Source organism: Henckelia pumila, chromosome 4, assembly GCF_033568475.1.
Source record: "Henckelia pumila isolate YLH828 chromosome 4, ASM3356847v2, whole genome shotgun sequence".
In the NCBI taxonomy this organism is placed as follows: Eukaryota; Viridiplantae; Streptophyta; class Magnoliopsida; order Lamiales; family Gesneriaceae; genus Henckelia; species Henckelia pumila.
This window is the reverse complement of record NC_133123.1, coordinates 118,506,923-118,630,068: the sequence shown is the minus strand read 5'-3', so window position 1 is coordinate 118,630,068 and position 123,146 is coordinate 118,506,923. Positions and strand designations below refer to the sequence as shown.

At 36.9% G+C, this 123,146-nt stretch overlaps 2 protein-coding genes across 2 annotated transcripts; one reads left to right on the top strand and one right to left on the bottom strand.

Annotated features, from left to right (window-relative positions):
• The first annotated feature begins 18,090 nt into the window (after positions 1-18,090).
• LOC140864433 (light-harvesting complex-like protein 3 isotype 1, chloroplastic) lies at positions 18,091-21,246 on the top strand. Its single transcript, XM_073268611.1, has 3 exons — positions 18,091-18,575; positions 20,113-20,250; positions 20,705-21,246. The coding sequence occupies exons 1-3, from the start codon at positions 18,209-18,211 to the stop codon at positions 20,953-20,955; spliced, it is 756 nt and encodes a 251-aa protein (XP_073124712.1). The 5' UTR covers positions 18,091-18,208; the 3' UTR covers positions 20,956-21,246.
• Positions 21,247-25,307: 4,061 nt separating this feature from the next.
• On the bottom strand, positions 25,308-67,047 carry LOC140863136 (uncharacterized). The gene is made up of 35 exons (XM_073266320.1): positions 66,823-67,047; positions 66,108-66,204; positions 65,350-65,438; positions 64,706-65,265; positions 64,384-64,591; positions 63,986-64,297; positions 63,594-63,747; positions 63,327-63,464; positions 63,130-63,211; positions 58,843-59,126; positions 58,645-58,758; positions 58,307-58,533; positions 55,603-55,851; positions 55,366-55,521; positions 54,922-55,059; positions 54,557-54,799; positions 53,532-53,659; positions 52,715-52,838; positions 50,384-50,545; positions 50,153-50,300; positions 49,897-49,997; positions 49,321-49,482; positions 48,654-48,701; positions 47,591-47,698; positions 45,826-45,900; positions 44,645-44,695; positions 35,872-36,009; positions 35,648-35,778; positions 33,735-33,822; positions 33,279-33,338; positions 32,971-33,214; positions 32,344-32,495; positions 26,908-26,978; positions 26,365-26,521; positions 25,308-25,678 (listed from the first exon to the last, which is right to left on the bottom strand). Exons 1-35 carry the CDS (start codon positions 66,973-66,975, stop codon positions 25,511-25,513), a joined length of 5,520 nt encoding a protein of 1,839 aa, XP_073122421.1. The 5' UTR covers positions 66,976-67,047; the 3' UTR covers positions 25,308-25,510.
• Positions 67,048-123,146: the final 56,099 nt, after the last annotated feature.

Genomic DNA, 123,146 nt, shown 5'->3' with positions numbered 1-123,146 from the left:
TCGAAACTCTAAATATTCCCAAATTAAATATACTTGGATTAAAATTAAATAAATTCGGATTAATTAAATAATCCTGGCTTTTTGCACTTTAGCCCTTCAAACTTTGATATTTGCAAATCAGTCCCTAATCGGGTTGTATCTTCAAAATTAATCTTCTTTAATTCTCGAAACATGAAATTTAATCTTAAATTCCATAAATATTCAAATCGAATATTTATTCTTTTAATTTAAGAATTCTCGGAATTTAATTCTCAAAATCTGTAAATTCTCAAATTAAATATTTTCGACTCGGAAATTAAATCTATCATTTCCATAACCTCTCAAATCAATATTAGCCCATAATATGGAATTTAATTCTCAAATCCCATATTTAATAATTTAATATTTCTGGGCCTTATAATTCCTCCCCTCTAAGGAATGATTTCGTCCTCGAAATCACATTCAATCGGACTATTCAATATGATAGACTGAATGATTATCTGAAGGTATTCCCACTTCAATCATCCAACTCTAAACTTCGTATCTCATCTCTTTATCTCTTATCAGATTCTTTCTTCAAATTTGCTTCTATTTTCTTGTACTTTAATTAACCGATAAGAATTTCTTTCTGAGTGGTTTCTTTTCTCAATCAAGGATCTGTCGAATAATCGACTTAACTCAGAATCTTTTCAATATCTATCTCATCGGATTAAAGAATGTAGGAAGAATCGATTGATACTTCCTTCACATAGATACGTGGAACAAATCAGATCCATCATATCAAGCAGAAAAGAATAAATCGTTCAATCAAATCATCAATGCCATCTGATATCTCAGTCAGTGAAATTCAGCTTCAGTGACGACTTGTTTCTTTCTCCATATTATTCCATGCTCTGCATAGAACATATATCAAATCTAAACTGTTATTCTGTTCATCGCTTCAAAATCAGTATTCTCATTCATATTCTGAATCTGTAAAACAACTCTGCTTTTTCTCAATTCTGAATTGAATGATGCTTCAAGAATAACTCTTTCGCTTAACGAATCAGTTTCAGCTTCAAAAGTTATATCTATCATTCAATTACTCATTCTGTTTCTTTTTCTTTGTTTTCATTTCGTACAGATTCATCTTCAAAATTTTTTTGTGTCTCAAATCAAATCTGATCTGATATCGACAAATCATGTCTGATCTGATGTCATATACTTCGGTAGTATCATTTCAACACGAAGAAATCTGATTTCTTTCCATCATAACATCATAGCATTATCTCAAAATCGACTCAATAGCTGTTACAGGAATTATAATCATCAAGTGGCAACACATCAAATCAAGTAATACCGAATCAGGTATTAAAGTTTTGAGAATATTCTCAACATCTGGAAAATCAACTCAGATAATCCATCAATCGAAGAATGGTATAATGCAATCATATATAACCAACTCTCAGAACATCAGTCAATCAATTGATGCCACATTCTGTCGAATATATCTAAAGTCTTAATCCTGACAATAGATTTTAATCATTCCTGTAATTTCATCATATCTCTATCTTCTTCACAGCTATCTAGTCATATCTGTATCACAACTTATACAGCGTATTCTAAAATTCTGATTAGTCTATTCGGACTATCTATTAATCAGAGTATAATATGATGTATTCACAAATTTCAAAGTATTCAGAGCGGTTGATAATCGGTATCATGTCAGGTAAAGTTCATTCTCGAAACTGCTGGTTCATCCAGGGCAGTAAGTTTTGAAACCTTGCTCGCTCGATCGGTTGATTTCTACCGATCGAGCGATGCACTGTTCATTTTAAAAAAATTCTTTTACTGCTTTTATTCTTGGATATTGTATGCTTAATTATTGTTTAATCCGAGATTAGATGTTTTAGAATCGAGGTCTCACATTAAATGGTATCAGAGCGATAAGTTTTTGGTTGAACTAGAAGTGAGCAGGGTAGATCGAGTCCGCATGCATTGGCTCCTCACATATGATTGAGTTATTTATATTGATTATTTAATTCCATGCGAGCATGCTTTATTATTTGAAAATTATTTTAATTACATGATTATGTGATTTAAATTTATAAAGCATGATCTATTTGAGATATAACTGTTTTTTTTTATCGACTTGTATCCAAAATTCTGAGAGGTTGAAAGGGAACCGAATTGTAGCGATTGAGATATCTTTTGTCCTTACCTTTGATTATCAGATGGGTCATCATCGAGTTATTAACAGAAACCCAGCGCCAGTTACTCCTCCAAACGAGCAGGCTAGTACTGAAACTGATCAGATGGATGTCACAGCAACGCCTATGAAAACCTTGCTGAAGAGGTTTCAGTCGTTTAACCTGACAATCTTGCAGGGTACAGAGAATCATGTTGGCTGTGAGAGCTAGTTGGACGACATTGATCAGTTGTTCGATTCCCTTAATTATTCAGATGACCATCGAACCAGGTTAGTCATTCATCAGCTTCGAGGTGTTGCTAAGAACTAGTTCATCACGATGAAGAGAGCCATGGAGAATCGAGGTACAGTCATTACTTGGACTCTTTTCAAATCTGAGTTTTATAAGAGGTTTTTCCCAATTTCGTACCGAAAGGATAAGGGAGCCGAGTTTGCCACTTTGAGGCAAGGAAATTTGAATATCGAGGAGTATGTAGCCAATTTTGATAGTTTGCTGAGATTTGCACCGCACATCGCCAACAACAAAGAAGCAAAAGCCGACCAGTTCATTAATGGTTTGAACTCTGACATCTTCACGTTGGTAAACACTGCTAGACCTGATAATTTTGTGTATGCCATGAATCATGAAAAAAGAACTGAAGTAGGTTTGTTGAGACAGAGAGGAGCTTCGTTTATACCTCAGCAGCCGAGACAGTCTCAGAATCAACCATCTCAATATCAGAATCAGCCAAAGGATAGCCCCAATTTCTAGAGTCCCGTATCATTTGGCACCGTCAGAGATGCGCAAGTTGAAACAACAACTGCAGGATCTTTTGGAGAAATGGTATATATGTCCTAGTGTGTCTCTGTGGGGAGCACTAGTTCTATTTGTCAAGAAGAAGAATGGATCTATGTGTCTGTGCATTGATTACCGCCAGCTGAACCAGATAACCATAAAGAATAGGTACCTTTTACCTCGTATTGATGATTTGTTTGACCAGTTGCAGGGTACATCTATTTATTCAAATATTGAATTAAGTTCAGGTTACCACCAGATGAGGATTTGTGAACCAGACATTCTTATGACGACTTTTTGCACCAGGTATGGACATTATGAGTTCCTAGTAATGCCATTTGGGTTGACCAACGCGCCAGCGATATTCATAGATTTGATGAACCGCGTATTTTGGGATTTCTTGGATAAATTCGTTATGGTCTTTAAAGATTATATCCTCATATATTCTAACAGTGTGAATGATCCCGCGATACACTTGAGTATTGTCCTACAGACTCTGAGGGAGAATCAGCTCTATGCTAAGCTGAACAAATGTGAATTTTGGATTGATCAAGTAATATTCCTTGGTCATGTGATATCCAGGGAAGGAATTTCTGTTGATCCGAGCAAGATAGAGGCTGTATTGAATTGTATACATCCAACGTCTGTGGCTGAAATCCGCAGTTTTCTTGGTCTAGCAGGTCATTATGGGCTATTTATCGCAATTTTCTCTCAGTTGACTAGACCTTTAACACAACTTACTCGAAAGGATGTACCATTCGAATTCTCATCAGACTGTGAAGAGAGTTTCTTGGAGCTTTGTAGGTGTCTGACTTCTGAGCCAATATTAGCTCTACCATTAGAGTCCAGAGGATACATTGTTTACACCGATACATCCAAGCTGGGATTGGGCAGTGTTTTGATGCAAAATGGCCATGTCATTGCTTATGCATCCAGACAATTGAAGAAACATGAGGAGAATTATCCATTCCATGATCTTGAACTAGTAGTAATCGTGTTTGCTTTAAAGATTGGGCGGCATTATTTCTACAGAGAAAGATTTGAAATCTTTACAGATCACAAGAGCTTGAAGTATATCTTTACACAGGAAGAATTGAATATGCACCAAAGCAGATGGATGGATTTGCTGAAAGATTATGATTGCAAAATCAAGTACCATCCGGGATCAGCTAATCTTACAACGGATTCTCTTAGTTTCAAGGTAAGGTTATCTGCTCTACAGACCAGTGTGGTTGCGAGTACCATTCAGGATGTTGCTCGCTAGGATTTCATTTTCGTCACAAGAAAGGTATGGAAAGTATTCGGGTATCTAGCATCTTTTCCTAACCTGCATTGTATACCAAAATTAGAGAAGCTCAGTTTTCTGACCTAAAGGTGCAGAAGTTAGCTAGACTAGCCAACGGAGACAACACGTAAGGTTTTGCATTTCAGGAGGATGGCACCCTATTCTTGTCAGGAAGAGTTGTGGTACCAGAAGATGCTGATCTAAGGAAAGAGATATTGACCCAGGCTCACCGCAGCAAACTTAATATCCACCCGGGAAGCATGAAAATGTACAAAGATTTGAAAACTTGTTTTTGGTGGAAAGGCAGGAAGTGTGATGTGTATCAGTTTGTGTAGTAACCCGTACCTTGTTTTTAAATTTAATTAAGCCAAATAATTGAATCGTGTGTTAAAAATATGTATTAATAAATATCGGGTGATAGACGATATTAAAATACATATTTGAGTTTTGTAGCACACTGAAATTAAAATAATTCAAACCGGGTCAAATTTTAACCCCGAATTAATAAATTAGGACACATATTTCTATAAAACATATTCTAATTATATAGATATACATATATATGTATATCACGTTCTCTCTCCTCCTATTCATTGTCATCTTTCCCCAGCTTCCTGATCCTTCTTCTTCTTGCTTCTTCAAACTTTTCTTGTCACTTGAAATTGCCATAACTTTGCCGTCATTGATCGATTTTCGAAAATAATCATAGTTGCGGGATCCTCTCGACGAGAGCTATCCACCATTGGTACCCATTTTGTGAGGTTTTCTCGCGACACTCGAAAACCCGCCTCCCCTCTTTCCACGTTTTCCGGCCGATTATCGCCGCCATCACTGCCAGTTTTTGTGGTGCTCGAATTAGGGACGATTTGAGTTTAATTCTTAGTCCTTAATCACAATTTCAAAGGCGGTTTTGGGGTGAGCAGAATTTTAGTTCAAATTATGCAATTTTCGATTCGATTTTGATTCAAAGAATTGATCATTGTTGTGTTTTGGGTGTAGGAACAACATTTTCGTGGATTCAAGGTATCGAACGAAATTTCCAGCGTTAATTGTGGAATTTTGGAAAAATTCAGATTGATATAAGTTGAGATTTTTGAAACTTATATTTGTTTAACTCTATATTTTGATGTTTAGATGTGTTAGAATTGGTATATATATTAATTTCAAGATTTATGAGTAATTTTCTGGAATTTTGAATTTTGAAAATTTTGGTATTTTGACTTTTATAATCGTATATACGGTATTTGGACATTTAAATAGGAATTAATGTGAAATAAATGATTTTCCAAATGATTGGATTCTTTGAGTAATATTTGACATATTTCTATGGTAAATTAAGTATGATTGAGGTACGTAAGTAATGACTGAGATTTCCAGCTGAGTATGCATGCTTATATGTTGCATTTTATGTGCCATGATATATGTTTTATTGTTTTAAATATATTCCATGTGTGCACATACACGTTGAGCCGTATCTCATTCGAGATAGTATTTCTCGTAGGGTCGCTCAGCCATACACTTGTTTATATTTATAACACCGGGAGTTACCGCATGAGCGGAGACTGATATTACGGTGATCCAGATGAGTGTGTGAGCCACCCAGCGGTCAAACTCCCAGATGGTGCTACAAACTCATTGGCGCCTAGTCTGAGCAGCTTGATACTTGAGCAGTCACCCCAGTCATATCACGCTGCATGCATCATATTAAGTTTTGTATACTCATTGGGTGTTAGTCTCTCACGTCCTTGGTATTATCTTGGACAACTCATTCCACGGGGCATGTCTGAAACTGGATGGAGCGGTGGATCAAGGTAGGGTTAGTTGCAGGTTTGGGAGACTCCAGGAGTTTTATTCTTCACTTGGTTTCATGTGTATATATTTTGGGTGAAAACACTTGGGTTTTGTTATGCCGATTGTATTTTTTTGGTTTATATTGTAAATTAGTTTGTATTTAAGTTTCCACAATAAACTCTATTAATCTAATTGCATGCTTAAGACTGCCTATTAGTAAGTGATCTGAGCGGGTCACTACAGTTTGTGTCCAGGTGTTTAGTATGGCAGCAGGTCACTACAGTTTGGTCTTTGCTCTTAATGAAGGACAGGCTCAGGCTGCACCTGATGATGATACAACAGGTAACCGTTCGATTTTGGTTTTTCTGCTCTTATGCTGATGGATAGCAGTGCACCCTTTAATTTTTATTTTCTTATTGATGAATTTGTTTTTAATGCTTACCTTGCCCATTTAATCCTTTGACTACTGCTGTTGCTATTTTTTGCCTTTTGCGGAGGGATTGTATTCTGTGAGGTTAGTTTGGAATTCTGAACTTCAATTTGATAGGAATAAGAATGAACTGAGTAGTATGGTTCTTAGGTTATTAGATTTTGATTATATTGTATGTATAGCTGCTTTAACTAAGTACGGGGAAACCGAGGATTGATTTCAGATAGTTGTCAGATTTCGATTCGAAATGATAGACGAGTGGAAATCTTTTGGTAAGAATTTTCGATCCGGAATTTCTTTTATATTTGTTTGGTTGATGAGCCGTTTATTACAGAACGTGCTGGGGAATTCTCTATAGTGTCATTGATGTCCTGGAATTCAGGCTGTATTGGTTGATGTACCTGAGGTTAGAGTTGCTGACATTGTTCTGGATGACATTCCAGGTTTGCCTCCGATTCATGAGGTTAAATTCAGCATCTAATTAAGATCAGACATCATCAGCTGAGAGTTCGAGAGGAGGATGTTTTTGAGATCGTATTCGGAACGAGGTATGGCTGCTTTGAATTTATAGTCTTACCGTTTGAATTGAAAACTTTTTAGCAGTGTTTTTGTGGATATGATGAACCGAATCTTTCAAAAGTAATTGGTTGAATTCATGATTATTCTTATCGATGATTTCCTTATCTATTCAAAGAGTCGTACTGATCCTTCAGAGTGTTTGAGAGTTGTCTGCAGATCTTGCATGCCGGGCAGTGGTATGCTATTCTATCGAAGTACGAACTCTAATGGGATTGAGTTATCTTTCTCAATCATATTATCTCTGGAGATGGAATTTCTTTCGATCACCAAAAATTGAAGTTGTTATGAATTGATCTAGATCGATATCTGTACCTGAGATTGAAGATGCATGAGTACCACGAGTTTCTATCGCAGATTATTGAGGGATTCTCTTCTTTTTCGAAGCCGATTACTTAGCTAATTTTGAAGAATGCGCTTTTGTCTAGATCGAATCTTAGGAGACCAGTTCTTATGGACTTGAAGAAGAGATTGATCAGCGCTCCAGTTTTCTCTATTCCTTTTGTACTGATGATCTTACAGTTTATTGAAATTCTTCTTATCAAAGTTTGGGAGTGTTCTTATTCACAGGAAGCACATAATAGCTTAGGCACCGAGGTAGCTGAAGTCGTACGAGACTTGATATCCGATTCATGATCTTGAATTGGCAGTAATCTTATTGCTTGGAAGATCTGGCATCATTTTCTTTACGAGGATATTTCGAAAATCTTTTCTGATCTTAGAAGTTGAAGTATTGGTTTTCGCAGTCCGAACTAAATATGAGACGGAGGAGAGAGTTAGATTTGTTGAAGGATTTTGACTGTGAAAGCTGGTTCTATCCGGGAAATCGAATGCAGCAGTTGATGCTATGAGCCAAAAGATCTGTTCTCTATTTTATCTACCATCAATATTTCTATTTTGATCGATGATTATTGCACTTTTTGATTTAGAATTGGGAGCAGATAGGAGATCTATCAGAATTTTACCGTCAAGACGAATCGGAGTTGAGTTTGAAGATCAAAAGAGCATGGAAATCTGATTCGATTATTCAGAGTTCGATGGAGAAAATTCAGATCTTGACATCAGTCTGATTTTCAGGTTAGTGATGATGCTTTATTTGTGAATAAACATATTGTTTTGCCATATGTTTCCGATTTGAGACAGCGTACCTTGTGAGCGGCACATTGCATTCGATTCAGAATTCATTCCGATGGCCGAAAGATATTCGACGATCTGAAGAATCGATTCTTATAGAAGCAAATAATGGATGACGTCAAGAAGTTTGTATTCCGATATTTTGGACTGTCAGCAGTTGAAAGAATAGAGAGAGCGACTTGATTGTATGTTGTACAGTTTATCTGATCGGAGTGGAAATGGGATTACATTTCGATCAATTTTTTCACGAACTATCAATCAGTCTGAGTTTGAGATGCTATTTGAGTATGATTGACCGATTGATGAAATCTGCTACTGTATTCCGTATAGAATGACTTTCAGACTTGATCAGATGGTCGATATTTTGTCAGATTGTTGGTCTGCCGAAGTTTATTGTTCAGACCGAGATCTTCGATTAAATTCTCATTCTTTTGACTCAGTTTTAAGAAGTTTTGTTATTCGATTACATTTGTGTTCAGCTTTAATCCTCAGAACTACGGACAGCCAAAGCGGGCGATTCAAACTTTAGAGGATATGCCATGAGTTGTAGTGCTCGAATTTAGCACTAGTTGGCAGAATTCTTGATTCATATGGAAATTTCGTACAACGACAACTATCAGAATAATATCTTGATGGAATATTTCGAAGCTTTGTACGAGAAGAAGCGCCGACCTCATTGTATTGGGATGATTTTCTGAGTCACCTGAGTTGGGACCAGATTGGTTTCGAGTTATGACCGAGCAGATGAATATTATTCTGACAAGAATGAAGACGACTCTTGATAGATAGATGTAGTATACAAATTTCAGACGCAGACCTCCGTATTTTTGTTCAGGGAGACCGAGTAGTTTGGAAGATTCTACTTTCAAAGGCTTTGATAGAAATGAGAAAAGAGAGAAGTCGTCTCCGAGATTGATCGATTCTTACTAGATTTTGGAGAAGATAGACAATCTTGCCTACATACTTGCTTTTGTTCAGTCTCTTTCCGATATTCACAATGTGTTTCACGTCTCCTTGTTGCTGAATTACCCAACCAGATAATTCGTATGTTCTTTAGCCGATGGAACCAAATTTGATGAGACGACGAGTTGCCTTGAACGATCTATTCCGATTCTTGACCGAAAAGAGAAGTAGTTCCGAAACAGACCGATTCAGTTTGAGAAAGTGCAGTGGATTCAAAATGAATTTGAAGAAGCGACTTGGGAGACAGATTTCGATATGAAGCAGCTATTCCATAATTATTTCTGGGAGGTGAATTCTTATTGCAGTCTTTGATTCTATCTCTTTCTGTTGGGATTGAACCGTATTCGATTTCGAGGACGAAATCATTTCTTAGAGGGGGAGAATTGTAACACCCCAAAATTAGCCTAATTGAGATTATAAGAGATTAGTATGGTCAATCAGAGTTTATGAAAGTCGAGTCTTGAATTAATATTTGATCAGGGACTGAATTGTAATTTTTGAAGAATTCAGGGACCAAAGTGTGAATTACCTATTTTTACCAAGTATTTTATACTTAAAGGAATGTATGTGGCCTTCTTATTCATTCTTTCGCCTCCCCCTTCACGGCAATCACCATTAACGTCCCTTTGAGCTTTCTAATTCCGGTTTCTGCACGATCCGTCCAATAGAATTTCGATCTGAAGGCATATTCGCGATCACGGCTGTGAGATCTTCGTCCTATCGTAAGTTTATCTTCGATCAGTTATACTTCAAGTTTTGTATGCCGTTAGAATTGAATGATTTTGGTTATGTCAGTCTTGAGCTAGCATAGATTGTATATTCAAAGTCGGATCGGAAATAGAACGTTGTTCGAATTTGTTATGAATTTCTAGGCTAAATTCGAGAATATGGGTTTTGGGATTTGTTGGAATTGAGTTGAATTGGATGAATTGTTGTTGTTTTGAGTTGTTAGGAGCGATATATTGCAGTCTGTGGTTTTTCGGTTAGCCGTTTTATAGCCGTTAATCCGTCGGTTTGAGATTTCAGAATTTAGGAGTTTGATTGAGTTTTTGGGCTTGAATTGTATTGGATTTTTTGATATTGAGATCTTTTGTATCTCCGTACAGATTGGTTGAAGATTGTTGAGTTCAGAGTTCGTGGAATCCGAATCGTCGAAGAGTTGATCAAGAATTGCTTGTCCAGATTGAAGCTGCATCGAATCGAAGAAAAGGTAATAGACAACATCGAAACGAAAAGGGACGAATACTCGAGTTCAGATTGATTCTCGAGTCCCTAAATCACATACATGAATGATTACTTGTTTTGATTTATTACATGCATTAGTTGAATTAATTGAATGCGTTTCGATTTTCATATGCATTCATATTGAGACAAATTACTTGAATACTCAGCGAATTAGACGTTCTTTGGATTATAGTCGAGTGACATTGGTCGTTGATTAGTACTCCAATAGCTCGATCAACTCTCTATAGATGCTCCAGAGTCTAGAGGAAGCAAGATATACCGCATTCACCTCGATCGGGATATTCGGTGAGTTGTGGTGATATATCTTGGCCTCGGGATCCCAATCAAAGAAAGAAATTCCCATTGATTATCCGATTTTAGATAATATCGAATCCCAAAGACATGCATTGCATTTTATTGTATTTCGAATTGAGTTGTTGATATTTCAGGTGGTTGGTATACTACTTGAATTGATTGTCTAGTTGTTACGTATATCATGATTTGATATATTACGTGGATTTACTTGTTATGTTTCTTTTACTGAGAATGTTATTCTCACCGGAGTTATCCGACTGTTGTATTTTTTTGTATGTGCACTTGGCAACAGGAGGAGCAGGTTCGAGTCAGAGGCAGCATTACTAGATCAAGTTGGGAATAATAGAAGTGAGGACTTGGTTTAGAAGTCGAACTTTGTATTTCGAACTCGTTGTATCATGTACTGTATTTTGAGTTGTGGAACCTAGAGTTGTTGCATGTTCTACTTTCCGAATAGTTGATCAACCTTAGAACTATCATGTACTATTTTTATGCGAGTTGTACTGAATTTATGCATGTTGAAATGAGGATTTTTGGAGTTCATATTATGTTTGCATGATCTGCTGCTTTTTTTTCAGAAAACTTTCAGGGCACGGACCCCGTGCCTACGTCCATGTAGGGGTACGTGTACCTTCGTATTTTAACTAGGTTGGAAATTGTTCATGCACGGACCCTGGACATGCCTCCGTGCATGGGTCCGTGTGAACATTGGTCGAGGCACAGAGTTGAGTTTTGTGCATTTTGTGCACGGACCTAGGCACGAAGGTGTGAACGGGGTTCATGTATTTGTATTCTTCGAGCTTTGGCTACAACTTAATGCACGGACTAGGGCGGGCACGGAGGGTGCACGGGATCCGTGCATGCTTTTAAAAAAAATTCTTGTTTAATCCCTTGACTCTCTGTCGTTGATTGTATGATTTATTCTTGATTAGATGTCTAGAACCGAGGTCCTCACATGCTCGGAGGGGGTTGAAGGGGGAGATCGGACGATCCGATCTCAGGGATCGGACCATCCGATCTGTGCATATATATAGGGGCCGATAGCTGCCCATTTCACTCGTACCATTTCCTCTCCTCTCTCATTCTAGCTCTGTTTTAGAGCTTTCTAGGCGTCCTATTGGAGGACCGGGAGTGGCGGAGCGCTGCGGGGATAGTAGCGGAGCAATGCCTAATTTTTGAGGAAGTCGTCATAAGCGGGCTGATGACTGATGCAGGTATATCATTGGATCCCTATAGAGGTTAGGGAGTATGTAATAGCTTGGTTAAGGTTTTTAGAGTATTATAAGTGATGTGGTGATTATTGCTTATAGGCTTGGACTTTGAGTACCTGGACTGCTAGGTTGCTAGGGTGCTTGAGTTGTCTAGATAGAGGTATGGACGTACTATCCGAGATACCCTGATTGAGTATCCTTGTACCATGTTTGCATGTTTTATGTGGTATTTTGTATATGTGCATGGTTATGTCACAGATATTATGCTGCATTCATTACACGTTGAGTCTTTATCATTGATTGATATAACCAGTAGATGGGTCGCTCAGCCCCAGTATATTTTATGTGGATGGATGCCATGCTTTTGGATCCGGTTATATCAACATGATTTTATGGTATGGGAGTGCCTCCTGATGCGACGGTCCAGCGTACTACATATCATGGCGCCTTTGACTGAGCAGTGATTTCTGAATAGGTCTTCGGTACACTTCATTTGCATTAGCATTCATAGCACTTGTATACTTATACTTTCGTACTAAGCTTGTTATGCTCACGTCCTCGGTTTTGTTCTGGACACTCCAATCCACGGGGTAGGACTCAGGTTGGACGGACCAGGTGGTAGCGGTCGTTGAGCTACAGCAGGGAGTACTTGTACTGTACCAGGTTTTTGTTTTTGGGATATTAGTACTGTTATTTTGATGGGGTTGTATAACAGAGTTATTGGTATTTTGATTTGGGAAACGGTTGTATTCTGCCGGTGGTTGTAGTTGTTTTAATTAAGTTTCCGTTGGATTTTTTATTATCGTTTTAAAGTTAATTTTCATCCTTAAGCTTTGGTTAATTAGTGATTTCGGGTTGAGTCACTACATTTATTGGTATCAGAGCAAGCATTAATTTGGGACGTAGATAAACAGTCTTTAGGTTGATTCTGTTGCTCTTATCAAGATGGCTGGACGTGAGGACGAGAGTCACGAAAGTGTCGGTGGTCGTTGGGGGTGGCGACGAGGACAAAGAGCAATGTCGGAGGCATCATCGTCCCAGGAAAGATAGACACAAATTCGACATCCGCAAATTTGTGCAAATGGCTCCTAAACCATTAGAGGATGGTGAAAATCCGGAAGTCGCAAAAAATTGGATGGAGAACTATTGTAAGATCCGGAACACAATCAATCAATTTTTGTCCCGATAGTGGAATTTCTAAAACCGCAAACTTAATTGGTATCTGGCTCGGAAGCTGAATATTTCCATGCTCATCTACTAGACCTATTCCTTTTACCTACATGTAACAAAAATCATAGGATTAAACCACAAACTTAATGTTTTCGGGCAAAATAATTGTACACATCAATCTATACAAATGAGATTTGATTAAACTTCACTCAGTAGTATGTCGAATAGCCGCCTTTGGTATATAAATATGTTTTTATCGTTTCACCCGATTTTTTATTTTATTTTTTGAAGAGAAACTAATTTCATTAACTATGGATCAAAACATCTGATACAATAGAATACATAAACCAGGGAATTGCATCCATGAAAATAAAATCTCTCTTAACATTGAAACTACGTTTAGTTATTTCATGGGTGGCTGCAGAATTTGCCAACCGAGAGCAATAGCGCACTGATGCCCCGGGAACATTGGAGACAGTTCTACTGATTTCCTCCGCAATCTGTGCTTCCATTGCAAAAGGGGTAGGCTGATGAATCGCATTAACCACTGTGATAGCGTCAATTTCAATAATCCAATTTTTTTTTATTTTGAAGAGGAAGTCAACAAATAGAATTTATAAATTAAAATTCCAATTCCAAACTTGTACAAAGATAAATTACAAAGAAGAAGAAAGAACAAAAGAAAAAAAATAAATGATCAAAGTTTTGGGGGAAACGAGTACATTATGCTATAGGCACGGCACGTGTGATTCGACAAATTCTAGTGACTTCGTCATGAACTTCAATCAAATTATTCCAATCTCGTTCAAATAAATTAAGATCAATGCAGTTTATTTTCTGCAAATTATTATTTGAATATACATCAAAATTATCTTTCTTGAAACCCAAAGTATAAATTAAATTCCCTGACACAACGAAATGGCCCGTCCTAGATAATCCTTGTTCCTATATATCGATGAGTTTGTTAAATAATCAAAGATACTGAGCCTCTTTGACAGTCATCGGAGCAAAGTTGTGGATCCGTTTTCATTAGAAATTTGGGATTCCGATTCTCATGGCTAACATATTAAGTAAACACATCGGAGATCACAAAAAAAATAAAATAAAAAATGGAACATATATAAGACCTGGCAACGAAATTGGGAGTTAAGTAAGATGAGACAAAAGGCCAAGAATAATAAGAAACATGAAAATGGCAATAAAGGACGGCATTGAATTGAAGAAATTAAATGACAAGTACGAAATAAACCGAGACAACCACAAATAAAAAAATCAAGAGGATATAAATGAAAATTCACCAATAAATACTTTGCTATTTTATAAAACTTGAGCCACTTTTAATACCCACTTTGGTATGTTTTGATGACACTAAAATGCATTTAGTATTTAACCCTTGGTAGTTATTTAAAATTTAATATATTTAAATTAAAAAAAAGGTAAAAATAGATGAAAAACAAAAACAAAAATAAACTATCTTGCATTTTGAGAACTGTCTTCTACCACATTATTAATAACTGCACCAACTTCCTTTATGTTGAAAAAAAAATGCAATCAATTTGGTTTATATTATATTATATTAACCACACACGCATAGCGTGTGCAATTTTTGCTAGTTATTACATAAAAAAATGGGCCTGCTATACTAACTAACTTTGAGGACACCAAAATTCTTTATTTCGTAATTACCCACTAAACCTTCTACTCACTTCATTTTTTTACTTTCAAAACAAAATTTATATATAAAAAATCCCCTCTATTTTACACATGTAAAGCTAGACCTGGCCACGGTCCGGGTCCGGTTTGGCTTTTAGCCAACCCTTAACCGACCCGCCAATGGCCGGTTCCGGTTCGGGTTGGTGAACCGGCGGTTTCGGTCCGGGTCTGGGTCCGATTAATCGCCGGTTCAGGGTCCGGGCTAACCCGGGCTATTTTAAAAAAAAAAAAATAATTGTAGCGCCCCAGCGCTGCACCTTCGAAATTTAATTTTTTTAAAATTTTTAAACAGATTTTTAATAAGGCATATTCATTAAATAATCTCAATCAAATATTTCATATCTCCATAATAAAAATCTATTACATTTATTAAATAAACAATATATTAGAATTTCAACATCTTAATATCTTATGACTTAATATTACAAATCTATTACATTTTATTCTACTTCTCTCGCATTTCCTCCCGTCGTAGTTCCGGATGTTCCTTCGGTATCATCTTGGTCTTCTTCATCACTTTGAATATGTTGTATTCGAGTAGCGGCTTTTGACCAATCATTGAGCAAACATTGGGCTTCCAAATTTTCTGGCCTTAAGCTAGAACGTCTCTCGTCCAATGTATTTCCTCCAATACTAAATGCTTGCTCCACTGCAACTGTTAAAACCGGACAAGCTAGAATTTCTTTTGCCATTATAGCCAAAATTGGATATATTTGTGTTTTTTGCGACCACCATCTCAAAATGTCGAAGTTTTCCTCATCTGTATCACTAGAATAAAAAATAGTGGTAAGATAATTCTCAAGTTTCTGACTGGAACTTGAGGATCCTCGTGGACGTTTCGTTCGTTCCCTTAATAAAAGTTGTGCTTTAGTAAGTTTAGAAGTAACATTACTAGTTACAGTGGATTGTGTTTCATGTGAAACAATTTGTCCACCATATTTGATGTTATATTCATTATAAATATCAAGTAAATGAGTTTTAATATTAAACAAAATCAATGAGATAGAAGGAATCGTTTTCGCAATAGGCTCCAAAGATTCATAATATAATGTTAACATGTCGCTTAAACCATCTAATTTAAGTCTAAGATCTAAAACAAAAGCACATAAAAAAATTTAAGGAATGAGCAAAAAATATTTTTCTCATTTTGCTTTCATGACGAGAATACATTGAGATAAAGCACTATCATTAGAATTAACATGTTCATGAAAAATACAAGCAATGTTGCAACAATGTGTTAAAACTAAATGCGAAGTAGGGTAATAAACATCGGATAATTGGTCACTAGCATCATTAAAAACTTTTAAAATTTCACAAATACTAGTGCATATCTTCCATTGATTTGAAAACAAATAAATATCACGAGCTTGAACAAATTGATGAAAAAATGTACATAATAAATCTTTATATTCAAAAGAGGATAATAACAATTTATATGTTGAATTCCAACGAGTTGGAACGTCTCGTGCAAACCGCTTAGGCTTCATACCATTTACTCTACAAAATTTTTTCCATTGCTTCATAACTTGGGGGTGCGTCCATAAATAATGAATAGCGTTTCTAATTGGTTGAATATGTGTGCCTAAATTTTTTAGCCCATCTTGAACACACAAATTTAAAATATGACATGTGCATCTAATATGAAAAAATTTGCCACCTAGTGATGATTTACATATTTCAATAAGCTCAATAATACTAGAAGTATTTGCACTAGCATTATCAAAAGACATTGAAAAAACTTTGGTAGTTAGACCATATTCTTCTAAAATAATAAATATAAGTTGCGAAATATTTTGTGCCGTGTGTGATTCGTTGAAACATCTATATGCAAGTAACATTTTTTGAATGTTCCAATTATTATCAATCCAATGATATGTAATACCCATATATGAACAACTTTGTCAATGATCACTCCAAATATCGGAACACAAAGAAACTTTATTATTCAAACTATAAAATTCCTTAATTAATTCTTTCTTTTGATCAACGACTAACTTTTTCATTGTGCGTTTGAGATTATTTCTTGGAATACGTCTAATAGAAGGATTTGCACTTGTAGAAAGCCAATTTTTAAAAGATAATTTATCGCTAAAACTAAAAAAAAGTTGTTCAACCGCACAAAATTTAGCCGTTTCTTCTCTAAATCTAGCTTCGTTATATTTAAATAGTTGAGATTCATTACCCGATTGAGAAGAGAATGCCGGAATTTGAGTTTGACCACGATCAATACCAATTTCCACCGGATGATTTTTCTCGATATGCCGCGTCAAAGTTCCATAACCATCTCCTTGTTTAAATTTGTAACATTTTGAACAATATTTGCATTTGGCTTGCAAATCACCGGAGGAAAGCGTCACCTTGTCGAAGTGTTTGGTGAAGATATCGGATGTCGGGCGAGGCACCGCTCGAGTTTGTCTTTGAGAGGCCGCCAGATCATTCATACTTTTTTGACTTGCATGATGACATGGTGGTGGTGGTTGTTGTTCAACTTGTTGTCTTTATTGCGCCTCTTGTCGAATTTCTTGAATTTCATCATCGGAATATTCAAGATTAAATCCATCGACATTGAATTGAGGATACTCGACCTCGGGTGGTATGATGTTCTTTTCCTTTCCTTTCCTTTTCCTTTGTCACCCCTACGACTTGATCCCGCTCCGAACATTTGTAATTGTATAAATATGAAAATAAATCAACAATTGACAATAAACCAATAATCGAAACTTGATATTTTTGATAATTCAAGAAATTAAAAGAAATTGAGAATAGAGAGAATTGTGTAAACAAAATGAAAGGAGGTTGGGGATATTTATAGATAACAAATAGGTTTTTTTTAAAAAAAAAAAAAAATTCGGTTGACCAGGCTGGTTTCAACGGCCACAAAATCGTGGGCGTTGATATCAACGACCACGAAATCATGGTCGTTGAGAGATCCGGCGAGTTGGACGTTGAATCATCTGGCGCCCCGATGGGCGCCACGTGTCCAATCCGCCGGGTTGGACGGTTCCAACCTGGCGAGTCGGACCCGTGCAACCCGGCGGGTCCAACCCGCCGGGTTGTCGGTTTTCCTAAGGGAAAACCGGGACCGGACCGCCTAGTGGCCGGTCCGGTCCCGAGTCGGGCTCGTTTACCCAGTAACCGGCCCGTTGACCACGGGCCGGTTCCAGGCCCAACTCGGCCCTTGACCAGGTCTATGTAAAGCAATCATTAACTAAGTAGTTATTGATGGATAGTAATTAAAATTTAATTTCTTGGTAGAATTTGGAACAGCGTTGGAGCCGGCAACCGTAATAGGACCCATACGATGATAATTGATAGTACACGTAGTGTAATCACACACAGAAAAGCTTCTTTCTACCTACAAAAACGTTCGTTTCCCAGCGGATATCTGCGGCTCATATTACTCCAAAAACATCTTTCCCCTTTCTCCTCAAATTTCACTACTCCCAGCAGAGTCATGTCAATGCCCATTTTCTCGGCAACATCTCCAAAGCTTCCTTCTCTTTCACCTCCTGCCAATTCTCATGGAAGAACCCTTTTCACTCTCAGGACCAATCTTTCTCTTAGATTCAAGAAAAATGCCAACTTTCATTTGTTAGTGGGTGCTGATGGTGGGGCAGCTACTGTGCAGGAGGAGACTTCCGCCAGTGATAAGGCGAATGTAGGCTCAAATGGGTCCCCGCCGCCGCCGGCGACGGAGGTGGTGGCGGATGTGGCGGAGGGCGTGAAGGGATTTGAGGACCCAAGGTGGGTTGGAGGGACTTGGGATCTGCCGCAGTTTGCCAAGGATGGAAAGACTGATTGGGATGCTGTGATTGATGCTGGTGACTGAATTATACTTATGCCTACACACACATACACTCTTATATGCAATATGCTTGAAAATTCTTTGAAATGAATTTGGATTCAGTGGAGGGGACGCTACGAAAAATTCTTCAAATTTCAAGAAAATTTATCTAAAATTTTGAAGTTCAGCTCACTCACAATAATTGGCTCCCTTTGATTTTTGGGGTTGTCCATTGATTTAGTTGAGGGAGGCGAGGTGCTAAAGTGCTGTGTTTAATTTGGTTCAAATCTTGCATTTTTAAACAAAAGTTTGCACCTTTTGGTTATTCTCAATGATGTTAATTTCTTATACATTAGTCTTACTGAAGTATTTTTGTAAGGATGATTGATTTTTTAATCTTTTAACTCTCTCTGGAAACTTGTATAATTTTGTTCATTGTTTGAGAGTTAGAATTAAGGAAAGTAACATTAAAGGCCTGTTTATTTATGTTTATAAATTTCTGGTCAGGTAATAATTTAATGCTTCTCGGGTGGTTGGACCTTTAACTAAATGTGTTATACCTCTTTCCAGTTATTTATTATTTTGATAAAATCCTATGTCCAGTTATGATAATGAGACAAAAGAACTTTCTTGCTTAAATAGGTTGCTTGCTTGCACTTGGATGACATTAAGTTTTTAGTTTCTGCTATGATGATTCAACTCGATAATTATGCAGTCTGAACTCTAAGCTGTATATGCTAGTAAATGTTTCGACAAATATGATACAAGAATCTTGTAATGATTTTCACTTTGTTAGCATACAACCTGACATGTGTACTTACCCGGCACAGACTTGAATTGTGGAATTTTCTACTTTGTTCTTTCGTCAAAGAAAGTTTGAGTTATATGGAATCTGAGCAAAAAGGCGACAAGTATTTAAATGACCAATATTGATAAATAGATTTTCTATTTTCCTGTAGTGGTCGAAATAGCAAAATTTCAGTCCGTATTTAGTGAATCTGATTGAGCACACATGGGCATGAGACATCAAATTCCGCCAAGAGCAAGGAATGCGCCATTATGGCATAAGGATTACATCACCCACTAGCTAGAAGCGCACGTGCCAGAGGAGATTATTCACCTGAAATTCAACACCAAAATTATATTATTTGTTAAGTTTGTTACCAAAGAATGCAAACGTGTCTGAGAGGGGAGAGTACTGAGGATTGTATTTAATGATGAATGAATGGAAACTTCATGCATTTACCTGAAATATTCTTTTCTTCTTCCCCCAAAACTTCATGGAGTTGAGGGCATCCTCGAATTGCCCAGATTATTACCAGAATCTTGAGGTAATTTTGGTGTCTAAAAATCTTTGTACTGATAGGCTTGTGACAACATGTAATGAACATAAGATTAGTCAGAGCATTTTCTTATTATGGTTTGGGTTATAGCTCACACCGAAGAAGTAATATTCAGAAAACGACAAGTGAATGCATGTAAATAACATGTTTGCAGAATCCGATGCATTTATGTTTTGAATTTTTTCATAGATCTTTAGCTCTACAAACTCTAAATATTTTAAATGTTTGCAGAAGTGAAGAGGAGAAAGTGGATGACAGATAATCCAACATCATCCAACAACGAAAACCCTATTATTTTTGACACCTCGATTATTCCTTGGTGGGCATGGACCAAGAGGTTTCATCTCCCAGAAGCTGAACTCCTCAATGGTTTGCAAGATTACTCTCCCCCTATTTTGTGTTATCAATACCACCATAATGAACGGTTCAAAATCTCGAGTCCCTCCAACTGTTGAATTTTAAAATAGTGTAGATATTCTGAAGATGGACAAATAACACAATATATGGTTTGCATGGTATGCTCATAAAGGTCTATCTCCACAACACATTAGTTACGCTTTAGAATTCTAGTAATCTCTCTAAGTTACAAGTTCATTCATCTCCTCTTTATATATGTGAATAAATTGCATTAAATATGGATGGGAATCCTTTCTCGTGATAAAATCTGTAACGATCCTGTTATCTTATGTGTTTGCCAATGTAATAGAGCGGTTGAAATATAGTGTTTAGGTCATTGAATGCTTTAAAAGATTTGATTTTCTCCATTATTATTAGATAATAGAATTTGATGCATATCTAATAACTTTAAATAAATGGTATGTAGGCCGTGCTGCTATGATAGGATTCTTTATGACATATGTGGTTGATAGTTTAACGGGTATCGGACTTGTCGATCAAATGAACAACTTCTTCTGCAAACTGCTGTTATTCGTGGCTGTTGTTGGTGTTCTTCTGATCAGAAAGAATGAAGACATAGAAACACTGAAGAAATTGTTGGAAGAGTCGACGTTCTATGATAAACAGTGGCAAGCAACTTGGCAAGAAGAGGCTACGGGCAGTTCGGAAAAGAAGTAGTGAAGTGGGAGGATCTTGGTATTGTTCGAGTCCTTTTTGGAGCAAATACGTTGTAATATTGAGAAAGTTTTAAATTTTCACCATGTATTTTCATTTTCAAGAAGGGTTCTAGGATAATTTATTTGCTGTTGTCTTGTAAGAATGCTGAGTGATTTTCTTAAAAAGGCCTATTGGAAAGTAGTACATTCAATTTTGGCCTTCAAAATTAGTTAATTTGGCCCATTAGCCTATCATTTATGTTAAATTTCAAATATATTTTTTAAACTGTTGGAGGTATTTTAGTATTGCTTACTCACTTTTGCACGAGTTGTGTGTTTGTACAGTTTTTTTTAGTAATTTATTTGATTATATTTTAATAAGAGTAATAACATAATGATGAAAGGTGCAATTTTAAATGGCAAGACTGGTCATTTCATTGCCAACTGTAGAAAGCCGAAGAAGGATGACAAACGAGCAGTCAAGAAGGATAAGAGAACAGTTGAGAGGAGAAAGAGATTCAAAGATGACAGAAGAAATCATAAGAAGAAACATGAAGCTCTTGTAATTGATGATAGCAAAGCAAAATGGGCAGAAATTGATAGCAACTACTCAGAGTCAGAATACTCTACCAGTTCCAGTGATGATGAGTAGGTCAAGCACCTTATGGATGATGACAGTCAATGTAGTAGCTCAACTCTTAATTAAGGTAATTACTGTCTAAACATGATTAAGGAGTTTGAAATCGGATTCAGGAAGATCAGAAATGGTTCCGAGGGTTTTAAGTGTTGGGACTGTTCAGAAGCTCCGAAAAGCAGTTCGGAAGAACCGAACTAGTTTGGAAGCCAGGGTTGGTGATCAGAAGTACCGAGCAGTTCGGAAGCACCGAACTACATATCAAAAGCTCCGATCTTGGGTCAATCAGTCAGGGTATTGATTTTGATTGGGTGATTGAACTTGAAAGAGTTCGGAAGCTTCGAACTAGAGTTCGGAAGGTCTGAATTGTGTCAGCAGCAGTGTGTTGTCCAATCAGAGACACGCATTCGGTAGAGGGAGTTCGGAAGGACGATCGAAAGTTTTGAAGTGCGTTCTGAAGCTCTGAACTAAGGATCAGATGTTCCGATCGTGGTCTATAAATAGGAGCCAAAAGCTCATTCTTCCTTGTTCACTTCCCTCTCTTCTCTCTCGTTTCTTGCTCGTTTCTAGTAGATTCTAGGTGTCGTTTCGGAGGCCAGTCGATAGAAAGGCGCTACCGAGATCGTAGCGGAGTTGTGCCTAGATATTGAGGTCATCGCCATCAAATGACGGACTACGGACGCAGGTATATCGATAGACTCTGATCGCCCATCTTTCCTCCAATCCGATCCCACCTTCCAATTATTAAAATTATGAGGATGTTGAATAACAAACTCTCGAGCATAATGTCTTCACACCGTAGTAGCTGGAACACTCGAGAAAAATATGTGATCAAATGTCTCATGTCCCCGACAACACTGACACATAGACGCCAAAGAGAGCCCTTGAATCTATAGGATTTCATCTATGGGATACCGCCTAAAATACCATCTCCAACAAAATATATAAATGGATGGACGAAGAAGTTTGGACCAGCAACCTTTAAACCAATCAATAACTGGTTTATTATAACGCACCACCCAAGCAGATTTTTCAGAAAACTTTCCAGTAGTGGACTTCTTTCCAGAAGCTCTATCCAAATCCATCAGGTGAATAGGCACCTCCATAATTTGCCAATCTACCTCTTTTGGAACAACAAGAAGTAGTTTTTTTTTTCTAAATTCCAACTCCTCCCATCACAAAACCAGTTAACTTTCATGTCAGACTGCCCCTGAACAGGAACCATCGAAGCCAACGGCCCATCTGGCAACCAAGAGTCAAACCAAAAACTAATATTCTCATCTCCTGGGACCCACCCGAGATCCCTCTCAGCTCAATTTCTGATCTTCATCATCTTTTTCCAAGTGGGAGAGATGTTTTGCAGAAGATTGACTGTAGCAGGTGGCGACCTCTTGCAGTATCTGCTGTGTAAAAATCTACTCCAGATAGAGTCAACTATTCTGAATCTGATCCAAAGCTTAATAGAAAAGGCCGCCACTGAATCCTTGAGTCTCCGAGAATACCCAGACCACCTTCTGAAATAGGAAGACATATCCTCTCCCAGGCAATCCAATGAATTTTCTGATCCCCTGCTTTCGACACACTTTCCTAAGAGATGGGAATTGAAATAAATCGACATTGAACACAACACACTTATAATCAAAACCATCCTACTCCCAAATGACAGAAGTTTCGATTCCCATCCCTGAAGATTCATGTTGGCGCTGGCAATCAGATTATCAAAGTATGAGCTCTTCCTTGGGCCCGCAAACAAAGGCGCCCAAGATACCGCAATGGCAGATTGTCTTCACCAAATCCTGGAATAGAATAATAACCACCCTTCCTTCCAATGCTACCCCATTCTCCCACTCTTGTAAATTTTATTTTTAGCTCTGTGTCTGTTAATCGTATTATGGAAAAGAGTAGTATTTCTTTCCCCTTCCACAATCCACCTAGCTGACGTTTTTCTTTTCAGAAAGCTTCCTCCAGAGATAATCCATGTGCGACAAACTAGCTTATGAAAATATTTTCTGAGAGTTTTATTGAAATTAAATATTTGCTGAAGTTTTATTGCATGGATACTTTCATATTTACAACTATTTGAAGTCCATATAAAATAGACAATGTGTTCAGAAGTTAGAAAACAATGTGGTCAGCTTATGTTTCAGCCAAAATTCGGCCTCTTTATTGTACATTTAATCCGGTGAAACATAAGCTGACCACATTGTTTTCTAACTTCTGAACACATTGTCTATTTTTTTCAATGCTTTACACTTCATTACGTTTAATCTCGTCTTCTAGAATACTGTTCACCAACGACACACACTGCATTCGTAATCCTAACTTGGCAAGGCATATGGTCAACACTAGTATTTCATACTGTTAATACAATGGAATTCGGATATCTCACATTAGTATGATATTATCCACTTTGAGCACAAGCCCTCATGGTTTTACTTTTGAAACCACCCAAAAGGCCTCATATCAATGGAGATATCATTCCATTTATTAACTCATGATTTCTTTGATCTTCCAATGTGAGACTTTAGTTGCATACTCAACAATCCTCCCCGCAAACGAAGTCTCACCATTCATTATTTACATGTTCCGAGCCTCCCCTCAGTCCGTTCTCCAATCAAGGTCATTCCACTTCAATGCGTCGAGACACACGCCTTACATGAATTACCTGAGAGCATCACCCATCGAGAGCTTATCACGGATTTTTTACCGGAGCCCTCACCTCCTTCGTTTAAGTATTCCGAGGATTTCTCTCACTTGACTCAATCTAGACCACGACTTGTTCCCACAAACAGCACCATTTGTTAATACAATGAAATCCGGATATCTCACATTGATATGATCTTGTCCACTTTGGACACAAGCCCTCATAATTTTGCTTTTGGAACCACCCAAAAGACCTCATATCAATGAAAATATCATTTCATTTATTAACTCACAATCTTTCCTTTGATCTTCCAATGTGAGACTTTGATTTCATACTCGACAAATACAAATTATGATAGTGTTTAAGATTGCTTCTAGAAAATTTTGTTAAAAAAAAAACTCAAAAACGCTTCCTTAAACCAATCCTGAACGCTACATATGTCTAATATCATCGTGCATTTGGTGCATTGCATTTCATATTATATAACAACTTTCATAGAAACTAGTGATTCCAATTTTGATTATTTTCAAAAGACGGAGTCAGAAAATTCCATTAAAAGATATAGTACTTTTATTTTCCATTATACTATTAAAATAAATATTCTATAATATAAAAAGAATTTTTATAAAAACAATTATGTCTTCAATCGAGTGGGCTCGTAGTCTTTGTCAGCATTGCGCGTTCATCTAGGGATTGAGTTATCTAGGTCCAAGGTTGTATTATTTGGCTATGCATGTTTTCAAGTTTTCGACTTTATTTTATGTTGCAATTAACCTACATACGCTAGATAATATGAAAATATGGTATGAAGCCAAGGGTAACAAGTAAGATTGTAGAACATTTTATATCACTAGTTTTCAAATAATACAGAAATAGTTTAGAAAGTCCAGAATCTTTATGAGATTTAAAATATAAGTAAATGCCTCTGAAAACGAAAGCTTTGAAACAAAACCTTTTCCACCACATTCTAGATCATTATGTACAGGCTTAAAATATTCAAATTACTACACGGATCTAGAACATTCTTCCTACATTAAAATAATTGGAAAACCTGAATCACTTACCGTTTGGTGACAAAATTACCACCACCAATAAAATCTAATGAAAGTTGATATATATTAACCTCTTTAAATTTCAAAACCGTTCATAGGCGCAGAATACCATGGTTTCCACACTTCATTCTATATAATTATGAAAAATCTCAAGATTTACGACAAATCTAATCATTTAAACTAAATAAAGCACACAAATTTGGTCAGACAATGCAGTAAACAAAATCCCGAGAGGGCAAATCAAATTTTACTGTAGCCTTCTGTGTTGTCGAGTATACTCCCAAAGCGCGATGGCGCCACTGACATGAACATTAAGGGACCTCACCACTCCAAGCTGTGGAATTTCAACGCAAGCATCCAATATATGGATTATCTCCACCGGTATTCCTTCCTTCTCGTGCCCAAGAACCAAGACCTATGAACCAAAGAACAACGAATGCCACATTCTATGAGCTTATGAACTTAGCATGTTTATTATAGATTCGCAGGACATCCACCATAGCAAATCTTACAAAGATGAATGATCAGGCAACTAAGGGTCATGTAGTCGTCGTTCACTAATTCATATGTTAGCCTACCCCACCCAGAATCTAAATGCGGTGCCAGATTGAGAAAATTGAACGAGGGTACATCAAAAGCACTTTGAACTAGAGGAAAATAATACAACCAAATTATCTGAATTATATTGTTTGATCATAACGCCTACATGTCAGTGAACAAATGCTCAAGGGACTACAACTTAGTTATCCTTGATTAAATCACAATTGTCAGCACCCCTAGATAAGTAAAATCATTTTGGAGATACTAAATTAAGACGAGGAAGATACTCCATGAACACAAATTATTAAATTGATATAATTTGAACCCAAGTTCTGACTAAGTAAACATATAAAATTACTGAGTTATTTCATTTACCAACCAATAAAGAACAGCCATTGATTTCCAATTTTAGTTACTTGCAATGGCACGCCAGGCATTTTATCCAGCACAAAAACCCCCAAAATATTTGACCAAGCAATAGTTTAATTTATGATTCAAATCATATTCATCATTTAAAAATTGTCAAAAATCAGTCTCGACAAGCTGGCGTGGCTAACTTACCATTTTGGTAGGAAAATTGTATTTATCCAGTGGTATACTGTTTGCTGTTTGCTCCAGACCAAGGATAGAAAATCCCTCTTTCTTCTTTTTTTCCAAGAATAATTTCATATTTCTCGGCGGTACTTCCGCGATAGGAACCCATTTGTCTGCCGTCACACTGAAAATTAAATGGCAAAGCTTCTAAGGTTGACGAACCACACACACAAACACACATAAATGATAGAGATCCTGGATGATACTTGAATGTCTGTTATGCACAAATCAATAGAACTTTGAAAGAAAAAGACTGACGAACAGATGCAGTCAAACACAAGGGCCTGCAACAAAGCATAAATCATAATTGCCAGTTTAAAATGTGAAACTCAAGCAAGACGAACCATGTAATCAGAAACTGAAGAGAAATTATGGACCCATGATGCCCCGGAAACACAAATACAAACATCCTCTAAAATATTTGAAAACGGCTAGACAAGAGGCTCATTACGAAAAATTTGTGGGAATTGGAAACAACAAGATAAAGCAATAAAAAATAATTATCAGAACCTGATAAGTTGAAACTGCTTGTCAGTCAATATGTTTTTGTCTGCAATAGTTAGTCCAGCAGCTCTAAATACCTGGAGCAAGTTAAGGGAAAAATATAAGACAAGAGCGACTTTGTAAAATAAGGCAATGAGAAAGAACGACTTCTCTATTTTAGTCCATGAATATTGTACACATTATGTAGGTCACTGTTATGAGCACTTGAAACGGATCTAGTTATGGGACCATTCACGGAAAAAATTCCACTAGCTATGGTGTTAGCGTGTTTATGGGATTTTCGCCCTCGTCTCGCTATTTTGAAAACTGTAGGTTGAGGCTCGTTGAAGAGAGAACCTCACGATCTCCACACTTTTGATATGAATAAAAATCTCTGATCTACTCTTATTTTGGAATGAACGAGAATATAACAAATTATAAAAATCATATCACTACCAAAGTTGCTAATCTGCCCTTGAACTTTTCATGTGTCTTTGATCGATAAACAATATCCTTAGTTGTTGATGGGCCTGGACTAGCTTCTAGAGATTTGTGGGCTGGAGGGGTCGTGACATTACACCCCTCTAGAGATCCGTGATCGTCCTCGATCACGAAAGAAGGAAATTCAGCAGCTAAGGTGGCTGCGTCTGTCCAGGAAGCCTCGCTAGGTGAGCGGCTGGCCCAATGGATTAAAAGTTCGCGACGTCCGTGCCGAATTCGAGAGTCCAAAATGGCCAATGGCTGGGGTGGTGACTCTTCTGGTGCGAGCCGAGGCAGTTCTGAGCTGTGGGGAATTGAGCCCTTGAACGGTTTCAGAGATGAAACATGGAAGACAGGGTGGATCAAAGAAGAGTCTGGAAGTTTGAGCTTGTATGCAACCTGACCAATACGGGAGATAACTTCGAAAGGGCCATAGTAGCATGGAGAAAGCTTCTTATTCATGCGAACAGCTATGCTAGATTGGCGATATGGTTGTAAGCGCAACAAAACCATATCTCCCACCGAGAATTGGACGTCTCTGTGAGAGGCATCATAGTGAGCTTTCATGATGTTTTGGGCATGCAAGAGTTGCTGCCGGAGGCGCTGCAGAATCTCATCCCGTGACTGTAACTCCTTGTCAACCGCCTCCAATTTAGCCACCCCCGGGCAGAATGCTAAAAGACGTGGAGGTGGTCGGCCATACACAACTTCAAATGGGGATGAGCGTAAGGAAGAATGGAAGCTGGTGTTATAACAGAATTCTGCCCAAGCAAGCCAGGTGACCCATTTCTTGGGGAAATCCCCCGAGAAACAACGAAGATACATTTCCACTATGCGGTTGACTGCCTCGGTTTGGCCATCCGACTGAGGATGGTAAGCTGAAGTAAAACAAAGTTGGGTACCACTGAGGCGGAACAATTCTTTCCAAAAGCCACTAGTGAATGTGGCGTCCCTATCACAAACGATAGACTCGGGCAACCCATGAAGCTTGAAGATATTTTCAAAGAAGAGCCGGGCAACTTGCACGGCTGAGTAAGGGTGTGAAAGCGCCACAAAATGCGCATATTTTGAAAATCTGTCAACCACGACCAACAGAACATTTTTGCCTTGTGATTGGGGAAGCCCATCGATAAAATCCATAGAGATATCCGTCCATACATGGTGAGGTACTGGAAGTGGCTGTAATAAACCTGCTGGTTTCAAGTTTTCAGTCTTATTGCCTTGGCACACCGTGCATTCAGCAACAAATTTTTTTATTTGGGCACGCATGCGTGGCCAATAAAAATCACGGGTGATGCGATGCAATGTCTTCTGATAACCCTCGTGGCATGAGTCATGAAAGAATGCGGTGATGGTACTAGTGAGTGCAGAGTCCGAGGGCACGAAAATCTTTTGTTTATACCAAAGGAGGCCCTCCGAATGGTCCCAAGGCCCAAGTGCTTCGCCCGTTGCACCTTCTCGATAAGGGGCTGTAATTCGGGGCGAGCCTGTAGTTCCGACCGAAGTTTTTCCAACCATTGAAGTCGTGGGATTGATATGGCGCAGAGGGAGCTAACTTCAGGCTCGTCTCGGCGAGAGAGTGCGTCAGCGACCACATTAGATTTTCCCGAGCGATATTCCACTCGAAAGTCAAACCCCAACAGTTTGCTAATCCATCGTTGGTGAGGAGAAGTTGTGATGCGCTGCTCTAATAGAAATTTGAGGCTGTAGTGGTCCGTGCGTACCAGAAATGAGACTCCCCACAAGTAAGTACGCCAGTGACGGATTGCTTTTGCCAACCCAATTAACTCCTTTTCATATGCTGGTAATTTACGATGTTGTAGCGCCAAAGTCTGGCTATAGAAAGCGATCGGTCTGCCATGCTGAAGAAGGACAGCCCCTAATCCCATTTCCGAAGCATCACATTCCACGACAAATGGTTCTGAAAAATCAGGTAAGGCTAGTACGGGAGTGGTTGTCATAGCTGTCTTTAAGGCCTCAAATGCCCGTGTAGCCTCCTGCGACCACACAAAAGAGTTTTTGCGAAGGAGGCGCATCAAGGGTGCCGCAATAATTCCATAATCTTGGACAAACTTGCGGTAATAGCCCGCAAGGCCAAGGAAACCTCGAAGAGCACGGACTGAGGTTGGTGTTGGCAATGTAGATATAGCAGCAATTTTACCGTCATCGACCTTGACCCCTGATTGTGTCACGAGATGGCCGAGATAGGCGACCTCGGTTTGAGCCAGCAAGCATTTGGAGCGTTTCAGAAAAAACTGTTGGGTCTTAATCGTGGAGAAGACTTTACGTAAGTGTTCCATGTGATCATCCCATGATTTACTGTAAACGAGAATGTCGTCAAAGAAGACGAGAACAAAACGCCGTAAATACTCCCCGAAGATAGAGTTCATGATGGCTTGGAAGGTAGATGGTGCATTGGTAAGCCCGAAGGGCATGACCAGAAACTCGAAATGACCGTGATGGGTTCTGAAAGCCGTCATGTGGATACATGCTGGGTCCATCAAGATTTGGTGGTACCCTGCTCGAAGATCGAGTTTGGTGAAGTATTGTGCCCCATGAAGTTCTTCCAGCAGCTTGTCAGTCACCGAAATGGGAAACTTATCTTTCACTGTTCTAGCATTCAGGGCCCGATAGTCCACGCAAAATCGCCAAGAGGGATCTGCCTTGCTGACTAATAATACAGGGGAGGAAAAGGGCGAGGTGCTGGGTCGAATAATCCCCTGTTTGGCCATTTCCGCACACTGTCTCTCGATCTCATCTTTCTGAGCATGTGGGTAGCGGTAAGGCCGAACCACGACAGGATCTGTCCCTTGTGTTAATAAGATTCTGTGAGTGTGTTGCCGCCTTGGAGGGAGACCCGTAGGTTGCTCAAAATACTGTCGAATTCTTCCAGCAACTCTTTGAGACTCGGTTGCTGCTGCTCAATGAAATCAGAGATTGTAAAAGCGAAAGGACCAGAACTGGAATCAAGGTCTTTCCCTTGGAGGCTGATATGACTCCCTTTATAGTGAAAGTGCATCATCATATTGGCGAAGTCCCAGTTAATGGAACCAAGGGTGCACAACCAGTTCACGCCGAGGACCACCCCGAACTCACCCAATGGTATTAAGAAAAGGTCCACAGAGAAATGGGCTGTACTTAGCACAAGCTGCACATTCCGGCAGACACCTGAAAACGGAAGTTGCGCACCATTAGCCACTGAAACCTTTAAAGAAGGTCTGGTCTCAATTGCTAACTGTAGTTTGCTGGCCGTTAGTGCATCGATGAAGCAATGCGTGGCTCCCTGAATCAATGAGTACCTTTAAGTGGAAGCCAGAAACCTCCCCCCAAATTTGCATAGTTTTGGCGCCTCGAGAGCTTGAAATTGCATGAATAGAGGCTCCAAATTCATTTAAATCCTCGTTGGCAGGGTGCTTCTCATCTTGGACTGTGTCATCCTCGAGACCTTCTAGCAAAAACAAGCGTTTGCAACGATGCCCTGGTGCATATTTCTCATCACAATTGAAACAGAGTCCTTTTGAGCGTCTATCTTCCAATTCTGTTCTACTTAAACGTTTGATGACCGGTGTATGCTGTGGCAAATTGCCGGCACGACGCAAGGGCGTGCGCACTTCATCTTGTGGGTTGTCGATACGGGTTGTATATAACCGTGCCAAGTTCATTGCAGCAGTGAGAGTGGTTGGTTGATGGATTTGGACTTCAATAGCAACACTTTTACGTAATCCGCCAATGAACTGGACCTCCTGCTGGGCTGTTAAAGAGCAAGAACGGGCCAGCAACTCCTCAAAACGCTCCTGATAATCGTCCACCGATCCTATTTGGCGAAGTTTGGCCAGTTCGCCAAAGGTATCGCATCGGATTGGTGGGCCAAATCTAAGATCACATTGTTCTGCAAAGTCTTCCCACTGAAGATCGGGATGATCTTTCTTTAATTTACGGAACCACATTTGTGCCTTGCCCTCGAGGTGAAAGGATGCCAGCCCCACCTTTTCTGCTTCGTGTGTGTGTTGGTGTTCAAAGAAGTGCTCGCAGCGATTTAGCCAAGCCAAGGGGTCCGACTTCCCGTCGTAACAAGGGAAATCCAACCTGGTGTATTTGGGAACGAACAGTGAGTTGTCCCGTCAGTCGTTTGTGCGTGGCTTTGAAAAGTGGGATTCCTTGCGGCTGTCGGTGTTATCATTAATGGTTTCGGTTTTGGATGCGTTGATGTTGAGAGAGATCTCCTCAAGTCGGTTGCTTAATTCTCGCTGTCGTCGATCATTCTCTCGCTGCCGCTGTTCATTTGCGATCTTGTCCTCTTTGTACATGGCCATGAAGGCCTCCAGCTGCCTGTGAATTGCGTGCAAATCTCCCAGAGCGCCTGTCTCTGATACCAAGTTGTTATGAGCACTTGAAACGGATCTAGTTATGGGACCATTCACGGAAAAATTTCCACTAGCTATGGTGTTAGCGTGTTTATGGGATTTTCGCCCTCGTCTCGCTATTTTGAAAATTGTAGGTTGAGGCTCGTTGAAGAGAGAACCTCACGATCTCCACACTTTTGATATGAATAAAAATCTCTGATCTACTCTTATTTTGGAATGAACGAGAATATAACAAATTATAAAAATCATATCACTACCAAAGTTGCTAATCTGCAGCCTTGAACTTTCCATGTGTCTTTGATCGATAAACAATATCCTTAGATGGGCCTGGACTAGCTTCTAGAGATTTGTGGGCTGGAGGGGTCGTGACAGTCACCGGTAGTACAGCTACTTGAACAAAATCAGAAAAGGACATCAACCTACCTAATCTAAAAGATATAAATCATCCTATTAGTTAAAATCAAATCACAACAAATAATATCAAATATTCTTGATGGATTATATCTACGGGAAACATGACAAATTGAGTTTCCCGAGTGCAGAAATAAGAGAAATGTGATTGACAGAATCATGACGGCACAAAACACGTTGTAAACTACCAAGACTCTGCATATCGCACCTCACAAGTCCGTGCCAATCCAGCGAGATTAGGTATTCGATCAATAAGTGAAGCAAAAATGAGAATCTGTTGTCTGCTTGTTTTTAACTTTTCTGCTATCACTCCTCTTGACTGTAGCAACTGATCAAGAAGCTGGTTTTCATTTTCCATCTCTGCATTTGGAAGTAGAGTGATGATTTTAATTTCTAGGAAAATCAGCTGAGAGGAAAAAATTGAACTACGACATCATCTCAAAGCTTAAGCTAATAGCAGGCACTAAGACACCGCTTCGTGCAGATGATAAAACATATTCATCCTTGCTTCGTCCAATGTTTGGCTCGAGTTCTACAAAGTATCGATCATGTACCATTATCTTATTCAAATATATTGATTTATCATCCTTATATTATGCATCCTTCATCATCTCATCAACGAGCCAAGCAGTATCTAAATATGTTAACAAGCCCCCTTTGGCTTGTATGGTTATGTCCCTGGATAATAAAACCTTTTCTTCTGAATAGGTTGATGTGAAACTATTATCCTGAACCTCCCATCAAACAGGTTCTTAAAACATCATATCTATGATCATCTCATTAAAAAGTTAACCTACAAGAGAAAGTGGAATTGATATTTCAGCATCCAACATACCCAAAAGTGATCTGTATCCCATATTTTCAGAAGAAGCAGATGCCGAGTGTCGCATCTCATGTTTTGAGAAAGTAATTTTTTTTTGGAAGTCAAACAAAAGTTCTTTTGGCTGCTGGAATGTTGGCACTATTCCATTGGAGTCCAATACATCACTGCCTTTAAAATCTTCATCCATGCAGAGGCTCTCATTCTTGATAGTAGCTGCATCTGTAGCCATTGAGCTTCGAAGATCTTCACGCGTTTCCTGAAATAACTGATTATAGCAGCAAATCCACGATAGAAATAAAACAGAAAACCAAAGTCCTTACATTTAGAAAGTCAGTGACCCGATCCACGAGTGTTGTAGGAACACATTCAAACTCAACTTCCTATAAAAATTTAAAACAGAGGATTTAGATAGCCAAATGCAACAAAAAGAAAAGGTGTCAGTAAAATTTGTTTAATAAGAAACAACATCAGTTGACAAAACTCCAAGTTGGAGTAAATCAAGCACAAAAGCTTTCACATAGTCTCGTATCAACGAACTAGCACATAATGACCGACGAACAAGTCTATCTATAGTTTCCTTAGAAATATCGATAAGAGAAAAAAAAAATATGGATAAGGACTTTTAGTTATCGCTCCTCGGGGAGGAAAAAAATACCTCCACAATCACAAAACAGGCCTTGTCTTAAAGACCATTCACCCTTTTCTATTTTATTTTCCTTTTTTCTTTTGGAAAAGAAGAGTATCAAAGAAGGTAAAAATTGTTGATCTCGACTGACCTCAACCCTATTTCCAAAAATCCCATGTGGAGATACAGATTTTGTCGGATTAAACTCGTCTAGATAACTCTCCATGGAAGATCGCAACCTGCAGCAGTAGCCCACAAAAAATTCATACTCATAGAGGTTCTAAACCTACAACGACAGTGAACGAATACTTCAGTTCCAAACATAGCAAGTATTTATACAAAACTTTATACCTGGCTTTATCTAGGGAAAAAGAAGAACAATCCTAACAATCCCTTGAGAAGGGAAAGTGACAAATAAAATTAATTTACAATCAACCAATACACACACACACATATATATAACACCTAATTCTACACTACCCCCCACCCCCAACAACCCCCCCAAAAAAAAACAAAAAAAAAAACATTTTGAATAGATGTTCGTCATTCTCAGCTTTGCCGATAGAATTTCAAAATTGTGTTTGGTAAGCTTTTTGTCAACATATCCGCTTCTTGCATATGAGTGGGAATGTAGCATAGATCGATGAGACGCTCCTCAAGTTCATGCTTAGTGGGTCCCTGCCAATTATGAAATATTAATATTTCATACAATCATGTTATCTGTAAGTCACAGCTTGTTCATACATTTTTTAAAGGAAGACGCCAACAGTGTCATACTCTTGGAAGTAGATGTGCAGAAGAGGATCCGAAGTTTGCTGCTGGGGATGAATAGAATTTGCTAGTGGTGTCTTGAAAATGGAATTCAATGATTCTAGAAATCAGCCACGTGTGTATTACTTGGTACAACCACGGAAATTAGGGATGCCATCACGAAAACCTTGGAATATTTTTCAGCATCACTGGCATTTTTCAGTCAATTGCATAGATACTGTCCCTCTCTTGCCAAGTTATATGAGTACGTTATACTACTCGGTGACAGTCATATGGCCTTGGTCGGATGTTGCAGATTTCGTACCGGAATTTGAAACATTGTGACGTGCTTCCCAATCCAAGTGAACATCCTCGGCCACCATCCATATTTCTTTAGCCGGTAAATACATACTTCCGGCACTTGGATCCATAGAATTAACGAGCCAAGCCATACAAATGGCATCACCTTCCAAGCAAAATAATTTTATAATGTTTCCCGTGGTGGACTGATCATACCAAGAAGGTAGTTCACTCTTACGAGAACCGAATTTGAGAACTTCACTTCCACGCTGGGAATGAAACGTACATCTCCCAGCTTGAGGGAGAGCATAAAATTACATGACTGTTGCATAATGAGCTGGGAATATTCCTAGGCCACAAATTAGTTGGGCTCTTTGTCCCAGAAAACAGATGGTAATTATCATATCCTTAATTTCAGGTTATATTCTTGGTAGTTAGGATTTATTTCCCGAGTTCTTATGCCTAGAATCATGGAGAGTCAACAAATTTCTCTGTCCTCCTTCCTATTTATTTTCCTGTACTCTTTATCAGAGGAAATAAGATGAAAATGGGAAAGATGACCTTCTAGTTTATCTTATTGAAAATACAAATTAACAACTAATTGGGTACCAACTCCCAACATGAGTAGATATTACCAAGTCATTTTATTAAAACTAATATAGGTTGCCGTCAAGCTAATAGAGAACTAAAGGTTTTTTAAGATTGTCCCACTGTGCCCAAAGGCAACCAGTATTTGATGTTTTGCCATAATGGATATGCTCTTGCATGTATTCCTTCAAAACATGAAAGAAGCACGAAAAGTTTGAGTTTGAAGATTAAGAATGCCAAAATAAATATGCAGAGATAAAAAATCCAGTAGGACTAAAGCAATCTCCCGGAGCATGATTAACAAAATTCAGCAACATGCTGCTTGCTGCATTATATTTCTTTATCCTGTGCTTGAGAATTAAACTGAAAAGATGCATCTTGTTCAATCAAATAAATCTTAGAATCTTGTACATTGAGTTCACATACCTGGCACAGTCCAAGTTATTGGCCAAATAAGATTTCAAATCTACAAAGCACTTCTTCTCCAAAGACATTTCAGCAAAGGCACCAGAATCTGAATCGGGCAACAATTTTTGAAGGACTTGAAAGACCAATATCTGTAAGAATACGTATGGGGAACCACAAAAATCATATATAAATATTTCAATGAATGAAAAAGCAAAACATTTCTCATCTACAGCGTCACTGACCTGTGTAAATCCACGTAAAGTGTGATGATGTGAGGTCAACAAGGGAACTATAGGAGGAAGCAATTCATCTAGATGCCCAATCTCTTTGTTTGCATGGAGAATTATGTTGGCTGCTATGAATACATATGACGACAAAGCCTGCATTCAACGAGTACATGAACATACATCGTTCTGGCGGAAAATTTTAATGTTTGTTTACATGACGCAATTTTAGTCACAAAATTCAGAAAGAGAGATTATTTCACATAGCCTGATAAAAACTCAAGTTTGTGATGTCATCATACATTAGACACAAACCGAACAGACCACAACAAAATTTTTTATATAATGCATAACTGATGAGGCACAAGTTTAATATCATTTAGTATTTCCACAATTTTAAGTTTTTAAATAAATTAGTATATAACTTTTATTATTATTGTATTCTATGAGGACTCTGCTATTTACAATAGGGCCCTTGGTATCCAAAATTGGCTTAGGACTAGTACTCTAATTACATAATTACTCTTAATATATTAATTACATTAGGACTAGAACTACTAATCTATCTAAGCATCCTATTCTTTCAAAAAAAAATTTAATTCGGTCATAATAATATTTTTTTCGAAATAATACTACTTTTTTCTCTCAATTGAGATTTTAAATTGTTTCATTTGAAACAACTTTTTCGCCGCGCCAAAATTGGCATCAGTGATAGGATTTCACCGGTACATAATGATTAATGAAGGATCTAGTGGGAAATGACCGTCGACGATATGCAACGGCTCAATAGCGTGGGAGAATCACTTCACAAACTCATGCAGATGATGGCCGATTGGCCGCATTGATTGCAGAAGTGAGGCATGGAAGAGTAGAGAGACCAGACCACCAGATTTAGTTACTGGCAGAACAGAGGACAAAAATTAGTGACGACTATAGTGAGGTAATTGGCTGCCAACAGAACTCTAGGCATGCAGATCTAGATCTGCATAAACATAGGGCAACACTTGTGAATCTGAACACCTTTTTGAAGTTCACATGCTCTATAGTATAATCATCTCTTAAGTTGGCAAGCCAGTCCTATCTAGATTTTTTTTTTTTAATAGAAACGATAATATTATATAAATAAAGTGTGATAATTACAAAAAGCGGACCAAAGGTCCACACAAATAAGCTAGAAGAAAGGCCACCAAGTAAGTTAACCCAAAACTAATATCCATTCCCTATACAAATCTGAAACCGTAAAAGATTGAAAATCTGTAATCTTATGAACCCAAGTAGGGACTCTGAACTTTATCTTGTCCCATAGATCTTTCACTGACTCTTCCTCATCTTCAAAAATCCTCATATTTCTTTCAAGCCACACTAACCAGCACACACAATGCCAGTCCTATCTAATTTTATCACATCAAAAATTTAATTTTATCACACATCAAAAAAATAAAAAATAAAAATTGAAACGATTTGCCCGAATGTGCTTCCCATGAAACTTCAACTACGATTTAATTTCATCCCAGATAAATATGCGGGAAAATACAAGGACGAGAATCACAGATGATCTGATAGAAGTATATCCATCTCCCAGCTTGTCATAAAATTGATAGTAACTTGTGAATCAATTTCAAACAAAATGGGAAAAAACCAAAGTCTTGACAAAAAAAATAAAATAAAATTCCCTTCCACAAGCTATAAGCACTGGTTTAATGCTAGAACCGGTACAAAATTTTGTAAAAACACAAGAAATTTCCTGTAAGCAATTATTAGATATGTTGCCAAATGTGTACGACCTTTTGTGGTAGCTGAACAAGAAAGTTTTTGTTGAATTCACCTCCACTATTCAACTTGAATTCTACAATGTTTCTAGGCCAACACGTGAGAAATATTGTTGGGACATGTTTTGGAGAACAAAATTGCTTTAACTGTGCATCCTTCATCTATAAATTGCAAAGTTAGTCTAACTACCCATATTTGGTGCAATATAATATAAAATTGGAACCTAATCTTATTGTAAGATGTCATTGGATTGACGATACATGGTGCATTCAAAAAAGAACTTTATCTTTAGATAAATTAGACAGCACACACACTGGTTACACAATATCCAGATATATTTTAAATGTTTCTATTTTCTAAAGCTTTGGGTATTCAAAACAAAATTATGTCGATCACATTAGACATGCATAAACAATAATTCTGCAATAGGACATTTGAAAAATATTATTAAACCGATTTTAGATGGTGATTTTTTGTGCACGTCATATTATCAATGTGTCTTAAATGTGTTCACGTGTACCATATCTTCCACAATAGAAAATTTAAAAGTTGTGGAATATTATCTTTACTATCTTTACTATTTTATTAAAGTTCATGCCCATATAAAAACTGTTTGGTGCGTTCATACGGCCAAAAAAACGTTTTCAACTTAGACCCTCCCTCTCATTGGATACATCGGAACGTGTGGATGGATGAGGAAAGAGTAACTCCTTGCGGTTATTCCTCCAAAAAGAAAGAAATAGTTGATCTTCTATTGCACTTTTCATAGAATTCCAAATTCAGTTTCTTAGGCGTCAAAATTTCACAGGAGAAGATCTAGGATTTCTTTCAGTTTGTTGTTCGGTGGAGAAGATATATGGTTTCTTTTTGGGATTAATTTCAATTCATCCAAATCTATTGAATCCGTATAGAGGCTCGTGGACTCGAGTCTGAACAAGTGGAAGCCAAGCAGTGTAATATTTTGTACTAATGGCTCTTCTTTCTCCATCTTCTGCAAAGTTTCATTATTGAGGTTGATTATTTTTAAATTGTTGTGGTTACTCAATTAGATGTGGTAATTTTTTTAGGAAGGATCTGGAAAACTAGCGTCTATTTCTTCGATTGTAGGCGCCACTTTATCTTTGGTGAGATCCAAATGTTTGTTGAATTATGTAAATTGTATTGTACTTTTTCTCCCATTTTCTCATATTGTTTTTATTTATGAAGTATGCGCCTGTAATATGCACTTTTTGGTTTAAATTTATTTGATGTATTCCGATTTCTTTGTGGTGGTTTTTCCTTCTCATTTAAACCCCACTCAATTCATCAAAAGTTTCTATTGCAATATATGAGTTTTTGTTCTGAACTCTGTGTTTGTTTCTAATATTTGAATAGTCCATTGTTTTGATTTTTGTGGTTTGGGGTTTGTCTACAGGGTTACTTGCCAGCAAATTGTTTTTTTTTGGCTGTTTTTCATTTGTTACTCAATTGAATTCTTTTTAGCAGTGTTGTAAATGGCGGGAGGCGGTGGCGGTGCGGTCCGTGACCGCCGCCTCGGCCGCCTAGGCAATTTTTTTAAAGCATTTTTATGGGTGGCGGGCGGCGGCAAGCGGCTGAGGTGTGTGGTGGAGGGTGGGAGAGCAAAAATGAAAAAAAAAGTGGCTAGTGTTTTTGAAATGAGTCAAGATCTAGGGTTTTAAAATAGATAAACTTTGACTATGATTTTAAAATGTATTGACTTTTGCCTAGAATTTAAAATTAGTTGACTATGGACCTTGGCTCAATTTAAAAAGCCTTGGCCGCCTTCAACCGCTTCAACCGCCCGAGCACCCGCCTCGCCCGCCTCGCAGCTTGGGCCGCCTGAAACGAACGCCTCATGCCGAGGCGTGACGGTCGAGGGCCGCCTACCGCCTAGGCGGCCGCCTCGACCGCCATTTAGAACACTACTTTTTAGGGACTGTGAAAGGGGAAAAAGTGTGTCAAATAGAAAAAATATGATTTGAGTACATTTATTTCAAGTAAAATAAATCGAGATGGACAAAAGAATTTAAAATAGATATGGAGCGATATGGGGATTCAAATTTCAAATTTACCAAAATAAAGGCAAAAAAAGTCATCCCAAGCAGTCCATTTAGAATCGAAATTAATTTTGTTTTGAACTACGAGTTTTTAACACAGATGGTTTCTCCAAGGGATGATTTGTAGCTGGCTTAAATTTTATACTGAGGGTGACACGCTGCTGGTATCTTCTAGGGATGGTTTTCTTATATTCAAATCCGATTATGCAAAATCCTCAATCTCTCTTTTATTGTTTGTAGGCAAAATCTTTCACCATTGGTGAACTTTTACGTTTCACCTCATTTGATTGATTGTCTTAGTAACTTGAGTTACTCATGGAGCAATTAATAAGGCTTAGATGGTTACTATTACATATTCGATCTGGACCACGTATAATTAATTTGACTTGATTTTAGATATGATAAGCTTTTGGCGATATTCTAGAATTAACCATGCATGTCCAAGTTAAATATAGTTGAGACATTTTTATATAACGTTAAAACCCGTTAGCACATGAAAATTGCAATTAACTATTCATGAGGCTCATTAATAATCATTAATCTTTTATTAATTTGTAGTTTTTTTTTACATTTCTTTTCACCAACCTCTTTGTAGAAATTGATCATCTTCGATAATGCCTCACTTTTTTTTCATCTAAATATTATTTTGCAATCCTGTTTTGGACGACATGACCATTGGGTGTTGAGAATTTGTGGCATTTTGTTGAAATTGAGCCTTGAGTATTTCTCCAAATTTGAGTTTTTCAATGCTGGAAGTTAGATCAAGTTTTATGTTGTAACATGCATTTAGTTGAAACGTTGAATTAATTGTTTTTTATTTTCCTTTTAGGTCAACTTGGATTTCTGTTTTTGAATCGAACCTTTGATTTTTGGGGAAACAAGAAAGAGAAAGTGAAGATTTATTAATGTATACTTCGTTTATAAATTCTTGAATACAAGTTATTTGTATAGCTATTTATTCTTGCAATTGTGGAATTTTCATGTCAACATTTCAATGCTTCTTTCTTATCATAACCATGATGCAACATTTACTTTGTAATTGCAAAATATATTATTTTATTTCATGTTTCGTTGATTTTGTTAAATATTATGATTAAATATAATATTTCCTAGAATATTATACATATATAAATCATGATATTTAAATTTTTTGTACACACGCAACGCGTGTGCTTCGTTTGCTAGTTATTATTATTATTTTGATAAGAAACGAGATCATATTTTATATGTATAAAAAAAATCATGTAATAATTACAAAATACGAATAAGATATCCGCACACGGAACCTCTAAACCTCAAGGCATATCAACAATATATTAAGCTTCAATCTTTGACTAAGTCTAGAATCGAGAACATATCAATCTCTTTATGATTCCTAATCCACATGGAAGCCCGCAACTTGATCTTTTCTCAACACATTTCTCCCGACTCCTCTATAACTTCGAAAATTCTCTTGTTCCTTTCCAGCCAAACACACCAACAGGTACAATGAATCACCACCGTCCAAAGCGATCGCCCCCTCTTACCAAGATCGCACCCTAGATCAACCGCAACTAAATCCTTCATTGGCCTCGGAGCTATCCAAACCAGACCCATCTCCTCCAGAGCTCTATTTCAAAGACGTCTTGTGAATGGGCAATGAATAACAATGTGGTCATGTGTCTCTACCTCCCGCCGACATAGCACACCAACTTGGGCAAATAGCACAAATGAGGTAAAACTTTTGCAATGTCTCACAGGTTGGAAGCTTCCCTTCACTGCAACCCACGAGGAAACTTGTACCTTCGAGGGGACAGGCATTTCCAAATGACACGAAAGAATGGAAACAAAGGAAAATCCTTATCTGAAAAAAAAGGACTCAGAGAAAGATTTAATCGAGAAATTGCCCGAAGAATTCCCAACCCGTTTCCGAATTCCAACGCCCCTACGACCAATCTGACCCATGTCTTCCCAAAATCTTAAAATGTTGCCCTTTTCTGGCACAACCCTCACCGACCGGAGAAAATCCAGGTAAATTCTAGATAAACTTCCAAGAGCTTCTAAATGTGATTTTGCTAGCCAGAGCCGCATCTCATTCATTATCATGCATCCTGTACTTGCTTACAATAACTTTTTTCCACGACGACTCTCTTTCATGTGAAAATCTCCACCACCACTTTCCCAGAAGAATCCTGTTCCTTAAGCAAATATTCCCAATACCCAGACCCCTCTTTTCCTTCGGTGTACAGACATTCTCCCAAGCAACCCAATGACCATGTAAATCCTCGTCAACTCCTTCCCAAAAGAAATCTCTCATAATATTCTCCATGACAATCGCTACACCTTTTGGTATTCTAAACAAAGACATGAAATACATCGGCAAATCATTCAACACCGCCGAAATCAAGGTCAATCTACCCCCTTTAGACAAAAACGCCTTCATCCAACTTGCTAGTTTCTTCGACATCTTAGACAAATCAGGTTCCCAAAACGATATTTTATGGATTACCTCCCAACGGAATCCCCGGGTATTTATTATGACATGAATCTATCCCACATCCGATCTCTCCAACCAAGTCATCCGCCTCTTCTTCTTCACAATTAAGCCCTACCAATGTACACTTATCTATTAATCTTCAGCCCTAACATTTGACAAAAAAACTTCAAAATTTCCACCAAAAAACGAAAATGATCAACCTCATTTACAAAAAATAGTGAATCATCCGCAAATTGAATGTGAGAAATCTCCACCCTCGCTCTACCCAACTTGCACTCCCCTGATGAGATCCAATGACTTAGCCTTTTCTATCAGTCTGCCCAGCATATCTGCGACCAAGTTAAACAAAAATGGTGATAGCGGATCACCTCCTTTTTCTCCTTCAAATATTCCCTGGGGTCTACCATTAATAAGAACCAAGAATGACACGTTCGAGATACAATCCTTAATCCAATTTCGCCATCTCACCCCAAAACCCTTCTTGAATAACACAAAGTCCAAGAATTTCCAATCGACATTGTCGTACGCCTTGTCAAAGTCCTCTTTAAACACCCACCCTTTCTTCTTAGTCATAAATTTATGTCATTTCCAACCCTGAAGCCCAAAATTGTTCCACCAAGATGCGAAATTTTGTTTAAAATCCTTGTGTTCTAATCCCACATTCTCAAATCTGAATGGAGTTGAAACAAGACATGGTCGTGATTGGAGACAATTATACGAATCTATTTGAGTCAGTGTTTTAAAAATCGGCCTAGGCAGAGAATAGGTGCTAGGCGCTAGCCGACCGCACTGAAAAGTGCTAGTCGGTGGTGCTTAGGCAGCCTTAGGTGCTGAGGAAAGGAATAGTTGTTTCCGAGCGAAAGTATGTATTGGATCCCTTAAAAGAAACCAGGATGAGTGGTTGTAGACCCGCTGACACCTAATTGATACAATATTAAGTTTGGAAAAGTGACAAATGGTACACCAGTCGATACCAGGAGATATCAAAGATTAGTTGGAAAACTAATTTATCTATCTCACACACGTCAAGATATTACTTTTGTTGTAAGTATGCACTCTCCCTGTGAGGAACACTTGGATGCAGTATATCGAATTCTTCGTTATCTGAGAAGTTCTCCAGGGAAAGGACTTCGGTTAAAAATGTGAAGAAAGAGGAATTGAAGCATATATCCATGCTGATTGGGTAGGATCTGTTACAGACAGAAGATCAACATCAGGATACTATGCATTATGTGGGTAATCTTGTCAACTGGAGAAGCAAAAAGCAAAATGTGGTTGCAAGAAGTAGTGGTGAGGCCGAATTTGGAATTTAGAGCAATGGCTCAGGGAATGTGTGTAGCTTTGTGGCTGAAGGGAGTTTTAGAAGATATTAAAATGTCACTGAGTTTACCGATAAAGCTATATTGTGACAATAAGTCAGCTATCAACATTGCTCATAATCCAGTTTTACATGACATGACGAAACACATAAAGATAGACAAACCCTTCATAAAAGAGAAAGTGGAAGAAGGAACAATTTCCTTTTGTACCGAGCATGGAATAGATTGCAGACATCCTTACGAAAGGCTTGTTAAGGCAACCGTTTGAGGTTCAACTCAACAAATTGGGCATGATTGATATATTTGCACCAACTTGAGGGGGAGTGTTGATTAATTAGAATATTCTACGCCTGAATACAAGGGATTGATTCAGCTAAATCCCATTATGTTGGGGATTTTATATATTTTCTTTTTTTTCTTGATTATGTAATCTTTCCTTTTATGCATTGTTTTCATTCCTTTAAATCACATTCCGTTGTATACATTCAGTAATATAATAAAAGAAGAGAATTTCTCTCTTGTTCTCTCTTTATCTATATTTACACACATAATACTCCAATCTCTATACATATCAGAAACCGAAAAAGACTTAAATTGCGCAATCGACCGAATAACGAAATATTTGAACCATGGTTATTACTTAGTATAATATTATTATATTCAAACGCAGCCTGGACTCCAAAAAGAACTCAAACATGAAAACTGCTTTTGTATTTTATAAAAAGCCTAGATCAAGAAATTGTTTTTCAAAACTGGAACACTGTTCTGAAAATTGTGCTTGGGTATCCAAGCTGGAACACTGTTCTGAAAATTGTGCATTGGGAGAAGTTTGTCCATATTTTTTGCTAACTCATCCTAAAACAGAATTTTAAGTTGACACGTAAATTGACAACCCTGGGACGACAATAAAATCGTCACATTACCCTAACAGCTAGTATATTTGTGTCACAATGGTCTGGTACTGGAGCATTTATAAAGAAAGTAGAAAACATCAAAAGAACTCACTAGATAATCAAACCAGCCAAGGTCAAACAATCAGCCGCAGTACCTCGACATGACATGAGCATGAAAGGGAGCTATTGCTTGGCTTTGCTTTAATAGTTTTTTATTTGACTGGAAGGGAAAGCAAGCAAAAAACATAAATATTTAAAATGATATTTTTTTCCTACCTGAGGCCGCAAATCATAATCCCTAAGCTGAGAAACCAAAAGTTGTCCAACCTATTAGGAGAAGAAAGGAGAGCCTCAGAATTGCATAGAAGTTAAACAACGTTAAAGCTGAAAACTAGAACTCGAACTAAGAAAATGAGACAAAATATACAAGAAAAACAAGCTGCAATGTCCAAATAATGTAAAGTTGGAATCTGCATCAGACTATTCATATAACAGTCAAAATATTCAATTGTTCACACACATACCCACACACTCAAATCTGAACTGACCCTGTGGTTAGGGATGTAAACAAATTGATTCAGCATGCAAGCCTCAACCTAGCTCAACATATTTCAATGCAAAACCTTATAGTATGCGTGCCAAGCTCAAGTACAAATTCTTTTTTCCAGATGTTAGGCATTAATCATTGCAAAACCATATATTTCACCTCTTATTTTTATCCATGGCTACTCAATTTTACTTTAAGAGGATCATCCTACGATCCATTCGGTCTTCCACAAAATCTGGTTTCTTCTCTCAGTATTTCTGCAAATACTCTCAAGATTTGAGAAGTCTCCATCTTGCCTGGTAAATTTTATGTCACCAAACTTAACACACGATCAACCAATTTTTTTCAATAATAATTCTTGAGATTCCACTCATCATGCAGTGAATAAGGAAATTCAAACCCAAGTAAAACCATCTAAATTCTCGGTGCCACCAAATGAAAGTACTGTCCAACATTAAGGATGCTGCAAGTATTTTCTGAACTAACACATTCCCCTACAATTCTACCAGGTAGACATCTGGTAGTCTGGGAATAATGGTTTTTAAAACTTTAGGAACTCATTACAAGTCACACCATTACAAGTCACACCTCTATCTACAACAGGAATCAAGAGGTATTGCAACAAATTTATTTTCATTTTCGAATATATAGATTATTTTCCATTGGTGTTGCCGTGTTGGCATGCTTTTTCTTCTCACCCGGAGTATACCAGTAATATGAGTTAGTGTTTGCATCCAACAACGTTGCTTCAAACAAATGAACTGATAACATTACTGGCTTTGAAAAGCATGTAAACATGAACCGAGACCAGTTAGAGCACTCTGATGATTCATTTAGGCCCCAACTCCATAAGAGGATGACTGAACAAAGACAAGAAGTAATAGGGGCAAAGAATAAAGGGTCTTCTTACAAGTAAAGGGAACTTCAAGTACACATGGATGGCAAAAGTTTCCATGTACTGTCGAACTGAGGGTAAATTGTTTCTCTGCAAAGGCATGAGAATGGACACCATTAGGTCGAGAATTAGAAAATGTTAAAAATGCAAAAAAGAAATATTGTGGTGCTGATGCATAACTAGCAGCTTAACATAAACCATCAGTAGTATGCCATCAAGAACTCACGCAAGAATACTTGTTCAATTTCAACTTGCTTATTGTATTGATACATAACTCTATTTCATTTTAAGAAAGCACAATACAGCAGTTCCAGAAAGAATGGAACTGTTTCATTTGAGATGTTGCATAGCAATACACAAACGTGAGCAGAGACCTCCAATATGATTGCAACAAAAACCAAATAAAACCATTATTTTCTTTTGTCAGCCACAATTTTTCAGTTGATAAAGTAGTGAATTTAATTTATTAAACATACCCCAAAAAGTGACTTGATGCTAATTATTCATTAGAAACAAAATTTTCACAATATATATGTTGAATAGAATAAAACATTTGTACAGAAGATTCACTACTTTAGATAGGACCAGATTTTAGAGATAACAAGGTTGCCATTTCAATTGCACACAAACCAATTCTTCACGATAGAACAAAACATGTTGAGGTTGACAAACACTTTATCAAGGAAAAGCTTCATAGTGGTATGATTTGTATCCCGTGTTCTACATGGTGGTCGAGGCGGCCCACTAGGCAATCCAATGTTCTAAATGGCGGTCGAGGCGGCCGCCTAGGCACCCATCGACCGCCCCGCCTTTGCATCAGGCAGTCTCTTTAGGCGGTCCAAGGCTAGTCGGCGGGCGAGGCAGGCGAGCGGGCGGGTGCGGCGGCGGACTGGGTGAGCAGGCGGTCAGTCAAAGTCTATGAATTTTAAAAGCACTAATTATAAAAATGCATTCCACTTTCTTTAAGTTTTCATTTTTGGTTTAAAAAATGCTCCACCTTCAGCCACCACCCTCCTCAAACCACCCACATCCGCTAGCCAGCGCCAGCCACGCCTCAGCTGCCATTTACTATTATTTTTTTATTAATTATCTTGTTAATTTGCATTACTATATTTATTTGCATCTTGTCTAAATTGTATTATATTGTATGAAGCTTCTCTATTCATAAGTAAATTTAATTACATATATTACACAAAAAATTATAACTATTAGTAATTACATTGCATGATTGTATATATTTTTACCTATAAAAAATTGCAAAAAAAATTCAACAGCCTAGGCACGGTAGGCGATCACTGACATCCTCGTCACCGTCTCCCGCCATTTACAACATTGTTTGTATCCCCTATATACCAAGGAACAAGCTGTTGACATCCTTACCAAAGAGTTACACAAAGGACAGTTCGCAGTGTTGACGAGCAAGCTAGTTATGGATGATATCTACAAGCCAGCTTGAGGGAGAGTGTTGAATAGAATATAGTCATTTGTACAGAAGACTCTTTAGTTTAGATAGGACCAGGTTTTAGTGATATGACTAATACAAAAGATCATTAAGTATGTATATATTTTTTGTTTTCCTTTTGGTTCACCTTGTAAACTTTATTTAAGAGTTTTGTAAGCAGTATAAACTTTTCTTGTTATTTATGACTCTTAACCGCTGGAATCTCTTAAACACACATGCACCACTGCCCTCAAGCATCCAAGGAAATAAGAAAATCCAAGTGTTCACAACTCAACAGGTCAGATACATAAAGGAGGTTGAGCGAATAAAACTACTAACATTAATTGATGTATGCAACTTAGATGTAACTTGCTCAACCATATCCAGATCAACAAATCGTGACAAAACACAAATCGTCTGCCATACACGAATTTTCCGCCTATGAATCTGCAAACGAAGGAAAGATTAGCCAATGAAAACAATGATCGGAAACCAAATTGACAAGGGTGCGCATCAGCATGAGGCAATTAGTTTCAGAGGGTGAAGAAGTAACTAAGCATTTAACACATCCCTCTAATTATGTCATTGTTCAGAAGATAATGAGCATCATAACAGTTTTCACGGCATGGCTATTACAGATGGTTATGGTCCAAATATTCATATTTCACATCATTTTCATAGAAATCAAGAAACAAGTTATATGTCTCGGTCAGAAACAAAAGTACATGCGATGGTGTGTGCTATGCAAGAAGGGGGGAGAGAGTCATGATCATTTGCATGGACTGCAGTGTTGGGAAGACTACCGACTTGCGTGTTCATTCAAAAAAGGTTTCCGAATTGTTCTCTAAATCTTAATTGGTGTGTGCTATGCAAGAAGGGGGGAGAGAGTCGGGATCATTTGCTTGTTCATTGTCAATACACAAGATCCATATGGTGGTTAGTGCTGAAGAATTTGGGACTATCGTGGGTGCCACCACAGACTACGAAGGATCTTTTCATTGCAGATTTAGGGGGACTTTTGGGGAAAAAAAAGGGAGATGACTTTGGGGGATAGTAGTGCATTGTGTTTGCTGGATCATTTGGCTGGAAAGAAACAGGAGGATCTTTGAAGATGAAGAAGAATCGGTGGATGAACTTTGGGACAAGATTAAATTAAAAGCCTCAACTTGGATTCATAATATCCCAGAATTTCAATCTTTTGCAATTTCTAATTTGTATAGGGATTGGAGCTTGGTTTTGAGTTAGTTTTTTGCTGATTTAGTCCGGTGTGTTTTATTTTGAGCATTTTGTGGACCGTTGGTCCACCTCTTGTATTGAATTTCCCTATTTTATTATTAATATATAAGTTTCTTATCAAAAAAAAATAATAATAATAATAATGCTGGTAGAAAAAGGAACTCACCGCACTAAACTTCTTATACAACTCCTTAGAGATATCTCTATCATTTTCCTGTCAAAAAATGTATCATTTGTTTCAGTACATTTTTTGAGATAAGTTCTGAGGCTTAGGGGAAATTGATGTGCCAGCACAAACAAATCAAGCAAAGATGAGGTAGATGAAAGATGAAGTATAGTAAATGAAGTAAACCAAGATATGGAATATAACCAAGGTTGTTCTTAAACTCTAATAGGGGAGGGAAAAATAAATTCTAAAAATCGGACTTAACATTGAATGAGAAAAAAATGGTAAACCAGACAAATATTGAATAAAGTTTGTGATCTTAGCAAACATCGTGACTACATCTGAAGCTTGGATTGATACAAACAAAACTAAGATAGAAGTATAGCATTAACTACAATTTTAGGTAAAAAGATGAGCATCATGACAATAACTAAGACTGAAGGATGTTTTTAAGAGCCTTCTAGTGGGAAAGGCCAAATCCACATCATATCACAACACAAATAAGAACCAAAACTCGAAATGACTATGCATGTTTCTTCTGTCCAGCTGTAATTTTCTTTTACTTTTTAGCCAAGGGATGGGATGGAAGAAAAGGGTTAGCATGCAATAAGGGGTAAGTGAGGAAAAAAGCAATAAGAATAAGAATTTTAAAAACAAAAACTGATACCGCAAAATCAAGAAGTTCAAGCAAAAATGATTTTCCAGATGCGGTTGCAGCAAGGCTGTCTTCGGTTTCTTCTGTTGTTTTGACCAAATCAGCCATGTCCGCCAGTTTGGAAAACAAAACAGCAACAGATACGCGTGCATAAAGTTCCGTGTTAATGAAACCCTGGTTAGAGAAACATCACAAATCTCAATAGTAGATATCCAAACAACCAATTAAAAAATTAGAAAAAAAAATTCAAAGGAACCAGAAAGACATATTGCCATCTATTTTATGATCAGATTGAAACAACTGCTATGAAGTTAATCATCACGGTTGTTAGATTGGAGTGATGTAAATCGATCAACTGAAAATTATCCAAATAAAACACCTGATCACAAAAAAAAAAAACAAATGAAATCAACCACAAGATGGGAACTTGACAAAGGATGTACTAAATCCCACAAGATGAAACATTGGAAAGGATGTGCTAGAGGCATAAATGTATTTCACATTTTCACTACTAACGACATGGTATATATGCTACGAAAGCATCATTACTACAATCAGTTCTTAATTGTTTGTGATTCTGTGACATACTTCAGTTAAATCAGGGTCTAGGCTTCTTGACAAAACTGATACTTCAATTCTTGCATCATAATTTTGGGATAATTCAGCTTCAAAGTCCTCATCAAAAGCCACTGATATAAAAGAAATCAAACAGACGTTAATAAAAAAAGAACATATGATACAGGTGGACGCTCAAGCAGCACAAAACTAATGAAACCATTTGGCAGCAATGAATGGTGTTCCAATCAGAGCACTAACAAAAATACCGAGTGAACATGAAACATACCAGAACCATACAATGTCAGCAACTTCAGCTCTTTCATATAGTATTTTAAGGTATGAGGATATGCCAACCAAAGGCCAGCTAATTGTAGTGCAGCAAGCCGAATAGTTCGAGGACTTTTTGCGCCTTCCTCAAGAATTTTCTCTACAAACTGCAGAAAACTTATTGCTGTTTCACATGAACTTGTCAAAGAAGCTATTCAGGTACAAGATGAATAGAAAGGAAACAACATACCCACTTTAATGGCCCAGGGGAACAGTCAAATTCATGCATTCCCTCATCACCGAACACTGAATAATGTAAGACAGAAGATAATAGGGCAGCAATAGGAGCTACTCTCCTTTTGTTGCAACTGACATGTAATATCCATGACGAACGGACCAAAAGCCACATCATCTAAGAGGAAAAAATGTATTCCCGGATGAATATCCTAGCAATATAACCCTACTGTACTATAAACTGAAATCGGTAGATAAAAACTTTAATCTTGATCATTTTCTGATTATATGATCCTGATTTCATATAGCAGCCAAACAGACACAACTGGTAGCACGTGCTTCCAGGTTGCTGGCCCAATATTTCTCTCAATTGCCATCATCCCCATCCGCTTCAACAAAGGATAAACATAACTTCTACATTCTGAAGGTTTTAGTGCCTTCTTTAGGAGTTCTAGACAAGATCTAAAATGAGGCCAAATGAAGCTGGATAATATAAAGGTTTTACTGTAATAATTTATAGAGTTTTTACTGTAATAACATATTTTTACATCTATCACACACAGTGTGTGCGCTTTTGTGCGTATTATGTGGAATATTGATGGATTTGACCAAAACAATTCCTCTATTATGAAAAACCATGCTTTTAAGCATAGCATAAGGAATAAATTTCATTTGTTTTCCCACTGATTTTTACAGTTTGTTTACATTTCATGGGAAAACACATGCCAAGAAACAAAACACAAAAAGGTAATGAGAAATAACGTTTACTACATATTTGGCATTCAACATTAATCATTTGCATGATTTCATGCACAAACATGCATGAGTTCATAATTCTCAAAATTTGAGTCTCAATTTGGGTTTATAATTCCCAAAATGTGTGCCTCCCTATCCATGGTGCTGATGCAAAGCATTCTACCACTTAGGTGGGTTGATTTATCATTTGGGAACAGGAATTTTGTGGGGCTGAGTGATAATTGTAAATGACGTAAAAATTGAACCAAGCACAGGATATTTTTGAATTAGTTAACAATCCTTGTTTATCGAACAATCCTTGGCATTGCAATATGATTTGCGTCACACCATTCATCATATTTCTTTGGATGAGAAATAGACCATACAAATTAATGGTTGATGTGGCATTGAATAAAGAAAATGATCTTATGTTGGATGATGACTCCCCGAGCTTCTGGGTTGGTAAGTATGCTTATGGTTTTAAATCTCAAGATTCGTGTTCTTCTAAAGAAGTAAGGGCAACTATAGCAAAGACAACCAAGAAAACACGCACTTCAACTACGAATTCTTTATATTAAATTAACCAAAAGGAGAGCAGGATGAGATCATTAATATTAATATTGCATAAATTTGCACTTTCGACGTGTTCTTGGAATTTGCACTTTCGACGTAACCTGAGGGACGACAAACTGGGCCAGCTAAGCAACTTGTTGGAAGTTTTGAGAGGGGTAAACTTAGTAGGGGGGGGGGGAGGACATTAGGAAATGGGTGTGGGATAACTCAGGTTTGTTTTCGGTTAAGTCATTTTTTGAGTCATTCTTTCCAGAGGATCAGTGTCCTAGGTTTTCTCTTTTCTATTCAAAAGAGGCTCCCGAATTTCTTCCTCAGCCTGAATTGGTGTGTGCTGTGTAAACAAGTGGGAGAGACCCAGGATCATATACTTATTCACTGTACGTTCTCTAGTTCCTTGTGGAACCTCGTTCTCAAGGAATTGGGGCTATCTTGGGTGATTCCGAAATCCACAAAAGATTTATATGCTGCAGATTTGGGAGCTCATCTTGGAAAGAAAGGGAGAGTTTTTTGGACAGTAGTGGTGCATTGTGTGTGTTGGTCTTTATGGCTGGAGAGAAACAGAAGAACATTTGAAGATATTGAAGAACCTGTGGAAGAACTTTGGGACAAGATAAAGCTTAGAGTATCCACTTGGGCACATAAGTGTTTAGTTTTTCAATCTCTGCCAACACTAGATTTGTATAGGGATTGGAGTTTAGCTCTGATTTAGAATGATAGCTTACTTTGTTGGTGTTGGGCACTAGCACGCTTTTGTGGACCACTGGTTTACTGTTTGTATTCAAACCATTTCACATTATTAATAATATTATAGTTTCTTATCAAAAAAAAAAAATATTGCATAAATTGATGATGAATAAACCTAAAACTTTGCAATACATTTTCACTCACTGCTTACATTTCAATCCAACCCTTAACCAAATCTCCACAGAAAACTGTACCAACCAGGGGAGGCATTTCTTAAGAACATGTTGACTAGAAGACTTGAACTAGGAGATCCTTGATAGGACATATGATAAATAAATGGAACAAGAAAGTACACCTGGACAGTAATGCCGTCATAAGAGGTGATCACGGGATTTATTCTTCTCAAAGTAAAGAGTTCCATGCATAATCTGACTGATCTCAGCATGGGTAGAACTGAAAATTCTCCAGCATTTTCAAGGCTGCAAACTCATTCATCAAAACAATAATGAGCAGATGAATTGAGGTCCAAAGACAGTAGGCACATAGCACAAAAACAAATATTGTTTGCCCTAAAAAAGCCATGAGCGCATATGGTTTTTTTCAAATCCCAGCTATGGGATGTAAATTAACTTTAATGAGTAGGATAATATGCACCAATAAAAGAGATGATTATGATCCATAATTCTTATGAGAACTTGTATTAAAACAAAAGATACACTCCATGTTTAAGTATAATTAAAAAAATTTGGAAATCGGGCATCCACTCTCCGAGCCAAATTTGTCTTCAACCTCAAACCAAAAATTTTATCAGTGTTGTAAATGGCGGTAGGCGGTGGCGGTTGGCTATTATGTTTTGAATAGAAAGTGTATAATGTCTTAATAATTAGGGTATTTTAAATTTTGTTGACTTTTGACTGCCTCACCTTGCCCACCTCACCCACCATGGCTAACCTTTTGTACGCCTACAAAACCGCCTAAGGGCTAAGCAAAGATGGCAGCCATTTAGAACACTGAATTTTATAGAGGACCCCCTAACATCCAAAAACAAGTTGGATATCCCCGCCTTTCATTTGCAAACGTCCAAGTTGTTCCGTAAAACAAAGTTGTTGAGCTACATAATTAGTTTGCAAGGGGACAATTAATCACAGTAAAATCAACAATTGATAGCTTACCTTCCAACAAGATCATCAAAAATCTGTCTGACCATTGAAGCTGAGAAGTAAAACTTGCACCTACTCATACAAACTCCATTACTAAGTGCAAACTTGGGCAGCGACAACAGAGATTCTAGACAGCTCCACTGAGTAAAAACCTTTACTTAGTACCCAGATATCAAAAGCATAGCATAGCATAGATTCTCAACAACTAAAAGGTCTACAGAAGGTAAAATATGTGGGAAATAAAGAGAGAGTCTACATATAATATTAAAAAAATTACGAGCATGACAAAACATAAACAGAAGGAACTTGATTTGTCGCCTCAAGGCCAAGATGACATGAAAGGCCAGAAGAAAGATGTCTATGCTAAAAAGAACACGCCTTCATGGCATTCATACACAAAAAAAAACATATCGTATGCCCTAGCAACTCATGCGCAAATGTTCAGATGATACTGATATTTTTAATAGATATAAGACTTTAAGTTCATAACTAACGCAAACAAAGGCATTTCTTTCCTATTTAATTGCAAAGTTCAACTCTAATATCACTCCTTGCCTGTAAGGGAGTGTTTGCAAAAGAGTATGCTTTTGTAGAAGTGATTAAATTTGTAGATTATAAAAACGTTAAGAAAATCAAAAGTTTGGTAGTGTTTGGGAACAAATGTGAAAATCTAAAAATCAAAATTGGATAGCGTTTGATAAATAAGTGATTAGAACGAGCAATGTAGTAAATCCTAAAAGGATGTTGATATTAAAGTGTCAAGAGTGCAGAAAAAGAGCAATGTAATAAATCCTGCAGGGAAAAATATTTGAATCCAAGAAATCCTGTTACCAAGTATTTAACATTTCAGAGTAGCAGTCCCCATGAATTAAAACAACAAATGCACATAATATCGATCGTTGAGCACTAATCTGTCATTGAATAGTTGCCTGTTGCCTCAAAAAATAGCACTGCCATTGACTACGAGTCATGCACAAATAACAATTAACAGACGTATCACCAAACGCCATAGGCCAAATACAGATTAGAGGAATCACCTTCCAATTCATCAAAATTGCACGACGTGTCCTTGCCAATTTTCCCCCGTCAATAACATTGTTGATGTTATGTATAAAAGTGCTGATAAATAAATCTAACAGAGCTTCATTATCTGCTTCTGATAGAGATGAGTTACTATTTCTCGAAAAAATATCCAATGACAAAGGAGAAAACATCGGCACTAAATTCTTTAAAGCATAGGAACATGCTTCATAGGCAGCTGTGCATATTTCGGCTTCGACCTGATTTAAAAAATGTGACCAAAAAAATACTAACAGCTTAACAATTTTAAAAAGTTTAAGATGAACTGGGATTTTAACATGAGCGCTCATCACTTATAACTAAAAACAAGAATCTAGCGTACCTCTGATGTACATGCTGGAGGTGTGATAATCTTCCAGCAAAATCTCCAGAGTAATGTACGAGCAGAATCAAGTGAAATATTTGTTCTAAACTGTGCACACAACCTCAAGACAGATGCCAGCGACTTTACAGATGTTATCTGCCAATCCATAATTAAATCAAACATGAAAATGGGAACGACTGAGAACTGGATGTCGTAGCTTCTACAATAATCTCGGAGAAATGCATAATAATAGTGGTGAGTGCACTCATGTAGTTATAAGAGTAGCTCAACAAGTAGCAGAACTCAAGATGGAAGCATCTAGAGCATTTAAATGAGGGGGATTGTATAATTTGTTGTATTGGCAGTATGATAGAAAATTGTCATCATAGTTGTAGAATACACATAATAGCAAAAAGAAAAAGTGAAACAGGTCGTGCGCAAAGATAATCTAAATGGACGCACAGCTTCCAAAACAGAAGTACATGAAGAACGTAACAACCGACGTTGACTTTGGCCCCCCAGCCTCCCTGTAACAGAGCCTGGAAGAGCCTTGTTCTCTGTCACCACAGGCGTCCAGAAAATGGAACATGATGATTTGGTGAATGCGACCAGTTCTTCCTGTCAAAATAATTCGCATGGTCAATATCACATTATTATTTGAAGATGATAAAGGCACAAAGTACAAGGAAAGATCCATACCAGAACCAACAACAATACCATGACGAACTTGTCAAAGAATTTCAGTTCATTCATAAAGTTAGGATTATCCAGCATCCCGGGAAAGCCAAGATCACGTGTCTTTCCATTCGAGACTTGAGAGCGAGCAGTTTTCACCAGTATTACTTGAAGTTCCTCAACCAAGCTTGAAACAAGGATGAGAAATTTCACCTCCACCCACTCTACATGGTTCTTATTCTTGAAAATATCACCACCATAATCTTGAATAAACTGCATCAAAACAACAACAAATATTTCCAGAAGGTATAAGAAAACCAGCATCCACAGCTAGCCAACAATAGTTTCAGATTCAATAAAATTGATTCCAGGAATCCAAATAATTAAACTATCATTCCAGAAGAAAGAAGAAAACCCACATCCACAGCTAATCTGCAAGAGTTTGAGGCTCAATAAAACTGATTCTGAAAATCGTTTTAAATGCTAAAGTGGGTAAAAGCACAATAAACTGCATTAATTGTTACTGAAAAGATTGCTGTACGATACAAGATCTATAGAGACCTATGTATAGAAGAAATTAAGGGAAGAAAGGAAATAGCTAATCCATTAAACTTGGGGATTATACAATTCTATTTACAAACAACACCGATTAAATATTACCCAGAGATCATGTATAATAATATGCGTACAATCCCCTTCAACATGGACTATACAGTTTGAACAATCCAAGTCTATCCACAAGCTTCTCAAACTTCGGGTTTATCAATCCCTTTTTTAACACGTCCACAACTGTGTTGAAGCAGGAACATGCATCAAGCAGATAATTCCTTTTTTCCAATGTTGAAGTGTCTCGACTTCAACATGTTTAGTCCTGTCATAACAGTTTTCTTTTATCATGGTAGAGTTTCAACCTTACTATCAATTCCATTACATTTGTTAGCCCTAGAAGCTAACAAACACTGTATGCCAACGTTTTGAGCTCTATCTGTGCACTACTATTTCTACAACTGTCTAGTTTTTTACTTATCCATGTAACAAGGTTTCTCCAAACAGACGAACGATGACCTGATGTTACAGGAACCCTCTTCATGGTTGTGTCATGTCATGCTTTTTTTAAACAAAGGGGTTGGCAGCCAGTGTTCTAAAAATCAGCCTAGGCGGCGCGACCGCACCGAAAAAGTGCTAGTCGGCCAGCCTAGGCGTCCTTGGCGCCTAGGCGGGCTCTAGGCAGCCTTAGGCGCCCTAGGCAGGAAAGAATTTTTTTTTCTGGGCTTTTAATTTAAAAGCCCAATAAAAAAATTAACCAAAAAATTTATTCACTCTTCCACGAAAACCCTTTCAAAGTTGTTTCCAAAGAGAAGAGTAAAAAATTATGGAAAATTATAAATAGAGAAAATTATGGAGAAAAAGAAGTAAAGTAAATTGTGGTATTTTATTAGTTATGTAATTTTGAAATCATTTTAAATTTGATGTTATTGTGTTGGAGTTATAATATGTGATTTATTAATACCGTGGAATCCGCCTAGTGGCGCCTAGTCCCCGCCTAGGTGGCCTAGGCGCTAGGCGATAGTCTGACGCTCGACTATCACCTATCGAATTTTAGAACTTTGTTGCTAGCATGTGACAATTCGCTGACTATCGCCCCCTATTCATGGGATTTTCATTTTCGGAGGAATTTGAGGGACCAGAAAATAGTTGAGTTGAGTGCGTTGTTAGGAGAATTAATTAGGGTTAGATTGATTGATGGGGTTGATGATGTTAGAGTGTGGGGTAGGGATTCTTCAAGTTCAAGTCTTTTCTAAGTCAAATCCTTTTTTGAGTCTTTCTTTCCAAACAGCGGCTCTCCTGTGTTTTCTTTTTTTAATGTAATTTGGAAAGTTCCGATTCCAACAAAGATTCAAGTCTTATCATGGTCAGCAATGTTGGGTAAATTGCCGACTTCGGATGTAGAGCGATGACCTTCGTGTGCTTTGAGCCCAAATTGGTGTGTGCTTTGTCGGAGAGAGGGAAACTCATGATCGCATGCTAATACATTGTCCTTTCACAAGCAGTTTGTGGGCTAAAGCTTTGATGGAGATGAGACTAGTTTGGGTAACACCAAGATCAACGCAGGATTTATTCTCCACATATCTTGGACATCTCGGCAAGAGGGGGAGAATTTTTTGGACGATGGTGGTTCATGGTATTTGTTGGTCGTTGTGGTTGGAGAGGAACCGAAGAATCTTCGAAAATATTGAAGAATCGGTAGAAGAGTGTTGGGAAAAAATCGAGATTAGGACTACTACTTGGAGTGGATCTCATAAAGAGTTTAAGAATGTTTCAACCTCTGATTTATTAAGAGATTGGGCTTTTGTTTACTGTTGATATGATTAGGGAGTCGGTCTTTTCTTTCGTCACTCGTGGGTCTCTTGTCCGCCTTTTGTATTTATATCTTCCACGTATATAATATATTATCGTTTCTTATAAAAAAAAATTAAAACAACAAGGGGTTGGCAGAAGATTCCGACATGAATACAAAATCAATGGATTGATCTTCCACTATAGTAGGTCCAAATATGTAAATTTGCATTATGTTGACTGAATAATGAAAGACAAAACACAAATTTTAACCCTTGCCTTTCTTTCCAGGAAAATGAGATCCATTTCACAAAAATACATAGATGATAGAAGAGTGCATTGTAGGACCAAACAAGACTTATTGTAGTAATTATAGGCTTATACATCAAACCTTGAGAATTGGGTCCAAGTGTTGATCTTCATCCACCACGAGGAAGAGAAATCGAGCCCAACGTTTTGCTTGAAATTCCCAAGCATTTAATTCTTCATCATCATATGTAACAAGAGAATCTAAAGGGAGCTTATGACTTGTAAAGTCTGGGGGAAATCCACCAACAGCTGTCATGAGCTGCAAATTAGGGCCACTAAGCCATTTTATAACATCATGTCTCAACAAACCTGAAAAAGAAAACAAGAGCAGGAGATACATAAGACCTACCAACACAATAACTATGACTGTTCAACGAGAGTAAATACAGGAAAAATGCAGAACCACCATTTAAATCATACCACCAACGTCAGTATATTCGCGAGGCAGACTTGCAATGAAGTGTAAAAGAATCTCAAGAGGAACATCAACTGCAGTCATCACTGAAGATGCAGAAGCCAGAATCCTTTCACAAACTAAAGCCATAACAAGGTCAGAATAGCAAGCTTTTCAAGATTCATCATTTTTTACTTGGGAAATTTTGAGTAGTAAATAGAGACCTTTAATGCGGTAATTAGGATTAAAATGTTGTTTACTACACTCAAGAATAAAACGCAAAACATCCAATAAGTCAGCACTATCATTTGGATATAAATTTCGTGCGGATTCAGCCAGGACCTCGTCAGAGGAGGCACCATTAGATCGTTCAAATTCATGATTATTCTGGCACATAATTCCACTGGAAGCTGAAGCAATGCACTCTGCAAGGCACATCAAGCCAGCTCGCCCAAATGACAGCGACTTTGGAGCAGATGCCAGGCGGACCAAGAACGAAATATGCTGCCTGTATTACACGATATTGTTTGCATCACACGTCTCAAGTCGTAAGTTTTTAGTGCATATAATGTAATAAGAACTACAGGGACCAAACAATATAATGCCGAAGGATTAGACCAGCCTAGAGAGAATATAACCAAATGGAACATTGTTTTTATTTTTATGCTTTTGATTACAAACTAAAAGTTGAAATACCACAATCAAATGAGTCACTCAGAAGAATAATTACCAAAGAGCATGATATATTGCAGTTTCCTAGAGAGAGGTCATTCAATATAATTATTTTATTTCTTGTTCCCTCTTTACAAACCAAGCGTATGTTAGTTAATACAGGGAGGTATTTGACAGTAGAGACGAGTAATTTTTACTCCGCAAATTGTTGAGTGCACTCCGTTTTGATTTCATTGTTGACAAGTCGATAAATTACTTTTAATAATTCCATAAGATGCTATATATTTCCAGAACACTATTTTTTTTTTATAGGAAACTATAATTTTACATATAAAATTAGATTAGAAGATTTACAAAAAGTGGACTAGTGGTCCACCGAGGCTAACTATTATCCAAAGCAAACAACCCCAGTTATCAAACTAAATCAAAGCCAATTTCCAATCCCTATACAAGTCTAAAATAGCAAAAGATTGAAATTTAGAACCCTTGTGGGCCCACATTGATATTGTCAATTTGATCTTGTCCCAAATTTCCTTCACTGATTCTTCACTATCTTCAAAAATTCTTCTGTTCCTCTCCAACCATAACGACCAACACACGCAATGAACCACTATTAACCAAAAAACTTTCCCTTTCTCTCCAAGCCGAACTCCTAAATCAGTTGCAAAAAGGTCTTTTGTTGAGTTCGGCATTACCCAAGATAATCCCAATTCCTTGAGAACAAGGTTCCATAAGGAGCCAGAGAACGGGCAATGAATAACCATGTGGTCCTGAGTCTCTCCCCCCTGTTTGCATAGCAAACACCAGTTCGGACTAAGGGAGATATTCGGGAGCCTCTTTTGAATCAAATTACAGGTAGGTAATCTTCCCAACGCAGCTGTCCATGAGAAAACCTGTACCTTTGTCGGAATAGGGGCTTTCCAGATAGGGTGAAAAAGAGAGAAGCTAGGGAATCGCTCCTCTGGAAAGAAGGACTCGTAGAAAGACTTTACTGAAAATACGCCTGAGCTGTCCCACACCCATTTCCTCACATCCTCCGCTCCCTCTATTAAGTTTACCCCCCTCAAAACTTCCAGCAGATTACCTAGCTGGGCCAACTCATCATCCCTCAAATCGCGTCTAAAATGCAAATTCCAAGATATAGAGTTAGAGGAAAAAGATGGATCTCGACAAAGGAAAAAAGAAATCTGTCTATTGTGCTCCCTAGAAATCTGAAAAAGGTTAGGAAAAAGATCCTTAAAACTAGAATTCCCCACCCAGCAATCTTCCCAAAATCTAAATCTATCCCCCCTAAAACCACAGCCTTCACAGAGTGACTGAAAGCCAGATACGTCCTCGATATGAATTTCCACGGACTTCTAAAAGTGTTGTGTCTAGCCAATCCCGCATCCCAACCGTTATCTTGAACTCCGTATTTACTCGCTATAATTTTCTTCCAAAAAGTGTCACCCTCCGTCGAGAATCGCCACCACCATTTACCTAGCAAAGCCTTGTTTCGAAGGCAAAGATTACCTATTCCCAAGCCTCCTCTATCTTTTGGTTTACAAACTTTATCCCATCCTACCAGATAACAATGGGTCTCCCCATCCGGTCCATCCCACAAAAAGTTCCGCATAAGTTTCTCCATATCCTCTGCAACGCCTCGTGGAATCCTAAACAGCGACATAAAATACAAGGGAAGGGCATTCATGACCGCCGAAATCAGCGTGAGTCTGCCGCCTCTCGAGAGGAAAGCTTTCTTCCAACTAGCTAACCTTTTAGACATCTTGAATATCACTGGTTCCCAAAATGAAACCCTTAATGGGTTCCCTCCCAATGGTACTCCAAGGTATTGAATGGGCCAAGATTCCACCCCACAACCAATCTCCCTAGCCAACCCTTCCTCCACTTCTTTCTCACAATTACAGCTCAACAGTGCACTTTTCTCCTTATTAATCTTTAATCCGGACATTTCACAGAAAATGAACAAGATATCCATCAGCATTCTCACATGATTCTCATTATGCGCAAAAAACAGAGCATCATCGGCAAATTGAATGTGAGAGACCTCAAATCTATCCCTCCCTATCTCCCAACCTCTAAAGATATCTAAAGACTTTGCCTTGTCAATCAATCTTCCCAAAACATCCGCCACCAAGTTAAACAGGAACGGAGATAAAGGGTCTCCCTGTCGTAACCCTTTCTCCCCCTTAAATTTACCGGTTGGTCTCCCATTAACAAAAACTGAATAACATACATTGCTGAGACATCCTTTAATCCATTTCCTCCATCTATTCCCAAACCCTTTCTTATGGAGAACAAAATCCAAGAATCGCCAATTAACGTTATCATAGGCTTTCTCAAAATCCGCCTTGAGTACCCAACCTCTCTTCTTCTTCAATTTGAATTCTTCCACCACTTCATTCGCTATCAAGCAACAATCCAAGATTTGACGACCTTCAATGAAAGCGCTCTGAGAATGTGCAATGGTGATCTCTAGCACCTTCTTGAGACGCGACGCTAGTACCTTAGCGATTATCTTGTAAAGACTAGTGACTAGGCTAATCGGTCTAAAATCCTTAATGTGCAGTGATTCTTTCTTTTTTGGTACCAAACAAATATAAGTCTCATTCGTTACTCCGTTCACAATACCTCCCTCATAGAATTCCTTAAACACCCTCATCAAATCTTCCTTGATCGTATGCCAACACTCCTTATACACTTCCATTGAGAAACCATCCGGTCCCGGGGCTTTCGATCCTTCACACTCAAACACTGCTATTTTAATTTCATCCTCGGAAAAAGGTAACTCGAGCTGCTCCATAGAATCTCTGTCAATTGCGCTCCATTCCACCCCCTCAACACCCCATCCCCCTCTCTCTGATTCGCTATAAAGTTTTGTGAAGAAGTCTATAATCGCCGAACTGATAATCTCTTTATTTGTGCTTACAGTTCCGTCTTCCAGTTCCAGACTCTCTATACATGTTCTGCTTCTCCTTTGACTTAGTAACGAATGGAAGAATTTTGAGTTGCAGTCCCCTTCCTTTAACCATTTCACCTTTGCCTTCTGAGCTTCCATTTGCAGTTTCCTACATACTAACTCTTCTAGCTCAGTTCTCAAAACTCTTCTGTCCTCCACCAAGGTATCTGATCCCGTTCCTTCCCACTCTAGAACGTCCAGCGCTTGAATCTTATTCTCCAGGTCATATCTCCTCCTATCCAAGTTCCCAAAACTCTGTACATTCCATCTCTTAACCTCCATAACACTATTCAATCTTCAACAATTTAAATTTCGATCGTGGAAAACAAAAAAAAAACATTCTCATTGCATTTAACCATCCTGCAACATCTGTCATGATCCCATAATTCTTTTTGGTTATTTTCTGTTTTTGTCACATAAAAATAAACCTTCTTTATATGATAAACTTTCTTTGCCTCTCTCTAGTAATTCTTGTGTGTTTCTCAGCAAGGGAAAATTTTCAATCTCATAGTAAAATCAGAGTCAACTCCAGAAAAGAAAAAGAACCGCATTTCTAAGAAGAAATAAGGACTCCTCATCGCACAGCAACAAGAGTAAATAGTCCTTTTTTTAGTTCCAAGAGTGAACAATTTGATAAATGATATTATCCCACAGAACCACATGGTGGATCCATAGATTCCTTTAATTAGTAAAAGGTCCTCCATCAAAACAATTATATCTGCATTACTAGTGTTGATGCACATATTGTCACCTAAAATTTTTTCTAAAAGTATATCTCAGCTGGACCATATCAACACGAGCACAATGTTAAAAGTCTAACACGTGAGTAACCATGCCTTAAGTTGAAGAAACAAAGAACTGTCATGTATTTACAGCGAACCTCTCATCCAAGACGCTGGCATATTCAAATATAAATTTAGCTGCGGCTTTAATAGCCCAAGAGGAGTAAACTTCTTTTGAACCTGTTTCAAAAAAACAATGTATGCATATTGACTGTGTAACACCACTCATAGACCAAAAAAAGAAAACTTAAGCTTGGTGAATTTAATGAGTAAGCAAATGCCGAAACCAACAGACCAAAATCTTTGTGCTGCACAGGATCATTTAATGCCTGTATAAGTGGACCAAGTATAAAGTCAGTGGGCACAAATTTTGGTGAAGACCCATAATTTTTCCAGTCAATGTCCAAAAATGACTCCATGATAAGGCATCTCACTGCAGTAGACAATTAAGGATTAATTTCAACCAGAAGATAAAAGGCAATGCATGCCGACATACATAAGTGAGATAATGTATCATAGAATTTCACAAATAAAATAATGAGTAATGACAAGGGATCTCTACCTTGAGGGTTATCATGGCAAAAGCCACGCTCCCACAAAATTGCTAGCCATTCAAAAATTTGCTCTGTGGATGCCATCTGGTTACAATAAAGTTTTCCATTTTCAGAGTTTGTTGAATCATCGTTGGAGAACAAGGACCGAAGCCACAGCATAATCTGCAAGAACGAAAAGAAGTTGTAATACAAAACAAGTTTGATCGTCCTGCTTCAAGGAAGAGAATGTCATGAGGCAAAGAATGTCTTGGGAAAAAATGACATTGGCTGAGTAATTTCTCACTCAAACCCAAGGTAGTTTTTTCATAAGAGTTCCAATGGAAGTACAATTACGATTCCATATCCTGCAGTTCAGGATGCATGTTTATAAAGTGCCGTAAGTACAATAATGCCACCATACCTGGTGATTCCATGCTGCTTCAACCAAATGGATACCATATTCTTCGAGCATTTCGTACTGAAATACAAATGCCTCCCACCTTTGCCAACCAGTTAAATTGGAGCCATTATCATGGCATACCCTCCCAACACCCAATGACTTGGCTTCGTTGTCAGCCCACCGCCCTCTTTTGCTAATGAAGCGAGAATTAGAACTTTTCTCATCTGATAGTTTAGTTGGAATGCCAGTGGATAATTCCATTTTCTTGCTCAAGTTTAACATCCTTTTCAATATATGCAATGACTGCTTCCTCACAAAACCATCTTTGTCAAGCTTAAGAATCAAAGTGGGCATACACGGTTAACACAAAAGAATATATTTTAAAGGTAAGATTTAAAGTGACAATGGGGCACGCTTACCAAGCCTCTCTTTATTTCATCCCAGAGTGCCTTGTCAGCTCTTAAATCAAATATCGCCTCTTCCCCCACATTTACATCTTCAAGGTCATCATTTGGCAGCGAAAAGGATAAACACAAAGAAAGTATATCATATGCATCTCTTCTCTCCAAAGAACCCGAAGAAAATAATAACTTGCAACACTTCCAGAGTTTCGTTATAAAATGTTTCCTGCATTGAAAATACGAATTGTCTAAAAGAGAAAGACTAAGCTCTACGGAAAGCACATACAATATAATATATGAAGCTGACATTTTATGTTTTGCCAATACATGTGGAATATACCTGGTTAAAACATGATTCTTCCCGCAAACTGAGACTTCGAACGTACGCTCGCAAGCTAGTGCTTTAAATAAAAGTGGAAGTAGAAACCTGACTGCAGAGCTTCGATGCTCGATACTTTTAGAAAGCATGTGCATAGCCAAATTAGAAAGATCCCAAAGCATATTTCCCGCAAAAAGTTTCGCATGGGGCCCATTTGCTACAGTTGAGCTGAAAAAACCTCCTCTCTCATGTTTGTTTGGAAGAGCAGCATCCAATGTCAAGGTTAAAATATTGTAAGAAATAGATAGTGGAATATCATAAGATCGAGATACCACAAAATCATTGTGACTATCCTTCTCAGCCAATCTGTCATGAAAATTTTCAAAACATGTTCGGCTAGTTTCCTCATCACAAGAAACCTTACAATTTGAATTTATACTCCATTTATGAATTGCAAGTTCTTCACTTTCAAGCATTCCCATCGACAGGCTGATTGATCTTAACAGGGGTAGCACCATTGTTGCTTCAAGAACCTCCCAGCTGTTTGTTTTGGCTACAAGATCAAGAAACAAACTTGCAACCTACCCAACAAACATTGTTTTAAGGATGAAAATGCTAGCAATCAAAACATGACGGCACAACACCAAGGAAGAAAAATGTTTTACCTCATTAAAGAGCTCAATGTCATCTGCATGTACCAACTCCAACAAAGGAATCAAGATTTTCCAGATGAACATTTGCATACGATCGGCATCTGCAGGAGTATCAGAGTTAGGAATTTGAATGTAAAATAAGAGTAGGAGGCATCTTCCTACAAGTTTAAAAACATTTAAGTGAAAGCGAGCCTGCATTCCCACGATAAATTGCAGACTTAAAAAGTAATATAAGTTGACATTCAAAACTAATGTCAGATCTCTTAAAGGGCAATATTTTGGAACGAGTGTAAAGCATTCAGATTAAATCATCTATCCTCAATTCACAAACTACCTGAAGTAACGTTTTCTTCCTAAAAATAATAATATAATATATATTATGGTGAGTGGGAAGTTTCATGTCTTCTCCATATCCCCAGGAAGGGGCAAAGCTGTGAGCCCTCCAACAGAAAGAATATTTTTTTTGGAAGCAACACCATACTTCAGCAATTAATGTGAAGGTGTTGCAAATTGGGTTGACATAATTTGAAGGTCGCCTTAACAAGTTTAGCCATCTTGCTTGCACGTTTCCTAGCTAGATACAGGAGCATATACTAGAACATTCTATGGTGGATGGTTTGGATTACAAGTAACCTCAAGTCAAGTAGAAGTTCTTTCCAACATTCCAGATTAAGTTAAGACAAGCTTTAAAAGGAAATGTCCCAAATGAGTAACAGTAGTGACTTCTGTCGAAGATGTAATCTATTTTGCATATAACAGAACGAACCCACCTAATGTCTTTAGAAGGTGACATAGGGCAGCCACATAGGATCCAGTAAAGTTACGCCACTCGATGTCGATCACCTCACTTCTTATAGCAGAATATCCCTGCATAACAATACATCAGTATACATGTAAAATGGTTAAGTAAGTTATAATTCCAAAAGTTAAGCAAAACTCAATCTAGTTGGTTTTCACCAAAGAGCACTTTATTCAACCTCATTCAGCACTTTATTCAGGACACAACAGATTACTCAATTGCATTTATAACTCGGGTTATGCCGTCTCCACTGATACTGGCAGTTTGCCATTTGAGCAATGAACAGCGCCTGACAGCATCAAGTCTCCAGGTAAAATAAATTTTTAAAAAAAATATATATCTGGTTATTCAATGATATTGTTTTTATTATATCCTCCTTAGACTTTCTCCTTTCACGCTTCAGTAAATACATCTTTCCTGATTTCCAGAACTAATGATCAGAGAAAGCATGCTCTCACTCCTTGACAAAAAAAGCATATTATATCTTTAATTTTGTTCAGAAACCACACGTGATAGTCCCTCAAAATGCATAACGCCACATAACTCCTGGGTCCACCTACTGATTCCTCCCCTAACTTCTACTTCCATTGCAATTGCTAACAATTTAATCCAAAAAAGGATTTACGGAAAACGCAGAACGAAATGAATAAAATTTACTGAGTGGAAGAAAGTGTCAATAGCTGAACCTGGACGAGCTGGGGAAACTCGTCGAGAAGAGCAGAGAAGATTGAAGATGGAGAATCGGCTGTGGAAGCCAGGATACAGTCGAGCATCGGCGGAATCGCTGCCGGAGGAACACGGCGGAAACTGCTCCGAAGTGAAGTGAGGAGAGGCTCCATGACTTCGAGCCAGATACAGACGAAACCCAAAGTGAAGTTTGGAGGCTTAAACCCTTGGAGGGGAAAGAGCGGTTTTAGGTCGTTGGACAACCAAAATTATATTATTTATATACTATTTTTTTTTCGTTTTTCTGATTTATTTATATATATTATATTATATATTTAAGTAAATAGCCTCATAATCAAACGTCTATTAGTACAAAGTCTAATACTCAAGCAGGAAATCCAGAGAAAATCCAAGTACAAGGACTCTTACAAGAAAAAACAAAATTGAGTTAATGAATGTGCACGTGAGTTAGCTTGACGATGCATATGATGGATACCGTTGATTGATCCCCATCAGCAATTTTTTGACCTCTCATCTAGTCCCAAACACTCAAAAAAAGGCTCTCGAATCGCCTTAATCACTTCCAAAGAATCAGAATAAGTCCCGAAGCAGCTATTAATATTGCATTGCAAACAAAGCTTCAACCCATAAGAACTGCCCAAACTTCTCCTCTAAAAACTGATCTTGGACTGCATACAGGGCTGGCCAAAGCAGCCACAATTCGACCACCATTGTCTCGGATGATAGCCCCAGCCGAGAAACATCCCCTTATCTCATTAAAAACAGCATCAATATCCAATCTAAACTGATCCGGAGGAGGCTTCACCCAGCGACAAATCACATCAATCCCCACTGCATTTTCTTGAGATCGATTGATTAATCTGGTTTCTTGAAATTCCTGTATATAAGCTTTAACCCAATCAAGTCTCATCGGCAAACATTGAGGAATATTATCACACATGAGATTTCGTTATGTATCACTTTTTTTATAAAAAAAAATCATTTTTGGTTTTATTTTATTTTTTGTCAAGCTATTGATTCTTGAATTTTGAATTTTTCTTTGATTAAGTTCTTCAGTGTAGGGGCTTACATGTGTTTTATTCGTGCGGTGACGATCCTTTGGTTTTAAGAATTTGTTTCAACTTTGATGTACTTTTATTGTTCGGTTTACCTCAAATACTTGTAGTTGTCCTAAATTGAGGGGTGTTTTTGAAAATTTGTTGAATATTTTTCGTGGTTTCTGTCCTGAGAAACTGGAAGAAAATAAGAATATTGCTCTTCTTTATGGTTAAAGAGATTTTTATTTTGGCTGCGTTTACTTGGTTTGATAAACTTATGATGAGTTTATTAATCCAACATTATCCCTTGTTTACTTACAAAAAGTTAATTCTCCACAAATATGAAAGTCCGTCATTCAACCCTCATTTCATGTGATATCTCATCCTTCATTTCTCAAGGAATAACTCATTCTGGTATATTTTTGTGGAAAAAAATCCACATAAAACCTAATATACCCTCCCTTGATTTGTTATTTTCATTGCAACTCTATCCTTGGATTTTGTTTATGGATATCAATAACATATTATGTTTATTTTTATCTAGAGGATATTCATGCTTATAGAAGTTTTTAATTGTTAAATTAATTTTTTTATGCAATTTTATGTTTCAATTAATTATAAATTTACTGTATTTATAGCTAGAAAGTTAGTTTTGTTTCTTTTTTTTATGTTAGTTTTGTTTCTTGCATAGCATAATTTATCGTATTATGATGCATGTGATAAATGTTTTGAATTGTATTTGATGTATCATATATCATCTTACCTTCCTTGTTCATGAGAGGAAGATTTTTTTTCTTCAATTTATCAGTTTTATGTAACTATGAAAAATACATATTATTTTGTTAAATGAAAATGTCTCACATGTGAATCAATAATAATTTAAAATATTCAATAATAATCCAATCCAAATTTTATGAATACAAAAGTAAACTTAAGATTATTTATCATAGGTGGAGGGTAAAAATGTAATTCGTCCCTCAATCATTATTTCAATCTCAAAATTAATAACTCAAAGTAAACATGTTACTGTTTATCAATTATTATTCCACTTCTTTTAAAGTCATTTTAATTGTTCTATTATGATTTATCCATATGTAACTTCATCTCACTAAGTAAACGCAGCCTTTATTTATGATGAAACGAATCCTTAAATTCTTGCAAAATTATATTATTTAGGGAAAATTGCTAATTTAGTCCGATATGTTTGTCACTTTGCGATTTTGGTCATCTATGTTTTCACATTTCAGTTTTAGTCCTGCATGTTTTGATTTTTGGCAATTTCGGTCGTTTTTATTCGAAAATGTTTACGTGGCATTGTACAAGTCAGCTCCACATCAGCATTGAATTGGTGCCACGTCAGCGCCACGTCGGAAAAGGACTAAAATTGGCAAAAAAATAAAGATAGCGGACTAAAACTAAAATCTGAAAAGATAAAAGACTGAAATCGCAAAGTGACAAACATACATGACCAAAAAAGCAATTTTTCCTATTTTATTTATATATACTCTTTCTTTTTTTTTTGGAAATTCATATTATTTATATACTATTGCACTGCTAGTCGTAGGCAGAAATTAACCTTTTTTTTCTTTTTTTTTTTACTCTCAAAAAAAGAAGAAATTGAGGTTTCGTTTAGACAACTTTAAAAATATTTTTATTGTTTTACAAGTTAAGAAATTTTTTAAAACAAATTGGATAAGGTTTTTATAAATGTTATAGATAATTTGTTGTAGACGATCATTGAGAATAGATTTCATTTTGAAATATCGTGTTATCTACTATTCAAATCTTGTAAATGTACTATATAAATAGATGCTTTGATTAATAAATTATTCATATTCATTCTCTCATCTCTATATTCTTTATAATTTATAACACGTTATCAGCACGAGTACTATTTGAGTTGTAATATCGAACATCACCAAACTTGAATTTGAGGCACTTGATTTGTCCAAAAAAACTATTTTTCATGCATGGATATTGAATTATGAGATTCACCTAGTTTCTATGAATTTAGGAGATACAATAAAATAAGGAAAAAAAACATCCCTGCAAATCATGCAAAAACATTCATTTTCCTTGGTCATCATCTTAATGATAGGTTGAAAGCCGAGTATCTCACTATGAAAGAGCCGCAAGAGCTTTGGAAAAATTTAAAAGGCATATTTGACCATCAGAGAACGGTAGTTCTACCAAGAGCCCGATATGAATGGATGCATCTACGCTTACAAGAGTTCAAATCTGTAAGTGATTATAACTATGCACTATTCAAGATTAGTTTCATGTTAATACTTTGTGGGGAGAAAGTGATATAACCCAAAAATGCATGCTAATTTAGATTATTTTGGGCTCCATTAAGCATGTTATTTGTGATTTTTCCGTGTTTTCGTCTAAAATTCGAGTTTTTGAGCTTTATAGTATCTACTCATGCGTTTAAGATGTTTTGTAGGAAAAAGACGGAAAACAGAGCTCAAAAAGTGTTATGGTAAAAGCTGGAGGCAGAACTTTTCACGCTATGGCGCGACTTTCTTCACGCCTAGGCGTGAAATGGTATTTTTTCAAAAGCTAGAGGCAGAACTTTTCATACTATGGCTTGACATTTCTTGCGCCATGGCGTAAACCGAGGATTATTAAGAAGTGAAAACAGAGCTTTTCACGATATGTCATGATGTTTCTTGCGCCTAGGCATGAACTGGGAAAAAGTTGAGAATCGAGACAGAGTTTTTCACGCCATGGCGTGACATTTCTTACGCCTAGGCGCGAGTCGCTGAATCAAAAAAAAGAAAGTTCATTCGGAAATAGGGAGAAGGAAAGTTGCAAAGTAAGGACTCTTGGAGATATATAAGGATCGATTTTTTTAGGTCAAAAAAAAGAAGAGGAAAAAAAACAGAGGTTGACGGCTGGAACATCACGAACAAGAGAGACGAAGCGGAAGAGCGGAGAACGATCGTGAAGCAACTTTTCTTCATCTTCCAAAATTCATTTCTTTTATTTTTGTTTCGAATTCAATTTGTGGATTTTAGTTATGAATTCTATGCATAGCTAAACCTCTTTTGTTGAGATTTAGGTGATCCGACCCCGGTTGTCGACTCATGAATATTGATTTTTGACTTCCGATGAATGCTTAATTATGCTATTGATTTGTTTTGCATTGTTGGAGCTTAATTAACTCTATAAATATTTTATATCGTGTTTTATTTCGAAAGAAAATTTCATGATAGGAATAAATAGCATGATTCATGGATCTACAATTTACATAGACATATGAAATTGGGTACATGTTGATAGTGATAGTCCAGTAGGTCGAAAGCTAAGGGATTCCACGAATCGTGAATGCAATCATCTATGATAAATAATTGAAGACATTTGATTATTTCATAGCCTCGAATTAGTTTAGCATAACTTGAAAGAGTATGTTAATGAATTTGGGAATCTTGTCAAAAACGTGAATTGGTTGTTGGAAGTAATTTTTAGAGTCGATCGGGGGAAGGTGAACCGAAAATCTCAACATTTTCTCCACTATTTGAATTTAATTTACTAAGATTGATATAATTCCTGATTTTTATTTATTCGTGCATTTATTTAATTTCTTGTCATTAAGTAGTTAATAAAAACAAATCTCATTTTTCGTAAAAGTGAAGTAAGGATTAATATTTAGGTAGAAATTGTGCAACTAGTCCCTGTGGACGATACTCATATTCACATGTTATATTATAATTTTCATCGTGCACTTGCGATTATTTCGAGCATGCGAGATACATTTATTTTCTGAAATTCATAGTGCAAGAAAAGCTCGATCAAGTTTTTGGCGCCGTTGCCGGGGATTGAATAGACAATTTTTACTTTTTTTTATCTTTAGTTAATTTTTTTATTTATTTATTCTATTTTATTCCTGCGTGATCTATCGTTTTATATTTTATTCTTGCAGGAATTCATCTGGCGTAATACTTTGAGATGATCCATCGACAAGTATTCACGAGTTTTATCCAGCAACATGGAGAGCCAACATAGATTTTCTCTTCCCATGTTTACTAGCTGTTATGGGGTGTTGTTGAGGTGACGAGTTTAAACCACATGTATCTGGCCAAGCTTGAGGGCACATGGAACAAAGACCCATTGGTGGTGTCATTTGACACTTACTTTGGGCGTCAGCCACTATATGATGAGTGCTTCTGAGGGTCGAGCCAAAGACTGAAAATCAGGCGCTACTTGGGAGGCAACCCAAGAATTCTAATTCTTTTTGTTTTGTTTAGTTAATTGCAGTTTTTTTTATCTAGTGTCGTTTCGTGTTGAGTTGATCATGTTTAATCCCTCAATTTTTGGATTTTCAAGGTGAATGAATATATAAGAATATTGATGGCCTAAGAAGTTTGGAGTAGCAGGAAAAATTGGATGTGCGCCACTGTGATGAGGACGACGATTGATCAGGGGAGTTTTTCATTTCATTTTTTTTGTTTTTGTCATGTTTGCATTGTGTGTTATTCTTCTTTCATGCATTTTCTATGGTAATGTTAATGTTTAACATTGGGGACAATGCAAAGTTTTAGTATGGGGAGGGGGATTTTTGTAATTTTTGTGTTTAGTTATTTCTTTTTGCATGCATGTGCTGAATTCGGATGAGAAAATGGTAGTCTATGATGAAGAAAATTTTTTGGGAAGTGTCATCCTTGAATTTAATTTGAAAACCTTAGATTGCATTGTGAATATTTTTTATGCACCATAGTTAAACCAGTGAATTGTAGTGAAAAGTGATGAAATTTTTCACTGCTTGACCATTGCACGACACTAGGTGTTTAGTGATTTTAAATGTGTCTTGTGACTTTTGGTGATACTCTAATAGTGCATTTATGATCTCGGATTTGTTTTTTTTTTTTTGTGACTCCAAAATTGGGTGATTGTATGTGCACTTTTTTTTTAAAAAAGAGATAACAACTCCATCCGGGCCATGAACCAAGGATTGAAATCCTAATCCCTAAATGAAGGCTAAGTATGCAGATGTAATGGGGTTGGTGCTCCATTCGGGCTATAGACAAGGGGATTGAAATCCTAATCCTATCTAAGTTATAGCCAAGTTTGCGGGTAATTTATGGGGCTAATATAAGCTGGGTCCAAAATCCGGAGGTGCTTTAAAAATATAAATCACCCATATGTTTTTTGTTATTTAATAATCTTGAGGGAGGTGTGAATGTTAAGGGTATCTGGAATGAATGGATACATAAGAAGGATACTTGCACTGATGTGTTAATAGGTCACTGAGCAGTCATATAAACGGATTCTACTTGAGTTGCATGCAACTGAAATAACATCACACACACACGTTCACGTGCAATCTAAAGGTATGGTATGAAAAGCATAAGGGTGTTTCTAATTGCTAGTAAATCTTTCTGAATTCTTTGAGGCTGGAAAAATATCCATGAGATCATCTACAAATCAGTCGTTTGTCATTCTGTGTTTTATTTTTATTTTTATTTTTGTTTCACCTATTTAGCTCGAGGGCGAGCAAAAGGTTAGTATGGGGATGTGATAGGTGTTGTTTTTATGTGTTTTATTGCATTATTTTGCATTTTTTTTGCATTTGTTTTGCATGTTTTTAAATTTTTAATGTCATTCATGTTTAGTTATTGAGTATTTATTGCATCTGGATCAGTCCTCATTATTTTTGATTGGTTGTAGGCAAAAGATGGAGAAAAGGAAGAGTTTGAGCAAGAGTAGAGTCACAAGAATGAAATACAGAACAACAATGGTCAAAAATTCATTTTTAATGATTGAGAGTTCCAAATCCAATCTCCACCGTCCATGTGATAGGCGAAAGATGGAGAAAAGGAAGAGTTTGAGCAAGAGTGGAGTCACAAGAATGAATTACGGAACAGTAATGGTCAAAAATTCATTTTTAATGATTAAAAGTTCCAAATCCAATCTCCACCTTTCAGATTGAAGCTCAAGATGTTTTGAAGTTTTTGTCCAAATTTCAGCTCAATCCGACGGTTAGATTGTGAAATATGATTTTTTGAAAATTATCGCGCGCTGCAGAAAATTATATGCGAGAAACACATTTTTGGGGCAGAACCTTGGCACCTAGGCGGGATGTTTTGGCCGCCTAGGCGTGAAACGGACTGAAAAAATCAGATTTTCGAAATTTTAAAGTCTCAACTTGTCGGGCTTTGTTTGACGGACTTTCAAGGGCATATAAAAAGGGCTTTTGAGACGCATCAGACACAGGGAGAGTAGCCACCATCAACCAAGGAGAGAAAGGAACGTGAGAAGAGGGAGACGGTGTGAAGAACTCAACCAGAAACAAGAATTGCAAACACTTGTTTTATATTTTATCCTTCTTTCTTTTATTTTTGTTGGGATTAGGGGATCATATCCCCAAAACTTTGTTTTGATTTCTTCTTGAAGATTGAATTTGGTTTTTATGCATTCTTGATTATATTATTGTGTTTATTATTATTTGAAGATTAATCAGCTTCGAATTGATTTTATGTGTTATAATTGATACTGAAAGGATATTTTATAACATGATAGAGTAATATAATTCATGGATCTACAACTTGCATAGACATATGAGGTTGGATACATGTTGATAGTCATAGTCCAATAGGTCGAAAGCTAGAGAATCCACAAATCGTTAATGCAATTGCAATTGTTAAATAACACAAGAACATTTGTTTATTGCAATTTGTTAATTAGATTAATATAGCTCGACAGAGTATATTGATAGATTAGGGAATTCCGTCAAAAGCATGACTTGAGAACCGAATTTCAATCATTATAGAAGAAAAGGGGTAGGTGAACCGAGATCCTAACAATCGTTTATTTATTTTCTTAATTTAATTTTATTATTTTGCTTTTATTTCATCTTTTATTTTAGTTTATTAATTTATTCTCACCTTATCTTAATTAACTAAAGAATAATACTTGAGTAATTTTGTCAGACATCAATCTCTGTGGGACGATACTCGTATTTTGTACACTATATTATTACTTGACTCGTGCACTTGCGATTTATTCGAACTTAATTGATAGATATATTTGAGTTTATTTTCAGTGGTAGTATTTGCTCGATCAGAAAGTTACTGATCAAGAAAATGCTAACTCAACTCAAAATAATGAGCGAGGACCTGCACGTGGGCGTAGTCGCTGTCAAAGAAAAAACTATCAGGAACAAAATGGAAAGAAAGATAAAACAAGCTACCGACAATGAGATTCCAATTACGGAGAAGCAAAGGAAAAAAGTTCAAATAAGCATGAAGATAAATGTTATAGGTGTGGAGTGGAAGGGCATTGGTATCGTAACTGTCATACGTCAAATCATTTTGTGGATCTCTATCAAAACTCGATCCAAGGAAAATGAAAAATAAAGAAAGTGTTTTTGGATAATGATGATCCAATTGATATAACTCATTTGGATGTCTCGGATTTATTAAGTCATTCAGATGGAAATATTGATCATTTGGTTGGTGGCGGTGTGTTAGAAAACAAAGAATAATTTTTTTCTTCAATCTTTTTATTTTAGTTTCAATTGTTTTACCTTGTGATTTTGTTTTACCTTTGGTTGTCACTGAAGTTTTGTCTTAGAGTTTTATTCAATAAATATGTGATTAATAAATTATTTCTTCTGAAGATCTTTTATGTTATTTGTCATCTTATTGAAGTTATGACTTATTAAATTATATTATTTTTTAGATTAATGATAAAATATCATGATGAATGTCTAGCAGATAGTGGTGCAACACATATCATTCTTCAAAATAAAGATATTTTTTGGAATTAACATTAACTGAAATTAATGTTACAACAATTTCGGGTGCATAAAAAAATATTTTAAGGCTATGGAAAAGCAAATGGATACCATATTGAAACATTAAAGATATGCTAGCAAATCTAGTAGAAATTTTTCTTAGCTTTAAAGATATCTGGCGAAATGGATACCATATTGAAACATTAAATGAGAATGATGTTGAATATATTTGAATTATTTCTATTATATCTGACTAGAAGCAGATAAATGAAAAGTTATGTGCACTCCCTTGTAGGATGTATTTTATCATAATAAAAGCATTTGAAGCAAACTCTATCACAAACCAAAAGTTTGTTGACCAACAAAACTTTGACATGGTTACCCTGTGACAATAATGATACACAAATAATAATTAACCCACGTTGACACCCTTTCAAGAACTAGATGATTCTTTTACATAATGATTTTCCATGTATTGCTTGTTCAAAAAACAAACTAATTATAAAACTTTCTCCAACAAAGGTTGATGTTGAAATTCTAACCTTCTTGAAAAGAATCCATAGGGACATTTATGTGCCTATACATCCATCATGTGGACCATTTCTCTATTTTATGATATTGATTAACGTGTCTGCTTGATTGTCACGTGTTAGTTTGCTTTCAACTCGAAATATAGTCTTTTCTAGATTACTTAAATAAATTATTAAATTACGAACTCAATTCTCAGATTATTCAATCAAGATAATTCGTTTTGATAATGTTCTTAAATTTAAATCGCAAGCATTTGAGGAATATTGTATGCCAATAGGGATTTAGGTTGAGCATTCAGTTGTCCATGTTAATACAAAAAATAGCTAGCAAAGACACTTATTAAACAGTTGCAGTTAATTGCTAAACAATTAATGATGAGAACAAAACTTTCTATCTTCTGCGTGGGGCCATGCCATAATACATGTTGCACCATTAGTTCACATAATACGACCAACTAATTATCACCAATACTCACCGTTACAACTTGCTTAGGTTCGAAAACCTGATGTTCAACTTTGAGTGTTTGGTTGTGCAATTAAAGTTCCTCTCCAAACTACACAATGAATCAAAATGGGTCCACAACATAGAATTGAGATTTATGTGCGGTATGATTCACCATCTATTATTATATATTTGGAACCTTTGACATGTGACCTGTATACTGCGAGGTTTGAAAATGTCATTTTTTTTGAGTTGGAGTTTCCAATCTAAGGGAATCAAAGTTTTATCCCGACAAGCAACAGAAAGTTAGTTGGAATGAGAATATATTATATTCTTATGATCCTCAATATAATTAAAGTGAGCGAGAATTTGAAAGAATCATTCACTTGCAAAGAATTGCGAATCAATTTCTTGATGCTTTTGTCAATACGAAGAATGTGAAAAGATCATATAATATGCAGAGAATACCCAGTGAATATTGATGTCCCTTAGGATCAACTACTAATCAACCTGCGAACGAATATGAAATATGCCAGAAGCGTGGTCGACCAATTGGTTCAAGGGATATTGTACCTCGAGAAAGAAATGTACAAAATAAAGAAATTCAAAAGTTCCAGAAGAAGCAATTCTTGGATGATATTGTAATAGAAATCAATGAACTTGGTGTAGAAAATATTCCTGAAGAATTGCAACCCAATGAACATAATGAGATTTCAACAAATTATATATATCATCTAAAAAATTGTTGGTCGAAATGATATAATTATTGACAATGTCTTTGTACTAAATGTGGCCCTTGATATTATGTCTAATGAGGACCCAGAACCACAATCGATTAAGGATTTTCAACAAAGAGATAATTTACCAAAATGGAAGTAGGCCATACAGGCTGAATTAGATTCACTAGAAAGACGCAAGTATTGGGACCTATAGTTCGAACACATATATGTAATCACAGTAGGATACATGTGGGTTTTTGTACGAAAGAGGAATGAAAATGGTGAAGTTGTAAGATACAAAACTTGATCGTAGCCCAAGGTTTCTCGCAGAGACCTGAAATTGACTATGAGAAAATATATTTGCCTATGATTTGTGCCACTATGCAGAAGTCAAGCTCATTTACAGAAACACATTTATATTCCATCTAGAATAGAAAATCTTCACCCCCTCATACACCACGGACGACCACCACACTTCGACGGTTCAAGTGGTGATTGTTGTCCGAGTTCCGTTCGACACCCTTGATCAAAAGCTAACTTGGCTTTCCCAGATCTGGAGTTGCAGACAAAGGGAAGTGATGGTTGAGCGGCCGTGGACTTTACAAACCTGAAATTGCTAAGAGACGATCAGAGTTGCCTGGAAGGAGAAGCTGATAGAGGTGTTGGGTGTATGAGTGGATGGTAGAGGAATCAAGGGCGCCGGGCTAGTTGAGTGGCGACTGGTGGTGCCCAGATGAGATGGCAAGCTGGGCTGTTGATGGTGGCGGTGAGAGTGGTCGACGGCGGAGTATATTGGGTTGTTGTTTGAGAGAGGAGAGAGATGAGTGGAGAAGGTGACGGGACGTGAACATAGAAGGTGATGGGGGTAAGGAAGATGATGGCTTTGGAAATTTCAAATTAAAAATTTAAAAAAATAACACATGGACGCTAGCTGTGCGCCACGTCAGCTGGCGCCCATGGTTCCTCTGCACATTAGTGTGCAAGGAAACATATATATATATATATATATATGAATCTAGAAAGCACTCGAAGATTCATATTATTCCAAGATTTTTTCCATGATTTACATTCGAGAGTTGAAGGATTTGGAATTCATGACAATCAAGTTGGAGTACTTGGAGATCAATTTGGAGGATGTTATAATGCTATTGAAGGCCAAAAAGATCAAGAAATGAAAGATTTTCACGACAGGACAGCGCTCCAGCGTCTCAAATCATATATATATATATATGAATCTAGAAAGCACTCGAAGATTCATATTATTCCAAGATTTCTTCCATGATTTACATTCGAGAGTTGAAGGATTTGAAATTCATGGCAATCAAGTTGGAGTAATTGGAGATCAATTTGGAGGATGTTATAATGCTATTGAAGGCCAAAAAGATCAAGAAATGAAAGATTTTCACGACAGGACAGCGCTCCAGCGCCTCAAATCAGGCGCTCCAGCGCCCAAACTTCGTATTTTGCAGCGCCCCAGCGCCAGTCCATCGGAGCTCCAGCGCTGTACAGAGCACTACAGTGCTATGTGCCAAGAGCTCCAGCTCTACCGCACTTACACACAGTAAGGCGTGTAGTGTATGTTTTCGGATTTTTGAGTATTTATGATATTTTTTCTATTTTTGAGAGTTTTAAGCCTACTAGAAAACTTTTTATGATATCTTTTGCATTATCTTTTATTATCTTGAGTTGTAAACAATATATAACCATATATTGCTCATTATTCAATACAATTAACAATTCAGATTCAGTTTATACACAAATTATTGAAATTCTCTCTATAATTTTATACAAATCTTTGCTTTGGATTTTCAAATCAAACTTTCTCGGTTTAATTACTTGGAAGCGTTTGTCGATTGTTTCTCACTGAAGATTGTCAGATACAAGTTATCTGAAGGTTTTCTTTGGTTTCAATTGTCGTGATTTCTGTTCTTAATCATAACGTCGATTAAAGATGGAAATCCAAAATCCTATCAACTTTACTTGTTTCAAAGATTAGGCAAAACTTTGGGTCTTTTGTTTATTGATTAGAGGGTTCGATTCAAATTGTAATTTGCTAATCTTACACATCAAGATTCATATCATTTGGTATCAAAGCCAAGGTTTTGAATCAAGTACCATGAATTATAAAGAAGGAGAAAATTCGAACTTAGATTTTTCTAAGGTTCAAATGGAAGAATTTACCGAGATGATGAGAAAGGCGGTTAAGGATGTGTTTAAGCCAATACATAAAAAATGAGTAAGTTGGAGGATGCTTATGGCGTTGGTAGAGATGAAAAAAGTTGTAGTAGGAGAGCTTATGGGAGTAGGAGAGAGAAAGTTTGTCAGATACAGGTTATCTGAAGGTTTTTTTTTGTTTCAATTGTCGTGATTTATGTTGTTAATCGTACCGTCGATTAAAGGTGGAAATCCAAAATCCTATCAACTTTACTTGTTTCAAAGATTGGGCAAAACTTTGGGTCTTTTGTTTATTGATTAGAAGGTGCGATTCAAATTGTAATCGTGTTTGCTAATCTTACACATCAAGATTCGTATCAAAATATATATAAATATATATATATAAAAAGAGTTGTCTGCTATTAATAGTAAAATCTTGCCAAAATTGACTTGCTAAAAATGACAATTGTTTTTCTAAAATCGGAAATAAAATTTAGATTAAGAAAATCATATATATTGAAAATAGTAAATAAATGATATATATATATATATATAAAGATCATAGAATTTTTAGGATTTCTCAATTACATATAAAATGTTCCATAAACTATAGTACTATACATTTTACCATATATATTTGAAAATAAAAGCTCAAGAATTTTAGGATTTACCAATTACATATAAAATGTTCCATAAAATATACATTTACAATAAATGTTCTAAATAAAAACTTGCTTCTAATCAAATATTTAAATAATTAATTCATATTTTGAGTACCAAAAGTTGAATATTTAATATAAAATATTTAAACATATTATAATATAGGTAATGCTACATGTACACGGATGGTTATACGTTGGGTTACATATTACACTTGAAATTTAATGATTATCCATGTATTCTATTTGAAAAAAAATCTTTCAAAAATGCATGTAAGATAATCATGTAATTTAAAGTGTAATATGTAACCCAACGTGTACATGTAACATACTCCATAATAACATTGAAAAATGTCTAAGATAAATACACACTTTCCAAATACTCAGTATTTTTTTTACAATATATTCATACACTATCTATAATAAAATCGAGAATTATCAATACATGATACAAAAATAAATAAAAGATACAAAATATGTATGTATGCATATATACATATATATATATATATATATATTTATATATATGTATGTATGTTTGTGTGTTTGTGTATATACATATATATAATATAACCGTAAATTTAAAATAAAAAAAACACCATTTAAATTCTGCAAACCATTAAAGTTTTGAAAACTTAACATACATAAAAAAACATTTACAAAGAAATCCCATAAGTTTGGGATTCAATCCATAATTTTTGTTTTCCAAATCTTTGTTGTCCATATATATCTCAAATATCCGGTAGACATTATATATATATATATATATATATATATATATATATATATATATACACACACACACACACACATATATATAGAAATTTTCAGATGCCCAACCAATGATGCCTAACTCGTCCCCGACAACTAAAACCCGGTAGTGGGTTTTAGTGATACGAATTTTTTTTTAAAAAAACAACTAAAACCCGGTAGTGGTTTTTAGTGGTCGGGGACGAGTTGGGCAGGAATGATTGGACAGCTGAAAATTACTTTATATATATATATTACCAAGTTTTGCTATTTTACCATATACGTATGTATGTATTTATATATAACTATATATTATATAACCGAAATATTCGATAAATGATATATATTTTACCAAATTTAGCTATTTTACCATATTTGTTTGATTTAATGTATGTGTATATAAACATAGTATAACCGAAAATTTTAAAATTATACATTTAAAATTCAAAAAAACCACTGCTTAATTGTGCAAACCATTAAATTTTTGAAAACTTAACATACATACCAGAATATTTCCAAAATTGATTTAAAGAGACTAAAGTATAAATATTGTTCACGTGCAAAAACGATGATGTAATATTTCTATCAAATAACCGCTTATATTCTACAAACCAAATGGTTCGTTTGTTTAAAGTTATACATGAATTAGACCCTTCAAACTGGTAGTGGGTGATGAAACTACGACTGGTACTTTGTTATAATCTACCTCCATATGAAAACAAAAGAGATCCAACAATGGAATGCATATTTCAAGATGTTGAGGTATACATCATTTTTATCTTATTGATACCTATCTATCTAGCTATCTAAAAAATGTTTGTATAATTTTCGTTTTTCTCAATTTAACAGGGAACACGCATACATACAACCATAAAATATTGTGTCCTTGAGAAATTGAAGCCGATACATACATGTACAATATATTGTTAAATAAACAAGAAGAACATAATTGTTTAATTGCTAGAGAAAGAAGAACATTATTTATATTATCTCACTTCTACCATTTACAATAATTAACAAATCAATATATAGACACACTAACATAATCAAAAAATAGAAACAGAATTGTAATCTCTTTAATTAAGGGATCTCCTAATTATCCTAATTTACAATTGACACGTAATTTCCTAAATATCAAAGATATGATTCTAATTATATTTCTATATATTTAACATTTTCCCTCAATTTGGTGAATATATATTTATCATTCCCAGCTTGGACATGATCTCTTCAAACAACAGGCCATTTAATCTTTTGGTGAATATATCGGCTAGCTGATGACTAGACAAGACATATGGTGTACAAATTAAGCCAGTGTCCAGCTTCTCCTTAATGAAGTGTCTATCAATTTCAATATGCTTTTTCCGATCATGATACATCGGATTATGTGCAATGATAATAGCTGACTTGTTATCACAATAGAGTCTCATAGGTCCACTCTTCTTTACCTTTAGATCTTCCAAGATAATCTTCAAACAAAGCAACTCACAAACCCCTTGAGCCATTGCTCTGAATTCTGACTCGGAACTTGACCTTGCAACAACATTTTGTTTTTTACTTCGCCAAGTGACAAGATTTCCTCCAAGGAATGCACAATGCCCTATAGTCGACCTTCTATCATTGACTTATCCAGCGTAATCCGCATCTTTGTAGGTCTCAAGTATCATATTGTCACTTTTTAAAAACAAAATCCCTTTTCCTGGATTCCCTTTCAAGTATTGAAGTGCCCTGTCAATTGCACATGAATGTGCTTCCTTTGGGTCATGCATAAATTGGTTGATCACACTCACAACATATGCTATGTCGGGTCTCGTGTGAGAGAGATAAAATGAGTCTTCCCACAAGGCATTGGTACATTTTTTTATTCACCATTCTGTCCTCCTCAACTTCTCTAAGTTTATGATTGAGTTATATAGGTGTGCTCATTGGTTTACAAGCCAATTTTCCTGTTTCTCGGAGAAAATCAGTGATATATTTATGTTGGGATATAAATAACCCTTGCTTCGAATATGCTACTTCTATGCCAAGGAAGTACTTTAATTTTCCCAAATCTTTAATTTCGAATTCAGCAGCTAGTATTTGTTGAAGGCCTTGTTTCTCTTTCTCATCATCCCCTGTAATAATGATATCATCAACATAACAAGAAAATTGTGACTAACCCAGAATTCGAGTGTTTAATAAACAAAGTATGGTCTCCCTGACTTTGTTTGTATATCATGGATTGCATTACCCTCGTAAGTCTTCCAAACCATGCTCGAGGGGACTGTTTGAGACCATACAAGGCCTTTTTCAATCTACAAACCTGCTCTTTTCGTACATTTTTCCCATATCCCGGTGGAGTGTCCATATAAATCTCTTTTTCAAGGTTTCCATGTAAGAATGCATTTTTTTTACATCAAACTGCTGCAATACCCATCCATAATTTGTTGCCAATGATAGTAGAACTCTAAATGTGTTCATTTTAGCAACCGGAGCAAATGTTTCTTAATAGTCCACCCCATACGTTTGCGTATAACCCTTAGCTACCAGCCTCGCCTTATATCTTTTCAATGTGCCATCTGATTTATATTTCACTGTATATACTCGTTCACACCCCACTGATTTTTTTTCCCAAAGGCAAATTTGTAATCTCCCAAAGTGTTATTTTTTTTCAAAGCTTTCATTACCACATTCATGTATTCTTTTCAGTTTTCATTAGAAAATGCTTCAGATAGTGTGGAAGGGATGTGAATATTGTTTAAACTTACTAAAAGCTTTTATGTGATGGTAAAAATCTGTCAAATGTTACGAAATGGGACAGTGGGTAAAGTGGATGTTTTGTGCAATCTTTGGTTCCTTTGAGAAGAGCAATAGGAACGTGCAAGCTGTGATCATCTACTGATTGAGGTGTGTGTTCATTGTGTGTAATGAAGTTCTCAATTGTTAATTCAGGTGTAGAGCTCAGTTTGGACTCTTGGGCATGCACAAGTTCAGGGACCGAGAGACCTTTCCGCCTTGAATATTTTTGACCAAACAATCTTATATTGGTTTGAGTAGGGTTCATCTCATGAGGACTTGGGACTGGTTGAGAACTTGGTACATGATCAGGCTTGTAATCATTTTCTGGGACAAATTTATGGCTTAACAATGGAGGACTAAAGAAGTTAGGTAATTCTTGAAAAATGAAAGGATCCTCCTTATCTTCAAAATTATGCTCCCTCGGAAGATGGGGAATAGAGTAAAAAGATGCATTCTCATGGAATGTGACATCAACTGAAACAAATAACTTCTTGGAAGGAGGATGGTAACATCGGTAGCCTTTTTGTGTTGATGAATACCCAACAAACACACACTTGAGAGCTCTAGGAACCAACTTACCACGACTATGACCATGCACATGAACAAAACACACACACCCAAACACTTTTGGTGACAATTATTAGTGTGTAGATCAATAAAGGAGATCGTGAGCATCTCGAGAGGACTTTTATCACCCCAAGACTTTAGAGGGAAGCTGATTAATAAGATGTGTGGCTGTTAAGACAGCGTCCCCCCAATAATACTTAGGCATATGGTTCTGAAATAAAAATGCACGAGCAATGCTTAAGAAGTGACCATTTTTTCTTTCAGCAAGTCCGTTTTGATTTGGAGTATGCACACAAGAAGACTCATGGATAATGCCTTCTTTTTGAAAATAGGAGTGAAGAACCTGATTGAAATAATCTTTGGCATTATCAGACCTGAACCTTTTTATTTTTTACCCCAAAATGGTTTTGAATCATGTCATGAACTGTTGGAATGATAGAACTCACATCAAATTTATGTTTGAGCAAGAATATCCAACAAAGCGACTATAATCATCAACAAAAGAAATGAACTAGAGAGCTCCAGTAACATTTGGAATAGGATATGGACCCCAAATATCACTATTGATTAAATAGAAAGGACTCAACATATTTTATTACTTTGAGGAAAAAATACATGCTTGTGTTTTGCGAATTCACAAATTTCACATGAAAAAAACCCAATATCTAATCCTTTAAATAAAATAAGAAACAAAACTTTGAGAGTTTGAAAGGACGGATGACCAAATCTACGATGTTGAAGCCAAATTTGTTCTTGATTTGAGGAGAGGCAGGCAAAATTAGATTGCTTGGGCAGATTGTTTGGTGAGTCAAGATAGTAAAGTTCATACCCTTCCTTAGCACGACCAATCATCCTCCCCGATGTTTGGTCCTGAAATTCACAATAATACGGGTAAAATATCAAATTGCAAGACAAGTCTTGTGTTAATTTCTGTATAGAAATAAGGTTGGTGGACAATTTGGGGACATGAAGCACTTGTTTTAAGGTAATGAAAGGAATTAATTCGACATCGCCCAACCCTGCTACTGTTATCAAATAACCGCCAGCAGTGGTAATTTTTCTAGTGTTAGGACAAGGGGTATATGAACAGAAAATTTGTGATGAATGTGTCATGTGATCGGTGGCTTCGGAGTCTAAGATCCAAGAGTTGGCAACAATGGCTAGTGTAACTGTGGAAACATTGAATCCAATGGAAATAGGAAACTTGCCATATTGTGTCAATGAGCATGTACCTGACGACCTCCCAAGAGTGGTCAAGAAAGCCCTTAACTTCTCAATTTCCTCCTCATTGAATTCTTTTGGAGATGGAGCATCTATATGCTCCGATTGTGTGGTCATATGGGCTTGGCTCCTATTCCTCAGTTTCTTTCCTTTGCTGGTCTCATCCTTGCATGATGGTTTGCCATGAATTTTCCAGCATCGATCTATAGTATGCCCTATTTTGCAACATTTGGGACACCACAATTTATCTCTGGAGCCTTGGGACAAGTTTCTAAGAGCAGTACCATTTCCAGAACCTGGTAGATTTCTAAGAGTAGTACCCTTTCCAGAATATGGTAGATTTCTAAGAGAAGTACCCTTTTCAGAATCTGGTAGATGATCAATGTTCTTGTTAGTCACCAATGCGGAGCTCTCCACACTTTATGTTTTAAGCATGACACCACGCCTACTTTCTTCCGATCGAATGATGACTATAACCTCTTTCAAAGATGGAATTTGGTCCCTCCCAAGGATTTGAACGCGGACTTGATCGAATTCAGGGTTGAGTCCCACGAGAAAGTCATAGATACTATCTTGTTCGATGTAATTTTTAGAATTGTCGCAATGTCCAGGAACTTTGTCTCAAAGAATAGATAATGATCTATCTCTTGCCACAAAATTTTCATAGTATTAACATACTCTGTAACATATTTATTTCCTTGAGTATCCAATCTTGTTTGTACTTTGATTTAATAGATTTGGGCAGCATCTCCCTTCTTGGAATATGTTTGGCGAATACTGTCCCAAATCTATTTGGCAGTGGTGAGGAACATGCAGGTATCACTGATGTCGGGCATCATATAATTCCAAAGCCAAGCCATAATAAGGGAGTCTTCTTCATCCCAGGCAGCAAACTTGGGGTTCTTTTTGTTAGGCCCATTACCAAGGATGGCTGAGCTTTCCTTTACCCTTCAATGTGGTACTGACGAGCTGGGACCATTTTAAATAGTTCTTTCCATTTAGCCGATAGGCAGAATGGATTTGCTGTAATTCTCCAATGGCTGGAACTGGAAGGGTTTCAGAAGTTTCGGCTTCTTCAGCCATCGATAATTGCCCGAATAATAAATCAGAGGACTTGTAATGTCAGGCTAAAGAATAGTGACAAAGGAATCGCGAATTAGATCCGAATGGATCGAGCCTTACGGCTCTGATATCATGTTAAATAAACAAGAAGAACATAATTGCTGAATTGCTTGATAAAGATGAATGTTCTTTTTATTATATCATTTCTACCATTTACAATAATTAACAAATCAATATATAGACACACTAACATAATCAGAAAATAGAAACAGAATTGTAATCCCTTTAATTAAGAGATCTCCTAATTATCCTAATTTACAATTGGTACATAATTTCCTAAATGTCAAAGATATGATAAGATATGATTATGATTATATTTCCATATCTTTAACAAATCAATTTAGCTAATCTGTATTTCAATTATTTGTCCAAATGCTCGTGCTTATTGGTTTTTATCATTAATTGTATAAAATAAAATAACATCACGTGCATCACACGACAAATGTTGTATTTAAGGAAGTTTTGTTTTATAGTTTTTAAAAGTACTTTTCTTTCCACACATTATTCGTATTAGTTATTATAAAATTAAATTTTTTTACGTTTTAATTTCAGAATCAAAATTTTTAATTTCAGAATCAAAATTTCACGTTATCCCATTATAATAAATATTATACACGAGATATAATCTGTGCATCGAACGGGTGAGATACTAGTTTCTAATATAAAATTTTGAGTTCCATTGTGAATTTACATGTTTATCATTTTTCATAATTACATAATTAATGTGTATTTTCTCAATTATTTATTTATGTGTCTATTCAATTAACTTATTTATTCTATTAATAATTACTAATACATACACTAATATAAATATGTGAGTTTCATTGTGAATTAAATGTCTACCATTTGTCATTAATACATAATTAATGTGTTTTTCTCAATTATTTATTTATGTGACTCTTCAGTTAACTTATATATTATATTATATTATATTATATTATTCTAATATAAATATGCAAGTTTCACTGTGAATTAAATGTCTACCATTTTCATTATTACATAATTAATTTATTTTTTTATCAATTATTTATTTATATGAATCTTAAATTAACTTATTTATTTAAAAATTATACAATTCACCCTTTCAAATAAAAATTATAATGCTATTAATATTTTTAAAATCTTTTTTATCATGATTTATAATTTATTTTATTCTATTATATAATTCACACATGAAAAAGTACGTGTAATAATAATAATAATAATAATAATAATAATAATAATAATAATAATAATAATAATAATGTTGAAGTGCAATAATTGTTCTTGTTGGGTAGAGCGATCGAACCATGACGCTTGGGCTACTGTGCGTTTTAAAATATTTGAGTTGTACCATTACCACCAGCTATAGCTTTTGGTAAAGCGGCAAGCGCTCGATCCTATAATTGGTATTAGATCCAAGGTCATGGGTTCAATTCCCATTGATTGCATAAAGTGCAATTATTGAGAGGGAGATTGTTGAAGTACAATAATTGTTCATGCTGGGTAGAGCGATCGAACCATGAAGCTTGGGCTGCTGTGCGGTTTAAAAGATTGCATTGCATACATAACATAACACAAGAATAAATATATGAGTTCCATTGTGAATTTACATGGCTATCATTTTTCATTATTACATAATTAATGTGTTTGTTCTCAATTATTTATTTATATGATTATTCAATTAACTTATTTATTTAAAAATAATAATATGAACCCTTTCAAATAAAAAAGTATAATACTACAAATATTTTAAAATATATATTTATAATGATTTCTAATTTATTTTATTTGATTATATAATTAATACATGAACAAGTACAAGAAATACTTACAGGATAGTGTATGGATACTTATCTATTATCTATTTCTATTTTCTATTACTGATATAAATATGTGAGTTTCATTGTGAATTTACATGGCTATCCTTGTTCATTATTACATAATTAATATTTTTTCTCAATTATTTATTTATGTGACTCTTCGTTTAACTTATTTACTTAAAAATTATACAATGCACCCTTTTAAATCTATCTATCTATCTATCTATCTATCTATCTATCTATGATGATGATGATGATGATGATGATGATTATTATTATTATTATTATTATTATTATTATTATTATTATTATTATTATTATTATTATTATTATTATTATTATTATTATTATTATTATTATGTGAGTTACATTGTGAATTTACATGACTACTCTTTTTAATTATTACATCATTAATGTTTTTTTTATCAATGATTTATTTATGAGACTCTTTATTTAGCTTATTTATTTAAAAATTGTGCAATGCACCCTTTCTCATAAAAAGTATAATGCTATTAATATTTTTTTTAAATCTTTTTTATCATGATTTTTATTTTATTTTATTCGATTATATAATTTGTTAGAGAATTTAATTTTCGGTGTTTGCAACCTCAACCTTTGATCTTAACGGATGTCATCAAATCGCTAAACTGATCTAAAGAAACTGTTCGAAAGTAAACTGATCGCTCGCTCATTCGGACATAAACTTCTTGCTCATTCGAACATAAACTGTTCACTCATTCGGACGTAAACTGCTCGCTCACTCGCTCTCTCATTAAGTTGATACATCAAATCAGTTCAGTTTACCTCGTCGATACGTAAACTGCAAGTTGATTTAGAGAATAATTCGACTAACTCTTACTTTACCTGAGCAGATAGAGTTATATGTACACCAACACATCTGCAACAAAACGCTGTGATTTCAAAGTGTACCTTTTGCAGAGAATGTTGGCGTGACAGAAGCAAACAAATCAACGGGAATAATTCAAAAGATTTCTGGTGATATTCAAAATTATTACCGTTGGTACCCAAGCCTATAAATAGGCATCTTGATCAATTGAGGAAGCACTCCTGCAATCTTGAACTTTATCACATTATATACAGCAAACATTCAAAGTCTTACAAGTTAAACTGATCAAGAAACTCGAAGCACACTTTCACAGTTCTTATTTCGATCACTTGAGGATCAATTTGTGCACTTGAAATCGAGTTGTAATATACTTGTATCTCATTTAGTCGAGTACTGATTTTGTGTTGTAACTAGGAGTTCTAAGATAGGCGATTTTGTATAAGTCTTATTCTTGGAGTGGAGTTTTGAAAGTTGATTGTAAAATTCAAAGTCTTCTAGTGCTATCCTTCCAAGGAGGAAGAATAGGTGACATATGAGTGATTGAAATCTCTGAACATCCAGAAACATCTATTTGTCTCTTTCTATTAGTTTACCTTACTTTCTCAATTTTTCATACATTCCAGATTTGTGTTCATAATATGCATTTTTGGCATCGTTCCGCACAATCATAATTGTTTGTCAATTTGCATAGACATCAAGATAACAAGAATTCAGTCACTAATCCGATTGAGTTCAATAAATCTATAGTCGAGTAATTTTGAAGTGTATTCACCCACCTCTCCCTCAACCGATCCTTTCAAGTGGTATCAGAACAAGGTTTTATCTTGTTTCTGAACATTATCTCAAGATGTCGTGATTCAGTAAAATCCCTATATTTTCCAAAGAGGATTTTGATGAATGAAAAATACGTATGCAAGCTCATATCTCAGCATTAGATGACGACATATGGTATATAATCACTGATGGTCCCATTACCATCACCAAAATCAATACTGCTATTGCAATCATAGGAGGAGGTCCACAATACATTGAAAACCCAAGAAATGAATGGACCGTAGAAGACAGAAGAAAGCCAAGTTGGATAATGTGGTTAAAGATATCTTATACAAAACTCTTGATAAAAACACATTCAGAAAGATCAATATGTGTAAAACATGAAAATAAATATGGGAAAAACTCATTCAACTTTTTGAAAAAAATGAGCAGACAAAGGAGAACAAACTGTTAGTGGCAACACAAAATTTTGACAACATCAGGATGAATCCAAGGGAGTCAATGTCAGAATTTTATGGAAGAGTCAGCAGCATTGTGATTGAACTAAATGCACTTGGGACATCTTATCCAATCCGAGAAGTTATATTCAAAGTTATTCGATGTCTTCCTAAGGAATGAGATGTGAAGACAATGGCTATGAGAGAGTCGAAAGACTTAAACAAACTAAAACTTCATGACTTATTTACTGATCTTAAAGCATATGAGTTTGAACTAAAAACTAGGGAAGAAGAACAATCTACATCACAGTTGACCAAGGCTTTCGTAGCAGTCAAAGTAGAATCTCCAGTTCCGATAGAAAGAATGGCTGAACAGTTGAGAAGTGATGCTATGTCACTGTTCTTAAGAAATTTTGGAAAATTCATGAGGAAAAATCAAGGAGGATATTATAGAAGAAACTTTCAGAAAAAGGATTCGGTTGAGGAACCAAGAACTTGTTTCAACTGTGGAAAAACCGGGCATGTCATACCAGACTATCCAAAACAAAAGAAAGATGAAAGGAGATCAACTGAAAAAGGGAAGAAACCCTATGAAAAAAAATAAGTTCTAGATGGAAAGCGATCATCCAAGAAGAAGCATGAAGCTCTCATTGCCGAAGAAAGTAAAGACAAGTGGGTAGATACTGACAATGAATCTTATGAGCCCAACTGCACCGCAAGTTCAAGCATTGATGAAGAGGAGGTTACTTGTCTAATGTCAAATGATCATGAGTTTACATCTACCAGCGATAAGGTGTTTGACTTTAATTCAGAAGAATTTACACGAGATGATCTAATTACTGAACTTCACGAAATGAAAAATGAGTACCACAAATTGTTCGTAGCTTCCGATGAAGCCAAAGCAAAGCAAAGTGATCTGCAAGATACCTAAACTGAGCCCAATTGAGAACATTCAGTTGAAAAGACCAGTCTTGTAGCACAGATTACTAAGCTTAAGACTGAGAATGAGCAGACCAAGACACACTGCATGAATCTTACAGTTGAAAATCAAAGATTAAATGATTTTGTGTGAGGCTTAGATTCTAATCATGCAATCTCAGGGTAATTAAATTAATCAACTCAATTAAAAGAATAGGATTAAAGAATTCAAGGAAAACTTTTTTTTTTTAAAGGTGGTGCTCGCTCGATCGGTAAAATTTTACCGATCGAGCGGGCCAAAAGATTCCAGTTCTCTGTCCAAGGATCAGGACCCCTCGCTCAATCGATAAAATCTTACCGATCGAGCGAGCATAAAATTCACATAAACTGCCTCGCTACTAAGGTGCTCGCTCGATCTGCAAGAATTCGCCGATCGAGCGAGACCCTCTGCCCAGAAAAATTCTGGTTTTCTTCTCCAATTTTCAATTCCATTCAATCCATAATAACAACATCAAAATCCCATTCAACAAGATAAAACATATATGTAATGAGTTATACAAACCTCACAAAATAAAGCATGCATAATAAGGTCCATCTAGTTCGGACTTATTCAATACAAAAAGGAGTTCAATTACAAAGTGACTCCTAACATCCAAGCCTCACTCTATTCTCTCAATCCTCTAGCCATGCTGTCTCTGATTCGTTTCTGCCCCACCTGTTGCCAAGTACACATACAAACAAAGACAATAGCCGGATAATCCGGTGAGAATTGATATTCCCAGTAAAAGAGAGTAACATGCTATCAAGTAACCATATCAAATCATTATATGAACTCATTCTTCAAATAATCAATTAATCCAATCAAGTACTGAATTAAAATGATATGCATGTCTTTAAAACTTCTGGATTATCAGACTCAGATAATCAAATGCAATTCTTCAATTCTTTCTTTCTTTCTTTCTTTGGTTTGGGATCCCGAGGTTAAAACATCCAATGATCACACCGACTCCCCTCTCGAGATGGACGTGGAATGTTTTAATCCTCTAGGCTCCAGGGCATTACAGTGAGCTACTCGACAAGGTAGTAAATCGCCTACCAAGCCACTTGACCACAATCCCTAGATCGTCTAATTCAAATTGAATAAATCAGGGCTCAATATGAATGCATATGTAATCTCATGCACTCAATATAAATTCAATCATATAATCAAATAAGAAATCAAAACATGCAATATGTGATTTCTTCTAGGACACTCGAATCAATCTCGACTCGAGTTAATCGTCCTATTCCATTCCAAAGTCATCTTATACCTCTTCTTTGTCATTCCAAAACTTCAATCTGAAAACAACAATTCTCAATTCAAAAACTATCCAATCAAGTTCATTAATCGATATAGAAAGACATCGATACTATACCGGCTCAACTCTTCCAAACTTGCCAAAAGCTGCAACTCTAGCAACTTCAAGGACTCCCAATCAATATATCAGAAGAAGTCACGGATCAAAATCGATATCAAAAATCAATCAAAACTCAATACGATCAAAACATCGAAACGATATCCAAAACTCAAACTGACGGCATAACGGCTATAAACTGACCAATCCGGAAATGCAGACAGCAAAACAACAGCTCAACATACTCATTCCAATCCTCAAACATCAAACCCAACACAAAATCAACACATCTCAAAATCATCATTTTCAAAAATGACAAGAAAAATCATAACAATTCCGATTGTCGTTAGATCTTCGAACCGTCTTAGATAAAAGATCATTGCTAACTCATAATCATCCTCTCCGAATATAAACAAATTCTGACAACATCAATAAATTCAAACTTCTCAGAATTAAGATAAACTTACTTCCAAACGAAGCACTCGTCGCTGTGATCGCAGATATCAAGTCAGAAATCAATTCTATCGGACGGATTGAGCTAGAAATGAAATCACAAAAGCTTGGAAAATCTTTGGGCGACTTCCATGGAGTAAAACCGAGTTGGAGGAGATAAGGGAGGAATGCGAGAATTAGTCAACAAGTCTATAATATAACAAATCCACTTTTTGCGTTTTAGTCCCTGAAATTTCCAAAAATTGCAAAAAGGTCCCTGATTAATAAAAAGTCCGATCTCGAATTCTGAAATCACCGAATATCTCAAATAACATCAATTAAGATAAAAACGGGGAGTTACATTTTGTAAGATCATGGAGTAAGTCTTCAAGTATGCTGGCAGAAATGAAAAGTTTACAAAACCCCACAGGAGACAAGAGTGGCCTAGGGTTTGGTAAAACTGATTGCACTGGTGAGCCGAGTACTGTCCCAAAATTGAACAAGTGCAAAGGTAAGTATATATACTTTGTAAAGTCATGCATGGGAAATGAACATGGATAAATCTATGAAAAACCAATCCTTAAAGTTGGAAGGCCAGTTGAGAAACCGAAGAGAAATAAGTTTGGTATTGGGTCCGTTTCTAAAGAGATTAAAGTTGAGAAAGCCAAAAGTCTTGATCGGATTAATAGTGCTAAACCAAATCCTATGAGAGGAAATTGAAACCAGTACTATGACCAACGACCTATTCAGAAGAGATACAGGCAGTTTAACAACGCGGGAAAGGGAAAAACAACACTTTGTGTTGAATGCGAATCACACACCACGACCTCAAGCACATAATTCTGCACAAAATTTCAGGAACACTGAAACTGGGAAGTTAGTGAAACTGAACCAGATTTGGGTTCCTAAAGAATTAATCCCTCGTGGACCCAAATAGATATAGGTACCAAAATCATTCGACTCTGTGTTTGCAGGTAACAGAAGCTGAGAAATCACTTGATGAAGTCTGGTCTCTGGATAATGGATGCTCCAGACATATGACAAAGAATGCTAAACTTCTATCTGAACTGACCAAATTCTCTGTCCCAAAGATCAAATTTGGTGACAACTCACAGAGAAGAACCATGGGTAAGGATAAGATTATCAACGGTAACATCATTGTTAAAGATATACTGTTAATTGAGAATTTGAAATCCAACTTGATTAGTATCAGTCAACTGTGTTACTATGAACACTCAGTTGAATTCAAGAAACACTCATACCTATTATGTTGACAGGAGATAGGTGTTGGAACACTTACGAAGTCTGCTGGAATGATCAGTCTACTGAACCAGTCTGCCTCGTAGCTTCCAATCTCAATCGAAACTGGTTGTGGCACAAGCAACTGAATCATATTAATTTTAAATCTATTGACAGTCTGAGTAACCTTGAGTTAGTAATAGGCCTACCTAAAATCAAATTTTCTAAAGACAAAGTATGCTCAGGTTGTTAGTTTGGGAATCAAGTATGGTCTTCGTTTAAAAACAAAGGGTGAATTCATCAACTCAATGCTTGGAACTGTTGCATATGGACTTGTTTGTTCCTATACCAGTAACAAGTTTAGGAGGAATGAGGTATACTCTCGTGATTATTGATAACTACTCTAGATTCACCTGTGTCATTTTTTTAAAATAAAAAACCAAACTGCTCATCAACAGATCAAAATTTTCAAAAGTCTTTTTAATGAAAAATCAAACAAGATTGACAAAATCATGAGTGACAGGGGAACTGAGTTTGTCAATCAAACTTTGTATTCATTTTTAGAGCACCATGGAATCAAACATGAGTTCTCAATAGCTAGAACACCACAACAAAATGGTGTTGCGGAAATGAGAAATCGAACTCTGAAAGAAACTGCTAGAACAATGTTGGCTGATTTTGGGGTGTCTCAAAGGTTTTGGGTAGAGGTTGCAAACACTTCTTTGCTACACTCAGAACAGATCGATATATGTAAGAAACTTATTAAAACTCCATATGAGATTTGGAATGGCAAAAAGTCTACCATTTCCTACTTCAATGTGTTTGGTTGCAAGTGCTACATTCACAACAATGGTAAAAATTATCTGAATACATTCGATGCAAAATCAGTTGAAGGTATCTTTCTTGGTTATTCTTTTGTTAGCAAAGAATATAGAGTTTTTAACAAAAGAACGCTAAATGTTCAAGAATCTATGCATGTTGTCTTTGATGAAACAGTCTCTTCCAAAAAGCCAACTGATGTCTCTCAACTGAAAAAATGATTTCAAGAAATCAATCTGGAGGATGATATTGATGATGACTCGTCAATAATTAGAAGAACACTTCAATCTCCAGAACCAGATTTAGTAGATCCAACAGTTGAAGATGTTTTTCCAGTTGACCATGCAGCTGAGGAGCTCCCAAGTGAACCCGTTGAGCTCGAAGAACCTTATCAACTAGAAACACAAGAAGAACATCTGCATGATGATGATATTGCACATGATCAAGATCAAACTCAGATAAGACAACCGAATATAGCAGATCCATTTGGACCAAGCTACAAGTGGTCCAAAATTCGTCCACCAAATCTGATGATAGGTAATCCATATGCAACTTTGATAATGAGGGGTCAGATGATTAATTAATTCCTTCATATCTCAATTAGAACCAAAGAAAATTGATGATGCACTAACTGATAGTAGCTGGATTGAGGCTATGCAAGAAGATCACAATCAGTTTACTAGAAACTCAGTCTGGAACTTAGTTCCAAGACCATCTCATCAAACTGTTATAGGTACTCGATGGGTATATGGGAATAAACTCAATGAAGATGGAACAGTCATAAGAAACAAATCAAGATTCGTTGCTCAAGGGTAAAGGCAAGAAGAATAAATCGATTATGATAAAACTTATGCCTCAGTAGCTAGACTGGAAGCTATCAGAATGTTTCTTGTTTATGCATAATTAAAAGACTTCAAAGTATATGAAATGGATGTCTAAAGTGCATTCTTAAATGGAAATCTCCAAGAAGAAATTTTTGTTGAGCAGCCACTAGGCTTTGTGAATCATCAATTTCCCGATCATGTTTATCATCTAAACAAAGCTATATACAGACTGAAACAGGCTTCGAGAGCTTGGTATGACACTCTAACCAAATTCTTACTTGAACATGAATTTACCATAGACACAGTAGATAAAACTTTGTTTAAATTCACAAAGGATGATCACACCCTTCTTGTTCAAATCTATATTGACAATATTATATTTGGGTCCACTAACCCCAAACTGTGCAAGAAATTCTCTAAGTTAATGCAGGAAAATTTGAAATGAGCGTGATGGGTGAACTACGCTCTTTCTTGGTTTGCAAGTCAAACAGTGAATGAGACCTTTATAAATCAAACCAAATACACCAAAGAACCTTTTAAGAAGTTTGGTATGGAAAATTTCTCAGCTGCTACTACCCCTATGAGCTTATCGATTAATCTTGACAAAGATGAAGGGGGAACTTTAGTTGAGGTAACCATGTATTGATGTCTAATAGGGTCCTTAATTTATCTAATTGTTAGTAGACCCGATATAGTATTTGCAGTTTGTCTCTGTGCTAGGTTTCCGTCAGATCCAAAACAATCTCATTACTTAGCTGCCAAGAGGATATTGAAATATCTTAAGGGAACTCATAATGTTGGGTTATGGTATGCTAAAGATAACTCTTTCAATCTATTTGGCTATTCAGATTCAGACTATGTAGGGTGCACACTGGAGAGAAAAAGCACAAGTGGAACATGTCAGATTCTAGGAGACCGACTGATCTCATGGTTTAGCAAGAAACAAACGTCCATTGCCACCTCTACCATTGAAGCAGAGTATCTTGCCGCTGGCAGTTGCTGTGCTCAATTGCTCTGGATGCAACAATAATTGAGAGATTATGGGATTGACGCTAAAGAGTCACCAATCTTCTGCGAAAACAACAACACAATCTCAAGCACATATAATCCTATTATTCACTCTAGAACAAAGCACATCGATGTCAGATATCACTTCATCCGTGATCATGCACTAAAGAAGGACATTCACTTGGAATATATTTCAACGAAGCAACAAGCAGATATCTTCACCAAACCACTTCCTGAGACTAAGTTTTCTTACTTTAGAAATATTCTAGGACTTATTGATTTATCATGAGCATTAAGTCAGGGGGAATCTTTATTTGTTAAAAGGTCAACTGATAAAGTCGATCGTTAGTTGCTCTCAACTGATGTTCTGGCACTAGACTGATCATCTAATTCAGTTTGGTTACTAAACTGAAGTTAGTCAACTGAAAATTGTTGGGAAAATTGATCTTATCATTTACATTGAAATTTTAGAACACTATTTTGTCATCTTCATTTCTGGTGAAATATTTGATTAACTCATATTTAAAAATACTTGTTCATTTGATTGTTCATTGGTTTATCTGATTTCTTGGCAATTCACTTATGTGCTTAGGCTGCTTATGTATTTTTACTGATTTGCATATCAATGATTCATTTGATTATGAGCACATAATAAATTGCAAATAGGAGTGAAAGAGATAGGGTATTATTAAACAGAAACAAAGTACATTAAATATCATATTGAGCCTCATGCATAATTTTCTTAAATTGGATCTCTCTCCTCCATTTCCTAACCCAAGCATACAAAGGATCTGGAGTTGCCCTTATGAAATCTTCCGAGTCTACAATATGCTTGAGAGTTTGGTGCTCTTTGCAAATCAGCAGATAAAACACATTTTCATCCTTGGAAATAAGCTCAGATCGATAACAATACTTTTCCTTCCTTATCTCTATTTCCAAGGCTTCTTTTTCTTTTATAGGAGGAAGAGGCGACTTGTGATACATACACATCTCTTCAATCTCAAGCCAAGTCGACATAGCCTTCTGAAGACTATGTTCTCAATTTGTTGTTTCTTCCTCTCCATATACTCATCCCTGCAAATCACATTATAATCCAGAGGATCTCGAACCAAATAATATGAACCAGCCTTATCCATTTGTGGTGTCATTGGAGAGAGATTGAGAATCTAGGAGTTCCGACTTAGGCGATGGGGTAAGTCCTAAGGTTGGAGTGAGTGTATTACAAGACGTTGTAATAGCCAAAGTCTTTCAGTGTATCCATACAATGGGAAAAAGAGGTGACGTAGAAGTGGTTGAGTCTCTGAACATTCATAAACAAATTCGTGCCTCTTAACTTTATCACATTTACTTATTGTTGTTGTTTTTAAATGTTTTGTTGAAACATTTTATGTGTTATTTAAAATACCAAAAATTGCATACAAAGTGTTTGATAAAAGGCTTCAACCAACATGTTTTTACTATCTCAACTTGCAATATTTTCAAACACTTAATCAGTTTTAAGAGGGATTATTTAGAGTATTTTCCGCTTGGTTTTGCAACCAAACTGGATATAATTTCGCAGTGCTCCATGAACGAGATATTGCAGCTCCAAAATATTTTTTAGTGTGTATTCACCCCCCCTCCCCTGCTTGGTAGAGCGATCGAACCATGACGCTTGGGCTACTGTGCTGTTTAAAAAATTTGAGTTGCACAATTACCACCAGCTATAATTTTTGGTAAAGCAACAAGCGCTCGGTCCTACATCTTATCTTTCTTTCTTACACAAGAATAAATATATGAGTTACATTGTGAACTTACATGGCTACCTTTTTTCATTATTACATAATTAATCTATTTTTTTCTAAAATATTTATGTATGTGACTCTTTAATTAACTTATTGTTAGAATATTGCATAGTTTCTGTGTTGACAAAACAATATGGGCAAAATACCGAGGTAAACTGTTTTTGTCCAAAAACCAAACTCAAGACGTAAACTGGACAAAATTCAGAACCAAACTAAAGTGCAAACCAAACTGCAACGCTACCTAAACTGAGTTGAATTTGACCAAGAACCAAACTAAAATAATCAATCGGTCAATACAACCAAACTGTGTTTATATAGTAAACTGCATTCAGTGTAAGGAGCTAAACTAAATCAATATTCCAGTTAGCCAAAATGAATTATCAAAACTGGACAGTTGCAAGACTGAACCATCCGAGACTGCATGACCAAGACTGAATTCTAGATATTAGTATATCTCTTGCTGATAGAGTTTTCTGTACACAATCTGACGCCGCAAAAGCTGTCGAGGGACAGTGTACCCTCATAACGATATTGTACTATTGCAGTACGAATATGATTTGAATTAAAGAGCCATTGCAATCCATCCATATATAAAGGAGATTAAGATCGGTATTCAAAAGATATAAGTGCAAGAAATTGAGATATATGAGCATCATACAAGTGAGACACACAAGATAGAAAATCAAAGCAAACTTACATCTACATTCGAGAAGTCTGAACTGAAGAAAATTGATCAAATACACGCATATTGACATATTTGATTAAGTGAAAGATCATCTTGTGCAAATTCTATCGAGTTTTTTTTCGAGAAAACCTCCTGTTGTGGCGGGGGTTTAGGCGGACCCCTACCCGTTTATTAGATAAAAAAGAAATACATGAGAGGGGGACTATACCGGACTCCCAAATTACAAGAGCTCAAAGATAAATTTCAAAACAAGAAATCGACAATTACAACCAAGAATAATGAATTACAATCTAGAATTAACTCTAATATACTGTAGTCCAGATTTGTCTAGCCTGCAAATCCCTCTAAGTTGCCCATGAAATTCTTCAGGAAATAAGATAGCCCATCCATTGAGCACACTAAGATTCGCCAATTCATCTGCAACAGCATTAGCTTATCTATAAATATGCGACATCTTGACTGTAGAATAAAGAATAATTCGTTGAATTTGAATTTGAATAAAAGATAAATCCCAACTTGTATAATCCGACTTAATAATAAAAAGAGCCACCATTGAATCCACTTCAAGCCATAAAGAAAAAAAAATTAAACAGCATACACAACTTCAGCCACTTCAGAATAACACAAAGTTCAGCCTTGGTGTTAGTAGCTTAACCAACCGAATAATGATAAGCAAGGATCGGGAAGCCCAAATGATCTCTGATAATACCACCAATCGAGTCCCCACCGCCTTTTGAGTAACCATCAGTATTTAATTTAACTATTGAGTTGTAAACATTGTAATAGATCAGTTTAGTGAACTATCAAACACTACTGTTGTAACAAGAATCGGTTGAGAGCTGAGTTCTTGAGATCGAGTCTAGGAGTTCTGAGATAGGAAGTTGGGTAAGTCCTAGTCTTGGATCGGACTATTGCAAAATGTTGTAATAGTCAAAGTCTTCTAGAGTGAATTTTTTCGAGGTGGAAGAATGGATGAAGTAGGAGATTTAGCTCCGAACATCCATAAACAAACACGTGTGTTCTTACCTTTCAGTTTTAAACACATTTCAGTCGAGCACACTCACCCACTTACCCAACAAATTTAGTCCAATCATTTGATAATAGTTCTAATTTGTTAATTGGCATCATTCCGCACACTTTATTTATTTGTCAATTAGCATCGACACACGAGAAAGAATCAGTTCAGTTGACCAACCTAAACTGAACTCAGTCTAGCATTTTGAAAAGTCAACTGCTACAGTACATTTAGTTTGGCTAGTTTACGTATTCACCCCAAACCCGATCCTAACACTTGTTTATTTAAAAATTATGCAATGCATCCTTTCAAATAAAAAAATATAATACTATTAATATTTTAAAAATCTTTTTTTATCATAAATTTAATTTATTTTATTCGATTATATAATTCACGCGTGAAAAACTATGTGGAACAATAATAATAATAATAATATTTCTTATCTTACAAGATAGTGTATGGATACTTAAAATAAAAAATATCATATCATACTTTACTTAAAATAAAAAATTTCCTTATAATAATAATCCTTATTATCTTGATGAATTTTTCTTTGATTAATTTCTTCAGTGTAGGGGCATACAGGTTTTTATTGTGCGGTGAAGAATCTTTGAATACAAATTATTATCTTGAAAAAGATCTAGAATTTGTTTTAAATTTATTTTTAAGAATTTTATGCTTGATTTAATTTATTCGTGACCTCTTAATCTTGTTTTAATATTTTAGTTAACCTAAACGGTAGTCGGGTCACTACGTTCTCCCCTTCTTGAGAGATTTCATCTTCGAAATCAAGATTAGGGTAAGCAAATCAACAGAAAATGAGAAAATATTTATTTTATTACAACTGAATATTACAAGATACAATTATTGTACGTAACAAAAGAAAATATAACTCTAGAACAACTCTGGATCCTCTGAACGCATACGACTTTTTAATTCCGAAGTTATTTCCTCGGTACTTCATTGCCTCCATTGCACCATAACTAGTGGTATGTGCATATTTTCGAGTACTTTCTCTTTCCATCCAATGATCCTGGATGATGTAGTGATCCGAGTTTTGTTTTACGTGATTAAAATGGCAGAACATGTTTAAAGTGGTAAAACATGATAAAAGAGTCATTATTTGTGAAAATAAGTGGAAAAATAGCTTCAAAACGTCCAAAAATAGTCCCGGGGGTTGGGGTCTTGGGGGGGGGGGGGGTACTAGAGGCCCAAACATTTTGGAAGGATCCAAACTGGTTAGGAAGGAGCTACAAAGGTTCAGACCATCCGAACCCTAGGCATCTCGTAGGCTCATGAGGTGTAGATTTGGGTTGGAAAAGTGTCAGTTCGGAGCTTCCAAACTTGTCTGTACCTTGAGATATCAAAATGCTATCTACCCATGGAATTCATGCCCGATCGGACCATCTAAACCCAGATCAGACCGTCCGAACCCAGTCCTATAAATAAGCATCCAAACCTCATTTTCAAGTAAAAAATTGAGAGGGTTTCGAAATGTTGAATATCTAAATATAGAGATAGACAACTCCTTGGATCTGTAGTGATCTTGTAGTGACCCTGTCCGAATCACCTACTAACTTAAAGTCTTAAACATGCAATTTTCTTAATATAAAATAATTATTGAATGGAGTATAGCGCGGAAACGTAAAACATGTTTAAAATATAAACCGACGGAATGCAACCGGTACTAAAAAATCAAATATAGTTATACAACCATATTAAAATATCAAATCTATTGTAGAAAAATAAAACTTCCAGAAATCCTTTGTCCTGCACCTAACCCTGTCTCGATCCTTCTCCTACGTCTAACATGATACATGTCCCGTAGAATGTAGTGTCCAAGATAATATCAAGGACGTGAGCGATTAACACCCAATAAAAAAATATGAGTATAAAATCTAATATGATGCCAGCAACATGAGATGATGAGGTGACTGATCAACTAACAAGTCCTGCTCAGACTAGACGCCAATGAGTATGTACAGGGCAGAGCCAAAACTAGATACCAGGGGGGGGCCAATAGAAAACTCGAGAAAGATCAAATATTTGTTATATATAACAATAAAATTTTAAATATATATTATATTTTTATCAAATACTACATCAATATTCATCATAAACAATATAAATATATCATTATTTCTTGAATATATTATAATTTAGAAATTCTTTTTTCAAATCACGAAAATCATTTACGACTACAAGTGAACTATATCGAACTTTTCAGAAATTTGATTCTAAATATACACTAGCAAACAATCATTAAGAATTTCACCTTTCATCATAATATGAAGCATAATTATGACTATATTTATAATATAATTACATACTTAAAAAAACAAAGAAATCAATATATTTCAAAATATTAAGAATCCTCTCGAGTACATGTTAGAAATAAATGTAACAAAAAAAGTTATTTGAAAAATCCCGTAATAAAACATTAATGACAATGGATTTTTTTAAAAAAAAGTCTCACAAAAATTTAAAAGCGAGTTATAATTCAAGAGAGTAAAAAAATATAAGAAAAGAACACACCTTTTATTTTGTAGCCTTTAAACAAGATGAAGAGAAGGGGAGGGAAGAGAAGAAAAAAATTAAAGACCAAATATTGCATGAAAAAATTGAGGTTGACATTCGATAGATTTTGTTTCTTAGTTTTTTAAAATTAATTCCAATAAATAAAAATATATTAATATTTTGAGAGGATAAATAAAATTATATAATTTTTTAAGATGAATTAATAACAAAATTACAACACACACATATATATATATATATATAGATAGATATTTATATATATAGAACTTAAAAAAAGAGTTGGGGGGTGGGGGGGGGGGGGGGTGGAAGCCCCCCCAACCTATAACATGCCTCCGCCCCTGAGTATGTAGCATCATCTGGGAATCCGACCGCGGGGTAGCTCACAAACTCGTATAGATCACCGTATCATCAGTCTCCGTCATAACAATAGCTTCCGGTGCCAGAACATATATACAGGTGTAGGGCTGAGCGGCCATACTAGAAAGACTATCTCGAAGAAGATATGGCCCAACGTGTATGTGCTCATGCAGTATGTATATAAATCATTAAAACATATATCATGACACATAAAATTATACATATAAGAGTGCATACTCACTGGAAATCTCAATCAATACCCACGCTCATCTATGTATAGGTCGAGTACAATCAGGGTCTACTGTCCAAGCCTACATTCAAGTGATTACCATATCACTAATCATTATCTAAAAGCCTTAACTAAGCTAGGAGGTACTCTTTTTTTCTAATAGGATTCTCGGATCATACCTGCGTCCGTCGTTAGCCCGTTGGTGTCAAAAGCCCTAGATTATAGGCACAACTCTGCTTCTATTTCAGAAGCACCTTTCTATTGCCCGGCCTTCACTAGTATGACTTACTTAATATTATAGACTGAATCAAGAGTAAAGATGTTGAAATTGTGACTGAAAAAATTGAAGCCTCAGAGCCCTTTTTATAGACGGAGTTCGGACGCTTAGAACTCGAGTTCGAACATTTTGATCGTAGTTCGGACGTTCCGAACTAATCCTATGCCTTCGAAGTTGAACTATGCTTCCAAACACGTTCGAAACCTCCGAACTGCCTTTCATCCAAACTTAAACAAGGCCCTGTTCGGTGCTTTCGAACTGCTCTTCGGATCCTTCGATCCTTCCGGTAGATTCGAAGCTTGAAATTCATATTTTATTCCTAATTAATCCTTTGATTTGTTTAGATAGTAACCCTTTATCATGTTTAAAATTTAATTTAATTAAAACATGGCGTGGGTTGCTACAGATCTAGATAAGAACTTATATCTTAGATTTCAAATTAAAATTAGATTAGATTATATAGTATTTTTATTTTGCAGAATTCCTATATATTCTGATGTATTCCTACATTATAATTAATTGAATAAAAAGGATATTTTCATTCATGTATTTTCTCTATCAAACAACATGGTATAAGACATAGCAGCCGATGACAAAATACGACATGAAATCTCCGACAGGGCCCACCTCCTTCGACGACTCATCTAACACTGTCAACTTTGAAAGTCCAACAATTGGACTTCAGGAATCGTCCACGATCCCAATCACAAGCCACAAATTAAATGTCAAGAATTATCTTTCATGATACCAATATGTAGTGTTATTCTTCCGTTGCAAAGGAAAAAGACGATTTCTTTTTTGTGTTGCGCCTCAACCTAAAACCACATATCCAAAGTTCAAAACCTGGAGATATAAAAACAACATGATTATGTCCTGGTTAATTAATTCTATGACTCAAGAAATCGGAAAAAAAATTCTTTTCATACACGACGACGAAGGAGATTTGGGATGCCGCACGAGATACATATTCCTCCAAGGATAATACTTCTGAAATTTTGTAAATTGAATGCATGCTCCACGATTTATGCCAGGGTGATGCTTCTGTGACGATCATTTCATTAGCCTAACTCGGTGACGACAACAGTTGGATTTATTTGATGTGAGACCTCGTTTCTAATCAACTATTATCGGACAACAATCGATAAGTAAACAAGAAACCAAGATTAGAAGCAACCAATTATATTATTTTTTTTAAGAAGGCTCGCGCGTCCGCGCTGACATCAGCGTGCCCGCGCCTAAGCTTCGCTAAAACCAGCGCGCCCGCGCCTAAGGCAGCGCGCCCGCGCCGATGCTGCGCAAAAACCAGCTCGCCCGCGCTCTAAGTAAGAGCGCCCGCGCCCTTACCTCGCAAAGAGGCCGCGCGCCCGCGCTGTCCTCTCGCCCAGAAAAGTTAAGGCACCGAAATAAACTCAACAAAACCTAAACACTTGCATTAAAAGTATTTGACATGCCAATAACAATACAAGTAAGGTTTAGGGAAGAGAAACATTCAATTCGGTAGTACCTACATCGATTCTTGCTTACAAAACAAATACGAGAAGTTCGAATGACTAAACATGTTCGCAAAACATAACTAGATTGACATGCTGATTCGACTTCTAAACGAGTCTCACTTCTATCTCTTGCTCTGGACGCTAACCAGGTCTATGCTGACTTGATCCTGCCCTTCCTGTTGCCAAGTACACATACAAAACAAAGCAATAGCCGGATAAACCGGTGAGAATGATAATCCTAGTAAAAGCAACATACCAAGTAATACAACAATAAACATGCTTTCAAGACAACAACACAATCAATAACAACGTAATGAAATGCATGTCTTTAAACCGGGATATCAAATATGATAAACAAAGGATTGCTGCTGTGATTTTGGGATCCCGAGGATGAGATCATGTGACGACTCACCGACTCTCCCAATCGAGGTGGTGCCACATATCTCACTCCTCTAGACTTTGAGCAACCATAATGAGTATGCTAGCACTAGGCGATATGACTACGACCTAGGCCACTCAATCATAGTTCCCAAACGTCCAAACAAAAAGGGCGGTTCTGCCCGCTGAATCAACGTAGGCTCAAGATGAATGCATAACAGAAACATAAAACATAAGCCACATAGTCAAAAGCAAAATCAATCAACAAGACACAAGTTCCTCATGCTAGAACAAGTGTAGATGCAATATATGATTTGAAAGGGAAACTCAAGAACCAACTGTCCCGAGTATGCTATCCCGCTACGATGACTGCTTTTACCTTTCAATGTCGTAGATCCAACTCCGGACAAGCTACAACAAAAGATTATATCAACAACTATACAACCTAAACAACAAACAACGGTTCAAAGAAATCTCTTTACCGTTCTTCGTCCAACTCTCGACGAACAATGCTGCTAACACAGGGCTCGACAAACTCCAACTAATCTGTACGAATACAAGAGTTGATCAACAACCATGATCACTCACAAGCCAAAGCTTCAATCAATACAAAAATGGTTCGAAATCTCCAAAACTCAAACCGACAGCATACGGCTATAAACTGAACAAACCGAAAACGCAGACAGCAGTTCAATACCGGTATAACCTCATATCAATGCCCAAAATAACAATAACAAAGCAAACCCATCAATCTCAAAATCCAAGTTTTCGAAAATGGCTTCCAAAAATCATAACAAATCCGAACGTCGCTCTAATTCAAAACCGACAGATAATAAACGATCAGAACTCTGTCAAGAACAACATACTCGAATCTCGAACGATTGTAACAACATCCAAAAACTAGAATGTATCCGATCGTAGAAGAACTTACAATATAACAGAGCTCTCACTGCAGTGATCGATAATCTGCCTTCAGAAATAAATTCCAACGGCCGGATCGAGCTCGGACTGAAATTTGGAAGCTTGGAAAAGCTTGGAGGCATCTTCAATGGAGCTCACGGTTTGGAGGAGGAAGAAGAAGACTTTGTCAACAAAATTCTAAGAGTAGATAATATATAAAATCCACAATTTGCGTTTTAGTCCCTGAAAAATCCAATTTTTGCAAAAGGACCCTGATCAAAATCAAGTCGGCTCGTGAACTCTGTAATCTCCGATTAACTCAAATAAACTCATTTAAGATAAAAACGGGGCGTTACAATTCTCCCCCACTAAGAAGAAATTTCGTCCTCGAAATCAACAAGAACCACAACTCATAAGATATAATAAAGAACTAAAGACGGTAAGAAGAACTCACGTCATCCGAATAACTCCGAAAATTGCTGTCTCATTCTAGATTCTGTCTCCCAAGTCGCTTCCTCGACTCCGTGATGGCTCCACTGCACTTTCACTAATGGGATCGACTTGGTTCTGAGTTGTTTCTCCTTCCGATCAAGGATCTGAAGCGGTCGCTCAAAGTAGCTCAGAGTCTCGTCTAACTCGGCTTCGTCAGGCTGAAGAATATGAGAAGGATCTGGATGATACTTTCGCAGCATAGAGACGTGAAAAACGTCGTGAATACCAGATAAAGACGGAGGAAGTGCAAGTCTGTAGGCAAGATCGCCTATCTTCTCAAGAATCTCGTACGGCCCGATGAATCTCGGAGATAACTTCCCTCTCTTACCGAATCTGACAGTGCCTCTGAACGGAGAAATCTTCAGAAAGACTTGGTCTCCCTGATCAAAACTCAGAGGTCTACGCATGACATTCGCATACTTCGCCTGTCTATCTTGAGCTGACTTCATTCTGGTCTGAATGATCTTAACCTGCTCTGCCATATCTCTAAGCATCTTCGGTCCCAAATCTGGTGACTCGGACAAATCATCCCAAAACAACGGAGATCGGAACTTCCTACCATACAAAGCCTCAAAAGGCGCCATACCGATACTCGCTTGGAAGCTGTTGTAGTAAGAAAACTCGACAAGAGGAAAAGAATCCTGCCAACTAGTGCCAAAGTCTAGCACTACCGCTCGCAGCATATCCTCTAACGTCTGGATAGTCCGCTCTGACTGTCCATCAGTCTGAGAATGATAAGCTGTACTCAGATGCAATCGAGTACCAAGTGCCTCCTGAAGACTGTGCCAGAAGTGCGAAGTGAATCTAGGATCTCTGTCTGAAACGATCGACTTCGGCACTCCGTGAAATCGCACAACATTGCTAACATACAACTCAGCCATCTGATCATGACGATACATCATCCTGTACGGAATAAAACACGCAGAATTCATCAATCGGTCGATCACTACCCAAATGGCATCGCATCCTCGAACGGATCGTGGTAGCTTCGTGACGAAATCCATGGAAATGTGATCCCACTTCCATTCAGGAACAGATAGACTGTGCAACAGACCTCCTGGTCGCTTCCGTTCTGCTTTAACTTGCTGACAGTTCAAACACCGAGATACAAACCTCGCAACATCGCTCTTCATTCTCCTCCACCAGAACTAGTTCTTCAGGTCGTTGTACATCTTACGACCTCCAGGATGAATACTAAACCGACTGCAATGAGCCTCTCGAAGAATACGCTGCCTCAACTCCGAAATATCAGGCACAACAATACGGTTATTCACAAACAAAACATCATCTCTAACCTGGAATTCAGACTGATGCCCAGATCTGACTTTCTCTACTGAAACCTGAATGCTCGGCTCAAACTTCTGTGCTTCTCTGATTGCAACAAACAACTCCGGTTCGGCTTGAATAGCAAACACTCTGATAGTCTTCCTATCTATTTCAAACTCTAAACCAGAAGTGCAACAATCATCGATCAACTGAGAAACACCAATAGTAGAAAGAGATAAAGAACAAAGCTTTCGGCTCAAGGCATCTGCAACTGCATTCGACTTTCCCGGATAATACTTGATTTCACAGTCAAAATCCTTCAACAGATCTAACCATCTTCTCTGTCTCATATTCAGCTCTGCCTGTGAAAACAAGTACTTAAGGCTCTTATGGTCAGAAAAGAACTCAAAAGACTTACCATACAGATAGTGACGCCAGATCTTCAGAGCAAAGACGATCGCAGCTAGTTCAAGATCATGAACCGGATAACGAGTCTCATGCGGTTTCAGCTGCCTTGATGCATACGCCACCACATGCTTATGCTGCATAAGAACACAACCCAAGCCTCGGTTAGAAGCATCACAATAGACTGTGAAACCTCCAGTACCCTTCGGAATAGAAAGAATCAGAGCACTGGTCAGTCTCCTCTTCAGATCAACAAAGCTAGCCTCACAATCTGCAGTCCAGACAAAAGGCGCATTCTTCTAAGTTAGCTGGGTAATTGGCTTGGCAATAGACGAGAAACCCTCGATGAATCGGCGATAATAACCAGCTAAACCCATGAAGCTTCGGATCTCAGGTACTGATGTCGGTCTAGGCCAATTCATAATCGCTTCAATCTTGCTGGGATCGACAGAAATCCCATCTCCAAAAATGATATGACCGAGAAAGACAACTCGATCCAACCAGAATTCACACTTAGACAACTTGGCAAATAACTGCTCAACTCGCAAAATCTGCAGTACGGTCCTCAAGTGCTCTGCATGGTCAGTACGGTTCTTCGAGTAGATAAGAATATCATCGATAAAGATAATGACGAACTCATCTAAATAACGCTAAAAGATACGGTTCATCAAACCCATAAAAACCGTTGGAGCGTTAGTCAAACCGAATGGCATGACTATAAACTCGAAATGACCATACCTCGTTCTGAATGCGGTCTTAGGAACATCTTCCTCTCGCACTCTCAGCTGATGATAGTCTGACCTCAGATCAATCTTCGAATAGACAGAAGAACCCTGCAGCTGATCAAAAAGGTCATCTATTCGGGGTAAAGGATACCTGTTCTTAACTGTAGCCTGATTCAACTGACGGTAGTCGATACAAAGCCGCATAGAACCATCCTTCTTCCGAACAAACAGAACAGGAGCACCCCAAGACGATACACTAGGTCTGATGTATCCCTTGGCAATCAAATCTTCAAGTTTCTCCTTCAACTCTCTCAGTTCAATAGGTGCCATACGATAAGGAGCTTTCGAAATAGGTTGAGTACCTGGAACCAAATCGATGCTGAATTCGATCTCTCGAATAGGTGGCAATCCAGGAACATCTTCCGAAAACACATCAGCAAAATCTCTAACCACTGGTAAGTCAACCAAAGCTGGGCTAGATTTCAGTACATCAACTGCATAAACTAAAAATCCTTCTGCACCTCTATGTAACAAATGAGTCATAGATAACACTGAAATCAAAGGAATTCTAGATCGAGAACCCTTACCAAAGAATTTCCACTCGTCTGCCATTTCAGGTCTGAATCTGACAACCTTTAGAAAACAATCAACTGTTGCCCTGTACTTGGTCAAAGCATCTATACCGACAATACAATCAAAATCTGACAGCCCAAGCACAATACAGTCGAATTCTAACAAATTTCCCTCAAAACAAAGTTCACATTTCCTGACTAGTCTGACAAAAACAATTCCTCCACCCAACGGTGAAGTAACAGCTACTAAAGTAGGCAACAACTCAGTAAGCAAGGCATGCAATAACACAAATTTATCAGAGATAAAGAAATGGAAAGCACCTGTATCTATCAAAACATGAGCAGAATAACCGAAAATCGAACAGTTACCTGCTATAACATCGTCAGGTGCTGCCAAAGCCTGATCCTCTGTCAAAGCAAAGACTCGTGTCTGCTGTCTCGGAGGCTGGTTCGCACTAGAGTTACCTCCCTGTCTGTTCTGCGGCTGGGGCTGGAAGGAGTGCACTGCAGAAAACTGCCTCTCGGGTTGAGCTGCAGGTCGAGATGAACTTCCACTCTGAGCTCTATCTCTGTTACGCTGAGGGCACACCTTAGAGAAGTGTCCCAGTTGCTGACAGGTATTACAATTACCAAAGACTCCCACACACTAATCCGGTGAGTGTCTTTCCCCACACTTGCTGCAGTACAAGGCTGGAAATCCAGAACTCTGTCCTGAACCGAATTGCTTGGAACCACTGGAACTAGAAGAACTGTTCCCCTGCCTCTTGAACTATTTACCTCTTGCTTTGTACTGATCCTTTTTGTTTCCCCCACTATTTCCACCTTCATACCTTTGCTGCTGGTTCTGATGCTGAGGTGGCTGATTCTGATACTGAGATGGCGGGTTCTGATACTGCCTCTGTTGCTGAGGTGCTACCTTGTTACCTCTTTGCCTCCACAAGCCTGCTTCTGCTCCCTTTGCGTGATTCATGGCATCCGCAAAGTTGTTAGTCCTGTTGGTGTTTACCAACGTGAAGACGTCGGGGTTCAAACCATTGATGAACTGATCTGCCTTAGCTTCTTCATCTCCGGCAATTAGCGGTGCAAAACGCAATAGACTATCAAACTTAGCCACGTACTCTTCAATGTTTAGATTCCCTTGCCTCAGATTGGCAAACTCTGCTCCCTTATCTTTGCGATACGAGATAGGGAAAAACTGCTTATAAAATTCAGATTTAAAAAGAGTCCAAGTAACTTCCGTACCTCTACTCTCCATTGCTTTCTTTGTCATGATTCACTAGCTCTTAGCAACCCCACGTAGCTGATGAATGACTAACCTGATTCTGCGGTCATCTGTGTAATCAATGGAATCGAACAGCTGATCGATATCATCCAACCAACTCTCACAGTCAACTGGATTTTCTGAACCCATCAATAACGGCGGATTGAACGACTGAAACCTCTTCAGCAAGGTTTCCATAGGCGTTGCTGAAGCATCCAACTGATCATCTTCAGTTCTAGCTTGCTCAGTCGCAGGGATAACTGGCGGTGTGTTTCTGTTTATCACTCGACGAGGACCCATCTGAATAACAAAGGTTAGGGCACAAGATATCTCAATCGCTACAACCGGTGCCCCTTGACAACCGCTCAGAAAAACCGGATACCAGTTGATAACATAAGCAGTAATATCTCAAATAGATCATGCTTTATAAAAGTAAATCACATAACCATGTAATTCAAATAATTCTCAACAATAAATCATGCTCGCATGGAATTAAGTATACAGTTAAATAATTCAAACACATGCGAGGAGCCAATACACGCAGACTCGATCTACCCGCTCACTCTAGTTCAACCAAGAATCTTATCTCTCTGATACCACTTAATGTGAGACCTCATTTCTAATCAACTAATATCGGACAACAATCGATAAGTAAACAAGAAACCAAGATTAGAAGCAACCAATTATATTATTTTTTTTAAGAAGGCTCGCGCGCCCGCGCTGACATCAGCGTGCCCGCGCCTAAGCTTCGCTAAAACCAGCGCGCTCGCTCCGATGCTGCGCAAAAACCAGCGCGCCCGTGCTCTAAGTAAGAGCGCCCGCACCCTTACCTCGCAAAGAGGCCGCGCGCCCGGCCGTCCTCTCGCCCCGAAAAGTTAAGGCACCGAAATAAACTCAAAAAAACCTAAACACTTGCATTAAAAGTATTTGACATGCCAATAACAATACAAGTAAGGTTTAGGGAAGAGAAACATTCAATTCGGTAGTACCTACATCGATTCTTGCTTACAAAACAAATACGAGAAGTTCGAATGACTAAACATGTTCGCAAAACATAATTAGATTGACATGCTGATTCGACTTCTAAACGAGTCTCACTTCTATCTCTTGCTTTGGACGCTAACCAGGTCTATGCTGACTTGATCCTGCCCTTCCTATTGCCAAGTACACATACAAAACAAAGCAACAACTGGATAAACCGGTGAGAATGATAATCCCAGTAAAAGCAACATATCAAGTAATACAACAATAAACATGCTTTCAAGACAACAACACAATCAATAACAACGTAATGAAATGCATGTCTTTTAACCGGGATATCAAATCTGATAAACGAAGGATTGCTGCTGTGCTTTTGGGATCCCAAGGATGAGATCATGTGACGACTCACTGACTCTCCCAATCGAGGTGGTGCCACATATCTCACTCCTCTAGACTTTGAGCAATCATAATGAGTATGCTAGCACTAGGCGATATGACTACGACCTAGGCCACTCAATCATAGTTCCCAAACGTCCAAACAAAAAGGGCGGTTCTGCCCGCTGAATCAACATAGGCTCAAGATGAATGCATAACAAAAACATAAAACATAAGCCACATAGTCAAAAACAAAATCAATCAACAAGACAAAAGTTCCTCATGCTAGAACAAGTGTAGATGCAATATGTAATTTGAAAGGAAAACTCGAGAACCAACTGTCCCGAGTATGCTATCCTGCTACGATGACTGCTTTTATCTTTCAATGTCGTAGATCCAACTCCGGACAAACTACAACAAAAGATTGTATCAACAACTATACAACCTAAACAACAAACAACGGTTCAAGGAAATCTCTTTACCGTTCTTCGTCCAACTCTCGACGAACAATGCTGCTAACACAGGGCTCGACAAACTCCAACGAATCTGTACGAATACAAGAGTTGATCAACAACCATGATCACTCACAAGCCAAAGCTTCAATCAATACAAAAATGGTTCGAAATCTCCAAAACTCAAACCGACGGCATAACGGCTATAATCTGAACAAACCGGAAACGCAGACAACAGTTCAATACCGATATAACCTCATATCAATGCCCAAAACAACAATAACAAAGCAAACCCATCAATCTCAAAATCCAAGTTTTCGAAAATGGCTTCCAAAAATCATAACAAATCCGAACGTCGCTCTAATTCAAAACCGACAGATAATAAATGATCAGAACTCTGTCAAGAACAACATAATCGAATCTTGAACGATTATAACAACATACAAAAACTAGAATGTATCCGATCGTAGAAGAACTTACAATATAACAGAGCTCTCACTGCAGTGATCGATAATCTGCCTTCAGAAATAAATTCCAACGGCCGGATCGAGCTCGGACTGAAATCTGGAAGCTTGGAAAATCTTGGAGGCGTCTTCAATGGAGCTCACGGTTTGGAGGAGGAAGAAGAAGACTTTGTCAACAAAATTCTAAGAGTAGATAATATATAAAATCCATAATTTGCGTTTTAGTCCCTGAAAAATCCAATTTTTGCAAAAAGGACCCTGATCAAAATCAAGTCGGCTCGTGAACTCTGTAATCTCTGATTAACTCAAATAAACTCATTTAAGATAAAAACGGGGCGTTACATTTGAGGTGCACGATTGGAAATGATCAGGTGATGCCCTTCTCTTCAAGTCAATTGTTGAAAAGAGATGTATATTCAAATCCCTTTTTCGGTCTAAATTAGAATCTTGATGAGGTGTGTGGCCGTATTCTAGGCACTAAACATTTACCCTATCTTCAAGCAGTATTCTTTGTGGTATGCCAAGAAGAAAGCCATCAAAAATTCATATTGGGTTCAGCTACTTCCACACAACTGATCGATAGTTTGGCCCTTGCTTCTCATCGGCCCTCATTAGTGGATGATACTGCCAATAATCATGCTTTTTAGAACATCTACCAACAACATGGAAAGCCTCGACAAAGTCGCTTATGGTGTGACAGATGTAAAAGGCCAACTCATTCATTAGAAACATGCTGGAAAATCCATGGCAATCCAGTGGATTTGAAACCCTCACGAGAAATACGTGCCAATTCCGCTGCCTCTGAAAATATCTCATCTGCACTAGCCCCATTTACTACTGCACAATTGGAGGCCCTTCAAAAATTAATCTGTCAGGCCCAATCCTCAACAAATACACCAAATATTTACATTGGCAGCGCAGCTCAAAAGGCGATTTGTCCTATGTTAACCCCACTCAGCAAGAATTATCCCCTTCTTGGATAATTGACTCAGGTTCATCCGATCACATAACCGGAAAATTATCCATTTTTCAATGCCACAGTCCTTGTTAGGGATCCCACAATGTTGGTATAACAAATGGTTCATTCTCTAACATGTTTGGTTCTGGTTCAATACAAATTTTTAAGAATATTTGTTTACATTAACTCCTATTTTTATATATTTGGTCGTCAACTTTCTCTCAGTCGGTACATTGAATGATGACATGAAGTGAACCACTAATTTATATGCTGAATAATGTGATTTTCATGAAATGGCATCGGGAAGGACGATTAACAGTGCTAATCTCTATGGTGGGATGTACGTCTTCAAAATGAAGGATCCTCCTCGAAGTATGACCCCGAGTTCATCCAGCCCCTTGTTTTCCATTTTTTTTTCATGAAAATAAAGATAATGATATCTTATTGTGGAATTTTAAGTCAGGACATCCCAATTTTGTTTACTTTAATTTTTTTCCCTTTTCTATTCAACAATAAAATTTCTAGGTTCATGCATTGTGATATTTGACAATTATATAAACATTCAAGAACCACATTCAAAACACAAGCATACAAACCATCATCACCATTTTCACTCATTCACAATGATATTAGGGGTCCATAAAACGTGAAAAATGTCACATTTGCTCATTGGTTCTTATTGTTTGTGGATGATCATGCTCGCCTCTCTTGCGTATTCTTAATGAAAGACGAATGAAACTTCTCAAATCCTTAAAAACTTATATACCATGATCCACACCCAATTCTCAAATAAAATTCAAATCCTGCAAACCGATTGTGCCAAAGATGATGGAGAACGCGGCGATCAGATCAATTAGGATTGATACCCGGTGCAGCGGAAGTTAAAAATTTTTATATGGAACGATTCCATAATGGGTATCAACCTTACGATTAAATTTTGTGTGTAAAAATTAAATAACAATTATAAATTTTTACCTCCAATCTCGAAGCGAGATTTTGGTCACCAACAGATTTTTCTGCTCTTGTTGTATCTCCCAGGAATTGATGGACGAACTGTTCTTCAATCAGGTCCACGAACAGAGATTTAATCCCTCTGATAGATTGCACTAGAAAATCTATCAGAAGTTTCTACGAAGAGATTAACGAATTTGATCCGTTAAACCAGACTGTAATTCAAAATCACAAGCTGGATTTTTCTCGAGCAGAGGGAGAGGGGGGCGGCCACCTTTTAGAAAAATAACTAGGGTTTTTCGAAAATTTTGTGACCTGTTGTGTCTAATTTCTGTACTGCAATAACTTATTTATAATGTAGGCCACTAACAGCTTAGGGTCCATTAGTCATAAGTTCAAGCCCGACAAGCAAAGCCCGCATGTTCAGAAATTAATATAAAATTCATCGTGACTCTCATTGATAAACCGATTTCACCAATGTGCACAGAAACCATTTCTGCACCTTTTAAAGTCAAGATAAATTTTTCTGAATCCGAATTCAGTGATTTCCAAAAATGCCCATCCCTATGTCATTTTAGGAAATCTTACTCCTCTACTCTTAAATAAGAAGTCCAACTTCTTTGTTCATTAAATTTAACTCTTTAAATTTAACTATCTCAACGGGGATTAAAAATCCATTACACTGTGTGACCCTCAATGGTTCAGGGATACAGCTAGCCGTGGGCTCACAACTCCTTGTGACTCGGAACAACAATTTCCGACTTGCCCATCGAATCATGGTAAGAGCGTCTAGCAACATCGCCCCATGATTCCCTAGGTATCACTGATAGTGCCTGCAAGAACCATATAGATTTTGGTTAGCGTACAGTATGGTCCCTTCATCCATATATCCCGATCGAATCAACAACCATTGGTATATCGAGAGTCGCTCGAGATTCGATAACTATGCAATGCATCTTGAAGATCAAATAGTGACATCGCATGTGCTACTAAGAAACCATTTCTTAAATCACATCATGTACTCTGGCCAGAGATTCGTCACACTAATATCTCCTCAGATCGCATAGGATATCCACACTCGCAAGTATGTGGTGAATCCTTGACAACAAAGCATCGACTCCTATATGTGTTGTAACTGTACCCAATCCCGATACCTGATGACCCCAATAGAGTCGGTAAACGAGTCAAAGCACAGTACTAGCATATAGAGTCTCAATGATTTTTCAAGTAGTAAGGACTAATGGTGTACAACCAAAACCGCGGACTTTATCCACTCGATAAATGATAACCACTTGGAAAGTCCGGATAGGGTAGTTCGATCATTCATCATATGAATATCCATTTGCATGCTTCGAACATCTCTATGTTCCTTACCAATGAAACGTGGTACTCTGCATCGCAAATGCTAGTCTCACACTCGAGCGATCCTTATCCTTATTATCGGACGGCTCAATCGACTAGGAACAGTTTAGAATATACAGTGACTATAAGATGTGTTTCATGATAGACATCCCCATGTTCTACCACATCTTACATACACTATAGTATATTCAAGGTCTTTATCAAAACAACAATAGTATATCACAATATAAAAATATGAAGAAAGATAAAGTCATTGCCATTAATAAAAGTGTAAATTATATTAAACAAAAGATTGTTTATACAAAGAGTCATCAAAGCCCTTAGCCACAAGTTGGCTCATCGGGCACCCACTCTTTCAATCTCCCACTTGTCCTAAAGCCAACTAGTCATACTACGTATACCCATTGCTTTGCGATGTTTGTCAAATAATGGTCCTGGCAAGGGCTTAGTAAGTGGATCAGCGATATTGTCTGCAGAGGCCACTCTTTCGACAGTGATGTCTCCTCTTTCCACAATCTCCCGGATGATGTGGTATTTCCTCAGTACGTGTTTGGATCTTTGATGAGACCTAGGTTCCTTTGCCTGAGCAACGGCACCCGTGTTGTCACAGTACACCGGGACTGGACCAACAACTTCAGGAATGACGCCCAACTCTTGGACGAAATTCCTCATCCAAACGGCCTCTTTAGCAGTAGCTGATGCTGCAATGTATTCTGCTTCAGTGGTGGAATCCGCTGTGGTGTCCTGCTTGGAACTCTTCCAAGAGACAGCACCGCCATTGAGCATGAACACAAATCCAGAGGTTGACTTCGAGTCATCCACGTCACTTTGGAAGCTAGAGTCGGTATAGCCTTCCAATTTTAGTTCTCTTCCTCCATATACCATGAACATATTCTTAGTCCTTCGTAAGTACTTAAGAATGTCCTTCACGGCTTTCCAATGCATTTGACCGGGATTAGCTTGATATCTGCTCGTGACACTCAGAGCAAATGCTACATCCGGTCTGGTAGATATCATCTCATACATGATACTACCTATGGCTGACATATATGGTACATGTGTCATTTTCTCTATCTCTTCATCAGTCTTGGGACACATAGACTTGGATAGAGAAACTCCATGACACATAGGTATATGTCCTCTCTTGGACCCATCCATTGAAAACCGTTTCAATATGGTGTCGATGTAGGTTGATTGAGTGAGTCCTATCATTCTCTTAGATCTATCTCTATAGATCTGTATCCCTAGAATATAGGATGCCTCACCCAAATCCTTCATTGAGAATCTACCTGATAACCATATCTTTGTTGACTGCAACATCCCTACATCATTCCCAATGAGTAGGATGTCATCAACATAAAGTACTAAGAATGTCACAGCATCCTTAACTACCTTTTTGTACACGCATGGTTCCTCCGGGTTCTTGATGAAACCAAAATCCTTTATTGTTTCATCAAATTTCTGGTTCCAACTTCTTGATGCTTGTTTTAGACCATAAATTGATCTCTGAAGCTTGCATACCTTATGCTCGCTTCCCATGGATGTGAACCCCTCAGGCTGCTTCATATAGATTTCTTCCCTAATGTCTCCATTAAGAAAAGCAGTCTTCACATCCATTTGCCATATCTCATAGTCATACCATGCAGCTATGGCAATAAGGATTCTTATGGGCTTGAACATTGCAACTGGTGAAAAGGTTTCATCATAGTCAACTCCTTGTCTTTGAATATAACCTTTTGCCACCAATCGCGCCTTGTAGGTCAATACCTTATGCTCAGGCCCAAGCTTTCTCTTGTAGATCCATTTACACCCTATTGGAACAATTTCATCGGGAGGATCTACTAAAGACCAAACTTGGTTTGTATGCATCGAATCTATTTTTGACTGCATAGCTTCAAGCCATAAATTTGAATCCGCATCAGAAATTGCTTCCTTGAAGTTTCTTGGATCACATCCAACATCGGGTTCATCTTGATCCCCTTCAAGAAGAAGACCATATTGAATAGGAGGTCTAGAAGTCCTCTCGGATCTTCTAGGTACAGGCGTGTCTATCAATGGTTCCTGAGGTGTAGGATCGTTATTTTGTATTTCGGGTTCTTCTCGAATTTCTTCGAGTTCCATCATTTCGCCTTTCTTATCCAATAAGAACTCCTTCTCCAAGAAGGTGGCATTCCTTGAAACAAACACCTTTGTTTCAGCAGGATAATAGAAATAATATCCGATTGAATTCTTCGGATACCCTACAAAATAACATAAGCTGGATCGACTATCCAACTTATCTCCCACTGTCCGCTTCACGTAAGCAGGACATCCCCAAATCCTCAAGTACGAATAGTTAGGAGCTTTGCCATTCCATAACTCGTATGGTGTTTTGTCCACTGCTTTAGTGTGGACGTTGTTCAACAACAATACCGCCGTTTCAAGCGCATAGCCCCAAAACGAAGGTGGAAGCTCAGTGAAGCTCATCATGGACCGAACCATGTCTAACAAAGTTTGATTACGACGCTCCGATACACCATTAAGCTGTGGTGTCATAGGAGGAGTCCACTGAGAGAGAATCCCATTCTCTTTTAGATAGTCCAAAAACTCGGTACTTAAGTATTCTCCACCTCGATCCGATCGAAGTGCTTTAATACTTTTACCTAGCTTGTTTTCTACTTCAGCCTTGAATTCTTTGAACTTTTCAAATGCTTCAGACTTATATTTCATTAAATATAAATACCCATACCTCGAATAATCATCAGTAAAGGTAATGAAGTAGGTGTGGCCATATTGAGTACCAACTCTAAATGGACCACAAACATCTGTATGGATCAAATCCAACAGATTTTGACTACGCTCAGGTTTCCCCTTAAAAGGAGATTTAGTCATTTTTCCTTTCAGGCAGGATTCACAAGTAGGTAGAGAGTTAATATCAGACATATCAAACATGCCCTCTCCCACTAGCTTGTTCATCCTCCTTGAGGAAATATGACCTAGCCTAGCATGCCAAAGGTTTGCCGGGTTTTGGCTATCGATTTTCCTTTTGTTTGTTGTTGCCGGTTTATCAACATAATTTATTGGAACGTTTTTTAGTTTTAAGTTATATAGATCGTTTTCAAGTTGTCCATTTCCAATCAAACATTCATTCTTGTAAATATTGCAAATCCCATTCACAAAATTGCAAGAATAACCATCTCTATCAAGCATAGAAACAGAAATAATGTTTTAATCAAATCTGGCACAAATAAAACATCTCTCAAAATAACTTAAATCGTTCTGCAAAACTAAATAAATGTCTCCTATAGCTTTGGCTTCAACTCTAGAACCATTTCCGAGTCTTAGCTGGGACTCACCCTTCTTAAGCTTGTTACTTCTTGCCATCATTTGCAACTCATTGCAAATGTGAGATCTACATCTGGTATCCAATACCCAAGAAGTAAAACATTTATTTCAATGTAAAACATACCCATTGCAGTTCGCAACTGTTCGAGGTATTCCTTGCAATTACGTTTCCAATGACCGGGTTTCTTGCAGTGATGGCAAGCTTGTTTAGACTTGTCCAATTTTGTATGTAATATTTGGTCTTGAGATCATGGTCCAACCATTTCTCTAGTTCGGCCAACCTTTCGGCAGTTACATCAGCCGGGGCTATTTTCGGAGAAGCCTTTTCTAACATTTAGAAAATCTTTTCCGAACTCAGGACATTCTTAACTTTATGGAACCATTCCGTATAGTTGCGCCAGAAAGTTTGTTTTGTTCGAGAACATGTGGATTACGAATTCATTGTAATGAAATACTGAGTTGAAACAGACAATTATCAGTGATTGTTTAAGCAATTTACTAAGACATAAAATAGGCGAAATTTATTTTATGAATCTCACTCCCACTATTTTAACGATTTCACTACCCTCTAGTGAAAACGGGAAACTGTTTTCCTTAGTGAGAACATGGAGTCCAATTGACAATCTATGGTCCCAAATAATATCAGCCAACCATAATTTTCAAAAGGTAGAGCCCAATTGCTTCCAAAGCAACCTCCACGTTTTTACCTCATGTCCAATAAGGGCCCAATAATATGACGTCGTTTATTGTGACATGTCAAGATGACCCATCAATATTAAGTTGTGATGGACGGTCGCCATGTGGATCCCCCAATAATATGAGCCGATCCCATGAGAGTTCCACCCAACTTACAACATGTGTCGATCCAATGTACAGCTTTCCGACGAACGGCCCCCCCCCAATAATATGAGCCGGACCGTATCCGCGGGTAGCATCTCATACATTGATCGTTGATGGAAGGTAGGAACATTTAAACAAATTTAAATTTCCTTTATTTATCTTGATATCAATTTTAAATCATATTTAAAATGAAGGATTTTAATTATAAAAATTTGTCTCATCCTTTTTAAAATTTTGTATGCTTGCCGGATTCACACAATTATGTCTAAAACATGCATACAACAATAATATCACATATTATATGGGATGATCGATTCCATTTCTAATCGACCCGTGGTTGCCAATCACGAGTCTTAGTCCAATTCTAGGTAATATGCAGTATGCAATGCAATCCTATTACATTTGCTTCCAATTTACATTTCTTCTGTCTTTATTGCCTGCTGGGCCCACCTCCATCTTCAAATCTTGATCTCCCACTAAATCTAATGTATTTACAATAAATAACAATGACAAGTAGGGGATACATTTTAAGGGGTGGGAACGGGCCATAAACCAAGCCCACTTTTATTACATATGACAATTCATATTGGGCCATAAACCAGGCCCATTAATAAAACCAACAATAATAAAAACAAATGTAAATTCCTAACATACACCTACAAAATTGGTCATGACAATCGATCATCCTTATTCAATAACATTTAATTCAAAATTAATTTATTGGATAACATGCAATGACAATTTAAATTTAAAAGGATAAAATCATATTTTATATATAAAATCTTATTTTACATACAAAATCATATTTTATCTTTTTATCAAATAAAATCATATTTTATCTATAAAATCCAATTTTATACATAAAATCATATTTTACTCAATATATCCATAAGATCATATCTTATTATCAATTGTACTAAAAATAATTAATTTCATAATTCAATTTAACGGATAAAATATTTAAATTTTCCAAAAATTCAAATTTATCCAAAAATCAATTTTAAAATTTTCGGACTCGAACAATTCGATCCGACGCCTCGTGGACCAATCAAAAACAATTTTCGATCGGACCAAAAATAGAATTTTAACATATTAAAATTTAATTTAAAAATTAAAAATTAATTTTTCACGCGGGCCGCCCAGGACATTCCCGGGCTGCCCGCGCCCCATAGGGCTCGGGCCGGGCAGCGACGAACGCTGCCCTGGGCAGCGATCACATCGCTGCCCATGGGCAGCGCCGAGCGCCGTGCGCTGCCCGGGGCAGCGACGATCGCTGCCCCTGCCCCGGGCAGCGATCCAATCGCAGCCCGGGTTTTTGCCCGAAAAAAAAATTTTATTTTTAAATATTTATTTTGTTTCAAAAACCGAGGCTTAAAAAAAAAAATTTTGTACAATCGATTAATTTAATCGCTTGATCTGAGCAACCTGGCTCTGATACCACTGATGGAGAACGCGGCGATCAGATCAATTAGGATTGATACCCGGTGCAGCGAAAGTTAAAAATTTTTATATGGAACGATTCCATAATGGGTATCAACCTTACGATTAAATTGTGTGTGTAAAAATTAAATAAAAATTATAAATTTTTACCTCCAATCTCGAAGCGAGATTTTGGACACCAACAGATTTCTCTGCTCTTGTTGTATCTCCCAGGAACTGATGGACGAACTGTTCTTCAATCAGGTCCACGAACAGAGATTTAATCCCTCTGATAGATTGCACTAGAAAATCTATCAGAAGTTTCTACGAAGAGATTAACGAATTTGATCCGTTAAACCAGACTGTAATTCAAAATCACAGGCTGGATTTTTCTCGAGCAGAGGAAGAGGGGGGAGGCCACCTTTTAGAAAAATAACTAGGGTTTTTCGAAAATTTTGTGACCTGTTGTGTCTAATTTCTGTACTGCAATAACTTATTTATAATGTAGGCCACTAACAGCTTAGGGCCCATTAGTCATAAGTTCAAGCCCGACAAGCAAAGCCCGCATGTTCAGAAATTAATATAAAATTCATCGTGACTCTGATTGAT

Bases quoted from the DNA above. Each gene is read 5' to 3' on its own strand.
- LOC140864433 (XM_073268611.1), top strand. From the start codon at position 18,209: ATGTCAATGCCCATTTTCTCGGCAACATCTCCAAAGCTTCCTTCTCTT. The intron at 18,576-20,112 runs GTGACTGAATTA...AAATGTTTGCAG, and splicing joins GGATGCTGTGATTGATGCTG to AAGTGAAGAGGAGAAAGTGG. The intron at 20,251-20,704 runs GTTTGCAAGATT...AATGGTATGTAG, and splicing joins AGAAGCTGAACTCCTCAATG to GCCGTGCTGCTATGATAGGA.
- LOC140863136 (XM_073266320.1), bottom strand. From the start codon at position 66,975: ATGGAGCCTCTCCTCACTTCACTTCGGAGCAGTTTCCGCCGTGTTCCT. The intron at 58,759-58,842 runs GTCTCTATTTAC...TTATGGCTTTAG, and splicing joins TCCTAATTACCGCATTAAAG to TTTGTGAAAGGATTCTGGCT. The intron at 26,522-26,907 runs GTTCTGATAATT...TTTAATTTTCAG, and splicing joins AAGCAGTTTCAACTTATCAG to TGTGACGGCAGACAAATGGG.